General features: G+C 42.2%; 1 protein-coding gene and 1 long non-coding RNA gene across 19 annotated transcripts; one reads left to right on the top strand and one right to left on the bottom strand.

The window, feature by feature from the left end:
* Positions 1-31,972: 31,972 nt before the first annotated feature.
* On the bottom strand, positions 31,973-118,542 carry LOC308051380 (vasculin-like). Of its 18 annotated transcripts, XM_080361780.1 has the most exons (15): positions 118,324-118,541; positions 116,059-117,128; positions 115,422-115,539; positions 115,226-115,293; positions 96,504-96,620; positions 77,041-77,157; positions 68,847-69,004; positions 68,137-68,360; positions 67,391-67,457; positions 63,451-63,635; positions 62,536-62,676; positions 61,896-62,060; positions 53,386-53,570; positions 34,931-35,033; positions 31,973-33,799 (listed from the first exon to the last, which is right to left on the bottom strand). In XM_080361780.1, exons 6-15 carry the CDS (start codon positions 77,088-77,090, stop codon positions 33,644-33,646), a joined length of 1,434 nt encoding a protein of 477 aa, XP_080217906.1. In that variant the 5' UTR covers positions 77,091-77,157; positions 96,504-96,620; positions 115,226-115,293; positions 115,422-115,539; positions 116,059-117,128; positions 118,324-118,541; the 3' UTR covers positions 31,973-33,643. The 18 variants fall into 18 exon arrangements, 17 of the variants coding, with proteins under 17 accessions (XP_080217906.1, XP_080217921.1, XP_080217920.1 ...); XM_080361795.1 differs by lacking the exons at positions 96,504-96,620; positions 115,422-115,539 and adding an exon at positions 115,843-115,909 and having other exon boundaries at positions 115,226-115,307; XM_080361794.1 differs by lacking the exon at positions 96,504-96,620 and having other exon boundaries at positions 115,226-115,307.
* Positions 36,437-41,107, top strand: LOC308051383. Its single transcript, XR_013923475.1, has 3 exons — positions 36,437-36,752; positions 38,602-38,737; positions 40,867-41,107. It is a non-coding gene; the product is annotated as an uncharacterized lncRNA (long non-coding RNA).
* Positions 118,543-144,179: the final 25,637 nt, after the last annotated feature.

Here is a 144,179-nt window from a genome sequence, read left to right as displayed (position 1 = left end):
AGAGGAGCAGTACTTAATCTTGCTTTTTCCTCCGAATTTGGCCCAGAAGAGCCAAGAAGACCATTCCCCTCGGCCGCCTCTGCCTGTTGCTGTTTTAACTCTTTCAGAGTATCTAATAATAAGCGCCACATCGTTAACAGTTCAGTTGCTTCCTTGGACCCTTGGGTAGCACTATCAAACAATTTATCTCCCAAGTCCATCCACTGTTTTACACTAAATGCTGTCACAGGATTAACCTCTAAACCTTGTGCTTTGCCCCATAGTAACATTTTTCTTAAAGTCAGTTCTGGAATGCTAACACCCTGCTTCTTCAGAAGCAGCTTCCATGTGGATAATATAGTACCCTCTTTAGATAAGTTTTCCCCCATGTTCCCGGTAGCTCACCTCCTCCTTAGCAAGGTGTCTTTTCAATCGATCCGGATCTTTGGCAGCTCTCCTTGGCTGTTCTTATCAGCTGTACCGGGCTCCGTCTCCACAGCTCTTCGGCTGTTCACAGCTTTTCGCTGTCACCTTGTTAGGCGAGATCCTCTTCAGGTAGGATCACGTCGGGGTCACCACATGTCGCGGTTGAGACAGACAAGCGACATGGACCAAATTCTTTCAAGATGAAAGTAATAGATGCCATTTATTGCTACAAGTGTATTTTTATACAATTCTGCCAGTTCATGTGTCTTTTCACTATTGGTTACAAGTTACAGCACTAACATCTCATTGGTTAATTTTTCTATCATCCATGTTATTCTTCTATCCCCTTCTCTCTCACGGGTGTATCTCTCCTCTCTCCGGATACTCCTTTACTCCCATCCTTCACAAGGGTAAATCTTAATATCTCAAGGCTGATCTCTACTCTCATATTTTCTGTCAAGGATTCCACAGACCCGCTGCAGTTTCCCACACATGATCTGTTTTACGATGCTGTGCTTAAAACAAGACCATTTGAAGAAAACCCCACCAGGTCATTATTTAAATGGCAGAAGTTCTGGGACATGTTTATATCAATCAATCAGTCCTGCTACTCTTTCAATGCTGACTACAAGAGGAGCACAGGAAATCCAGCTAGCTAAGTGACTGGAGGTAATTCAGTGCCCAGCACGAGAAGTGCCGTTTTCTTCTCTCCTTCCCCAAGACTACAAACTGTAAGCCAGCTATATTGGGGCCTCAATACTCTCCATGCAGCTGACTCTTCAGACCTCTAAGATGCATATTCTCCCCTGATTTGGCTTTTGAATACTGCTACAGTAACAGGAAGCTATTTCTGATAATCACACTCAGATAATGAATGAGCCTTATGACTCTGATGAGTAAAGCTTCACAGGATCCTGAGCCCACAGAAGAGATCACAGCTATCTTGCTCACTTTGAGGAACTCATGTCTGGGGCAGCTACATTTTTGTTCCCCAGTGATGAGGCTTTAGGAAGGGTTGCTGCACAGGGACCTCAGGTGCTGCAGCATAGGGTGAGCCTGGGCTTGGAAGGTGCCATGTGGACACAGCCCTGCTGTAGCAAAAGAGGAAATACAGCAGACATTTTGGGTTTTAACTGATTTATTGTTACTGTTGTTACACTGAAAAAGACTTGGAAAGAAACTTAATGCTGCAGTATATCTAATTCTAATCAGAGAGGAAACTGTTGGGCACATAGAAGGAGCTGTTCTACGTTCTTGCTGTTGCCATTATTATGACGTGAAAAATTATAAAATAATTGTATCTCAGAATTTCCCAGACCAAAGCCCCTTATGTCAAAAGCATATATAGACCATAAGATGATAACTGAAAGGGCTACAACAAAGGGTTCCTCTGTAAATTAAATCTGTCTCCTTTATAGGAATATATTATTATAGATATTAATTACATAACATACTTTTTTTCTACAGGAACCAGGTCTCATTCAGTGTGCTGAATGCATGGCTGTTCGTCATTTCTTTGTTTCAACATTCAGTCTGTAACTGAATTATATTATTTACTACAAACTGTTCAAACCCAGCACTGAATACACTATTATTAATTTATTTCTGAGCTTCTTAGACAATGCTACTACAGTGTTTTTGTTGGAATTTACATAGACATATGAATTTATCTTCAAAAAAACCCTATGAGGTGAGGAAGTGCATTGATTCACATGTTATAGATAGGGAATATGCCACAGAGATTAAAAGCAAGATGTGAAGTAATTTTGGGTAACCAATTTGAAAAACTTGGGGCCTAATTCTTCAGAGTAAAATATTGTCATGGTTTAACCTGAGCTAGCAATATAACCACGATAGCCGCTCACTCCCCCCCCCCCCCCCAATATTGGAGAGAGAATCAAAAGGGAAGGAAGAAACTTGGATTGAGATAAACACAGTTTAATAAAATAACAAAATACTAATACACTAATATATACATATAATATATACATATAATAGAAATAGAATGCAAATAGAATAAAATATAAACAGAATATAAAATAAGATACTCAATGCAATTCCTCATGAACTCCATCCGCACTGAACAGCCAGTCCCAGGAAACAGCATCCTGGTCCCAATAGCTGATCCCAGAGAAAGAAAAGAGGAAAAATGCAGAAAGGCCCAGAGGCCTCTGCAAAAGGGCAGGATGGCAAAAGGCCAAACTAAAGAAAGTCCCAAAAAGAACTCTCCTGGCTCTGACGAGAGCATAGAAAGTGAAGAACAAAACTGGAAGATCCCAACTCTCCTTAAATATGAAGCATGATGCTAATGGGATGGAATGCTCTTATTGATCAGTCTGGATGTCAGTCAAGGTCTATCTCATCCATGCCCCCCTTCCTCGATGCCTCACACCTGTGGGCAGAGTGCTTGGAACATCCTTGGCTCTTAGACCAGATCAATTAAAAACATTAACTCTGGCCTGGGGTTTTATCTTCTTGTTCTCAAACTAAGTCAAAATAATGACTGTGCTAGCTATGAAAAAGAAAGATTTCTAACTGCATGAAGAAAATTAAGTCATTTTCAGTCAAACCAGCATAAATATATATCAAAAGCACCTTATCTGTTCATAAGAAAGTTCCTGTTGACTTTGGGTTCGATTATAAATGCTGAGTGTTCCCTCAAATCAGGTTCTCAGGGGCTTATTCTGGATACCCAGAAAGTGAGGATCATGCATATAATTTCCCCGGTCATATCAGAGGAGATACGATCTCTGTCTCAGAGTATATAACCTAATGCAACAAATAGAGCTGAGGCCAGAGTCATGGTCCTCATCCCTGTTTATTCTTCTGTGGTGCTGTGAATGTATAAATTGGAGTCAGACAACAATCTCACTCCTTCCCATTGCCCTGTATGAGGTAGGGCCCTGTGAACAAATTATTAAGTAGCAAAGCAATCATAAAAAGGGAAACACATTCATACTGGACAGGTGACTTTCTTCAGATGTTTTTAGAATATTTTGTGTGCTCAATTTTATAAGAACAGTAATATAATATTTATTTCACAATATGTTTTGTTCCACTAGACCTAACAGCAACCTTTGTTAGCAGAGTGTCCTGATTTTGTTAAAAACAAGGCAAGTTTCTCTTTTAGTGAATTTTTCTTTCAGTTAAACTCTTCTTAGTAACTGCACTTTTCTGAAGTTGGATACATGTTTTGGTAGACATAGCAATGGAATGCAAGGTCGCTTATAAGGATGCACGTCCCGTAAGTGAGAGGGGCAAGGAGGAGCGAACCAAACAGGCTACTAAAACTGACCAACTAGGTATTCCATCCCATTCACGTGATACTTCATATAAAAGTGGGAGATCACGAGAGTCACGTCCCTTTTTCTTTCTTCGACTATGGCCGACATCTGGGAAGGACCCTGACTGCTGTCCCTGCAAATCTGAGGCCTAGTGACAGACCCTGCATCTTTGAATCCAGTTCTGGTTTGCTGCAGAGTCCAATCCAGGACTTCTGGGTGCCTGCTCTGCTGCTGCCGGAGCAGCCGGTGCTGAGTTGTGGGGAATTTCAAGATTGGTTTTGTATATTTTGTATTATTTTCTCTATTTTATTAGTAGCATTAGTAAAACATTTTTAACTTTTTTCCAACTTATTAGTCTGTCTCTCTTTTCCCCCTATCGTCCCTCCTTAGTGGAAAGGGGGGGAGGCTGGGGGGAAGAGGAGGTTGACAAAGCATCTGCCACAATTTATTGTCACCCTGCAATCTAAACCTTGACACAGAGTTTTATCGTTTTATTGCTGTAACCCTCAGACAGATTCCACTCCTCTGTTATTTCCCTTCTGCCTTGTGCAATTTCTTTGGTGCAGAATATGATTTGCTTTCTTTTAACATAATTGAATACAGAGCACACTTCTGAGTTGTGAATAATTCATAACAAGGAATCCCTATTAGAGAATTTGTACCCAGTATTTGTAGAAGACACAGGAAATCACATCATCTATGACCTCTTGACAGAAAAACTGCTTTAGAAATTATTGGGTTATTCTAACCATAACTTAAATGCACTGCCTCTTTCCATAAGGAAGTAGGAAATGCCACCCATGTAATTTTTTTTAATATGGAGGCACAATCAGTATTATTCTCTTTCTATGGAAGATGCTTTATTCATGATTTCAAGCCTAGCTAAATAATAGGTAGGCCAATTATTTTTTTAATATGAAAATCTTCTTATCTATTGAATACATTAGCCCCACAGATGTCAAGTCATTCATTGAATTGATAAGGTGACTGCTCATTTTCCATATTTTCAATGGAATTATTTCCACTTCAGTGCTAAAATATAGCAAAATCAAAAATATAGCAAATCAATTCCCTCCTTGTGCTAAAAATTAGTATAGCACAAACTAATCAATGCTGTCAAACACTAGTGCAAAAGCTGTGACAATAACTGTATCAGTAAGGAAGTAAATTGCTTATTATACCAAACTAGAAAAAAAAAACCTCATCAGCCAAAAAACATCTGATTCACAAAAATACAGACTGTGGGTCTATTGTTCTTAAAAGCAGACAAGTTTGTTCTCCACATTATTCAAACTACTTCTACTGTAATAACACAGGCCCCAGCTGACACCCTGCAGTTAGGGTTGAATTGGGAGAGCAGGACCTAGTTCTCACTTTTGTTGATGACTTCCCCCATGACTAAGTACAGCTGCTCTATACCTCTGCTTCTCCATCTGCAAACAGGGGTAAATATGTCCCTGCTGACTAGTGGTGTTGTGATGACAATATGACTAATATCTGTAAAGCATTCAGGTACTTGAATCATAGAGTCATAGAATATCTCAAGGTGGAAGGGACACAATAAGGATCATTGAATCCAACTCCCTGTCCCTCTAAGGAATACTTAAAACTAAATTATATGGCTAAGAGCATCATCCAGACACTCCTTGAACTCTTGACAGGCTTGGTGCCATGACTACTTCCCTGCAGAGCCTGTTCCTGTGACAGACCATCTCTCAGTGAAGAACCTTTTCCTAATGTCCAATGTGAACTTCCCTGATGCAGCTTCATTCCATTTCCTCATGTCCTAATGCTGGCCACCAGAGAGATGAGATCAGCACCTCCTCCTGCACTGCCCCTCCTTGAGCAAGTTGTAGACTGCAATGAGGTCATCCCTCAGCCTTCTCTTCTCCAAGCTGAACAAGCCAAGTGACCTCAGCCATTCCTCATAAGTCTTGTCCTCAAGACCTTTCACTGCAAGGGCGAAAACTCATGGACTCCACACAATCCAATATGAATTCAAGCGAAGCCATTTATTACAGAAACAAGCCCCCTTATATATGCAGTTATTTCCTGATCACGCATCCACGCTCCAAGCATGCATTAGCTGATTGGATATTGTCCATGTTCATGAGCTGTCCATGCACCCGAGTCTCACTGCTAATAGGTCTGTTGATTTACATCTTGTTGAGGCCCTGTTATTGTAGAACTGCCTCAATCCCACAGCGGGTCCTGTTTTCAGCTTTTTGAGGTGGCCTTGCAATTCCTTTGGGCCTGGTTAGTTCAGTAACAAATCTCCATTTAATAGAAACCCATCCACATATTAACTTCAAGAAAATCCCTCATATCTCCCACAATTACCCCTTTTTGTTTTTGAACCAGCCAGGCCTTGTTTACAACGCGCTGAATCATCTTTGAAATACACTGCAGCATACAACATATGATTAACAGCAATGATTACAGTTACATATAATGTAGCTAAGCCTTATGTAATAAGATCAAACAACTACCCACCTATTTCCAAGTTTTTAAACCATTTGTCATACCCTAATTCTACTATGACCATCTTATTAACATGCTGTTTTAGTTTGTCTAAAGTACTATGAATAGATTCAGAAGGATCAGACAAGTTAATACAACACATTCTCTCAAATTCTTCACAATCATGACCTAATGTTAAAAGTAAAAGATCTATAAATGTGAGATTTTTGTAGAGTAGTATGCCTAATACCATAACATCGGCTATTAATTGAGTTAGTATCTCAGAAGTTAGATTAGCCTGTTTAAAAGACCAATAGCTTAACTTTGATATGTCTCCTAAAGCTTTACCAGCTACTAGACTAGGGAGAAAGAGTGCAATAGATACTATGGTAGGAATGTCTCATAATCTTACCTCATTTTTGCATTGACTATCTAAGTGTAATATCGCCCTTTTGGCTCTCCTGCTTGTTCAAATTGCCATTCTCCACAAAAGATACACCACTTGCTTGCTAATAGGCTTCTAGACCATCAGGTCTGTGAGCATCTGTAACACTGAATTAGGATCCACGGTTTACTGAAACAGTTCTCACAACTTATCTCCTACCTGTCCATCTGCATCCGTTAAATCTTTGTTGTCTTTATTCAGCCATGGCTTGACCCATTTCGCGGGAATCCACTTCAATCCTTGGCCTGTAAAGACACAAGCATAACCTTTTTCCCAGGTTTCAATTGATGTGGCCTTTTCCATTGACCATTAGCTAGTGATTTGACCATAACTAATGTAGGTTCTTTCTGATTTAGCATGTTTTTGGGTCATACTTGCAAAGTGTTTCATCACAGGGCAAATTTGGGCTGCACCACTTAGATATAAGTGATTCATCACATACAATGCTTTTGACAATCGGTTTTGTGGTGTTTCCCCTACTTCTCCCCATTTTTGAAAAAAAAAAAAAAAAAATCCAGTTTGGAAAGGACTGATTGCATCCGTAATAAGTTTGCAGATGACACCAAATTGGGTGAGAGTGCTGATCTGCTGGAGGGTAGGATGGTCATACAGAGGGATCTGGACCAGTTGGATTGCTGGGCTGAGGCCAAATGTATGAGGTTTAAAAAGGCCAAGTTCCGGGTCCTGCACTTGGGTCATAACAACCCCAGACAGAGCTACAGCATCTGGGAAGAGTGGCCGAAAAGCTGCCTGAAGGAAAAGGACCTGGGTGTGTTGATCAACAGCCAGCTGAACATGGGCCAGCCGTGTGCCCAGGTGACCAAAAAGGCCAACACCATCCTGGCTTATATCAGGAACAGTGTGGCCAGCAGGACTAGGGAAGTGATTGTGCCACTGTACTCGGTGCTGGTGAGGCCCCACCTTGAATACTGTGTTCAGTTTTGGCCTCCTCACTATAGGAAAGACATTGAGCTACTAGAGAGAGTTCAGTGAAGGGCAACAAAGCTGCTGAGGAGCCAGGAGCACAAGTCTTATGAGGAACAATTGAGGGAACTGGGGCTGTTTAGCCTTGAGAAAAGGAGGCTGAGGGGAGACCTTATCGCTGTCTACGACTATCTGAAATGAGGTTGTAGCATGGAGGGTGTTGGTCTTTTCTCCTGAGTAGCAAGTGATAGGACAAGAGGAAATGGCCTCAAGTTGTGCCAGGGAAGGTTTAGATTGGATATTAGGAAAAAATTCTCCATGGAAAGGGTTGTCAGGCATTGGAAAAGGCTGCCCAGGGAAGTGGTAGAGTCACCATCCCTGGAGGTGTTTAAAAGGCATTTAGACAAGCTTCTTGGGGACATGGTTTAGTTCTAGAGTTAGGTTAGATTATGGTTGCACTCGATGATCCTGAAGGTCTCTTCCAACCGAAATGATTCTATCATTCTTTGATTCTATCATTCTATATCCTAAATGGATCACTTAATGTGTCTGTTCAGTTTATCCATTATTGTAGTAGTGTGCCCGAGTGTTGGAAAGTAAAATGTGGGAAAGCAAGATGTGCGGTTCCAGCCACCTGGATGATAAAGGAAGATCAATACTAACATGGAAAGCCCGAATTAAGAGTGAAATCAGCAGCCCACTTGAAGTGCATGTACACTAATGCACGCAGTATGGGCAACAAACAAGAGGAGCTGGAAGCCATTGTGCAGCAGGAAAGCTATGACATAGTTGCCATCACAGAAACATGGTGGGATGACTCGCATGACTGGAGTGCTGCTATGTGTGGCTACAAGCTCTTCAGAAAAGATAGGCAGGGTAGGAGAGGTGGAGGGGTGGCTTTATATGTTAGAGAGTCACTCGACTCTGTTAAACTTGAGGCCAGCAGTGACAAGGTTGAGTGCCTGTGGACCAGAATCAGAGGGAAGTTCAACAAGGCTGACATCCTCGTGAGTGTCTGTTATAGACCGCCCAACCAGGACGATGAAGGAGATGAATTATTCTACAAGCAGCTGGCAGATGTCTCAAAATCGACGGCCCTTGTTCTTGTGGGTGACTTTAATCTGCCGGATATCTGCTGGGAGCTCAATACTGCACAGAAGAGGCAGTCTAGGAAGTTCCTAGAGTGTATAGAGGACAATTTCCTTCATCAGCTGGTAAATGAGCCTACCAGGGGCAAGACCCCGCTAGACCTACTGTTTACAAACAGAGAAGGGCTGGTGGGAGATGTAGTGGTTGGAGGCCACCCAACCACTACACCCAACCACGGATAACCGCCCCCAAGTGCATGGGATGTGTGAATGTCCTTGGGCCTGGTCTGTGAATGAGTGGAAAAACAAGTGAGACAACATCACATGAGTTTAGTGTGTTCTTAATAACAATTAGTGGAAAAGCACCCTTTTGTAAACATCTTAGTCCATGCTCGTTCCTGTAAATCCTATAAAATGTCAATGGTGAATAAAGAAGGCAGCCTAGGCCTAGGTCAGCTCTCTGCTTGGCCAGGCTCTGCGCTCCTTCCTGAACAAGTTCTCTGCCTCTGCGTGAATTTCTGTCTGCGTCCTGGTATGCGTCGTTCCTAATTGCTGCACCTGAGAACTGCAGCACAACAGGATTTCAGACAATAAGGAAGTGATGAGCCTCTGTTATGAAGAAGCAACATTGCACAGCTTGAGGAGCCCTGAAAATCACAGTGTACAGGTTTTTACTATTGTTCTTCTTCAAGAAAAGATGGACTGATTTCCCAGATAGGGCAACATGACATGTATTAAGTTATTCATAATGACAACAGATATATTCCTTGTGCAAGAATTAAGTCTTGTACACTGAATATTATAATATGTAAAGTTTTTATTTTTTAGTGTAATTAACCCATTTTCCTATGAACAGAAAATGTAAGAGAACCTGCCAATGAGTATAGCATAACTAGGGTCAAAATGGCAAACTGTCTTTTCTAGATGTTCAGATGGGCCCAGGATCCTTTGTCCTGTGTACCTGTAGTTACAAAAGCACAGGCAGTCCTGTGGAAGTCCTTTGGAGATTTAAAGTCATTCAGACAGACACTTCCTTTCACTTCAGTTAGTCTGATAGCTCCGCTTATGAACCTCCCTTTGATGGGTGTAAACTTTCTGCATATGACCACAACCATAAATATCAAAGCACAAACACGAATCACTGCTCCTCATCTGTGGTTGGTCTGCACCAGTTAAGATCTGCAGCACTTCTCCTTCCCCTTTTTTTGATTGTCTGTATGAGCAGTGAAGTATGATGGGGGCAATCAAGGAACTAAGTGCTGCAGGCTAAAGCTTGGTGACATTTCCAGGCTTATTTGCTGTGATTTGTTCGGAATTTGAGGTGTTCCGTAAATAGAGGCTGCTAAGGGTAATTAAAAAAAAAAAAAAGAAAGGAAGAGGAAATTGAAGAAGCAAGCACAGCAACATGCCGTGGTTGAAACGGACAAATGACATAGACCAAGTTCTTCCAGGATGAAAGTAGTAGATGCCATTTATTGCCACAAGTGCATTTTTATACAGTTTTACCAATTCATGTGTCTCTTCACTATTGGTTACAAGTTACAGCAGTAACATCTCATTGGCTATTTTTGCTATCATCAATGTTACTCTTTTACTCCCTTCTCTCTCACGGGTACATCCTTAACATCTCTGGATACTCCTTTACTCCCATCTTTCTCACGGGTAGGCCTTAATATCTTCAAGGCTAATTTCTGTTCCCATGCCCTCCGTCAGGGAATCCACGGACCCACCATAGTCCCCCACAGTTCCCCCTTTTTGTTTTTGCGCTAAAAAAATTGCCTTCATTGTCCGCTGCAGGGCCCTTTGCATCAGAGAAATCATGCATGGCAACATCAGTAACACAACCACAACAATCATCAAAACAGTCAGTCCCATTTTCACTACTGATAGCAACCACCCTGAAAGCCCCCAATCACTAAACAATTTATTTAACCAATCCCATCAAAATCTTCACACCCATATCCTTGAGCTAATAACAAAAAGTCTATTGCAGCTCTATTCTGCAGTGTAGCATGTCTTACAGAATCTACATCTATCAGAAGTCCACTTAAAGCCTTAGAAGTTCTGTTAGTTTGCTTAGCTAAATAGCATCCTAATTTTTCTAAAGTATTTAAAGCTTTAGCTGTGCCAACACCAGATAGAAGAGATCCTAAAACTCTTAATCCTAATCCCCAAAAATCTACATTATCATCACATTTTGATTCATATACATGCAAAAAGTGTTTTTCTCGTCTTGCTCTTCTGCGATCTATTATCATAAATACATTGGGCATTAAGAGAGTTAGTCGTCCCAATATACACAGTCCTCCAACAGCATTAGAAAGAAATCCTGTCCAGGCTCTATCTCCACAGATCAAGAATACACCATACAGGAGGTTTTGGGGTCACTGTCTCACATTATCAGTGACACCCCTTGGATTCTTCCATGAGGCAGTTCACCATCGAGTTTCATTGCTATAGTCACCAAGGGTAGCATTAACATTTTGCAGTTTTATCCATTCATGTTCTTGTATATTGTTCTGATACTTTCAACAAAACACCTGGATACAAGCATCCATGGGCATAGATGCCAGCAATTCCAGTTCCTGTGGTTCAATATCTGATTCCGGGAGGCAATTAATCCAAAGTGCCATGTTGGTATTGTTACAGTTTGTTGCAATGCTTTTGCACCAACCACTATTTTGTAACAGTCATGTGATGCTGCTGTAGTCATCAAGGGGGATGCCAATCAAGCATGTGTGGAATGGGTTTTCTGGAGATGCCATAGCTAGGCATATAGACTTCTGGTCAGTCATGTTGGCTAAAGTAATCCAGATGTTAGTATTTGTCTATGCAGGCATCCAAAACGCAGCAGCTGCAGCAATCGCTGTCAGGAAGATAACACAGGTTTCACATTTCGTGCTAGCAACCATTGCGGCCCTTGATCTGTAAAGACACAAGCATAGGCTCTCCCCCAGGTTATCAATTGATGTGACCTTTCCATTGGCCATTAACTAGTGATTTGACCATAAGTAATGTAGGTTCTTTCTGATTTAGCATGTTTTTGGGTCATACTTGCAAAGTGTTTCATCACAGGGCAAATTTGGGCTGCACCACTTATATCTAAGTGATTCATCACATACAGTGCTTTTGAGAACTGGTTTTGTGGTGTTTTCCCTACTTCTCACCCCTTTTTGTCTTTGAAAAAAAAAAAACAAACACAAACCAGTTCAGAGTCAGATACGTGTGTTGGACCTTGACTACGTACTCAGAATCACAAATTAAATTTAGAGGTTCCTCCTTAAAAAGCTCTAAGTAATGTAAAGCTGTGCCAAGTTCTGCTAATTGGGTTGAACCTTCAAAATTTTTACAGAATGATGCCAATTGTTATCTTCACGCCAGAACACTACAGCTTTATGAGACTTCCCAGAACCATCAACAAAAACTGTGCAAGCATATAGGATCAGACCAGATACAAGTATGGTCTGTGACCTGATGTTAAAGGCTTGCAGGTTCTGCAGCAGTTTACATTTAGGCATGATAAAAGCAGTGCTGTTAAGAAAATCAGCTCATGCAATTTACAAAGACATAGATTGCAAATAAAAAAAAAAATCAAAATTAAATTTCACAAATGGTACATATATGACAAAAGGATCATGGCCTATTAAGACTTAAATTCATTCCTTGCATTTCTTGATCAGAGTAAGAATCAGTATATCAGTCTGTTAGCATTCTCATCATACTGTCCCACAATAGCCATAGGTTGTTTCCATGTTGTAGCTATAAAAAGTCAAATCTGCAAGTCCAGTTGAATGGAGGCAGCCTGTTAGGTTGTCATAAATTTCATCAAGGTTTCTAAGTCCATTTTGGCTGTCATATTTATTGGATATTGTTTTCCCTTACCGAATAGAAGTCCTGTTTCAGTTCTATCAATGTAGTGTTTGCTTTATCGAAACATTGGCTGTTAATACTAGTGGAAATACAGCGTTCGAAATTTCCTTGGAGATTTCTCACTTACAGCAAGCAGATCTGCACCTTTCAAGCAGCTTCTTGTAGGCCATGCAACTAAACAGAATTCTCAGGAAACGTTTTCTGAGGTTACAATTTACTTAACAAGTCTTGACTAAAGAGAGGTATAGGGCTTTCTGGCAACTACAAGAATTAATGTATTAAAACTTCATTCCAAATTTGGCATTCCATTGTTCTCAAAACACAGCCTTCCTTTCATTCTCTCCCATGACCTCAAAGACTAGCATGGTGAATTTACGAAGAAGTCTCTTACAGCGTGTTACCACAGAATAAGTTTATAAAAAAAAAAAATTTGGTTTAATTTCCCAGCTTCATTAGAACTATAGATCCATTGGCAATGCCTTAAATTTCACCCTCAGACTCCTTCATGCAGTATTACAGTTCTCTAGCAGTAACATTGCTGGGGGGCAGGGGGGCGGAGGGGAGTAAAACCTGCCTCTCACCCCCATCTGAGATGGCAAGATCTCCAGCCTAGCATGAAAACAAATCATTTCAAACTCCACATCAAACCCACCCGGCTCCACTCCACACCCAAATCAGTACCAGATTGATCCAGAGAAGCACTGAGCACTCTGACCACCCCCAAAGCTGACTGATGTGAAAAGACTGACTTCAGCAAGGAGGTAAAAAGATGAGCTCTCTCCCTAGATGTGCCAGAACCTAAGAAACAAGACTGAAGCAAAAAGAAACAGCACCAACAACCTCAGATTCAAAGCCGAGAAGCAAGGCAGTGCCTCTTTCTATTTTTCACTGCAAATCAGAGTTTAACAATTTAAATTCTTTTCTGGCCTCAAAATTAGCAAATTAACTTACATTATCATACTTCATTCATTTTTTTCCAAAGTTCTGCAGAACAACATTAATTGCAACACATCACTAAAACCCAGAATGCCACATTTAAGCCACATTTGAATACAGTATTGTTTGAAGTTTTCTTTTATCAGAATATTTCCCCAAAAGTTACTCTAATGTGTAAGGATGCATCCTAAGAGGGAGCAAGGTGGTATTTTAGCAGCAGAACCGGTTCCCGTTTTGTAATTATCACCCCTAACAAAATTCTTTTCGTACCAAATATGTATATATGCAAACTAAAATACTGAGCTCAGATATGAAAACCAAATACCAAGTTCAAATATGCAGATGGATTACAGTTACACTTATTCGAGACAATATCTCGATTTTTGCATTGCACCTTTGAACCGCTTACTGCCCAGTCAGGTGGAGGTACCACTGGGTCTCTCTGACAAAACAGGTCAGTACGTGCTGGAGCCCAATCGGCACCCGCCCCCCCGCTGCCACAGCAAGCAAGGCTTTTATTAGTGTCTCATCTGGTGCGCTATGACTTTTATCCCAAAACCAGGATTCTTTATTTGGTGTGCATACAAAAGAGCCAAATTCAGTACATCAAGATGAGACACAGTCTATCACAGAGCTGCACAAGTCTGGATACTGGAACAAAGCTAGCATGCTAGGAAGAAAAAATAACAGCTACTACACACAAAATTTTACCAACACATTCATGCAGTAAAGAACTAAATGACTTACAATCTTCTGTATTATCACAAAACACACATTTTGAGTCCATGGATTCTCATTATTTAACAGTCTGTGAACTCACTGTACCACACAACAAAGACCTACTAAAACTGCAACAAGCTTAAACAGATACCCACAAAGAAAACAGGTTAATAAGGAAAGCATCTTGTACAATTCAGCAAGTTTACTGTGACCTGTGTGTTGTTAGTTAACTCTCTCTCAGCTTGTTGAAGTTCAAACCGTTCCACCTGTAAAACTGTCTGTAATGATCTAATGATCTCTTGTAGAGATTTATTTTCTCCTGCTCTTCTCACCTTAAAAACAACATTAATTGCAACAAAGTATTATACTTCAAGGTTCTATCCTCTGGCCACTTTTCCCATTCATCTAACTGACACAGCGGCCACCATTGATCATAATATTTCACAAGATCTTCCTTCCTCATATTTCCAAGTGCTTTCCTATGTTTGAAAACACCTCCCAATACCGATTTCTTAGGAACACGACTGAAAACAGCCATTTCTGACCCCATCTCTTAAGTAAAAACCATGAGAAGAGGGAGGGGGGGGAAGCACAGGGCTGCTTGCAGCGCGAGTGGGAAAAGTGGGGAGAAGGTATTACGGTGTACTTATACCACAAAGAAACAATTCTAACAACAACCAGTAAAACAATTAACTCACATTCCTGACAAGCTGCTTGATTTTCAGAGAGGCAATACACAGAAGCACGTAATATGTACTGTAAAACTCACAAATAACACCTTGATAGTAAACATTAGCATTCTCTACTGCTAATTTCATCATTAGTGCTTCCTTAGCTTCTAAGTTTTCAATCTGCTTATTGATGGCCTCTTGAAGATGGTCAATAAATTGCATGTAATTCTCATTGGGACCCTGATTAATAGTTGTAAATTATTTGGCTGCTTTGTCGGTTTCAGGCACCTTTATCATAGCTTGATATGCAAGGTCTGCTGACTGCCTCAGGATTTCAGAAACTAATAGCGCCTGTAACTGTGGTGTGTCAATTAGTGTCTCTTCCAAGAGTTGGGGGATACCCGCCGCTTTCAACGAATACCCATCATTCTGTCCTAAATGATCTATAGCTGTTACATTACCTAGGTCTAATTTGACTTGAGTCTTTCATAGTTTTTATCTGCTCTCAGGGCAACACGTACACATACTCCTTTTCCTTTTAACTTTTCAAGAAAATGCTGCAGACCTTCACCCTCATCCGAGTCATCAGATTATGCAGACTTGAACGGTGCTGTACTCAAATGTGGCTTAAATGTGGAATTCTGGGTTTTAGTGCTGTATTGCAATTAATTAAATTAAAAATTTGGTATGGTACTGTGAGTTAATTTGCTAATTTTGAGACCAAAAGTAATTTAAATTGTTAAACTCTGATTCACATTGAAAACAAACAAACAAACAAACAAAACACACACACACACACAAACAAAACATAACAAAATAACCAAACAAACAAAAACCAAAAACAGAAACAAAACAAACCCTAAATGCTATGACGGATGTGAACTTGGTATTGTATGAGGTTGTATTTAAAAGTTGCTAAAATATGAACTGATTTGGATCTAGGAAAACTGAATAATGGATTGATGTTTAACACGCTGGTTTGTGACATCTGTGAATTGCAAAAGGTAAATGGAACTAAGGAATGTAGCTATTGCTGAGCTACTTGGAATTGCATATAAAGTGTATTATGGTTGGAATGAAATGGGAAAAGAAAAAAGCAAAATATCCCAGGCCTGTGTTGTACAGTTTGAATATAAATTTCAGGGCTGTGTCGAGCTGCAAGATAAACTCAGCTCATTGTAACAGAGGAGTTTGCCAGAGCCTTCCACTTCATACCAGTGATTGCGCCACCTGAGTGGCCTTGGCTACATCTGAACTGCAGCAAGAGGAGAAAGAAAAGAAAAAAAAAATGGAAAAACCTGGTTGCCTGCTGCTAAGTGGATAAAGGGGGCCTTTATTACCCCCGCCCTGTTTTTTTTTTCCTGGAGTGTTGACATCCATCCTTGTTGTGGCCCTGCTTTGCTTCTCAGCTTTGAATCAGGGGTTGTTGGTGCTGTTTCTTTTTGCTTCAGTCTTGTTTCCTAGGTTTTGGCACATATGGGGAGAGAGCTCATCATTTTACCTCCTTGCTGAAGTCAGTCTTTTCACACCGGTCAGCTTTGGGGGGGTCAGAGTGCTCAGTGCTTCTCTGGATCAGACTGGTACTAATTTGGGTGTGGAGTGGAGCCAGGTTGCTTTGATGTGGAGTTTGAAATTATTTGTTTTCATGCTGGGCTGGAGGTCTTGCCAACCCAGATAGGGGCGAGAGGGAGGTTTATTCCCCTCCGCCCCGCCCCCCCAGCAATGTTTCTGCTAGAGAACTGTAATACTGCATGAAGGAGTCTGAGGGTGAAATTTAAAGGCATTGCGAGTGGATCCATAGTTCTAATGAAGCTAGGAAATGTGGGAAACTGCAGCGGGTCTGTGGAATCCTTGACAGAAAATATGAGAGTAGAGATCAGCCTTGAAGATATTAAGATTTACCCTTGAGAAGTATGGCAGTAAAGGAGTATCCGGAGGTATGGAGTTGTACCTGTGAGAGAGAAGGGGATAGAAGAATAACATGGATGATAGCTAAATTAACCAATGAGATGTTAGTGCTGTAACTTGTAACCAATAGTGAAAAGACACATGAACTGGTAAAATTGTATAAAAATGCACTTGTAGCAATAAATGGCACCCTATTACTTCAATCTTGAAGGAATTTGGTCCATGTCGTTTGTCCGTCTCAACCGCAACATATGGTGACCCCGACATGATCCTGCCTGAAGAGGATCTCGCATAACAAGGTGACAGTGGAAAGCTGTGAACAGCCAAAGAAGAGCTGTGGGGACGGAGTCCAGTACAGCTGATAAAAGCAGCCGAGGAGAGCTGCCGAAGATCCAGATCGTTGAAAGGACACCTCGCTAAGGAGTAGGTGAGCTACCGGGAACATGGGGGGAAACTTATCTAAAGAAGAGGGTACTATATTATCCACATGGAAGCTGCTTCTGAAGAAGTGGGATGTTAGCCTTCCGGAACTGACTTTAAGAAAAATGTTACTATGGGGCAAAGCACAAGGTTTAGAGGTTAATCCTGTGACAGCATCTAGTGTGTCACAATGGATGGACTTGGGAGATAAATTGTTTGATAGTGCTACCCAAGGGTCCAAGGAAGCAACTGAACTGTTAACGACATGGCGCTTGTTATTAGATACTCTGAAAGAGTTAAAACAGCAACAGGATAAGGCAGAGCTGGCGGAGGGAGATGGTCTTCCTGGCTCTCCTGGGCCAGATTCGGAGGAAAAAGCAGGATTAAGTACTACTCAGACCCCCCCCGTTACTAAAGATTCGTCAAAACCGCCCAAGTCCATATTATCTGACACGGATAAGGATCCGCGGCACTTTCTTGGAAAGTTAAAAGGAATAAAGGAGGAGCGTACATATGTGTGGCCCCAAGATCAGAAAAAAATTATGAAAGAGTCATATACATGTGTGGCCCCGAGATAAGATTAAAACTATGAAAGATTCACATGAAAAAACAGCGTTGGGTTGTGTACGGTCTCAGGAGGGGCCCCCAAAGCACCGGTCAGAGCAGTGCGTTCGGCCGACTGCTCCGTCGTCATCAATCACGGCTCAAACCTCTCCTCTACCATCATCAACCGCGGTTCCGCCATCTGCGTCACTGCCATTAATCACAGTTCAACACTCTGCCCCGCCGCTATCAGTCGTGGAAGAAAAAAATGGACATTTTTTTTCCTATTCCCCCTTGCCTGAAGATTTAGGTGCGGAGGACCCCCTCGTGGTGAGCCAGATCGAGCCAAATAACGTAATTCCTATAGATTTGGGTCCCCCCAGCCTGCTCCCGCCCCCCTCCCACGCTGCTGCAGAGCAAATTCCTGAGGATGGGGATTCGTTGAAAGTGACAGGTATCCCACAATTCTTGGAAGAGACACTAATTGACACGCCACAACTACAGACACGTTAAGTTTCTGAAATCCTGAGGCAGTCAACAGACCACGCATATCAAGCTATGATAAAGGTGCCTGAAACTGACAAAGCAGCCAAATCATTTGCAACTATTAATCAGGGTCCCAATGAGAATTACACGCAATTTATTGACCACCTTCAAGAGGCCATCAGTAAGCAGGTCGAAAACTTAGAAGCTAAGGAAGCACTGGTGTTGAATTTAGCAGTAGAGAATGCTAATGTTTGCTATCAACATGTTATCTGCGAGTTTTACAGTACATATTATGTGTTTCTGTGTATTGCCTCTCTGAAAATCAAGCAGCTTGTCAGGAATGTGAGTTAATTGTTTTACTAGTTGTTGTTAGAATTGTTTCTTTGTGGTATAAGTGCACCGTAAAACTTTCTCCACAATTTTCCCAGTCGTGCTGCAAGCAGCCCTGTGTTTTCCGCCCCCCCTCCCTCTTCTCATGGTTTTTATTTACCAGATAAGGTCAGAAACGACTGTTTTCAGTTGTGTTCCTAAAAAATCAGTATTGGGAGGTGTTTTAAAACTTAGGAAAGTACTCGGAATTATAAGGAAGGAAGATCTTGTTAAATATTGAAATCAGTGTTGGCTGATGTTTAAGTTAAATGATTGGGAAAAGTGTCTGGAGCATAAAATTTTGTTGCAATTAATGTTGTTTTTAAGGTGAGAAGAGCAGGAGAAAATAAATCTCTACAAGAGATCATTAGATCATTACAGACAATTTTACAGCTGGAATGGTTTGAACGTCAACAAGCTGAGAGAGAGTTAACTGATAACACACAGGTCACAGAAAACCTGCTGAAGTCTGTGAGATGCTTTCCGCATTAACCTGTTTTCTTTGTGGGTATCGGTTTAAGCATGTTGCAATTTTGGTAGGTCTTTGTTATATGGTACGATAAGTTCACAGTCTGTTAAATCATGAGAATCCGTTGACTCAAAATGTGCGTTTTGTGATAATTCAGAAGACCATGAGTAATTCAGTTCTTTACTGCGTGAATGTGATGGTAAAATTTTGTGTATAGTAGCTGTTATTTTTCTCTCCAGTATGCTACCTTTATTCCAGCATTCAGACTTGCGCAACTCTGTGACAGGCTGTGTCTCATCTTGGTGTGGTGGATTTGACTTTTCCATATGGACACCATGTAAAGAATCCTGGTTTTGGAATAACAGTTGTAGCACACCAGATGAGACACTATAAAAAAAAAAAAAAAAAAAAAAGGCCTTGCCCAGTCCAGCTCGCTGCAGCAGCAGGGGGGCGGGTGCCGATGGGGCTCCAGTGCGCACTGACCTATTTTGTCAGGGAGACCCAGAGGTACCTCCACCTGGCTGAGCAGTAAGCGGCCCAAAGGTGCAATGCAAAAATTGAGATATTATCTTAAATTAGTGTGACTGGGATCCATCTGCATATTTGAACTGGGTATTTGGTTTTCATATCTGAGCTCAGTATTTTAGTTTGCATATTCATATTTGGTACCAAAAGAATCTTGTTTGGGGAGATAATTCCAAAATGGGAACCGGTTCCACTGCTAAAATTCCACCTTGCTCCCCCTTAGGATGCATCCTTACACATTAGAGTAATTGCTTATATTGTTAGAAAAGCGTTTAAATTGTTAAAATGCTATGATAGATGTGAATTTGGAAGAGGTTGTATTCAAAAGGTGCTAGAATATTAACTGATTTGGATCTAGGAAAATAGAATAATGGATTTATGTTTATTATATTGTTTTTTGACATCTCTAAATTGTAACAGGTAAATGGAGCTAAGGAATGTAACTATTGCTGAGCTACTGACTGTATTATGGTTGGAATTAAATGGGTAAACAAAAGAGCAAAATATCCCAGGTCTCTGTGCAGCTCATTGTAACTGAGAAGTTTCCCAGAGCCTCCTACTTCGTACCAGCCATTATGCCAGCTGTGTGACCTTGGTTATATCTGAACTGCAGCAAGAAGAGAAAGAAAAAATAAATAAATAAATAAATGGAAAAACCTGGCTTGGCTGCCCGCTTTTAAAGCAGTGAAAGGGGCGTTCTCTCTCCCCCCCACTTCAGCGATGTAATACTGACTGGAGCAGTCCGAGGGTGAAGTTTAAAGGCATCCTTAGTAGACCCATATTTCTAATGAAACTGGAAAATTAAACCAAAAATTTGTTGATAGACTTATTCTGTGGTAATTAGTTGTAAGAGACTTCTTAGTAAATTCACCATGCTAGTCTTTGAGGTCATGGGAGAGAACGAAAGAAAGGCCATTTTTTGAGACCAATGGAATGCCAAATTTGGAACAAAGTTTTAATACATGAATTCTTATAGTTGCCAAAAAGTCCTATACCTCTCTTAGGTTAAGATTTGTTAAGTAAATTGTAAGCTCAAATAGCGTTTTCTGAGAATTCTGTTTAGTTGCATGGCCTACAAGAAGCTACTTGGATGGTGCAGATCTGCTTGCTGCAAGTGAGAAATCTCCAAGGAAATTTTGAATGCTGTCTTTCCACTAGTATTAACAGCCAATGTTTCGATAAAGCAAATACTACACTGAGAAATTTGAAACAGGACTTCGATCCGGTAAGGGAAAACAATATCCAGTAAATATGACAACCAAAATGGAGTTAGAAACTTTGAGGAATGAATTTATGACAACTTTATAGGCTGACTGCATTCCATTACACTTGCAGATTTATTTATGAAACAATCTGTGGCTATTGTGGGACAGTATGATGAGAATGCTAACAGACTGATATACCAATTGTCACTCTAATCAAGAAAATGCAGGGAATGAATTTAAGTCTTAATAAGCCGTGATCCTTTTGTCATATATGTGCCATTTGTGAAATTTAATTCTGATTTTTTTATTTGTAATCTATGTCTTTATAAATTGCACTAGCCAGTTTTCTTAACAGCACAGCTTTTGGCATGCCTAAATGTAAATTGCTGCAGAACCTGCAAGTCTTTAACATCAGATCATAGGCCATACTTGTATTTGGTCTGATCCTGCATACTTGCAAAGTTTTTGTTGACGGTTCTGGGAAGTCTCATAAAGCTGTAGTGGTTTGGTGTGAAGATAACAATTGGCATTATTCTGAAAAAATTATTGAGCTTTTTAAGGAGGAACCTCTAAATTTGATTTGTGATTCTGAGTACGTAGTCAAGGTCCAACACACGTATCTGACTCTGAACTGGTTTGTGTTTGGTTTTTTTTTTTCAAAGACAAAAAGGGGTGAGAAGTAGGGAAAACACCACAAAACTAATTGTCAAAAGCATTGTATGTGATGAAATACTTTGCAAGTGTGACCCAAAACCATGCTAAATCAGAAAGAACCTACATTAGTTATGGCCAAATCACTAGTTAATGGTCAGTGGAAAAGGTCACATCAATTGATAACCTGGGGGAGAGGTTCTGCTTGTGTCTTTACAGATCAAGGGCCGCAATGGTTGCTGGCACGAAACGTGAAACCTGTGTTATCTTCCTGACAATGATTGTTGCAGCTGCTGTGTTTTGGATGCCCGCACAGACAAAGACTAACATGTGGATTACTTTAGCCAACATGACTGATCAGGACTCTATATGCCTAACTACAATGTCTCCGGAAAACCCGTTCCACACATGCTTGGTTGGTGTCTTCCTTGATGACTACAGCAGCATCACACAACTGTTTCAAAATAGTGGTTGGTGCAGAGGCATTGCAACAAACTGTAATAATACTAACATGGCACTTTGGATTAACTGTCTCCCGGAAATAGACATTGAACCACAGGAACTGGAATTGCTGGGATCTGTGCCCATGGACGTTTGTATCCAGCTGGTTTGTGAAAAGTGCCAGGACAATATGCTAAAGCATGAATGGATAAGACTGCAAAATGTTAATGCTACCCTTGATGACTACAGAAATGAAACTCGTTGGTGCAATGCCTCACAGAAGAACCCAAGGGGTGTTGTTAACAATGTGGGACAGCGACCCCGGAAACTCCTGTATGGTGTATTCTTGATCTGCGGAGATAGAGCCTGGCCAGGAATTCTTTCTAATGCTGTTGGAGGACCATGTAGTTTGGGACGATTAACTCTCTTAATGCCCAATGTATCCATGATAGTAGATCACAGAAAAGCGACACAGGAAAAACGTTTTTTGCATGCATATAAGTCAAAATGTGATGACAGAGTAGATTCTTGGGGATCAGGATTAAGGGTTTTAGGATCTCTTGTACCTGGTGTTGGCACAGCTAAAGCTCTAAATACTTTAGAAAAATTAGCGTGTTGGCTAGCTAAGCAAACTAACAGAACTTCTAAGGCTTTAAGTGGACTTTTGTTAGATGTAGATTCTGTAAGACATGCCACACAGCAGAGTAGAGCCACGATAGACTTTTTGTTATTAGCTCAAGGACATGGGTGTGAAGATTTTGATATGATTTGTTAAATAAATTGCTTAGTGGTTGGAGGTTTTTAGGATGGTTGTTGTCAGTAGTGAAAACAGGACTGATCGTTTTGATGATTGTTGTAGTTGTGTTACTAATGTTGCCATGCATGATTTCTCTGCTGCAAAGGGCCCTGCAGCGGACAATGAGGGCAGCATTTTTAGCACAAATACAAAAAGGGGGAATTGTGGGAAACTGCAGCGGGTCTGTGGAATCCTTGACAGAAAATATGAGAGTAGAGATCAGCCTTGAAGATATTAAGATTTATCCTTGAGAAGGATGGGAGTAAAGGAGTATCAGGAGATATGGAGTTGTACCCGTGAGAGAGAAGGGGATAGAAGAATAACATGGATGATAGAAAAATTAACCAATGAGATGTTAGTGCTGTAACTTGTAACCAATAGTGAAAAGACACATGAACTGGTAGAATTGTATAAAAATGCACTTGTAGCAATAAATGGCACCCTTTTACTTCAATCTTGAAGGAACTTGGTCCATGTCGTTTGTCCGTCTCAACCGTGACAGGGAAATTAAACAAAATAATTATTTTAATAGACTTATTCTGTGGTAACACGCTGTAAGAGACTTCTTAGTAAATTCACCATGCTAGTCTTTGAGGTCATGGGAGAGAATGAAAGGAAGGCTGTTTTTTGAGAACAATGGAATGCCAAATTTGGAACAAAGTTTTACCATATGAATTCTTGTATTTGCCAGAAAGCCCTATACCTCACTTGGGTCAAGATTTCTTAAGTAAACTGTAATCTCAAATAATGTTTTCTGAGAATTCTGTTTAGTTGCATGTCCTACAAGAAGCTGCTTGGATAGTGCAGATCTCCTGGCTTCAAGTAACGAATCTCCAAGAAAATTTCAAATGCTGTATTTCCACTAGTATTAACAGCCAATGTTTTGTTTTTGTTTTTGTTTTTTTAAACAAAAAGGGGGGAGAATGAGGGAAAACACCACAAAACCAATTGTCAAAAGCATTGTATGTGATGAATCATATCTAAGTGGTGCAGCTCAAATTTGCCCTGTGATGAAAACAGTGGTTGGTGCAAAAGCATTGCAACAAACTGTAACAATACCAACGTGGGACTTTGGATTCATTGCCTCCTGGAAGCAGATATTGAACCACAGGAACTGGAATTGCTGGCATCTATGCCCATGGATGCTTGTATCCAGGTGGTTTGTGAAAAGCATCAGAACAATATACAAGAACATGAATGGATAAAACTGCAAAATGTTAATGCTGCTCTTGGTGACTGTAGCAATGAAACTCGATGGTGTAATGCCTCATGGAAGAATCCAAGGGGTGTCATTGATAATGTGGGACAGTGACCCCAAAACCTCCTGTATGGTGTATTCTTGATCTGTGGAGATAGAGCCTGGACAGGAATTTTTCCTAATGCTGTTGGAGGACTGTGTATTTTGGGACGATTAACTCTCTTAATGCCCAATGTATTTATGATAATAGATCACGGAAGAGTAAGACAGGAAAAACGCTTTTTGCATGTATATGAGTCAAAATGTGATGATAATGTAGATTTTTGGGGATCAGGGTTAAGAGTTTTAGGATCTCTTCTATCTGGTGTTGGAACAGCTAAAGCTTTAAATACTTTAGAAAAATTAGGATGCTATTTAGCTAAGCAAACTAACAGAACTAAGGCTTTAAGTGGACTTCTGATAGATGTAGATTCTGTAAGACATGCCACACAGCAGAGTAGAGCCACGATAGACTTTTTGTTATTAGCTCAAGGATATGGGTGTGAAGATTTTGATGGGATTGGTTAAATAAATTGTTTAGTGATTGGGGGCTTTCAGGGTGGTTGTTATCAGTAGTGAAAACGGGACTGATTGTTTTGATGATTGTTGTGGTTGTGTTACTGATGTTGCCATGCATGATTTCTCTGCTGCAAAGAACCCTGCAGCAGAAAAATAAGGCATTTTTTTTAGCACAAATACAAAAAGAGGGAATTGTGGGGGACTACGGTGGGTTCTTGGATTCCCTGGTGGAGGGCATGGGAACAGAAATTAGCCTTGAAGATATTAAGGCCTACCCGTGAGAAAGATGGGAGGGAGTAAAGGAGTATCCGGAGATGTTAAGGATGTACCCGTGAGAGAGAAGGGAGTAGAAGAGTAACAGTGATGATAGTAAAAATAGCCAATGAGATGTTAGTGCTGTAACTTGTAACCAATAGTGAAGAGACACATGAATTAGTAAAACTGTATAAAAATGCACTTGTGGCAATAAATGGCATCTACTACTTTCATCCTGGAAGAACTTGGTCTATGTCATTTGTCCGTCTCAACCGCGACAAGTCCCCCACAGTAACATTCTAGGAATTAGGAATGGACTTGCTACGCTTTTCTGGTTTCACTGGTTGTTTTTTTTTTTTTTTTTTAATTGAAATGATTCTATGATTCTATTCTTCTGTCCCATAAGCCAGTATCAGAGACTGAAAAGAATCATGCCTCAAACATCGTGGCCTAGTAGCAGGGAATGGGACATTCAGGATAAGATGAATTGTGATTTACATACCAACTACAAGCTAAGGAGCCACAGACAAACGCCAATTGGCTGATGATAGCAGAAGGTGGGCCATGTGCCAGAGGGAATGTAGCTCCATCTTCTGATAGGTCCAGCATGGCACAAAGGGAAAAGCTGAGACCCTTCCAGATGGCCGGAGACTTTTTTATTTTTCATAATAAAACCTGCGCAAAAGACCAAAAATTATGCAAGTAGGTAACCCAGAGGGCTATAAAAAGGCTCACTGTGGAGGGGTTTTGATAGATAAAGATTTGTTGCTGAATTAGTCAGGCTCAAAGGAATCTCAAGGCCGCTTTGAGAAGCCGAGAACAGAATCTACTGTGAGAAAGAGGGGTGTTCCTCAATCAGCGGGGTCCTGGCGTGACGTGAATCATCGGACGTATCATCAGTGAGACTCCAGTGCATGGACAGCCCATGATACTCATTTAGAGAATCCATGTTTGGAGCGTGGACACGTGATTAGAATATAGTTGGATATATAAGGAGGCTTGTTTCTGTAATAAATGGCTTTGCGTGATTCACATTGAATCAGAATGCTGAGTCCTTTATCGTTCCAACAGCTCACCTAGACCAGCACTGGAAGGGAGTCCACCATCCTGAGGACCACTCCGCCCACCAGTCTCGTTGCAGGAACCGAACTGGACACCTAAGAATGCTGCACTTCCAAACTACAAACCCCAGAATCCATGTTGCAGGACACCAGAGGCCACACATCACTGGACCCAGAGTACAAGTCCCATCATCCACACTGTGGAGCCATAAGGGTGGCATCCCTCACTTTTCCTTCCTTCCTTCCTTCCTTCCTTCCTTCCTTCCTTCCTTCCTTCCTTCTCTTTCCTTCTCTTTCCTTCTCTTTTCCTTTCCTATATCCTCATTTCTTTGCCTCTCCCTCTATGAGTAGTATAACATAAGGCTTACAGCCCCACATGTGCCACAAAACTGTTTTATGTAAACAATTTTGCTGTTAAACTGTTCACCAATTAGGCTTAAGTAATGTAAATCTTTCTGCCACTGAATCATCTGCTAATTGGGCCAAGATGTAAAATAAAAGGTGTTGTTTTTTTTTTGTTTACGGACCTTGAGTATTGTGTATACTCTTTTCTAACTGTAAGGAGACACTGAAGGAGAAATGTTGTTTTTACAACTGATCTGGCACCTGACCTCAGCAGGGGGGAAGGACTGAGAGACATCAGACTATGAATCCTTGATGTAAAACAAAGTCTCTTTGAACTAATCCCGGAATGCATACTGATTCCTATATTTTAAAAAGTTAATCTAGGGGAAAGGGTAGCCAAAGAGCCAGGAATCCATATTTAAATAAATTGATAAGGGGAAGAGGGTTGTTAGAATTAGATGAATGAAATATGCAAACTGAAGCAGGCATCTGGTAGTCTGTAAACCTTGCAGTACCCAACCAATGGGGAACAGGGGAGGGAATTTGCGGCCGGGATTTGGGGGGGATATAAGCAGGGGCTTTTTGCCCTATTCCGTGTGCCTATGATTAGGTAGAACACCTGGTCTTGCAAAATCATTAATAAAATATGCTTTGCTGAAAGATCCTGCCTGAACCTATTATATTGACAAAATGATAGTTTCCTACAAATTTGGGAACTCGTCCGGGATTCGATGTTGTCATCTCAGGGGTCCCTATTGCTGAAGGACGGGAAGGTGCACCCTGTTGATTTCAGTGGTCCTGTATATCATCAGTGGGGACTCCAGAAGGGACTGACAGAAACCCCAAGGCTGTATTGAAGAAAGTGGATCCCTGCAAACCATAGGGGAAAGGATAAAGGAAAAAGTGGTAGGCACAATACAAGCGAACAGATAAGTCTGTGCGTGGACCAAGGTAAGAAAACAGACTGTTAAGTACTATCTGGGTGGTTGGGGACATTTTGAGAGGAGAAACGAGGCGGAAGGAGAAGCCTGCCACAATGCAGCATCTCGGATAGGTTTACCTCCGCACTGCCAATTGGTCTGCTTCCACTGCTGTAGCCACTCCCATAGGGCATTAGCCACCATCTAGAAGTCAGTATAGAGTACAAGCAATTTTTCTCATTCAGAAATTTCTCGGGCTAGTTGAATGGTTTTCACTTCTGCAAATTGACTTGACTCACACCTTCAGTGGCTTCAATGACTTGATGTGGAAATCTGCACAGCAGTTCTGACGAGGTCAGGGACCAGGTGGTTTCTGCCTCGTCTGATTTCTCTCACTCCTTCCTCCAATTTCTTTGCTGAAGGACTGGCTTCCTGATCAAACCCTTCCTCCTCCTCTGCTCCCCCTTCCCCTCCCTTACTAATGGATGATATGGACCCACTGATCTCCTTGTCCACTGTTTCTTTTTCACTACTGGGGCAATTACTGTAGTTGTGGTTGTTTGGGTCCCTAACTCAACCATGCTGTTCTCAGATGCAGTTTGGATCCCTGTCTCCACGATTTTATTTTTAGATGTAGTTTGTATCCTGGTCTCAGTCATGACATTCTCAGAGGTGGTTTGGGTGCTTGCCTTAACCACAGTCTTCCTATAGTACTGAACTGTGGCTCAGTAGGCACAGGCCTCAGTACAGTGATAGAAGCTGCTGGTTTTCATTGGGATAGGCAAGGTATTCTTCTATCACGTGGTGTGTCAGTTTCCCAGTGTTACTTGCCTGTTCAGGTGTAAAGTCCCAGGCTATGGGATGTGCTAACTGCCCTAGGAACCTGCCCAAATCCTTCCACACACCCTGCCACCCAGTTTTCTCCTCTTACAACAGGACGACACTAGATTCCACAAACCCAACAATATATAATACCAACTGTGTTCATTAGTAGTATTAAACAGCTCACGGAAGGGTGAACAAGGACCTTGGAAGCCTGCATAATAAAACCACGCACATCAATCCCGGGTAGGAAGAGGGAGATGCATTCCCTCATCCTCTCCAAAAGATAGCTCCCCTAGCACAGTAAGGCCATCAATGCCAGGGCAAAGGGCACAGGCATTGCTTGTATTAACATGTTCCCAATCTCAGCAAAATAAAGAGTTAAGCAGCACAGCCAACAAACTCTGTGACCTGCACGGAAGCTTGCCACTTAATAACTACTATAGCTCTAGCATGCTTAATACAAAACTGCTGTTGTCTCGTGCACCACATTGGGTGCCAAAGAAGGACTGTGGCGGGTTGACCTTGGCTGGCCACCAGGTGCCCACTAAGCCACTCTATCACTCCCCTCCTCAGCAGGACAGGGAGAAAATAAGATGGAAAACAACTCATGGGTCAAGATAAAAGAGGTTTAATAAAGCAAAAGCAAAGTCTGCATGCGGAAGCAAAGGAAAACAAAATATTTTATTCTCTACTTTCCATCAGCAGGTGATGTCCAGCCACTTCCTGGGAAGTAGGACTTCAGTAGGTGTAGTGGTTGCTCCAGAAGACAAATGCCTTAGTAATGAATGCCACTCCCCCACTCTTTTCCTTATATTTTATTGCTGAGCACATGTCATACGGTATGGAATATCCCTTTGATCAGTTTGGGTCAGCTATCTTGGCTATGTCCCCTCCTAAGATCTTGCCCACCCCAAGCCTACTGGTGAGGGGGAAATGTTGGAGAGGCAGCCTTGATGCACAGGCAGTGAAAGCAGGGACAGGTATCCTGGGAAGAGTATAGGGACACTGGTCGGTTATGCAGAGATGGGATCAGGAAGGCCAAGGTGTGGCTGGAGCTGAACTTGGCAAGGGAAGGAAAGAATAACAAGAAGGGCTTCTACAGGTATGTCAACCAGAAAAGGAAGGTCAGAGGAAGCGTGCCCCTCACCTCCCAATGAGCAAGACTGGTAAACTGGTAACAATGGACAAGGAGAAGGCTGACGTACTCAACAACTTCTTTGCCTCAATCTTCACTGGCAAGCTCTCTTCCCACACTTCTCGAGTGGACTATGAACAAGACAGGGACTGGGGGAACAAAGTCCCTCCCACTGTAAGTGATCAGGTTTGTGACCACTTAAGGAACCTGAACATACATAAGTCTATGGGACCTGAGGAGGTGCGTCCCAGAGTCCTGAGGGAATTGGCTGATGCAGTTGCTAAGCCTCTCTCCATGATATTTGAGAAGTCATGGCAGTCAGGTGAAGTCCCCCATGACTGGAAAAAGGGAAACATGGTATCCATTTTTAAAAAGGGTAGAAAGGAGGACCCAGGAACCACCCACCTGTCAGCCTCACCTCTGTGCCTGGGAAGATCATGGAACAGATCCTCCTAGAAGCTATTCTAAGGCACATGGAGGACAGGGAGGTGATTCGAGACAGCCAGCATGGCTTCACCAAGGGCAAGTCCTGCCTGACCAACCTAGTGGCCTTCTATGATGGATTAACTACATCAGTGGACAAAGGGAGAGCTACAGATGACATCTGAAATTTTGTAAAGCCTTTGACACGGTCCCTCACAACATCCTTCTCTCTAAATTGGAAAGATATGGATTTGATGGGTGGACTGTTCAGTGGATAAGGAACTGGCTGGATGGTTGCACCCAGAGAGTAGTGGTCAACGGCACAATGTCTGGATGGACAACAGCAACAAGTGGTGTCCCTCAGGGGTCCATACTGGGACTGGTACTGTTTAATATCTTCATCCATGACATGGACAGTGGGATCGAGTGTATCCTCAGCAAGTTTGTGGGCGACACCAAGATGAGTGGTGCAGCTGATGTGCCTTAGGGATGGGATGCCATCCAGAGGGACCTAGACAAGCTTGAGAAGTGGGCCCATGTGAACCTCATGAGGTTCAACAAAGCCAAGTGCAAGGTCCTGCACCTGGGTCAGGGCAACCTTTGGTACCAATACAGGCTGGGGGATGAAGGGATTGAAAGCAGCCCTGTGGAGAAGGACTTGGGGGCACTGGTGGATGAAAGATTGGGCATGAGCCGGTAATGTGCACTTGCAGTCCAGAAGGCCAATCGTATCTTGGGCTGCACCAGAAGGAGCATGGCCAGCAGGTCAAGGGAGGTGATTCTGCCCCTCTACTCTGATCTGGTGAGACCTCACCTGGAGAACGGCATCCAGCTCTGGAGCCCTCAGTAAAGGAAAGACATGGACCTGTTGGAGAGGGTGACCAAGATGATCAGAGGGATGGAACACCTGTCCTATGAGGACAGGCTGAGAGAGTTTGGTTTGTTTCAGCCTGGAGAAGAAAAGGCTCTGGGGAGACATTTTTGTGGCATTTCAGTACTTAAAAGGGGCCTATAAGAAAGATGGGGACAGAATTTTTAGCAGGGCCTGTTGCAACAGGACAAAGGGTAATTGTTTTCAACTAAAGGAGGGAAGATTCAGGCTAGACATGAAGAAGAAATTTTTTACAATGATGGTGGTAAAATACTGGAACAGGTTGCCCAGGGTGGCAGTAGAGGCCACATCCCTGGAGACATTCAAGGCCAGGCTGGGCAAAGCTCTGAGCAACCTGATCTAGTTGAAGATGCCCCTGCTCGTTGGAGGGGGGTTGGACTAAATGAGCTTTGAAGGTCCCTTCCAACCCAAACTATTTTATGATATTTCCCAGCTTTTGATAATCAAGTGTTCATAGCTTAAACATAAACAGCAGCTTGATTCAGAAGGCTGCTTACAGTACATGCCAGTTCCTTACAGACCAGCTCATTTCACACAATCACAGAATCACAGAATGTTAGGGATTGGAAGGGACCTCAAAAGATCATCTAGTCCAATCCCCCTGCTGGAGGAAGTTCAGAGAAGGACTGGGCATGAAATTCAACAAGGGCAAGTGTAGGGTCCTGCACCTGGAGAGGAATAACCCCAGGCACCAGTACAGGTTAAGGGTGGACGTGCTAGCAAGCAGCTCTGCAGAGAAGGATCTGGAAGTTCTGGTCAACAACAGGTTGACCATGAGTCAACAGTGTGCCCTTATGGCCAAGAAGGCCAATGGTATCCTGGGGTGCATTAAGAAAAGTGTAACCAGCAGGTCAAGGGAGGTTCTCCTCCCCCTCTACTCTGTCCTGGTGAGGCCACATCTGGAGTACTGCATCCAGTTCTGGGCTCCCCAGTTTAAGAAGGAAAATTAATTCCTGGAGGGAGTCTAGCAATAGGCTACAAAGATGATTAGGGGCCTGCAGCATCTTTCTTATGAGGAGAGACTGAGAGAGCTGGGTCTGTACAGCCTGAAGAGAAGGCTGAGAAGGGATCTTATCAATGCTTATAAATATCTCAAGGGTGAATGTCAAGAGAATGGGACCAGACTTTTCAGTGGTGCCCAATGATAGGATTCGGGGGAATGGGCACAGACTGAAACATAGGAGGTTCTGTCTAAACATGAGGAGAAACTTCTTTACTTTGAGGGTGCCAGAGCACTGGAACAGGCTGCCCAGAGCGGGTGTGGAGTCTCCTTCTCTGGGCACATTCAAAACCCACCTGGACACATTCCTGTGCAATCTACTCTAGGTGAACCTGTTTTAGCAGGTGGGTTGGACTAGATGATCTCCAGAGGTCTCTTCCAACCCTAACCATTCTGTGATTCTGTGCTTCTGTTACCCGTTTCAGGATGCGAACTAGAGAAACAGAAGTACCAAGTATAACTATTATTTCTACTGTCTCTAAAGAAAATTTTCTCAGTTACTACCTGTAAATTTCTGAAGTCTATATACTTAGTATAACACAATTCTATAATTATAGTATCTTCCCAAAGGGTTAGTTACAGAGCTGATACTTATTAAATTGAAGACAGAGGAAAAAAAAATTGTCTATGTCCTGGTTTGAGAAACACCAAGGCAATAATTTTTCACTTAGTAGTAAAAATAGTGTATTCACATACCACTAAGTAACTATGATAGGCAGAAGATCCTGTTGATAGCATGTGACAACCAAAAAGAGAATAAACTACACCAAGACATCCAAGTTAGTAAAAAATCTGCAGGAGAGGGGAAAGAAAAAAATAAGGTATACAAGTAGGAAATACTTCATTATCAATACAGCAGTTTTCTCTTTTAAAAATAGACATTTTTATCCTTTTAAATTTAGACAAGAAAATGGCATATTTCGATACATTGTGCCAAAATAGAAAGCTTTTTTTTGTCTTTAAAAACAAAAAAACAAACACCATCAAAAAACCCTAGACATGTGTGTCCCCAAAACAAAAAAAATCCCAAAATTGTTAGATGCCACCTTATAAAAATGTCTTTTCCTAAAGAAGTTAAACAAGGACAAAATCTCAGTTTTATAAACATTTTTGCTTTAGAGTTTTAAATTACAAATTACTTAAGAAGTATTGCAATTCCAAAATATTTTGAAGGTGGAATGTCTATATATAAACAATGTTATAAATGTATGTGACATCACTAAGAGCTTTTGTGCTTATGAACTAATGATACTTAGTTTGTACAACCCTGTGGAAAATATTTAAAGAACTAAAATGAATCAAATAAAACTATAATATAACATTAGTTTTTAAATGTGTGATTATAAATAAAAAGTTTGACACAAAGTAAGTAAAACAAGTACTTATTGCATAGATATACTTCTGCTGCTATAAAAGATCTGGTGATAAAGATTTTTAATCCATTCTGAAATGCAGTCACTGCTGCCAGAGCACATTTAATATAAATGCAAACAAAACTTAGTAGATTTTAAAAGACCACCCTTGATGCTATGCACTAAGACAATACTCTGTAAATCAGTTTATTTTCCATGTAGTGGACAAATTCAGTCAGTGTAATTATTTCTTCTGCACATGAATAATAAAATCTAAAAGCTTATTTTCCCACAAGAAACGTGTTCACTGTGAGAATACTGGGTCTTGCAATACCCCACAAAGCTTTCACTTTAAATTTTAATTCTAGAAATTTGGAACCAAAACATCAGGTGTTTGGTTTTTTTGTTTGTTTGGTTTGGTTTGGGGTTTGGGGTTTTTTTGTTGTTTTTGTTTGGTTGGTTGGTTGGTTTTTTTACCCCATTAATAACTATGACTACACTACAAATGGTTAAAGAACAGTTATGTGTGGAAAAAGTAGAACAGTACAACAGCTCAATTAAGAAAAAGAGTTTTAGTGCACTTTGCTTATTTTAGCCAACATGCTACATTGCCCTTTTTACATACAAAGTGGACTCAGGGATTTCCATTGTAAGAAATTGACTTGGCAAGCAAAACACTGCATTAATCTGCCCTTTTTTTCCTAACAGACATATTAAGACACAAGCTTTCCAAGACATTACACAATTCCTTTTGTTTTTATTATTAAATGAGAAAGTTACATGGTCACATTGCTAGTCAGAAATGCTGCAGTGATGAACAAAGTCAACGCTGGGTCAACCCAAGTCCTCATTCTACAACATTTGTTTGCAAAGATATTATAGTAATGTTCAACACAACATTCCTACAACATTCCTTGCATTCTTCAGAGAGAAGTCTCATCATTCTTCCTCTAATGGGGTATGTTACTACATAAATTAGTTTTGTGGGTTTTTTTTTTTTTTGGACAAGACATCCTCAGATTTTCATGAGATCAAAACAAGTTTCTACACGTTACAGAAATCTTCACACATCATCATCTGATGTATCACTGCTGCTTGTCTCAGAATCCTCATTCTCCAGAGCAGGTTTGAAAGTACTGTTTTTCCAGGGGCTAAATTTAAAGTCACAGATGAAGCCATTTTTCAAAATGCCATTTTTCCGAAGGCCATTTTTTTGTAACTGAAATGAGAAAACAAGATGTATTCAGAGAAAGAAAAAGCTAAACACAACCACAACATTTCAGCATTCTCAGCATCATCTATGGGCTACATTAGATCCACTTCACAATCCATTTCATATATACCCACAAATGAAAATTCATCTGAAAGCTTTCACTTCCGGGCCAGCCATCTGCATCCAAGAACCTCCAACTGTGCTAAACTATGCTCCTGCAGTGAACAAGAGCTTACTGTCTTCTCACCCACTTCCTCAGACATTTTGCCCCAGTGATCCCTCCTGTGATGCAGTCCCTTTTCCCCACAGTCTGCTGCAAACATCTGTGCTAAGAAGGGCAGGGTCTGCAGTGAGGAAAGGGCCCAGAAAGAGAAGCAGCAGCGAGGAATGGGTACTCCAGTCTGTCTACCTGATACAGTTGGAAAGTCAAAGACAATGGAGAGAAGGAAACAACTTACTCTACAAGAAAGGAATTACTGCATTTCCAGACATAGTACAGAAGCTGGGCAATAAGCCAAGCATTTAATAGTTTAATATTCCAAATACTCTAATTAGCACCTGCATGGCTAGATTTATGGAAATATCAACTATTTAGATTTAACATTATGCAAGATTCTCCCTTCTAGTGCCTCTCCTCCCCCCACCCCAACCCCTATCAGGTATCTAAAACACTCTTAATTAAAAAAAAAATAAATAAATTCAAGTCTAGATTGCCTTTTCAGACTTTGTTACCAGTGAATTAAGCGTCCTTCAATTTTCAAGAGAGAAAATTCAGATTTTGGAAAGCCAAGGAAGCTGCATAAAAACCTTGAAAGAAAATTCCCTTTCCTCAGTCTACACTGAGGAGATGGAAAGCTTGTGCAATCCTACTACCAGCAATGCTGAAACTACTCGGAACCACTCCCCTACCTTTCCATTGATATTTTGAGAATAGGCCTTATCTACAATAAGTACTGGTCCCCTATCTTTTTAAAGCAACTATTCTTCCGAAAGCACAAGGAGGTAAGAGAGAAGAAAGAAAAAGGGGACTGAAATGGCAGCATCCCTAATCATCAAAATTACTGGAGATCCCCCTCAAAGGTAGGCATTTAGGGTAGCCACCTACAAGTTCATAACTGAACATTAACTTAGCATTACCTGTTCACTAATGACTTGGAATTCCCTCATCTCATCCTCTGTTAGTGGAGCACATGTTTCATCATTTTCACTGTCTTCCTGCCAGCCCATCTCTTTTAATAACCTTTAAAATAAAAAGGACAACATTAAGGAATTTGCTACGCACACTCAGACATCTCAAGCTCTGCCTACGTAGATGTGTAAAGATCTGTAATAAACAGATTAATCAGTCCATATTTTTTTTAAACAAACTCTTATGTAATAGTAGGTTAAAAGCCTTAGAAAAGATTGTCCTGGTTTTGTTAAAAACAAGACTGGTTCTCTTTTAGTGATTTTTCTTTCAGCTAAGTTCTTCTAGGTGGCTGTATTTTCTGAATTTTAACCTGCATATTTTTCCTCGGATGCTGTACTCGGTGCTGATAAGAAGACCAACGGAATGCTGAAGACGTTCATGTTTAGATTTATTACTATGGTAGCTAAGAAAGACTGATAAGTTTTCCCATGTTCCGTTGAGAGAGGGGCATGTTTGAGGAGGGGTGGATGGAACAGGTGACTAGAACTGACCAACGGAAGTATTCCATCCCATAATTGTCATACCCCCTATATAAGAGGGTGATCGCGAGGGTCAAGCTCTCTTCGACCATGGCCGGCATCTAGAGAGGACCCTGTCTGTCTGCCTGTGATCTATAGGCCTCAGGCCCTGCATCCCTGCAACCAAGTTCTGGTTTGCTGTGAAGTCCCGCCCATGACTTCTGGGGGCCTGCGCTGCACCTGCTGGAGCCACGCCAGCTCCGCACACCCAGCTCCGCCACTGCTGAAGTGATGCCAACTCCACATCAAGCACTTGAGAGTGGTTTTGTATATTTTGTATATATTCTCTATTTATTAGTAGCATTAGTAAAACCCCTTTTAAACTTTCCAACTTGAAGTCTAAGTCTCTCTTCCTTTCCTCTTATCTTTCTTATCATCTTTCCAGTCCAAAGGAAAGGGGTGGTGGGAAGTGAGGGGATAACAGGGAGCGTCTGCCACGGTTTATTGCCGTCTTGCCTTAAACCGTAACAGATTTAATTGGTGGCCCATACGGGGAAAATGAGACCGTACTGTAATGGTCAAGGTTGTTGAACAAATCGAGTAGGGTTCAATCATATTATGCATATCGTTGTAAGAAGTAATTGCGTTTGTGCAAGTTTCATTATATTTTGTAAAAAATAGTAGTTAAGCCAATGGCCGGATGCCGGGCCCCAACCAAGCCAACAGCCGGATGCCGGACCCCAACCAAGCCAATGGCCGGATGGTGCAACAGATAACAGAGTGGCCGGACGGTGCAACAGATAACAGAGCTCCCAGATGGTGTAACAGATAACAGAACTCCAGAGGCAGAAACACCAAGCGACACCCAGCAACATCTTTCACTGTCGACTAGCCAACCAGGAGCTAATTCATCAGGGTGTCCCAGCGCGTGAACAAGTGTATAACATATATAAGCACATACGAAAAGTTGAGTTTTGTGCCGTGGTGGAACTGAGCTTCCCCCGGTCACCCAGCGCTGTTTTGCCTAATTACTGCTTGCTTTAAATTCGCTTGCTCAATAAAATTAATTAATTGGCTCAAAGACTTGTCTTCATTTATAACAATTTTTGGTGCCGTGACTCGGATTAAGGATTTCTCGGAGGAACTTCTAAACTTCAGGGAGGCGCCCTGTCCCAGTTTCAGACGGCCCTGGAGTGGACGAAGGATCGCCCCGAAACCTTAACCTCCGAACCCTAAATTCAGGTAATTAGGCAAAAGAATCAAGCCCCGTAAAACTTTGTGCACGAAGAACCGGATGAAGACCCCAGGGAGGGTAAGTATAGAAAGCGATTCCGTTCGGTTGGGGTGGGTTTCCTGCAGTGTGCTTGAACGAGACACCCCCCCCTCCCTTTTTGGGGAGGAAGCGAAGCGAGTGTGGACCCTGCCGTAAGGCAGGGCGGGACTCTCCAGTAGTGCGGTTCTCATTGCCCGCGAGGGCGTGAGCCACGAACGAGGGGTGTGTGTGTGTGTGTGAAAGAAGGCACTCCAGAAGATGGGACAGAGGAAGAGCAAGCCCTCTGATCTCATGGGGAAGGGACCCAAGGAGAGGTCACCGGATATTCCCCGAGATTCCCCATTGGGCCTTATGTTCAAAAATTGGGAAGGTGCATTTTGCACGAGAAACAAGAGTAAAGAAAAAATGGTATATTATTGTATGTATGTCTGGGGAAACCAGCAGCGCCCTAATTGGGATAATCAAAACCCGGAACACAGGGGCCATATGGGAGATCTCCGCACTATAATCGTACAAGGGATTAAGGAATCGGTCCCTTGAGGGCAGAACATAAATAAAGCCTTTAATGAACAACAAAAGAAAGATGAGACTCCCACAGAATGGTTAGAAAGATTAAGAAAGAGCTTGCAGCTTTACTCTGGGATAGACCCTACGACACCGGTTGGGCAAGCTCTTTTAAAAACTCAGTTTGTGGCGAAGTCATGGCCGGATATTAGAAAGAAGTTAGAAAAATTGGAAGATTGGCAAGTAAAAAGAAACCCGTAGGATATTATTCCAAATTATTAGATCCAGTTAGTCGCGGCTGGCCTACCTGTTTACAGGCCATAGTTGCTACTGCTCTCTTAGTCGAAGAGGTCGGGAAAATAACTATGGGAGGAGAATTAAAGGTATACACACCTCATAATATACGAGGGGTATTACAGCAGAAAGCTGACAAATGGATTACGAATGCTAGGTTACTGAAATATGAAGGAATCCTATTGCACTCTCCTAAGTTAGAGCTTGAAACCACTAATTTACAGAATCCAGCCCAATTTTTGTATGGGGAACCGAGTGAATCTCCTTCCCATGATTGTATCAGGGTAATAGAATATCAAACCAAGATAAGGGAGTATTTAGAGGAAGAGGAGTTGTTATGTGGAGAAAAATTGTTTGTAGATGGATCATCGCGGGTAGTGTACGGGAAAAGGAAGTCAGGATACGCTATAATAGACGGGAACAGTTGGACAATTAAAGAATCGGGTCCCCTTAACATAAGTTGGTCGGCACAAGCCTGCGAACTATTCGCAGTATTGAGGGCATTACAGTTGTTAAAAGATAAGAGAGGAACAATATTTACGGATTCTAAATATGCATTTGGGGTAGTTCACACGTTCGGAAAAATTTGGGAAGAGAAGGGCCTAATGAATTCTCAAGGTAAAGGATTAATACATGAGACCTTAATAAAGCAAACTTTGGAGGATAGAGACCAAAATGAGCTGGGTGAAGTGCCTCCCCTTAGCCCTCTTGAACATAAGGACACAACCGAGGGCTGATACAGGACTTTCCTCCTTTGAAATGTTATATGGAGTGCCCTATGATTTGGAGAAACCAATAGAACACCCTAAAGTGGAAGAAAAGATGTTACAAGAATACCTTATAGAGCTCATGAAAAGGAGGCAAGAACTGTTAAAGCGAGGCCTGGTGGTTCAAAGACCACCTTTAGATATAGCAATACATAGTATTAAACCAGGAGATCAAGTACTCATAAAAACATGGAAGGAATCATCGTTAACCCCTCGCTGGGAGGGACCTTTCCTTGTTTTACTCACCACAGATACCGCAGTCCGCACCACGGAAAGAGGTTGGACACACTCTAGTCGAGTAAAGGGTCCTATTTTGCACACAGACTGGGAAGTCGCCGGGAAACCGGATGAGTTGAAGCTGACCTTCAAGAGGAAACAGACACGTGACGCATAGCCCTGGATACCAGGCTTTTTATGGACGATTGTAAGGAATTATAGAAGTCGCACATCGCATGTCCTGTATGTAAGCAATGCAATCCGTGGGTATGTCGCGTGTGTAACGGGTGCGGGATACAGCAGTGGAAAAAATTTCCTTATGTTGAACGATGGTGTAATGAGTGATGGGGAAAAACCTTAGATACCATTAGGATATTAATAATCACTGGACGAGAACATAGCACGGATCCTAGTTACGAATACTGTAGAAGAGATTGGTACAAAACTGTTGCACAATTAGAGGAAGAACTTAGGGATACAGGGTGTAATAAAACTATTCAGGTACCCTCTGTTTGGACTGTAAGTCCAGACATTTGGGAAATAACCAAGAGGAATTGCAAGAAGCGTTTTGGTAAGAAAAGATACAGGAAGTGTTCCAAACCCTGTGAGGATTCGGGACAGTGGCCAAAACCTTGTATTCGAAAATAGCCCTATTGGGTTGAGTATTAGAAAGTGGGTTGTGACAGAACAAGAAGAGAATTCAGGAGGCAGTTCCCTGAAGACTACAACTGCTGCCGAGAAGATAACTTACCCGGCTACTCTGAAGCAACAGAGTAGGCCCAGGGCAAGGCAGAGGGGTATCCTTGTGGGGATTGGCAAGTGCCTCCGAAAACTTCTAAAATAAAGCAGCTCCATTAAGCAGAACAACCCTCAACAAAATGAACCTCCACTGGCTGATTTTCAGCCAACTAAGGGCTGGGTCGCTCTCCCTAATCCTCCTTACCTTACCGGTAATAATAGCAATAAACCAAGGGAGTTCCCATCAACCTTTTAAATGGACCCTCTATCGATGGGAGGACCAAACGATAATACAACAACAAACCACATCAGGGTCACCCTCTTTTACTCCAACCTTATGCCAATTAGTTCAGGTTAAGCCATGCCTTAACGAAATGGGGTTTTATATGTGCCCTAGCACAGGGCCCTCATTTTTTTTTAATACCCCAGGACACTATTATTGCGCTTACTGGGGGTGTGAAACAATTGCCTCAAATTGGCAGATTCCTCAGGCCAATGTGGATAAGTTTTTAAAGGTTGAATGGGGACCTCCAGGATGCATTTCCTCTAAGTGACTCGGGGGCGGGATGCAATTGGCTCGCCGTGGGAAACTAGAACCCGATGGCAACTGTAAATACATAGTCATGAACATAACAAATCCTGAACATAATGGATGGCTTGTTGGAAAAACCTGGGGAATGCGGTATTATCAGCTGGGTAATGACAAAGGAGGCATGTTTATCATAAAGAAGGAAGAAGTTAAACTGACCTTTCGAGCAATAGGTCCCAATCCAGTAGCAAAATCCCCTCCCCCTCTAGGTAGGGAAACAAAGACAGTAGAAAATGAGAATATAATAGTAAGAGAGGAAACTGTCACTGAAGCCTTGAAATCTCTGAATACTGAAGCCTCAGAATCTTTGAATCCTCTGTGGGACATTATCCTGGTTACTTATCAAACCCTAAACTATACTCAACCCAACCTAACCACTGGTTGCTGGTTGTGTTATAACGTTAATCCACCTTTTTATGAAGCTATAGGGGATAATCGTCTGTATACCACAAGTAAGGAGTCTGCGCCTATTCAGTGTCTTTGGGAAAAGCAGAAAAGAGGGATAACTATGCAACATGTAACTGGGATAGGGACTTGTATAGGTAAAGTACCAAATTCCAAGAGGTCACTTTGTGGTAAGATCATACCGAGCCTTAATGAAACCACAAGATATATTATTCCCCCGAATGGAACAAAATGGATATGTTCCAGGACGGGACTTACTCCATGTATGTCTTTAAAGGTGTTTAACAGTTCCCGAGAGTACTGCATGTCAGTTACCATTATTCCAAGGATATTATATCATCAAGAAGATGTGATGTATCCTAAATCGACTTATAGGACTAGTTAAAAGCCGTGTAGAGCAGGTACACCTTATGCTGCTACAAAGATATGGTACTGATGAAGAAGCTGAAATGATCTTACTAGCCCAAGAAGCGGTAACTCGATTTGATCAACAAATAGATGCTCGAAAGGAAAGGGGGGAATTGTAATAAATAATGGTCAAGGTTGTTGAACAAATCGAGTAGGGTTCAATCATATTATGCATATCGTTGTAAGAAGTAATTGCGTTTGTGCAAGTTTCATTATATTTTGTAAAAAATAGTAGTTAAGCCAATGGCCGGATGCCGGGCCCCAACCAAGCCAACAGCCGGATGCCGGACCCCAACCAAGCCAATGGCCGGATGGTGCAACAGATAACAGAGTGGCCGGACGGTGCAACAGATAACAGAGCTCCCAGATGGTGTAACAGATAACAGAACTCCAGAGGCAGAAACACCAAGCGACACCCAGCAACATCTTTCACTGTCGACTAGCCAACCAGGAGCTAACTCGTCAGGGTGTCCCAGCGCGTGAACAAGTGTATAACATATATAAGCACATACGAAAAGTTGAGTTTTGTGCCGTGGTGGAACTGAGCTTCCCCCGGTCACCCAGCGCTGTTTTGCCTAATTACTGCTTGCTTTAAATTCGCTTGCTCAATAAAATTAATTAATTGGCTCAAAGACTTGTCTTCGTTTATAACAGTACTGGGAGCAACAAGATCGTACAGAGAGAGAAAGTGTATTGGGATGAGATAAGAGAAACCGTGACAGGTTCTATTGGTGCCGTGACTTGGATTTGCGTGAGAAATCGTGACAGATTTTATTGTGCAGGAGCAGGGATGGTGTTTGATTGAGATGGGCTATGAGCAGTATCTGACAATTAATGCAAACAGCTTACCGGGTAGTGTAAGTGTAAGCATTGGGCTTTGATGTGCGCGGTCTGTGTTTGAATCCTGTGGTGGGAGGAAACTTTGGGAAACGCTAGATCTGTGTGCTTTATGAGTCATAAAGCAGACTGTGGTTTGAGTTTGTTTTTGACTTTAAAGGAAGTTGTTGCAAATAGATTTGGATTTAATAATGCCTTTTTGGGGGTTAATTCTTCTTGTTTATGTTTTTGTGCAGAACATTACTTTTGGAAGTAGAGTTGAACTTGTTATTATAGCTGTGGCCCTGGGTTGTGTATCACTGATTTATGTGATTTTAGTTAAGTTCATGATGTATCTCAACTCACTGTTATCATACTTCAGGAGTATGCATTTTTGGAATTCTCCGGTAGAAGCAGAAGAAATTAAAGAGACCTGTGCCTTTTGTTTTCTCAGTTTCAGGAGTGAGATTTTAGGAGAGCTGTAAACAATTCTAAGAGTTAGATATGTTTGTTCATTAAAGCTTCTTAAAAGGAAACGCTCAGGGGTTATTGTGCAACACGGGAAGCCCCTGCTCTTTGTTATGCAATTGCCTTAAATGTTCGATCCTCTAAAGGTGTGTGGGGGGGAGGAGGGGTAGGTGAGAAGATAGGAGATTAACTGCCTGGCAACAGAGGACACATGCGCAGAAAGAACAAGTGACGTGACACCCTGAGAACGAACCCAGGACTGTCGGCCCTATAAAAGGGCCGGAAGACGTTTTTCCCGCGTGTGCCACTGGGGAGCGGGGACTCTTAGGCTACCCAGCGCTGTTTTTGCTTATTGCGTTGAAATCCATTTGGAATAAATTTCTGTTATTCAAGTTAATTTCGAGTCAAATTTTATTACAAGAGCTATTTAACTATTCTATGCCTGCCTGTGTCATTAGAGGAAATTACAGATGCTTTTGGGAGTTTTGAATATCCCTGGACCTTTAAGCAAAGGTTGTTGACGTTATTGGGTCTCTGCAATGCATGTCAGTCTTTGCTGCTGATAAAACTGTTTAGGAGGACTGTAGCGATTCTTACTCCTGCGGCAAGAGTTGCCGCTTTTAAAGCTACAACATCCATGACAGCTACTGCACCCCCCTCGACAGACTCTGCAGTAGCTCCAGTTCCTGACTTGGATACAGCAGCCACTACAACTGCAATGTCAGTTTCTGCATCTAATCAGACCCCCGCAACATGTAATATGGCCATTCAGACTTCAGCAGTATTGGTTGCCCCAACAATGAGGAAGCAAAAGAAAGCACAATTGGAATCCATTGTGAAGGAAGATGAGGAAGACGAAGCAGAGGGTCCTTCTACAGCAGAGCAGGGAGAGGTTGTTTCTGGAACACAGCAAGGTGATGTTGAAGAAGAATCAGAGGAGGAAGAAGAGGGCCCATCTACAGCTCCTCCCATAGCCCTTCTAAACTCATTCCACTGCTATCCCAGGCTACTACAGCAAAGCCACCAGTGAGTCCTTCTAAAACAAAGTGACCAGCAAAGGACGAGCTAATAGAATGCTCCTTATCTCTGACTGTGAAACAAGACTTTAGCCGTCGTGAAGGCGATCCAATTGTCACTTGGCTCATTCGATGCTGGGACAATGGGGCTAATAGTTTGGACTTAGATGGCAGTGAAGCCAGTCAGTTGGGATCGCTGACCAGAGATGGTGGCATTGATAAGGCAAAGAAGAAACGAAATCAAAGCCTCTGGAGAAGAATTTTGTCAGCAGTAAAAATCAGGTACCCTTTAAAAGATGATATCATATGCCGTCCAACCAAATGGACTACTATGGAGAGAGGTATTAGGTATCTGAGAGAACTGGCTGTGCGAGAGATAATTTATGGTGACCCACAGACAATTATAGATGCTGATGAAGTGCCATGTACCCAAGGTATACTGTGGAAGTTTGTTTAGAGCACACCACCATCTTATGCCCGCACTTAAGGATTACTCACCTTTTCAAAGGACGATCTATTAACTGTGGGTGAAGTAGCAGACATGTTGCGGCAGTATGAAGACACTCTTTCTTCTCCCCTACAAGCCTGTGTCGCAGCTGTGGAGAAACTGTGTGACAAACTGTCCAAGAGGGAGGACAGATCCTACTCGTCACATACACAGGCCCGAGCCACAGCTATTGGGAAGAGATGCCCTTCTGCAGCATCAGCCCGAGAGAAATGCAACATGTCACGAGGTGAATGATGGTTTTTTCTGCGTGACCAGGGAGAAGATATGAGTAATTGTCATGGCAAGCCCACTGCTGATCTGCAGGAACGAAGTACGTGAGTTGAAAAAGAAAGCTCCCAAGAGAAAAGCTGCTCCAGTTTCCAGTGGGAGGCTTTCCAGCCAGGATAGGAGGGATTCTTGTGTCTCCCTACCAGAAACTGTGCAAATCACCAATTAGTGGGGCACTGCCTCCAGCCAGGTGGAGGAGAGGGACAATGACGACAGAGTTTATTGGGCTGTGTGGATTTGGTGGCCAAGTATGTCAGAACTTGACATGGTTGTGAAACTTAAGGAGGAGGTTGAGACGCTGAGGACCATCAGGGAGTGGGAAAGGGAGATCGACTGGTGGAGTAACACCCTGACGTGCCAGTCGGAAAGGTCCCAGGGAGGTACCCCCCAAAAGGAGATGGACCTCCTGCCCTCTCGGACAGAGGCGGAAGTCCTGAGACGGCCCCACCCTTGTTGCTGTCGGGCAGAGGTAGGGGTCCTAAAAGATAACGAGGGTTGGAAGCGTATTCCGGTTCGGCGTCACGGGCAGCCCCCCTCCCTGCCTCCTTTGTCTCCCCAGGTGCCCCTCCGTAATAGGTTTGAGGCCCTGGATCTTGAAGAAGAGGTAGGTGAGGAGGTAGTGCCAAGCCTGCCTACAAGATCACATAGGAAGAGGCGGTTGACTTCACAACTTAAGACTGCCTCTGATAAGAAAGAAAGAAGGGTGATAGTAATAGGAAATTCCCTTCTGAAAGGAACAGAGGGCCCAATATGCAGAGTTGACCCTCATCTTAGGGAAGTTTGTAGTCTACCTGGAGCCCGGATCAAGGATATCGCTAGAGAGCTCCCCAAACTGGTGCACCCGACAGACTACTACCCGCTGCTGGTCTTCCAGACAGATGGGGAGGAAGCTGCTTCCCGTAGTCTGAGGGGAATGAAGAACGATTTCAAGGTCTTGGGAAGGATGGTGAAAGACTCAGGGGCTCAAGTGATCTTCTCTTCACTCCTTCCATCTTCAAGTGACGATGTGAGATGGAATAGAAAAATTCAGCCTCTAAATGTTTGGCTCCAAGAGTGGTGCTACAGGCAGGGCTTTGGATTTTTTTATAATGGTTGGTTTTATAAGACACCAGTCTGGACAGTGTCACGCAGGAAAGGTTTATCTCATAGGGGCAAAAGGATGCTGGGGCAGGAATTAGCTGGGCTCATTTGGAGAACTTTAAACTAGGCTCGAAGGGGGATGGGGTTGTAGCTGGGCTTGTCCCAGTGAGGCAGCATTCTAAAACTGATGAGGGCTGGGTGGCCTCCTATGCCACTAGGGAGAAATGGGTGTGCTCTGCTCGCTTCCTGAAATGCCTCTACACCAATGCGCGCAGCATGGGGAATAAGCAGGAGGAGTTAGAATCCTATGTTCGGTCGGGAGATTATGATCTGGTGGCAATTACAGAAACATGGTGGGACAGTTCACATGACTGGAATGTGGTCATGGATGGCTACGCCCTTTTCAGAAAAGACAGGCCGGCCAGGCGAGGTGGTGGAGTTGCTCTCTATGTGAGAGAGCAACTACAATGTACTAAATTCTGCCCAGGAGTGGATGATGAGCGAGTTGAGAGTATATGGGTCAGGATCAAGGGGCAGGCTGGCAGGGGTGACACTGTTGTGGGCTTCTGTTACAGGCCACCAGATCAGGCTGAGGAAGTTGATGAGGCCTTCTATGGGCAGCTGAGAGTGGCCTCACAGTCACAGGCCCTGGTTGTTGTGGGTGATTTTAACTTCCCTGATGTTTGCTGGAAGGACCATTCAGCCAGCCAGCCACAGTCCAGGAGGTTCCTCCAGTGCATTGATGATAACTTCCTCATGCAGATGGTGGAGGAGTCGACTAGGAGAGGTGCACTGCTGGATCTCATCCTCACGAACAAGAAGGGTCTGGTCGAAGCAGTAAAGGTTGAGGGCTGCCTGGGTTGCAGTGACCACGAGATGGTGGAGTTCAGCATCTTGTGTGGCAGGAACAGAATAGCGAGTAGAATTGCAACCCTGGACTTTAGCAGGGCTAACTTTGGCCTTTTCAAGCAATTGCTGGGGGAAATCCCATGGGCAAGACTTCTTGAAGGAAAAGGGGCCCAAGATAGCTGGATTGCATTCAGAGATTGCTTCTTCCACGCTCAGGATCAGAGCATCCCCACACGTAGGAAAACAAGTAAGGGAGCCAGGAGGCCTGTGTGGTTGAATAGGGATCTATTGGGTATGCTCAAGCAGAAGAGGAGAGTTTACAGGTCATGGAAGCAGGGGCTGGCCACTTGGGAAGAATATAAGGCTGCTGTTAGAGGATGTAGGAAGGCAGCTAGGATAGCCAAGGCCTCCTTAGAGTTACAGCTGGCGAGAGGGGTCAAGGACAGCAAAAAGAACTTCTTCAAATACATAGCGGATAAAACTAATACCAGAGGCAATGTAGGCCCACTGATGAATGGGGTGGGTGCCCTGGTGGCAGAAGATACAGAGAAGGCAGAATTACTGAATGCCTTCTTTGTCTCTGTCTACTCTGCCAGAGGCTGTCCTGGGGAGCCCTGTATCCCTGAGACCCTGGATGAAGCCAGGTCAATGAAGGAGTTTGCTTTAGTCGATGAGGACTGGGTTAGGGAGCAATTAAATAGTCTGGACATCCATAAATCCATGGGTCCAGATGGGATGCATCCGCAGGTGCTGAGGGAGCTGGCTGAAGTCATTGCTGGACCGCTCTCCATCATCTTTGCCAAGTCTTGGGAAATGGGAGAGGTGCCTGAGGATTGGAGGAAAGCAAATGTCACTCCAGTCTTCAAAAAGGGCAAGAAGGAGGACCCGGGTAATTATAGACCGGTCAGCCTCACCTCTGTTCCTGGGAAAGTAAAGGAACAGCTTATCCTTGGTGCCATCTCAAGGCATATCAAGGATAAGAGGGTTATTAGGGGCAGTCAGCATGGCTTTACCAAGGGTAAGTCATGCTTGACCAACCTCATAGCCTTTTATGAGAATGTAACAAGGTGGATGGATGATGGCAGAGCGGTGGATGTGGTCTACCTTGACTTCAGTAAAGCCTTTGACACAGTCTCCCACAGCATCCTCACAGCTAAGTTGAGGAGGTGTGGTCTAGACAATAGAGTAGTGAGGTGGGTTACAAACTGGCTTAAGGAGAGAAGCCAGAGAATGGTAGTCAATGGTGCAGTCTAGTTGGAGGCCAGTATCTAGTGGAGTGCCTCAGGGGTCAGTACTGGGGCCAATATTATTCAATATATTCATTAACGATTTAGATGAGGGAATAGAGTGTACTATCAGCAAGTTTGCTGATGACACTAAGCTGGGAGGAGTGGCTGACACGCCAGAAGGCTGTGCTGCCATCCAGCGAGACCTGGACAAACTGGAGAGTTGGGTGGGGAATAACCTAATGAAATTTAACAAGGGAAAGTGTACAGTCCTGCATCTGGGCAGGAACAACCCCAGGTTCCAGTATAGGTTGGGAAATTACATATTAGAGAGCAGTGTAGGGGAAAGGGACCTGGGGGTCCTGGTGGACAACAGGATGACCATGAGCCAGCACTGTGCCCTTGTGGCCAGGAAGGCCAATGGCATCCTGGGGTGTATTAGAAGGGGGGTGGTTAGTAGATCGAGAGAGGTCCTCCTTCCCCTCTACTCCGCCCTGGTGAGACCACATCTGGAATATTGTGTCCAGTTCTGGGCCCCTCAGTTCAAGAAGGACAGGGAACTGCTGGAGAGGGTCCAGTGTAGGCCAACAAAGATGATTAAGGCAGTGGAGCACCTCCCTTATTAGGAAAGGCTGAGAGAGCTGGGTCTCTTTAGTTTGGAGAAGAGGAGACTGAGGGGTGACCTTATTAATGTTTATAAATATATAAAGGATGAGTGCCATGAGGATGGAGCCAGGCTCTTCTCGGTGGCAAACAATGATAGGACAAGGGGTAATGGGATCAAGCTGGAACACAAGAGGTTCCACTTAAATTTGAGAAAAAACTTCTTCTCAGTAAGGGTGACAGAGCACTGGAACAGGCTGCCCAGGGGGGTTGTGGAGTCTCCTTCTCTGGAGACATTCAAAACCCGCCTGGACATGTTCCTGTGCAACCTCACCTAGGCGTTCCTGCTCCAGCAGGGGGATTGGACTAGATGATCTTTTGAGGTCCCTTCCAATCCCAAACATACTGTGATACTGTGAACCGCATGAGTATAAAGCCCTGGCAGACACTGGTACTCAGTGTACAATGATGCCATCGAATCATAAAGGGTCAGTATCTGTCAGTATTGAAGGAGTGACTGGGGGATCTAAGGAATTGACTGTATTAGAGGCTGAAGTGAGCCTAACTGGAAAGGAGTGGGAAAGGCACACTGTTTTGACTGGTCCAGATGCTCCGTGCATCCTTGGTATAGATTACCTAAGGAGTGGTTATTTTAAGGACCCAAAAGGGTATCAATGGGCCTTTGGTATAACAGCTGTAGAAACTGAGAACATTAAACAGCTGTCTAATTTGCCTGGTCTTTCTGATGACCCTTCTGTTGTAGGACTGCTTAAGGTCAAAGAGTAACAGGTGCTGATTGCTACCATGACGGTGCACAGACGACAATATCGCACCAACTGAGATTCCCTGATCCCCATTCATAAACTGATCCAACAACTAGAGAGTCAAGGAGTGATCAGTGGGGATTGGACTAGATGATCTTTTGAGGTCCCTTCCAGTCCCAAACATACTGTGATACTGTGATACTGTGATCAGTAAAACTCACTCACCTTTCAATAGTCCTATATGGCCTGTTCCAAAGCCGAATGGAGAATGGAGACTGACTGTAGATTATCGTGGCCTAAATGAAGTTACACCACCATTAAGTGCTGCTGTGCCAGACATGTTAGAACTGCAATATGAACTGCAGTCAAAGGCAGCCAAGTGGTATGCCACAACTGACATTGCTAATGTGTTTTTCTCTATTCCTTTAGCAGCAGAGTGCAGGCCACAGTTTGCTTTTACCTGGAGGGGTATCCAGTATACCTGGAATGGACTGCCCCAGGGGTGGAAACACAGGCCTACTATCTGCCATGGACTGAGCCAGACTGCACTGGAACAAGGTAAAGCTGCACAACACCTGCAATACATTGATGACATCATTGTATGGGGTGATAAAGCAGCAGAAGTCTTCAAGAAAGGTGAGAGAATAATTCAAATTCTTTTGAAAGCTGGTTTTGCCATAAAGAGAGGTAAGGTCAAGGGACCTGCCTGAGAGATTCAGTTTCTGGGTATTAAATGGCAAGATGGGCGTCGCCAGATCCCAATAGAGGTGATTAACAAAATAACAGCTATGTCCCCACCAACTAGCAAAAAGGAAACACAAGCCTTCTTAGGTGTTGTGGGCTTCTGGAAAATGCATATTCCAGATTACAGCCAGATTGTGCGCCCCCCTTACCAAGTGACTTGAAAGAAATGTGACTTTCAATGGGGCTCTGAGCAGCGACAAGCCTTTGAACAAATTAAACAAGAGATTGTACATGCAGTAGCTCTTGGACCAGTCTGGACAGGACAAGGTATTAAGAATGTGCTCTATACTGCAGCTGGGGAAAATGATCCTACCCGGAGCCTCTGGCAAAAGGCACCAGGTGAGACTCGAGGTTGATCTCTAGGATTTTGGAGTAGAGGATACAAAGGCTCGGAGGCCAATTATACTCCAACTGAGAAAGAGATACTGGCAGCATAGGAAGGAGTTCAAGCTGCTTCAGAAGTGATTGGTACTGAAGCGCAGCTCCTCCTGGCACCCTGATTACCAGTACTAGGCTGGATGTTCAAGGATAAGGTTTCTTCCACGCATCATGCAACTGAAGCTACATGGAGTAAGTGGATTGCATTAATCACACAAAGGGCTCAAATATGGAAACCTAATCGCCTGGGGATCTTAGAAATGATCACAGACTGGCCGGAAGGCAAAGATTTTGGAGCATCACCTGAAGAAGAGGAGGTGATGTGTGCTAAGGAAGCCCCACCATATAATGAATTACCAGAGACTGAAAAGCAGTATGCCCTGTTCACTGATGGATCCTGTCATCTTGTAGGAAAACATCAAAAGTGGAAATCTGGAGTCCTACACGACAAGTCACAGAAACTGATGAGGGACGAGGTGAATCAAGCCAGTTTGCAGAGGTAAAAGCCATACAGTTGGCATTGGACACTGCTGAAAGAGAAAAGTGGCCAGTACTTGATACTGACTCATGGATGGTGGCAAATGCATTGTGGGGGTGGTTAAAGCAGTGGAAACAAAATAACTGGCAGCACAGAGGCAAGCCTATTTGGGCTGCCCCATTGTGACAGGACATTGCTGCTCAACTAGAGAACCTGACTGTAAAAGTACAGCATGTGGATGCCCATGTACCTAAAAGTCGAGCCACTGAGGAACATCAAAACAACCATCAAGCAGATCAAGCTGCTAAGATTAAAGTAGCTGAGCTGGATTTGGACTGGCAGCATAAAGGTGAACTTTTTCTAGCTCGGTGGGCCCATGATGCTTCAGGGCATCAAGGAAGGGATGCAACATATAAATGGGCTTGGACCGAGGGGTGGATTTAACCATGGACATTATTTCACAGGTTATCCATGATTGTGAAACATGTGCTGCAATCAAGCAGGCCAAAAGGTTAAAGCCTGTGTGGTATGGGGGGAGGTGGTTGAAATATAAATATGGGGAGGCCTGGCAGATTGACTATTTTATATTCCCTAGAACATGCCAAGGCAAGCGCTATGTGCTTACAATGGTGGAAGCAACCACGGGATGGCTGGAAACATATCCTGTGTCTCATGCCACTGCCCAGAACACTATTCTGGGCCTTGAAAAGCAAGTCCTGTGGCGACATGGTACTCCAGAAAGAACTGAGTCAGACAATGGGACTCATTTTAAAAATAGTCTCATAACCAACTGGGCCAAAGAACATGGTATTGAATGGATATATCATATCCCCTATCATGCACCAGCCTCTGGGAAGACTGAGTGATATAATGGTTTGTTAAAAACTACTCTGAAGGCAATGAGAGGTGGTACTTTTAAAAATTGGGAGAAGAATTTGGCACAAGCCACCTGGTTAGTTAACACCAGGGGATCAATCAATCGAGCTGGCCCTGCTCAGTCAAGAGCTTTTACATAAAACAGAAGGGGATAAAGTCCCTGTGGTGAATGGAAGGAACATGCTAGGAAAAGCTGTCTGGATTGTTCCTGCTTTGGGCAAAGGCAAACCTATTCGTGGGATTGTTTTTGCTCAAGGGCCTGGATGTACTTGGTGGGTGATGCGGAAGGATGGTGAAGTCTGATGTGTACCTCAAGGAGATCTGATTCTGGGTGAGAATACTCAATTTCAAACTGTATGAGGGAAATTGCTGCATGACACTAAGAGTGTTCCATAAGTGTCTTTCAGGTTGATGCAGTGGTGGTGATGAATCCTGAGCTAACCTCATCAAGTGGTGTCCAGTAACTTGCCTGAGACTGACATTTCTGACAATTCCTGGACACGAACTGCATCAGATTGCACATCATCTCTCCTGCCTAGAGAGAGACTGCTGTGACAGAGAGACTTGCACTCATGAACTAGTGATATACATATATTTGTGTGTGTGTGTATATACATTTGAAGACAGGCAGAAAGCAGTAGTGATTTGGGTACGACTCAAATGGTATGGAATAAGGGGTGGAATGTCCTGGTTTTGTTAAAAACAAGACCAGTTCTCTTTTAGTGATTTTTCTTTTAGCTAAGTTCTCCTAGGTGGCTGTACTTTTCTGAGTTTTAGCCTGCATATTTTTCCTCGGATGCTGTACTTGGTGCTGATAAGAGACCAACGGAATGCTGAAGAAGCTCATGTTTAGATTTATTACTATGGTAGCCAAGAAAGACTGAGAAGTTTTCCCACGTTCCGTTGAGAGAGGGGCATGTTTGAGGAGGGGTGGATGGAACAAGTGACTAGAACTGACCAAAGGAAGTATTCCATCCCATAATTGTCATACCCCCTATATAAGAGGGTGATCACGAAGGTCACTCTCTCTTTGACCATGGCTGGCATCTAGAGAGGACCCTGTCTGTCTGTCTGTGATCTATAGGCCTCAGGCCCTGTAATCCATGCAACCAGGTTCTGGTTTGCTGTGAAGTCCCACCCATGACTTCCGGGGGCCTGAACTGCACCTGCTGGAGCCACCAGCTCCGCCACTGCTGGAGTGATGCCAACTCCACATCGAGCACTTGAGAGTGATTTTGTATATATTCTCTATTTATTAGTAACATTAGTAAAACCCCTTTTAAACTTTCCAACTTGAAGTCTAAGTCTCTCTTCCTTTATCTTTCTTATCATCTTTCCGATCTAAGGGAAAGGGGTGGCGGGAAGTGAGGGGATAACAGGGAGCGTCTCCCACAGTTTATTGCCGCCTTGCCTTAAACCGTAACACCTTTAAAGCAAAATTAGGTTTCCAGAATGGTTTAAAGTGTGAACTACATAAAAAAATTAAGCTTCAGATTAGCAAACTTGACACCAACAGGATGAGTACATGATCACTGCATATTGGAAACTCTCCTAACAGAAAGGAAGCCCAAGACATTATTTTGTATAAGATGTGCCTATACCGTTATTAGGTATGCACAAGTATCCTGTCAGTTCAGCTGGTCACTTCAAGTCCAATTTGCCACAAAAAGGCTTATCATAACATCTGACTACATACATGCAGAGATCTCAGCCAAAGGGTTGGTATAGTACAGAGACACAGCATCTCTGGGATACCACAAGGAAAGATGCTTGCTCAGAAACCCTATGATGGCCATTCAAAGTAACTTGAATTGACAAATGAGAGTTATTTTTGACTATAAGACAGAGGCAAACCTATTTATCAGCAGTCTCTAGCAGCCAAAGATTTCTGTCTCCATAGCCAATGGTGAAAAAAAGTAACAGAGCAGGGTGCATTTCACTTTTCATACTCATGAGGGATAAAAGATCATGAAAGTTTCCTTTGTAGGTACTAGGAACAGGAAAAGTTCTCTAGTCCAATGTATATGTAGAATCTATCACTAAAAATAAAAATAAAAATCTATCACTACATTTCTGTAGTTGCCAGGAACAGTAAGAATTTAACAGAGCTCATGACAAGCTCACCTCCAGACTGAGTTGTGATTTCCCAGCAGTATCTCTCTCTAACAGTTGCTACTGCAGTTACTTTTATGAGATACTAAAATTGTTTCCATTCTTTTTTGAAGTTACTTTCTCCCTTTCCAGTGCACTGTCTTGTGATATCACTGATATCAGCTACAGAAATATTTCATTTCTTTAACGAGGAAAAACTCACTGGAGTTTTACATAAGATGCAGCATTTAAAGTATTATTAATACAAATAACAGTTACATGCATTGTTTTTCTTAGACATGCAGACCAAAATAAGAGGGATGAAGTCACTATGTAGTTTGCTTTATTTCTTTATAATGAAATACACATTTTTAGTAAAGCAAGTTTAAAATGTCAGTACACAAGTCTAGTAGAGACAAAGTATATTCCATGTTAAATTAGTATGTCTAAAAGTTAGACTTCGACAGTACTCATTAAACATTTTATGTGTTCTCAGTTTTCAGATTCCGACTTATGAACTAGTAAGAATTTAAAACATGTTCACTTACCATGAAGGAACACTCTTTATATTATAATAAAGTACATACCTATGCTCTGCCTCAAGTGAGCTTGAAAGAACATCTGCCCGAGGGAAAGCTGAAGATTGAATGATCTGCTCAGATGTAACTGGAGCATTGCCGTTCTCTTGCAGAATTTCATTTTCAAAGTTTTTGTTTATATCTCTCTCATGATAAGGACTGTTGCTGTTGTGCAAGTTGAAGGACTCATCACCCTGTTAAAAATAATTACATATTACAAATAAAGTTTAAAAATAAATTCCATTCACAAGTAAATGTCTGCAAATGCTGCAACTCAGTGATTCTATTAAATTAAGCTTAAATGGAGATACTCTATACTACTTCAGGGGTAATTCTGTTCATACTTCTAGAGTTTGCAATACCTGGATACTACAGAAATCTTAAGTTATGCCACTGATCAAGTAATGTAGAAAGCAACTCCCATGCTCAGCCTCAATTTTTTTTCTACAAAGTTTCAAACATATAGTTTGAATTTCAAGATAAGTATCAAAGGCAGCTTAAGTAAGTTATCTGTTGAACTTACAAACAAGGTTCCTAATGAAATATCAGAGCCATGCTGTCCTGGTTTTGTTAAAAAACAAGTCTCTCTTTTAGTGAATGTTGCCTGTCAGGAAAGCCTTCATATTAGCTGCATTTTCCTGGAGAACCAGACACATGTTTTGGTAAACATAGCAATGGAATGCAAACTTATTGATAAGCATGGATGGACATCTCGCGAGAGGGGCAACGAGAAACAGGTGACCAAGAAACTGACCAATGGAGTATAACATTCCATTCACGTGAATACTTCATATAAAAGTGGGAAATCACGAGGATCATGTCCCTTTCCCTTCTTTTCCCTTTTGCTTATGGCCGACATTAGGAGAGGGCCTTGCTAGTCATCCCTGCGAACTGAGGCCTAGTGAGAGACTGAATCCAGCTCTGGTTGGCTGCAGAGTCCAGTCTAGGACTTCAGGTGCAGGCTGTGCAGTTGCTGAAACTTTCAAGATTGGTTTTGTATATTTTGTGTTATTTTCTCTATTCTTATTAGCAGCATTAGTAAAACATTTTTAATTTTTCCAGCTCTCTTCTCTCTGTCCTTCTTTTCCTCCCGATCACCTGTCCTTAATGGGAAGTGGGGAGAGGGAGGGGCAAAAGGGGGAAGTGGGGGGGAAGAGGACGTTAACAATATATCTGCTAGGGTTTTATTGTCACCCCGCAATCAAAACCCTCGACAGATAATTGGCGCCCAATGTGGGGCTCGAGAAAGGGGTAAATTTGGAGATTTTTGGCTTTCCTACTGCTCTGACGTACCTTTCAATTTTCTTGGCATGGTACCAACTGTGAAAAATGCAGTTGTGATTCGTGCTAAGATGTTTAATGTTTACAGGTATAACCAAATGAGGCACGGACTCTGAACTTGGAAAAGGAAAAGGTGGTTAAGTTCTATGTAAAAAGTTATGAAACTTGTTTAGGAAGTTATATTGATAGAGGGAACTAACACTTTAAGGGTTAAGCAACTATATAATAAGGGCCTACTAACAAGCTAACATTTTAAAACACATTATTAATATCTAGTTTAGAGCTGTATGTAACTAATTGTGCTAAAAAAAGCAGGACTTCATTAAATGCCGAGATAAGAAGTTCTACAGCACCAGCTGCAACCTTGAGGAGACAAGATAGCCAAGATTTACAGCAAAAAGGGGGAGCCAGTCTGGTTTCAGTCGGTTTGGTAGCTTGGGTTCCAGCCAGTTCCTCCTAATGAGCCAAAGGTAAAAAGTCCACTGTGACGAAGCTGAAGGAGCCTTCATCCAAAGACCCCTAAAGACCCTTCCTCAAATTCACCAAGTGACACTGCGCAGGCGCAACAGGGGAGGGTCAAGGAGGGGAATATGTAAATGGTTATCTGAGACTCATTTTAATAAAAAGCGGGAAAGGTCATGAATATGCATAGGCGTTTCTGGGGTCATTATGAATATGTAATACCATACTGTATTTAAGCACACTTCTTATTGTTAAAAGTGTGCGTGTTGGGTGGAGTGAATCCCCCGCGCACCCAGCGCTGTTTTGCTTATGCTCTAATGAACACGTTTTTACGGAACACAAGGAAATGGATTAAATGTTGTTTATCCATAGAAAAAGCGTAAGTTATTTATTTCACAACTCATAGAGTTGTGATACTTGTGCATCTGCTTCAAATATTATTTAGTGGTATTAAGGGAAAGTGAATTACATTGATTTAAAGATGTTGTGGCATAAGTTGTATCAACTATTTTCTAGATCGTGCTCGGTGATCCCATATCCGTGTTGGGCTTTCTTTTTGAATTGAAGTATTCATTATATAACAACAATAAACTGGACGATGGTTATGATGATACTATGTGGTTTGGCACACTGGTTTATTTCATTATACTGCAGCCGCTAATGAAATTCTACTCGTTTCTGCTTTACCTTGAAAAACCTCTGGGAGAGATTAAAGAGCAGTATGGCTGTGTTTGCTAATTGGTTGAGTGAATCTTTAGAAAGGCTGACTAACAATACTTTCATTTTTTCGCTAGGACAGTTTGCAAATGTTTTAGAGAGCTTTGAATATCCTTGGAGCTTTGATAGAACTGTGATGATGTTATCTGTTTTGCTGAATGTGTGTCAGTTTGTGTTACAGTTAAGAGAAATGAGGTTCAATAGGAGGTTTGCGTCTCTTTTTAGCCCTGAGATTTGCGGTGAGTCTGCGGAAGCTTGAGCAAAAAGCACTCCGAGGCACTCGAGAAAAAGCAAAACAGCGAAAGCTGCCACTGCAGCCACTGCCCCCCTAATCGCGGCTTCACAGGCTAAAGCTACAGCTCCTCCGCAGAGTTCCTCTGCCAAGGTTGCTGCAGATAATGTTACTTCTCCAGCCTCAAAGGCTAACAAGGCAGCCCCTCCTTCTTCACACACTGGTCACTGCTGCTGCTGTAACCACAGCAATCACTGTGACAGTCATTCAGACTCTGGAAATGAATCAAATGATGGTGAACCCATATCAGCATCAGTTGGCAGTTGTAAGAAAGTCACTAGAAAGACTACCCATGCAGCAGGTGATGTCACAGGGCTGACATAATCCCAAGGGGCATGATCAGCGCAGGGAGGAGATGAAGTGACCACCACTCAGTCCTTTTCTCCAGGTGAGCTGAGAGACCTGTGAAAAGGCTTCAGTTGTCGTGAAGGCGAGAATACTTTAACCTGGTTGCTCCGATGCTGGGACAATAGGGCAGAAATAATTGAATTGGAAGGTGGTGAAGTCAGGCAGCTGGGATCTCTGTCAAAAGATTCCACCATTGATAGGGCAATTTCAAGAGACGCTAATGCCACTACCCTCTGGACCCGACTCCTGGCAGCTATGGAAGTAAGATTTCCCTACAAGGAAGACTGTATATCCAGGTTAGGGAAATGGAATACTATGGAGAGAGGTATCCAGTTCCTGAGAGAATTAGCTGTGCGAGAGATCATCTATTTTGGATCAAACAGCCAAGAGGGGACAGACCCAGACAGAATCAACTGTACACAACCTCTGTGGTGCAGATTTGTACAAAGTGCATCACCTGCATATGCTAAGTCATTGGCAGGAATGGTCTGGTCAGCTGGAGGTGTACAAAATATTACTGAAGTGATTGAGCAGCTCCGTGAATTTGAGGACAGCCTTGCTGGTTCTCTATGGGCTTGTGTCTCTGCTGTAGAGAAACTGTGTGAAAAATCTGATGACGGGTTTGAAAAGCTGTTGCAAGAAATCAAAGAACTCAGAGAAGACACGTACCATTCACGACCTGCACAAACCTATGTTTCAGATATTAGGAGAAGGCGTTTCCAGTCTCGAGAGAGAGGAAAGAGGCAGCCTACAAAAAGAGGTTCCCTGTGGTTCTTCCTACATGAGCAGGGAGAAAACATGAATAAGTGGCATGGAAGACCTATCTCAGAACTTCAGGAATGAGTACGTGAGATAAAAGGAAAAACTCCTAGGAAGGTGGCTGCTCCAGTTTACAAAAGGAGCAGAAGAGATTCTGATGCTCTTGAAGGAACCTCTAATTCACACCCAGAGACTATGCAAACCAGAAATTAGAGGTGCCCTGCCTCCAACCAGGTGGAGGAAAGGGATAATAGAGTTTATTGGACTGTACAAATACGATGGCCTAGTACAACACACCCCCAGGAGTACAAAGCTTTAGTGGACACTGGTGCTCAGTGCACAATAATTCCTTCTAATTATAAAGGAACGCAATCCATCAATATTGTTGGAGTGACTGGGGGATCCCAGGAACTGACTGTTGTAGAGGCTGAAATGAGCCTAACTGGAAAAAACTGGGAAAAGCATCCTATTGTGACTGGCCCAGATGCTCCATGCATCCTTGGCATAGACTACCTCAGGAGAGGGTATTTTAAGGACCCAAAAGGGTATAGGTGGGCATTTGGTATAGCAGCTGTGGACACTGAGAAAATTGAGCAGCTGTCTGATTTGCCTGGTCTTTCAGATGACCCTTCTGTTGTAGGACTGCTGATGGTTGATGATCAGTAGGTGCCAATTGCTACCACAACGGTGCATCGCCGGCAATATCACACCAACCGAGACTCTTTGATTCCTATCCAGAAGTTGATCCATCAATTGGAAAGCCAGGGTGTGATCAGTAAGACTCGCTCACCTTTTAACAGCCCAATCTGGCCAGTGCGTAAGTCTAGTGGTGAGTGGAGATTAACTGTAGACTATCGTGGCCTGAATGAAATTAGGCCACCATTGAGTGCTGCTGTGCCTGACATGCTAGAACTGCAATTTGAACTGCAGTCAAAGGCAGCCAAGTGGCATGCTACAATTGACATTGCTAATGCATTTTTCTCTGTTCCTTTAGCAGCAGAATGCAGGCCACAGTTTGCTTTCACCTGGAGAGGCATCCAGTACACATGGAATGGCTTGCCCCAGGGGTGGAAACACAGTCCTACCATCTGCCATGGACTGATCCAGACCACAATGGAGCAAGGTAAAGCTCCAGAACACTTGCAATATATTGATGACATCATCGTATGGGGTGACACAGTGAAAGAAGTCTTTGAGAAAGGTGAGAGAATAATTCAGATTCTTTTGGATGCTGGTTTTGCCATAAAACGAAGCAAGGTCAAGGGACCTGCACGAGAGATCCAGTTTTTAGGAATAAAATGGCAAGATGGCCGTCGTCAGATCCCAATGGATGTGATCAACAAAATTGCAGCTATGTCTCCACCTATTAATAAAAAGGAGACACAGACATTCCTGGGTGTTGTAGGTTTTTGGAGAATGCATATTCCTGACTACAGCCAGATTGTGAGCCCTCTCTATCAAGTGACTTGCAAGAAGAACCAATTTGAGTGGGGCCCTGAACAACGACAAGCCTTTGAACAAATTATGCGTGAGATAACTCATGTGTTGGCCCTTGGACCAGTTCAGAATGGACTAGATGTTAAAAATGTGCTCTACACCGAAGCCGGAGATAATGGACTTTCCTGGAGCCTCTGGCAGAAAGCACCAGGAGAAACCTGAGGTCGACCCTTAGGTTTTTGGAGTTGAGGATACAAAGGATCTGAGGCCAACTATACTCCAACTGAAAAAGAGATACTAGCAGCGTATGAAGGAGTTTGAGCTACTTCAGAAGTCATCGGTACTGAAGCACAGCTCCTCCTAGCACCTTGACTGCCAGAGCTGAGATGGATATTCAAAGGGATGGTTCCCTCTCCACATCATGCAACCGAAGTTACGTGGAGTAAATGTATTGCATTGATCATGCAATGAGCTTGAACTGGAAATACCAATCGCCCAGGGATCTTAGAAGTGATTACAGACTGGCCAGAAAGTAAAGACTTTGGGATGTCTCCAGATGAGGAGGAAGTAACATGTGCTGAAGAAGCACCACCGTATAATACGCTTTCAGAGACTGATAAGCAGTATGCACTGTTCACAGATGGATCCTGTCATCTTGTAGGAAAACATCAAAGGTGGAAAGCTGCTGTGTGGAGTCCCACACGACAAGTTACAGAAGCCACTGAAGGACAAGGTGAATCTAGTCAATTTGCAGAAGTGAAAGCCATCCAGGTGACTTTGGACATTACTGAATGAGAAAAGCGGCCAGTACTTTATCTCTATACTGACTCATGGATGGTAGCAAATGCCTTGTGGGGGTGGCTACAGCAATGGAAGAAAAGCAACTGGCAACACAGAGGTAAACCCATTTGGGCTGCCACACTGTGGCAAGACATTGCTGCTCGGCTAGAGAGCCTGCCTGTAAAAGTTCGTCATGTAGATGCTCATGTACCTAAAAGTTGAGCCACCGAGGAACATCTAAACAAAGCAACAAGCGGATCAAGCTGCTAAGATTCAAGTAGCTGAGGTGGACTTGGACTGGCAACATAAAGGTGAACTTTTCCTAGCTCGGTGGGCCCATGATGCTTCAGGGCCTCAAGGCAGGGATGCAACATATAAATGGGCTTGCGATCAAGTGGTGGATTTAACTATGGACACCATTTCACAGATTATTCATGAATGTGAAACTTGCGCCAAAATCAAACAAGCGAAACGGTTAAAGCCTGTATGGTATGGGGGGCAATGGTTAAAGTATAAGTATGGAGAAGCTTGGCAGACTGATTATATTACACTTCCACAAACATGTCAAGGTAAGCGTTATGTACTTACAATGGTGGAAGCAACCACCGGATGGTTGGAGACATATGCCGTACCTCATGCTACAGCCCGAAATGCTATCTTGGGCCTTGAAAAGCAAGTCCTTTGGCAACACGGTATGCAAGAAATAATTGAATCAGACAATGGTACTAATTTCAAAAACAGTATTATAGACAATTGGGCCAAAGAACATGGTATTGAGTGGGTATATCATATTCCATATCATGCACCAGCCTCTGGGAAAATTGAAAGGTCAGTGGTTTGTTAAAAACTACACTAAAGGCATTGGGTGGTGGAACCTTTAAAAACTGGGATTCACATTTAGCAAAAGTCACTTGGTTGGTCAACACCAGGGCATCAGCCAATCGAGCTGGGCCTGCCCAATCAGAAATTCTTCGTACTGTGGAAGGAGATAGAGTCCCTGTAGTACACATGAAAAATATGTTAGGAAAGGCAGTCTGGGTTACTCCTGCCTCAAGCAAAGGCAAGCCCAAATAGCCTAAGAAGTCTTATCAATTGTAAAAACAAGGAGGAGAGTATGAACATTATCTAGCTAACTAAACTTGGTATATAACAGCATTATCCATAGCAGGAGGAAATGGTTCAATTAGCCAGTTCTGCACTTGTACGAAATCATACTTCAGAGTCCATGATCAAGACCATCCATCATCATTCTCCTCCCACTCACAGTGTTGTCTGCCTCCAGAAATTTTAGAATGCTCAGCAAAAATTTCTTAAGAACAAGTACCTCAGTAAACATATATTCACCTGTTAAATCATACACCTGAAGAATGCATCTCATACTGTCAAAGCAAATTCATAAAAATATTAAACAATTTTAATAGATTAGGGCAAAATAGCTTCTTCCAAGCATGATTCAGCTGCTGATCACAATTTGCCTCATTATTTCAGAGGTGAAATCTGTTACTGCAGGCCTTAAAATTCCATCAACAGAATCACATTATAATAGTCTGTTGCACAGTTATCTCCCTATCCACTCAGTTGCACACCATGTCTTCTATTGACGATCATTAAAATGACAATGACAACTACTAGTGACATGATTTGTTTAACATCTTTTCACACCTGTTAGTGAAACAGCAAGGGCAGGGAAGAGGACACGTGCACTTACCAACAAATACTCCAGGCTATGTGTTACATACACCTGCCCAAGGACATTACAATTTTTACTACTAAAAACCTCCCCTTTACCTTGCCCCCCACCCAAACACACTGCTTCTGAAAATCAGGGACAATAAAATACATTTGACATAAGTATGATGAAGATATTAAGAACTCAAGACAATTTCAGGAACAGAAATTCCCAACAAATTCATGTTCAGAATTCTGAAGCTGAAGACAGTGTTCCTCCAAGTTCTCAATTAAGAAGTAAAACCAGGTTCTTTATATATGCATAAATCAAACTACTGCCCCTATGACTAGTTTAACTTCTGGCTATCTAAACACTATAATTAGAAAGGAAATGGTTTGAGAAGCAGAACCAAGTTTTTCCATTGTTTTGCATAGGATAACTAATGTCCAAGGTGTGAAACACTCTTCTCTCAAAGATTAGGTTAGCATACTAAGCTTATTTATTCTTTTTATTGTTGCTAATAACTCAGGCACATTTGTCTATAACATGTATGAACAGATACTGCAGAAAGAAAAAAAAACAAACCACTAAGAAGCACTGGAGAAAGAACAGTACTTGGAACAACTTTTTAAAATTCATCAAAAGGTAATTCCTTTCCTTCATTTAGAGATCAAGACCATGATTTAACAGCTGTTTACAGCCAAATAAAAAGTAGTTTATGTTCAGTCTGAGAACTGTCACTGCTGGATCTACGATAGGTATGAACAAAACTACCTTCTCTTGCCCAGCATCATTATCGTCTTCATGTTCCTCTTCCACTCTATCTTGTTTCAATGCTTTCAAAAATTCACTCTTCTTATCAGTCCGTATTCTTGTCAATTTTGTTAAACGAGGCTGACCAACTTTGTCAATAAGGGATGATGAATTTGACTGATTACTCTAATGTGGGGGGGGGGGGGTCAAAAAAAGAAAAAATATTAGAAGTTTATTCATTGAGGAAACTTTGAATTAAAGACAAAGACTGTAGTTTCAGGTTTCATGTATATCAACAGTAAAAAGCAGATGGAAGATATTTCTATTTCAGTATATATAGTTCTTATATGTAATCCTAGAGATGAAGGCTTATGGAGCCCTACTAACAAACAGTGGACCTTCTGAAGTGCATCACACAGTTTTGAAGTTTACCAGGTTATACTTCCTAATGCACCATTTTTACTCCAAACATACGAAGTAATTATTGCAGTACTTAAAAGCCAGTGATGTGATGTAGCTTCCATATTTTTCTCTCTCACATTAACTTTCACAAAAATAAACTTATTTAATACAGTTCTGCATAAAGCCTACTGATCCAGTTATCCAACCAAATAAATTTAAAATTTGATAGAGTTGATAAAAACTACAGACATTGCTTTACCTCTTTCACTGAATTCTGTGATGCAGTAAATGCCTTGGCAGTTGATTTGAAAGGACTGAAATTGCTAATACCATATGCAGATTCATGAGAAAATGGATTCCCAAGTTTATTTTCTTTTGCTTGGTTTTTCCACTGTGTAGGCTAAACAAAAATTTAGAGTCATTAACTGCAATAGGGTTATTTTCAGGAATATTTAGAGAAGTGATTAAGCAAAAGCAAATCATAACTACAATCATAATTTAGAGCAAATACCTGTTTTATTGTGGAAAAGAGACTGTTTATGAGCAATTCATCCTTGCTCACAAATACTGTCTACACTTTTTATATAGAGTTATATTTACAAACAATTAAAACCCTCATATTTGAAGTATTAAGAATCAAAAACATGAGTCTGAATGGCTGAAAGTAGTGTTTTTAATGTAGTATGTTAAGAGAGTTAAGAACAGCTCCATCAGATGCTCTCAGGAGCACAGAAAAAATCCTGAAACAAAATCAAAAGATGAACACAGAAAGTTGCATATGAGATGGACCAGAATGACACTAAGCACATCTATATCAATAACTCAGATAAATTCTGGAGGTACTAGCTCTCCACTAGGTATATATTTTTCTGTTAAAAACATTTATACAAAAGGCATTTCTATTCTCTAAGTTAGAAGCATCCTTTTCACTCTCCCTTGGACAGCTCTTGCACTTCTCAAAAAAAGGTAAATGAGAAACAAAGAGAGATCCAATTACAGTATAGTTTAAAAAGAAAAATGAAAAAAAATGTTTCTGTTCACTTTCAGGATATTTTGCACTTAGCAAGATTTGAAAGCATAATACTCTAGGAACAGTACTCTCAGGGGTGAAATGAGCACATTCAGAATTAGAGCATGATTTTTTTCAGCATATTCACCAGTATCCAAGACTCACCTTTGCAGGTGGAGTAGCAGGTTTAGGGACTAATCCTTGATAAACACTCGTGCCAGTTCCATTCTTTACTGGCTGTGAATGAAGACTTCCTACTACAGGGAATCTAGATATCTGCAGTTCTTTTGTACTGCCCTTTTTAATGACCAGCATTCTTGGAGATCTAGATTTAGGATTCAAAGGGTACTCTGGAGGGGAAGGGGGGGGGGAAAAACAGTGTGTGTGTATATATACATATATATATATGCACGTGTATACATTCTTAAGTTCCTAGTTCATAGGGTACTGGATAGCCATATAGTCCAGAGCAAATAGGCATAAATCAGGAACTTGGTCCAGTATTAGTTCCACAAATAACACACTGTACAAACTTAGGTAAATACAAGTTCTGTTCCATTTTCCACAACCACCTTTTATAAAAATATTTCACTTGGCAATGCAGGAATTTTACTTTCACAAAATAAATACATCCTTCAGTCAAAGAAGCTAGCTACACAGTTCTTGTTTGCAAATCTAAAATCCAAATATTATTAGTTGTTAAGAGTTACCTAATCTTCAAAAGAGATTATGGTTTTCATATTTCCCTTTAAGTTTATTAAAGAATAATTACTCGTATATTAACAACTTATTTTAGAACCAAATGTTCCACACTGAGGCTCTATGAACATGAGAAGAGAGATGTATACTACTGTAGACCATGGTAATGCCCAGTTTATCTCTATGCCTCAGGTGGGGATAATAGAACATCTGAAGCTTACACCATTTCCAGGTTCAAGAGAGCACTAATTGGAGACATACAGTCAGCTGTCATACTTAGTGAGTAACTGACATTTAACAGTTTGAAAGAACACCTATTAAAAACAGTTCTAAAGTTTTTTTTTAAAAAAAAATAATAATAAAAACAACACCACACCACACTTTTGTTTTTTTTCACATGCATTCCAATGTTGCTTTAACAACCTTTTCCAAGATTATATCCTCTCTCTGCAAGCATTTCTACTTCACAGCCAGAGTCACCATATCCTACATTTAAAAAAACCCACTATCTTAAAAGCATAAGTGATTTTAGCTTTGTTTAGCAGGTACATGTTACAAAACATTTGTGATAACTGTATACTTAGCTCTCATTAAACTTTATTAAAAGATTTTTCATAATACTCACATGCTCCCATCCCACATATACGAGGTAAAATGGAATCTAACAGAAGCATATGTTTTTAACAGTCATTAGGAGGGGATGGTAACATTCCTGTTGTCCTAAATATTAAGTTTTCTTTAACAGGAAATAAAAATAGCCTTAATTTCAGTTTTTCAATTACAAAACAAGGCTTGCAATAGCAGAGCTGTAATAAAGAAAGATACCAAGCTGTAAGCTGTAACAAGCCACTGTACGTTATAGATCTATGTAGCTAACAGAATTGTTCCTTCCTTTGCTTGTGAAGAGCGATACCTAGAAAGCCTAAAAAACTTGCCCTCCTTCGGATCAAATTGAGCCACATCATGCAGCAGACACAGCCAGAGTGCTGCAAACGTTTTAAAACACTCAAGGTGCTATATAATTTTCCACAATTTGGTTAAGAAAAAAATTAGCTATTGTTACTCTTTTATTGAAAGATAACTATATTTCCTGACTTTCACATGAAAGCTGCTAAATACACAAAAATGGAAAGCAGTCCAATTGTTTCAGCTCCTCTAAAGTTCTTAGCAATTAGATATTTATACTGAGGGGTTGGCCTACACCTAGTATTACCTAAGAATGCAAAACATACTGGGGAAGTATAAGAAACAACAAATTAAAGTACCATTTAAAATAAGTAATAAGTTTCAGAACTCGGTATTAACAACAGTTTAAGTTGTAGCTTTTATGTTTAATTAAACTCATTTCCTCAATACGAAAAGTTCTTATTTTGAATACATTTATTACTTTAAAACCTGTGAAGTCTAAAGTTGCCACCTTCCTAGAATGAGCAATTCACTACTTAAAGCCCATAGAACCGTAAAGCATTAGCCAAATTTATCAGGTGGAGATGAGAAAACATACTCTCAGGATCAGCTTTCTTACAAGTAATTCATAAACATAGCCAACAGCTTAAGACATATGCTTCCAGGATGACACCTTAAATCTTGAATTGCACCTCAAATACTGTGTTCAGTTTTGGGTCCCTCACTACAAGACAGACTTTGGATATGCTCCAGCACCTCAATGAAGGGCAACAAAGCTGGTGAAGGGTCTGGAGCACAAGTCTTATGAGGAGCAGTTGAGAGAACTGGGGCTGTTGAGCCTGGAGAAAAGGAGGCTGAGGGGAGACCTTATCACTCTCTACAACTACCTGAAAGGAGGTTGTAGCAAGGTGGATGTCAGTCTCTTCTCCCAAGTAACAATTGACAGGACAAGAAGAAATGGCCTCAAGTTGTGCCAGGGGAGGTTTAGATTGGATATTAGGAAAAACTTCTTCATGGAAAGGGTTGTCAGGCATAAGAACAGGCTGCCCAGGGAAGTGGTTGAGTCACTATCCCTGGAGGTATTTAAAAGACATGTAGACATGGTGCTTAGGGACATGGTTTAGTGGTGGTCTTGGTAGTGTTAGGTTAACAGTTGGACTCAATGATCTTAAGGGTCTTTTCCAACCTAAATTATTCTATGATTTTCTGCAAACTAACCTGCTCTTTCCAGCCATCCTAGGTTTTTCTCCAAGATCTTTCAACAGCTTTAATCAGTCAGGAGCACTCTTACAAAGTCTTCAGCTAGAAATCACATCACTAGTTTAGGTGACGCACCTTCATCACATTTCTTCTTGGGAGACAGAGTCTTAACATCTTTACAAGAAGACGTACACTTGTTCTTGGAAAGATTCCAAGTTGTGCCTGCATCTACAGACCAACAGACATATCCAAATAGAAGTGTCACCTCTCTAACAAAAAGATACCTACATTGTAATACTATTCAAGTTTCACAGAATCACACAGAATCACAGAATGTTAGGGACTGGAAGTGACCTCTAAAGATCATCTAGTCCAATCCCCCTGCCGGAGCAGGAACACCTAGATGAGGTTACACAGGAAGGCATCCAGGCAGGTCTTGAATGCCTCCAGAGTAGGAGACTCCACAACCTCCCTGGGCAGCCTGTTCCAGTGTTCTGTCACCCTCACTGAGAAGAAGTTTCTTCTCAAATTTAAGTGGAACCTCTTGTGTTCCAGTTTGTACCCATTACCCCTTGTCCTATCATTGGTTGTCACCGAGAAAAGCCTGGTTCCATCCTCATGACACTCACCCTTTATATATCTGTAAACATGAATGAGGTCACCCCTCAGTCTCCTCTTCTCCAAGCTAAAGAGACCCAGCTCCCTCAGCCTTTCCTCATAAGGGAGATGCTCCACTCCCTTAATCATCTTTGTTGCCCTGCACTGGACTCTCTCCAGCAGTTCCCTGTCCTTCTTGAACTGAGGGGCCCAGAACTGGACACAATATTCCAGGTGTGGTCTCACCAGGGCAGAGTAGAGGAGAAGGAGGACCTCTCTCGACCTACTAACCACCCCCCTTCTAATACACCCCAGGATGCCATTGGCCTTCCTGGCCACAAGGGCACAGTGCTGGCTCATGGTCATCCTGCTGTCCACCAGGACCCCAGGTCCCTTTCCCCTACACTGCTCTCTAATCAGTCATTCCCCAACTTATACTGGAACCTGGGGTTGTTCCTACCCAGATGTAAGACTCTACACTTTCCCCTGTTATATTTCATTAAATTTTTCCCTGCCCAACTCTCCAGCCTGTCCAGGTCTCACTGGATGGCAGCACAGCCTTCTGGCGTATCAGCCACTCCTCCCAGTTTCCTCAATTGCAATCTATACCTTTTTAATATTCTAAAAAAATTCTTATGTTTCAAATAAAACAACTTCAGATCTCAGCTACATTTTTATATTTAGAAACATCAAAAATACTCACCCCACACACCGGCAGCTAAAGACTTATTCTGGTTTGGTGTTCTCTCATACTCAGGATTCAAAGATGGCTGAAAGGAAAATTTATTATTATTAAAACAAAAATTTAATAATAAGTTTTAATTGTGGGACCAATGAAATAAAGAATCACAATAATATCAGAAGTATGACCTCTGCTGTCAAAGATTTTTAAATGGACAAAGACTAGACACTTCCCCTTGCAATCCAAATAGATCAACACTCACTTGTTTCCTCTTCTCCAACAAAACGCCTCAAGCAGCAGTTAATACCATTATATGAACTGTCCAGAGAAAGCAAAACACAGTGATGTATGGTTCTTCAAAGAGAAAGCTCACCCTTCCCCTTACATCCTACAATTTTAGGTTGAAGCATGGGACCTCAAACAGCTGGTAGCAGAAAGATCACTTTGTTAGTACTTCAGATTTCCAGTAAGGTACTTGTGTAGAATTTAATACATACACATGCCACAGTAAACTGTGGTAAGATATTATGAAATAAACTTAGAATCCAATTATAAGTGACAATAATAAAAACATAATGATAAAAACTGGATATAAAAAGAGAAACAAGTTTGTGGACAAATGACTAACACCCTCTTACCTATGGGAAATGTGATCCCTTTATATGATAATCTGAAACCGGTGAAATCTCATGAAGTAGCTTGTAATCAACAAAATGGCACTTGCAGAAACAATGAAACCTTGTTTATTATAATTACAATTAACTTACAAAATCCTCAGCCTCAAACTGTTTGGGTACTTCCTTGTCTTCCTTTTTCCCAATTTCATTATCAGATACATTGTTTTCGTGCAGTCCTTGGCCTTTTCCATAGTGGAAAGTGCTGGTACCAGTGCAGGAACCTCCACCATGGTATCCCCCACGATGGTTTATATTTTCTGTATCATTTCTGCTTTGTGAACGCCAATCCTTCTTCTCTTTTCTCCCAAAATGCCCTTAGATTTGTAAATTTTAAAGAAATATAATTAACAGTTTTGAAAGAACATTCTACTCTTGAAAAAATTTGGTAGAGGAATTAAGCAAGCAGCTCTATACTCTGGGATGTGATAGCATAGTAAATTTAGTTTTCATTCATATAAGCAGCAGGGAAAAATCTCATAAAACAGCGCCAAAGAAAGATGACAGTAGTCCAACATTAAGAAGTCAAACCCTTTTTCTGGCTGCTCACTTATATGTTGCTGGCTAGAGAATTAACTTGAACACCTTCTTCTTAAGGGAAAAGTACACTCGGAATCACACTACTTAGAACTTAGTCATCACATTGTCTCCCAGAAGATCTGTCTTCCCATTACCTCTGTTCTGTTACAGAATACAGCATTTGGCATAGGACAGCTATTATCATCAGACTTTTTTCCTAGCCAAAGAGCTAAAAAGCAACGGTGTAAACTTATTTTAAATGTTCCATGAAAGCTAAATTATACCTCCATTAGGCCATCCAATGTTAGAATCACACCCATCTGAAGAGTTGTGTCTTCTGTGATTTGCTTCATAATGATTCTCTGTCCACAAAATGTTTTCAGAATGTTTCTCTAAGTTCAGTGATGACTGTAAAGGAGTACAAGTGGTAGACCTGAGATATCTGATTAATAACAAAGCTGAATTATCCGAACTGTAATATGTACATTACTTGTGGTATATACAATCCATTTTTAAAAGGACTATGAATGGCAGATAATACAGTAGTTCTCAAGTATGCATATGTTCAGAGTTATGTCATTATCTCCCATGGTAGCAGAAGCTATATCTTCCACTCCAGGACACTCAAACAGTGCTAAGGACCATGCTTGTGACACAAATTAAAAACCCAAGTGTTTATTTTGGTTTGTCAACAGAACTTAGCACAAGTGATGTGTGGCAGCAGAGGAAAAATAAAAAAGGTAACAAAGGATATGAGATCACAGTTTGGAAGGCAGGAAAGAAATCTGGGATCTTAATTTGAGTGGTTAGACTACACATGTGCATTACATAGAAAGCAAGGAGTTGCTTCGACCAGAGGCAGCTCTACCCAAAAAAGGCCCAGTTTATTAGCCTTGTCATTATAACTTAATAACGCAAATGTAACTAGTTATGAAATATGAGTAAAACATAGAGTCAAAAGTGTACAGATTCACAAATATACTTCACATTATCAGCTTATAAAGTAGGTATTATAGAAATTTTAAAGTAGTAAATCTTTAATATACCAGTAGGAAGTACTTTATAAAATAAAATCTTATGTTGAGAACAGCACTCAGAAGTCAAAACATATCCTGACTAGAACTCATACCTAACCAAAAAAGATCATGTCTTAGAGCAGCTGTCTTCTCTATGGCTTCTATCTGGCTTTACTATTTTAACACTATAATATTTCTTTCACTGTTAGACCTTAAAAAATCAAGAATAAAATTTCATTCTGTACAAGTAGCGCTTAGCCTTAGTGTTACACATGCCACATATCCCAGTGAGTGACAGCAGAGAGCTGTGTTACCTGGCACTTCCCTGCCACACAGCCAATCTTTGATACAGATGAAGCAAAGCCCCCTTCCCTCTAGCACATACTCTGCATGTATATTTCCATTGTATTGCACATGTACAAGAGATCCAACACTTCCCAGGACCATATTATCTACAAATGCATAAATGCACCTAAATGTGGAAGTGTACTATGTGAGCAAAGTAAGCTTAGTGATTCCAGGGAGTATCAACTTTACTGTACCAAAAGTATCAGCTTTCCTGACTGAAGCTCTCTCCCTCTCCAGACTGAGTAACATTCAGGGAAAAACAAAACAAACAAAACAAACAAAACAAACAAAACCAGTAATGGTGCATTGTTTGAAAATGAAAGCCCCAAGTTTATTTCAATAGTTATGATCCATTAACATCTAAACAAGCCATATTAATATTTAAAGTACTCCACTGGTCAAAGTGAGTAGAAAAACAAAAACCAACCAAACAAAAAAGTCACAGTAATAGGTTAAACTACTTCATAAAATCTGTTGAAGAGAATTATTTCCTTCTCCTCCACAACCACAAGACAATCACACAAAAAAATGACACCTAAGTTCTACTAACAATGCCTCAGCAGAGCTCAAGGTGCTGTTCAAAATCTACTGCTTAAAATTCAAACTCAAGTAAGCAATAGATATGTATTTCCAAATTGTATAGAAGTCAAATGAAAAGGGATTCCTTCTCAATTTGAGACCTGGGAAGTGAACTATTTCCTTGACAAACTTGGAAAGAGAGAAAAAAAAACCACCAGAAAATGACAAGAAATTATCAAAATATCTAAGTAGTTAACAAAGGTGTCCCATTGGACCTGTTGTTTACAAACAGAGAAGGACTTGTGTGTGGATGATGTCATGGTTGGAAGCCATCTTGGGCACAGCAATTATGAAACAATAGGGGTTTTGATTGCTGAAGAAGGAATGGGGTCAGCAGAACTGCTACCTTGGACTTCTGGAGAGCAGACTTTTACCTTTTTAGGAGCCTGGTTGACAGAGTCCCTTGGGAGGCTGTCCTGAAGGGCAAAAGAGATCAGGAAAGCTGGTCAATCTTTAAGATATAAATCTTAAAGGTGCAGGAGCAGGCCGTCCTCATGTGCCAAAAGACAAGCTGGCAGGAAGAAGACTGGCCTGGCTGAACAGAGAGCTTTGGCTGGAACTCAGGAAAAAAAAAGGAGAGTTTATGACCTTTGGATGAAGGGGCAGGCAACACAGGAGGACTACAAGGATATCACTAAGTTATACAGGGAGAAAATTAGAAGGACCAAAGCCCAACTAGAACTTAATCTGGCTACTGTTGTAAAAGACAAAAAAAAAAAAAAAAGTTGCTATAAATACATGAGCAACAAAAGGAGAGCTAAGGAGAATCTCCATCCTTTAGTGGATGCAGGGGAAAACACAGTTAAAGATGAGGGAAAGGCTGAGGTACTTAATGCCTTCTTTGCCTCAGTCTTTAATAATAAGACCAGTTGTGCTACAGGTACCCAGCCTCCTGAGCTGGAACACAAAGAGGGGGAGCAGAATGAAGCTCCCATAATGCAAGGGGAAATGTTTAGCAGCCTGCTACACCACTTGGACACACACAAGTGTATGGGGCCAGATGGGATCCACCCAAGAGTTGTGAAAGAGCTGGTGGAAGTGCTCACCAAGTCACTTTCCATCATTTATCAGCACTCCTAGGTAACGGGAGGGAAAGGCTGTGGATGTTTTCCACCTAGACTTTACTAAAGCCTTTGACACCGTTTCCCAGAGCATCCTAGGGAAACTGGTTGCTCATGGCTTGGAGTAAAAACTGGCTGGATGGCTGGGCCCAAAGAGTTGTGGTGAATGGAGTTAAATCCAGTTGGCAACTGATCACAAGTGGTGTTCCCCAGGGCTCAGTATTGGGGCCAGTTCTGTTTAATCTCTTTATCAATGATCTGGATGAGGGGATTGAGTGCACCCTCAGTAAGTTTGTGAATGACACCAAGTTGGGTGGGAGCATTGATCTGCCTGAGAGATCTGGACAGGCTGGATCGATGGGCTGAAACCAACTGCATGAAGTTCAACAAGGCCAAGTGCTGGGTCCTGCACTTTGGTCACAACGACCCCATGCAATGCTACAGGCTTGGAGAAGACTGGCTGGAAAGCTGCTGGGTAGCAAAGAACCTGGGGGTGTTGGTCGACACCCAGCTGAAAATGAGCCAGCAGCGTGCCCAGGTGGCCAAAAAGGCCAACAGCATTCTGGCTTGTATCAGAATTAGTGTGGCCAGCAGGACTAGGGAACTGATTGTCCCTTGGTACTTGGCACTGTTGAGGCCGCACCTTGAATCCTGTGTTCAGTTTTGGGCCCCTCACTACAAGAAAGACATTGAGGTGCTGGAGAAATTTCAGAGAAGGGTAACGAAGCTGATGGTCTGGAGCACAAGTCTTACGAGGAACAGCTGAGGGAACTGGGGCTGTTTAGCCTGGAGAAAAGGAGGCTGAGGGGAGACCTTATCACTCTCTACAACTACCTGAAAGGAGGTTGTGGCAAGGAGGGTGTTGGTCTCTCTTTCCAAGTAACAAGCGATAGGACAAGAGGAAATGGCCTCAAGTTGCACCAGACTGGATATTAGGAAAAACTTATTCACTTAAACGGTTGTCAGGCATGAGAACAGGCTGCCAAGGGAAGTGGTTGAGTCACCATCCCTACAGGTGTTCAAAAGATGCATAGATGAGGTTCTTAGGGACACGGTTTAGGGACAGTACTAGGTTAACAGTTGGACTCAACGATCTTAAAGGTCTTTTCCAACCAAAACAATTCTGTGATTCTATGATTATCATAATGGATCTCAATATTTAAGTAAAAAATAATTCTTTATAAACAAACTTTGAATAAGCTGGCAAAATTTCCAAAATTTCCAAAGGCTCCAAATTTTAGAAAATAGCTTCATGTGGTCATTTACATACAACAACCTTCTAATATTGCCTTTGGAGTTTAACTAACTCTTGTTTTTTGTATGAACTTTGAAGAACAATCACATTTTTACAAACTATAACTGACAATGCTTTGTATATTTTGTTTGAGTTGTACTTGACATAATACATCTTCAGTCTCTAAATTGCATGCAAAGATCATGCAGTATGCATTTTCCCCACATGATGGAGTTATCAATCTATCAAGTCTCTTGTGGCAAAAACAACAGTAATCTTTGTAATCAGCAGGAAATCAAGTGGCAATTTCTGGAAGTTGAGAAATTATATGACTTGATTCAACCAGCCAAGAAATAAAACAACACAGATTTGTGTTGATGTGTAAGAAGTCTTGTTGCTTAACATGAAGTAATAGTAAGCTTTCAAAAACTACTGAGTTTACCAGTCTAATTTGATAGATGGACCACTCAGTGGATAAGGAATTGGCTGGATGGTCGTACTCAAAGAGTTGCAGTCAACGGCTCAATGTCCAAGTGGAGAGCAGTGACTAGTGGTGTTCCTCAGGGGTCGGTATTGGGACCAGCGCTGTGTAACATCTTTGTTGGCAACATGGACAGTAGGGTTGAGTGCACCTCCAGCAAGTTTGCCAACACCACCAAGCTGTGTGGTGCAGTCAACATGCTGGAGGGAAGGGATGCCATCCAGAGGGACCTTGACAGGCTTGAGAGGTGGGCCTGTGTGAACCTCATGAAGTTCAACAAGGCCAAGTGCAAGGTCCTGCACATGGATCAGGGCAATCCCAAGCACGAATACAGGCTGGGTGGAGGATAATGGACTGAGAGCAGCCCTGAGGAGAAGGACTTGGGGATGTTGGATGACAAAAAGCTAAACATGAGCCAGCAATGTGCACTTGCAGCCCAGAAAGCCAACCATATCCTGGGATGCATCAAAAGAAGCATGGCCAGCAGGTCAAGGGTGGCGATTCCCCTCTACTCCACTCTCATGAGACCCCACCTGGAGTACTGTGTTCAGCTCTGGGGCCCCCAAGAGAAGGACATGGACCTGTTGGAGCAAGTCCAGAGAAGGGCCATGAAGATGATCAGAGGGTTGGAGCAAATCTCCTATGAAGACAGGCTGAGTTGGGGTTGTTCTGCCTGGGGGAGAGAAAACTCTCGGGAGACCTTTTAGCATCCTTCCAGTACCATAAGGGGACCTACAAGAAAGCTGGAGAGAGACTTTTTACAAGGGCATGTAGTGATGGGACAAGGGGCAACGGCTTTAAACTGAAAGAGGGTAAATTTAGATTAGATATAAGGAAGAAATTCTTCACCATGAGGGTGGTGAGGCACTGGAACAGGCTGCCCAGAGAAGTTCTGGATGCCACATGCCTGGAAGTGTTCAAGGCCAGGTCAGATGGGGCTTTGAGCAACCTGGTCTAGTGGAAGGTGTCCCTGCCCACAGCAGGGGGGTTAGAACTAGATGATCTTTAAGGTCCTTTCCAACCCAAACCATTCTATGATTCCATGATCTGCAATCTCCCCATATATATTTTACAGCAATCCTTTCTGACAAATTTCATCCATATCACACAATGACTTCACTATTCACAATACTTCCCCATTTCTACTTTCTCAACTGCAATACTGCACTGATGCAAATATATTAGTTTCAGACCTGAACTAAAGCTACAGAGCAATGGATACCCAGCTATCTCAGTAGACTTTGCTATATTAGTGACAGGGAGATGATATAAAAGCTTATCCTTAAGAGGAAATCATCAGCAATAGGTGAGGGGTTTTTTTGTTTGTGTTTGTTTGTTTTGGTTTGGGGTTTTTTTTGTGTTTGTTTTACAAAGAAATTTTTTACAATGAGGGTGGTAAAATACTGGAACAGGTTGCCCAGAGAGGCTGTAGATGCCCCATCCCTGGAAACATTCAAAGCCAGGCTGGACAGGGATATAAGCAACCTGATCTGGTTGAAGGTGTCCCTGCTCATTGCAGGGGGGTTGGACTAGATGACCTTTGAAGGTCCCTTCCAACCCAAACTATTCTATGATTCTATGAGATGGATTTTGGTCAAGCTGTAATCTGTATAAATCACATTAAGAAAACTCATTCACAATCCCAGTTTCCTGGCATCAGGTTTTTCTAATACTATGTAAGGGAAAGCCTCGGCCACCCAGGATCAAGGAGGAAACCAAACTCATAAAGATGTGATTCCTAAAAGCACCTCTTTCAGGGAAATAAAAACTGACTGGGCAGAGTTCAGTTTCTCCTTCTCAAGTCTAAATGTTGTTGATACCATAGCCTTATCCCAGCTCCATTCTGCATGAAACATGAGACACCTTGCCTTCCTTACCCCATTCTTCCTTTTCATCTCCATCCCTCTTACCTGCTCTTCTCTTCAGCTGCTTTGCTGAGATATGTGAAGCAGAAATAAACATCTGTTCTAGGAAACAGATGGGAAAGGAAGCAGGGGGGCACAACATTTGAGACATGTCTTGTAGAGGAATGACAGGTCAAGCCTTATTCTGTAAACTAGGAATTACTACACACCAGGTAGAACTGAAAAGACTTTTCAAGTGTTTAATATCCAAATGTGCTCTTATATATGCTGATCATTGAGGGAGGAGGTAACGCAATGAAATAAGCTGCATTTCAAACAATGAAGCACAAAGACTATAATGGAGAAAGCATATAACTACAGAGTTTTTGGAAGAGATGAAAGAAAGTCTATCTAAACTCCTTGAGGGAAAGACTCATGGTAGAGAACAGGATCCACAACATATGCTTGCAAAGAAATTTCCCACAATTCAGGTATGAGGTGACAAATACGACCCACACCCCAGATATATTAGAGTAGTACTGGAACTTATTTTTATCCTGCCATATTGACATTTTAAGTATGCAGGTAAAACTCTTCCAGCAGATACTTGATATACATGGAGAAAGATTGTTTTGCAGTTGTGACAACATATTAAACTATGCTCTGATTACTTTTCTGATTGAAAAAGTATTAAAATTGAAAAAAAGCAGATCAAGAGAGTTGAATATCTCAGATATCAAGTAGAGTGAAAACAAACAGATTGCAGGAACCAATCTGGAACAGATAGGCCTGATGTTCCCAGAACAGCAACTGACAGTTGCTGATAGACTATACTAAAAACACAGAAGCTAGCTAGATCAGTGTAAAAGAAAGATGAATAGAGCAATATAATAAATAAGGACATTCAATGACCTGACTTAAAAAATGCATGTGTGTATGCATGTGTGTATAGACATATATAAGTAAAGCAATAGGAATACAACTAATACTGACAGCTGACTGTGCATTTAACAATAGCATGAGCTTATTTCCATAAGTTTATAAAGGTTAAACATTTTCCATGGACATAAAACACAGCAAGAAATTCACATAAATACATTAAAGCAAGACAATGCCACTCTCACAGTTGCAGATATGGATATTGCATTCAAAAGATAATGAAGACAACAGGTCTACAAACAGGAAAATAAAACATGACAGGAGTTTGAAATATCCAGTGCTGCCTGTTTCTGCATTCATACAAGTCACGAAAGAGCAGAAGGATAGGACAGAAAAAAAGAAACATTTATATGAGACAGACATATTCAAGACTTCCTACAATACTAACAAATCCTAATGATTCAGAAATTGCTATTTCTTGTTTCCATGCTGTCTCATTGTATAAAGTAACAGTAGTCTACATGAAAAGAATGCACAACTATTTGCCACACACTACCAGTAGTAACAAGCATCCCATCAGCAACTGAAGAGCCATTTCAGGAATATTTCAAAAGCATTTTTTTAAATCACTTGGATGACAGAATAACACTTCTGTAAAGTGTATAGGACACAGAACAAAATCATAAGCAAGAACATTAAGCACATGCCTCTGTCTCGGTTCTTCTAGCACAAAATACTATAATTCATTTCAAACTCCTGATGAAGGCAATCAATCCAACAACAGCTCTGACAATGTGTCCAGGCACATACTTCTTCGCATGAACTCAGATGCTCAAGCAAAAACCCCTACCAGAGGTAGGAGCTTGACAACCAAAGTCCAACTATTTAAATCATGACAGCAAGACTTGCTAGATATCATGTTATCACCCTTCACATATTCATAAAGTGATTTGTATTTTTACTGTGATTGAAGTTATGACATCTAGACTTCTCAAATAATTAGACTACCTGTTCAAAAGAACAGCAAAGAACATACCTTTGTTGATGGAGGAGTAGGAAAATTAAGCCAGGCTGGAGCAAAGTCATGCTGCGCCATTTAGGTCCAGTCTCTCCAAATCACTGAAACAAGGCTTCAGCACCTCATGGCAAGTCCCTGTAATTGTAAAAAACAATACATTAGTGCTTTTCAGATGCTTATCTTACAAGAGGATCACACTTGTGGTGTATTGATCACTATTTCCCTTCTGTTTTCTGGTATTATTTTCTCACACAGATCTGGTTTTAGAATCTAAGCTTCATCTCATTTATATCATCACATCTGCACTTTTATTACCAAAGTGTCACACTAATCAAATATATCACAGGTATCATGAAAATACAACTGTGACATTCACTCCTTTGTATCCTCTTATAAATGGGATGCGTAAGGTCTGATCGGAATCTGTGGCAAAATTAGCTTGTTGAAATATTTTCCTGTACTATCTAGAATGGATTGCAGGAGCTATTTCATAAACTTCCTAGAAGCAGCTGATTTTTCAAATTAGTACCTAAAAGTCAATCTTAGAGGCCATATTAAAGCTGCTTAATAAAAGACTAGATGCTCAGGACCTGAGCAAGAAAAGACAAAGGCTTAAGATAAAACCCAAGAGTACTTTTTCTATCCCATGCTCTCTCCACAGGTGGGAAATTATCTCTCGGTAAGCAAGAGAAAGCAAGAAAATGCAAATTATATTACCTGAAGCTGAAAAATAGCACAGAAAGCAAAGAAATTGATGAAACTGTCTGAATTACAAGGCTATGTGAATCATCACAGAATCACAGAATGTTAGGGATTGGAAGGGACCTCAAAAGATCATCTAGTCCAATCACTCCGCCAGAGCAGGAACACCCAGATGAGGTTACACAGGAATGTGTCCAGGTAGGTTTGAATGTCTCCAGAGAAGGAGACTCCACAACCCCCCTGGACAGCCTGTTCCAGTGTTCTGTTACCCTCACTGAGAAGAAGTTTCTTCTCAAATTTAAGTGGAATGCCCTGTGTTCCAGTTTTTATCCATTGCCCCTTGTCCTATCATTGGTTGTCACCTAGAAGAGCCTGGCTCCATCCTCCTGACACTCATCCTTTATATACTTATAAACATTAATGAGGTCTCCCCTCAGTCTGCTGTTTTCCAAGCTAAAGAGACCCAGCTCCCTCAGCCTTTCCTCATAAGGGAGATGCTCCACTCCCTTAATCATCTTTGTTGCCCCGTGCTGGACTCTCTCCAGCAGTTCCCCGTACTTCTTGAACTGAGGGGCCCAGAACTGGACACAATATTCCAGGTGTGGTCTCACCAGAGCAGAGTAGAGGAGAAGGAGGACCTCTCTCGACCTACTAACCACCCCCCTTCTAATACACCCCAGGATGCCATTGGCCTTCTTGGCCACAAGGGCACAGTGCTGGCTCATAGTCATCCTGCTGTCCACCAGGACCCCAGGTCCCTTTCCCCTACACTGCTCACTAACACGTCATTCTCCAACTTATACTGTAACCTGGGGTTGTTCCTACCCAGATGTAATACTCTACACTTGCCCTTGTTATATTTCATTAAATTTTTCCCTGCCCAACTCTCCAGCCTGTCCAGGTCTCACTGGATGGCAGCACAGCCTTCTGGCATGTCAGCCACTCCTCCCAGCTTGGTGTCATCAGCAAACTTGCTGACAGTACACTCTGTTCCCTCATCCAAGTCATTGATGAATATGTTGAATACTACTGGTCCCAGTACTGACCCTTGAGGCACTCTACTAGATACTGGCCTCCAACTAGACTCCGCCCCATTGACCACGACTCTCTGGCTTCTTTCCTTCAGCCAGTACGCAGTCCACCTCACTACCCAATCATGCAGACCACACTTCCTCAGTTTAGCTGTAAGGATGCTGTGGAAGATTGTGTCAAATGCTTTACTGAAGTCAAGGTAGACCACATCCACTGCTTTGCCATCATCTCTCCACCTGGTTATGTCCTCATAAAAGGCTATGAGGTTGGTTACGCATGACTTCCCCTTGGTGAAGCCATGTTGACTGCCCCTAATGACCCTCTTATCCCTGATATGCCTTGAGATGGCACCAAGGATATGTTGTTCCATCAATTTCCCAGGGATGGAGGTGAGGCTGACCAGTCTATAGTTACTCGGGTCCTCCTTCTTGCCCATTTTGAAGACTAGAGTGACATTTGCTTTCCTCCAGTCCTCAGGCACCTCTCTCGTTTCCCACGACTTGGCAAAGATGATGGAGAGTGGTCCAGCAATGACCTCAGCCAGCTCCCTCAGCACCCATGGGTGCATCCCATCTGGACCCATGGATTTATGGATGTCCAGATTGCTTAATTGCTCCTTAACTCAGTCCTCACCAATCAAGGCAGACTCCTCCATTGTCCTGCCTTCCTCTAGGGCCTCAGCAGTACGGGGCTCCTCAGGACAGCCTCCGGCAGAGTAGACAAAGAAGGCATTCAGTAACTCTGCCTTCTCTGTGTCTTCTGTCACCAGGGCACCCACTCCATTCATCAGTGGGCTTACATTGCCTCTGGTGTCAGTTTTATCTGCCACATATTTGAAGAAGCTCTTTCTGTTGTCCTTGACCCCTCTTGCCAGGTTTAATTCTAAGGAGGCCTTAGCTTTTCTAGTTGCCTCCCTACACTCTCTGACAACAGCCTTATATTCTTCCCCAAGTGGCCAGCCCCTGCTTCCATGACCTGTAAACTCTCCTCTTCTGCTCGAGCATACCCAACAGATCCCTATTCAACCACGCAGGCCTCCTGGCTCTCTTCCTTGACTTCCTACGTGTCGGGATGCTCTACGTGTCTGTCATGCTCTGCAAAATTGTCAATGACTCAAAAGTATCCTAAGTATGATATACACACTATTAGAAATTCAACTAGTGAAAACATAATTAACATCCACGTGCATCTTACAGGGAGACTCAAATAAATGTATATTCACACCTCTGCACAACAGAGAGCAGATCTTTTAGCCAGTTAACACAGATATAGTTCACTTTAAAGCTGCTGTAATTTCAGTAAGTTTTAGTAAGAGCTGTGGAATGTGAACTTGATAACTGATAATTGTCCTTGCATTTTGGCCTGAACCAGACTAATGAAGAATTCCACTGACAGAGGAGAATGTTCCATTTTCTAAAAAGAAGTATAGCACATCTGTAAGCATTAAACCGTGCTACTTAGTTGGGCTGCTGGTTCTTTTTTATGCAGTGAGCTCATACTAAAGTTTTTAGGTACCTCTGATACCAGAGTTAAACTATAAGGCAAGATGCACAAAATTCTTTATCCTTAAATAGAGACCATTTTAAAAGTATGTGTCACCCAAATAACTTGTTCTAAATAACTCTACTGTAGTCATCTAACACTCTCCTCTAAATTAACTTAAAAAAAAAAAACTCCAGAGAAATTTTCTAAAGAATCTGATTATGTCAGACTAGTTAAAAAAAAAAAAAGATAAAAGAAAAAAGAAGGATGTTCTTAAGTCACAGAACTGTCACAAAAATGGCTTCTCTTTCTAACAGAAACCAAGTTCACTTTTACTGATGGCAAATTAAATGTGAACAGACTACAGCAAGAAAAATATTTTTTTCTCCTTCCCTCAGATACAATTCTCATCTCCAAGCAAGAGAATCATGAAACTTTTACAAAGGACCAAGAACGGCATCAATACTGGAAGATGAGCACAACAACAAAATCTTTAGACCGATACACTTACAGTCTACAAATTGAGATATTAGATTTTTACCAAATAAGAACATAACAAAAGATCCAAAAAGTATTACCAAGTTATTGGTGAATCGGCCATTAGGTAGGGGACAACAAAAGCACTAACAATGTGATTTCTTAATAAACTAGCCTTACTGTTTTTAGAAAACTAGTCAAGCTTCCTAACACTACTATTTATCCAACTGCCATGAAAACAGTTTATTCTTAACTTACTAACATCCCAACCTTTTACCTTTGCACATAAATCAATGGTTGGGGTGAGACTTGGTGATCACCAAGTATCTAAGGATTGGAAAGGGGTTTTTAACCAAACTTTGTCCACAGCTCACTGATACTGGGTGTATATTTCTTCCCACAAAAAATTATTCTAGAAACAGATTCAAGTCTTCCCCATGTTCTCAGTTCTCCAACTAAAAGCTCTAAAAAGGTTTTTGATGGTGATGCTGAGGCAGATGAGGCAATCTCTTTACTCCTAAACAGTATAGTGAAGTGACAAAGAAAGAAGTCTGGGCCAAAACTAAACAATACTCAGAGTTCAAATTCAGCAGTAAAATACCTGCAAACTTCAATAAGCCCACAAAGACTTTTGATGAAGAAAAGACTACCAAGAAAAGCAACTTCTGAAGAAAACGCTTTCTTTCATTTGATTGTACATACTATTGGTCTGGCAATTAGACACAGGAAAATCAAGTATTTTCATTATTAAACGTTATTTACTCACTAACTTCTAAAAGGCACAAATACCCTATCCATAATTAAATTGGGAAACACACAGCAGATCAGGAAAGGACAAAAATTAATATATTTTTTTTAAATTACATTTGGTCAAAATAGTCTAATCTCAGCAACAGTCTGTAGTGTCTGATACAAGTACTGTGTAGCGACTTCAGAAAATAAAGTCTTTCATAGCCCATAACTTTAGATAAAATTTATATGTTGCTGTTTTATGGATAGCAGAATAGTTTACAGAAAAGAAAAATACCTGTTCTTAAATTTTACTTCTTGTGAGGCATATCTGAGAGAAGTCTGTAAAGCATTTTGTTTCAGGTAACATGCAACAATTATTCCAATATTCAATCCCATAAAATTTAAGTCTACGGTTTTGTGAAGTATGATCTTCAATTATAAAGCAATGAATGCCAAGGAATAATGAACGGCTAGTTGCAAATGATGTACAGTGAAGAAATTTGTCATAAATATAACTCAGTCACCCACTTTGAGCCACATGAGCAGCTGAAATAACAACACTGCACACTGAAACAAGTATGCTTAACCAACATCCAAAAAGGTTGGACTAGGTAGGGGGTTTTTTATTTGTTTTGGGTTTTTTTGTTTGATTGGGGGGGGGGGGGGGTAGTTTTGGTTTGGTTTGTTGGGTGTTTTTTTATGGTTGAATCAATAAGGTCCTTTTGTGACAGAAATTATTTTTCACCAGTTTAAAAGGATCTGGAAATACTGACTTTTTCAAGAAACTTATCTGACTCATCTGAAGAGCATTCAGGAAAATTTAATATATTGCCTCTGTTTTAGAAGTAGTAGTAACATGCTGAGAAAAGGGAAGCAAAAAGCCACTGCATGAATCAGAAGTCAAGACTACTGCCAAAAGGCTAAGATAAAACAGCTAGAGTCAACTCCCAAAACTCTGCAAAAACATCAAAAATGATGGCACTAAACCAACTATTATTACTTCAGCTTCTGCTTATCAAATTAAATGAAGAAATCAAACCTTAAACAGTACAGTCAATTTTCCCTGCACTGCATTTTTCATTTATAAATCATCACAGGAAAAGATACAAGTAAAATCACACTTAGAATAACAGCACAGAAATTTAAAATTTTACTTAGTGCAATAATGAACTTTTTCAGTGATCAGGGACAAGAAATATCTAAGAAAAGTACTTGGGTTTGCTTTACCTCACAAAATTAGGACTTAAGATGCTTTTTTAACACTGGTTATAAACATCTGAAGGAGTAAATTCCACCAAGAAAAGAGGTGTTTTAATCTAAAACACTGTAAGAATCACAAGAAGATGCCGGTCGTAATACATTTAGGCCAGACACACAGTTTTAAAGATCAAAAGAACAAAATTCTGGAAGAACTTTAAGACTTAACACAAATATTTGAACCTGTCAATTCCTATTATGATTATAAGTCAGAAGCTAATAATTGTAACTAAAGAGTTTAACATGTAAGACAACACATGTACACAAAGACAACAGTGTAATAATTGATCCAGTTTTTCCCATCTGAAGTGGTAACCATGTGAGAATACTATTCCCTCAGCAAGTTTTTTTCCTCTCCCCTGCTACTTTAAATTGATAAAGTGTTTAAGACCCAAAGTTTTAAAATGTGAAGACCATGCACTACAACCAACATATAAATCAATTTTTTTCCTGTAATAACACAGATAGAATTCAACATGGTACAAAAGCAGAAAACACCCTGTATTCATGAACTTTCAGATTAATTTACTTTCAGATTACTTTAGCAAAGTGCTTCTTGAAGCTTCATCTTGTGTTACAATTTTCACATTATCTGCAACCTTTAATTCACTAATACTGGGAAAAAACATGCAACAGCCAAAATGACTAACATTTAAGTTTTATATGCAATCTAAAAATCTCCATGCAGTTAGCACATAAAACAGGGGCATGAAATACATAGATCAAGGAAATCCAGTCAAACAAACTATCCAAAACAGTGTTATGGAATACATCTCAGGTTTAACGAACACAATTTCTCATGTTATAATAAAATTTGTGTAGTTTCTTGCAGTAAATATATATGTTTTAAAAAACTCTTTTTTCCCCCCCACATTTACCAGGAGAGAAAGGGGAAGAAAAACCACCAGACCACATACAATGCTTACTCATTCTCATACCATTTGTCCTAAATTAGGGACTCCTGCCATCACAACTATGCCAGTTACAGATTTCACCCTCCTTCACTCCTGACCAATTTCACCAAATAGGCAGACTGGCAATACATGGTAGTAGTTTCTAACCATTAGAGAAGCGTGAGAGAGGGCATTATAGGCTAAGCATACTGCAGAATCCTAGCAAGCAGCTGTTAGTCCAGCTCATATCTCTGTGTAGCACATTAAAAAAATAGAAATACAGTGCAGGCACATACCAGACTAATTACAAACAAGGTAACAGTAGAATCACTACAGACAGAATCAGGTGCATTTACTAACCCACCTGCAGCTCTCAACCAGGAAGTAGTTGTGTTGGCAAAAGCCATGGAGCAAAAAGATAAGGCAAGCAGACAGACAGACTTTTTTGTTTCCATGCCTGGCATTTATAAAATGCTGGAAACAATTAGAACTGACAAAGCCTTAAAACAAACAAAAAAAGCACCCAAGTCTCCAACTCAAAACACTGGAACCCTTTTGATCTAACATGACTTCCTTCATATACTAGAAATTCATATGTCTCCTGCACTGCTCCTGCTAACACAGTGGAACAATAGTAATTTCCTTTACAAATGTCTCCATCCTGGCCTTTAAACATATTATCAAGAAAACAAAGGATACTGAGGTCTGGAATAAACTGTTTACACAAAAAATAATTTAAGTGATCACTCCTGCTCCATTATAAATATGATCTTTTATCCAGAATTTCTTCTAGCTTCACTTCCATTCATCAGATCTTTCTAGCGTTAGATATCCTCTCTCTCTCTATTTGTCTATTCACACAACACTAAAAATATCCAAACAGCATGTCTGGAAGAAAAATTATTTTGATGGCTTACTAATTCTAAATCTGGAAAGTATCTTCTGAAAAATTAAAATATAACATCCATAGAGTGTTCTGAAAGACTGAGAATCAAATCTTCCTTATAAGATCAAAAAGAATATCAGCTTCTCTCCATAGGAAAGATGCTCCAGTCCCTTAATCAACTTTGTGACCCTTTACTGGACTCACTCCACTAAGTCCATATCTTTCTTGTACCAGGGAGCCTGTAACTGGACACAGTACTCAACATGTAGCATCATCGGTGCTAAGTAGAGAAGGATGAACTCCCCTCGACCTGCTTACAACACTCATCCTAATGTAGCCCAGGGTGCTGTTGGCCACCTTTGTTGTGAAGATGCATTGCTGGCTCATGGTTAGCTTGCTGTCCAACAAGACCCCCAGGTCCTTCTCTGCAGAGCTGCTTCCCAGCTGATCAGCCCTCAGCATGTACTGGCATATGTAGCTACTACTCCCCAGACACAGGACTTAGCATTTTCCCCCTTGCCAAACTTCATGAGGATACTCTGTATGGTTCTCTAGCCTGTCCAGGTTCCTCTGAATGGCAGCACATCCCGTGTATTAGCCACTCCTCTCCATTTTGTATTATCTGCAAACTTGCTGAGGGTAAACTCTGACTCATCCTCCAGGACATTAATGAAGATATTAAATAGTACTGGCTCCAGTATCGAACCCTGGTGGTCCAACACTAGTGACTTCCTTCAAATGGCCTTTGCGCCACTGATCACAACCCTGACAGGCTGGGTCTGGCTATTCAGCTAGTTTTTGATATATCTCATTGTTCACTTCTCTGACACATACTTTGTCAGCTTCTCTATGAGAGTGTCACAGAAGACTGTATCAAAAGCCTTACTGAAGTCAAGATAAACAACATCCATTGCTCCCTTCATCTACCAAGCTAGACACCTCACTGTAGAAGGCTACTAGCTTGGTTAAACATGATTTCCCCTTCATAAAGCCTTGCTGACTGCTGCCACTCACTTTCTTGTCCTTCATGTGTTTGGAAATGGTTTCTACCTTCCCATGGACTGAAGTGAGGCTGACCAACCTGTAGTTCCCTGGATGCTCCTTCTTACCTTTCTTGATGACAGGACTGACATTTGTTCTCTTCTAGTACTCAAGACCCTCTCCCAATCACCATGACCTCTCAAAGATAATCAAGAATGGCCTTACAATGACATCAGCCAACTCCCTCTATACTCATGGGTGCATCCTGTCAGGTCCCAGGAAGCAGTTTCTGTGATACCAGGTATTTCAGAGAATGTTAGAAGAAAACTAAAATAAGAGGCAATATAAACTCAACTAGGTAGGAATACTTAAAGCTTGTGAGTGGAGAAGTTATTAACAGAAAAAAAAAATAAAATAAGGAAGCTTCAAGACATGAATTCCCAAAGTTAGAAAAGAAATACGAATTCAAATTTCTTGATGCTCCCTGAAGATCAGTTTAAGACTTCGGTCTATTGATTTGCATAGAGAAATCCATGAATAGAATACATGTTAAAAGCACATGGATATATGCACATAGTTTACAGAAAATCTAAAATTAAGACATATGCATATCTAAGTGACACATACCCTATAATCTTTTACCTAATGCCTCACAGATTATTATTAGCATAAGTACAGCACACCACAAACTGCATGTGGAACCTTAACTCCACCCCACAGCTACACACTTGTTTGATAACCCACCCTCATCCTGTCAAAATTTTTAGCATAAAAATTATAAATGGGTGTTCAGGAATAGACTACCTTAGCGTACTGAATTATTGATTATACTGCTTCTCATAGAACTTGGTTAGAAACTGCTTATATAGAATTGGCTTACCATAAGTAAGTTTGCTTAGCATAACTTCTACAACTTGTAAACCTTTGAATTTTCTGCTTCATTAAGTAAAAGAGGTCTCAGTCTTCAAGCTACAAGATAAGGGGAGCTGCATCCCTGGAGAAGAGTAAAGAAACAGAACAGCATCTAACAGAAGAATTATTTGGCCATTACCAAGAACTTATTTTCTCCAGCTGCAGGTGAAAAATAGCAACTGAAGGTCAGAACTTTAATTGGCAGCCCACCTGATGAAAATGAAGAGATCCAATGAAGAATGGAGAGACTCCAGACTCTAATTTTGCAATTGGCCCAGAGTTACAGAAGTGGGGGCTTGTATTGTGGGGCTAAAATTGCTCAAGTTTGGTTTTTTTCTTTCTGCTGAGGGTCCCTCTTCAGGAGGCGCCCAGCTCAAGCTGCTCTATGCTGTATCTAGCAAATAAATTATTTAAGAAGAATTTCTGGAATCCATGCCTGAGTCTCTGCTATGGGAAACCAAGGGTGTAGTGGCAGAGCCCCCCCCACCGGGGGGATGGGGTTGTCACCAGCCTGGCTGAGAGGTGAAGCCAGAGACAAAAGAAATGAAAGGAGCCCCATAAGAACGTAACAATGAATGAGCAATCACCAGACACACGTGTGTAGAGCGCGTGTACAGTACATGCAGCCTATCACGTTATTGTATAGCACGAGTTACAACCAAGCACATTGTTGCAAGGCGCGTGGACAGGGCAGCTTTGGTATAAAGCTAGCCCGGTCCGACAATAAAGTGAACTCTGAACATCACATTGGTGTGTCAGGTTCCGTCTCTCGCATGGAAAAAGCAACATTTTGGTGACCTCGACATGATACTTCGTATCGAAGCAAGATTGCCGGAAGTGAAGAAGCGAGGAAGCCACCTGGACAGCGAGGTCAGCCAGGCGCTTGAAGAATAGTGGAAAGTAGGTCTATGGGGAATCAGGCGGCATGGGAAACATGGCATCGGCGGAAGAAAAAGTAATAGTGAAAAGTATTCTGCAGCTGGCCGCACGAACAGGAAGATTTTTGGAAAAAGACGCGGTGGAGCGTCTTTTACTATTCGCAAAGCAGAAGGGGTGTGTCCGATCGACGGACGAATTTTTTTCTCACGGTACATGGGAGGACATAGGGACTGAACTATGGGAAGCGGTCGCAAGGGAGAGCCGCGAGGCTTGCGACCTCGCCGGACCGTGGCGGGAGGTCAGGCAGCTGATGAAGGAAGTCTCAGGGGAGCCGGAGGTGTGTGCCGTCCCCCCCGGAGCCGCCCGCTGCGAGCTGCCCCCTCTCTGAGAACTCTGAAAAATCAATACCACTGGTATGTCCCATATCAGATTTGGAGTTCTGGAGCGGAGAGCAAATTATACCCTCTGCACCCTTTGAGCCATTGCCTGCCTCTGACGACGAATGGCAGCAACCAGCAAGTTTCAACAAGCCAGGACAAGTTAATCCAGCTGACGTGCCTTTGCCGGAGGATCCGATGGAGCACCAGGAGGGAGCACCACAGAATCGCCCTGACTTCCAGGAGGAGAGCCACGTTCAGAGCCTGAAGGACTTACTGAGACGGCAGGAGAGCCAGATGCAAGAAGTTCTAAACGCTATGAAGCAACTAGATGGCGGTAACAGTAAAACTTCGCAGGTAATAGCATATAAAAAGGCTTCAGATGCAGTTAAGGACGGGTTGGAAGCAATTGGCAGGGAATGTGAAAAACGGGGAAAACAGGAATGGGAGGGGGCGAATTAGACCTCACTCCTGAGGAGCTCCGTATTAAAAGGGAGCCAATACAAAAATGGGCTAGACAATGTGTTGAAGATGGGATGTGATCTGTAAGAGAAGTAGATGAATATTTGAGAGCGCGATATGGAAAAGGGCTGGAGACTGGGTTAGCAGATCGGTTTACAAATATGCGTCGACTCACTGATCCACAGGGAAACACAAGGGAATTGTATAGCAGTGATTGTAATGATAATTTGGGTACTGCCCCTGTGCATCACGGTAGACATAATCCTCAAGATCGTTCTTATAATGCAAGGCAACGCTGGCAAGGGGTAATCGGGGATGCAACTGTTATAAATTGCATAACTAAAGTAAATTTGCTAATCAAACCAGGAATATGTTAGTGGTTAACGATTTACTGAGTTATGTAGATGTTAAAGCGCCATAGTTTGTCACATTCTGTTGTTGCGAGTTTTGGCGGGAAAATGTTGTGTGCTCATGGGGAGGGGGATGTGCTTTGCTGTGCGAGGACAGCATAGCAACCCAGCTAACCAATCAGGAAGAAGATCGGGGGTGTGTACTTACAGACGGTATAAAAAAACTTTTTTTTTCTGTAACCAATTTGCGTGCCTTGGGTGGAGCAGTGACTCCCCGGCCGCCCAGTGCTGTTTTGCTCATTTATCTTTAATAAAAGTTATTCTAGAATTCCTGAGACATATTTGACTGTAACACAACCATTGAAGGGATTATGTTACCTGGTAGTATTACAGCAATGCCAGTGCACATAGATAACAGAGGACAAAGGCAGTGGTCGCCCTTTGATTGAAAATGGTTAAGCAATTGCAAAGTGCAGTTATGCAATATGGTATGGATAATAAGCATGTGATGCAGCTAACAAATTCATTTTTCAAGGGGCAAGTACTAACTCCGATAGATATTAAGGCATTGATAGAGTTATTGCTTCCCCCAACGGGGTATCTGCTCTTCTTGGACAAGTGGCAGGGAAAGGTAGAATTGGCAGTATTAGAAAATGTTCATTTACCAGCTGATGATCCATTACGATTAGCTAGCATGGACCAATTACTGGGTCGTGGGCAATATGCGGATGGTGCCACTCAGGCAGCACTTGATCCAAGGATTTTGCAGCAAACGCAAGGGCTTGCTCTGGCGGCAGTGAAAGAATTGCCAAATATAGGTAACCCTGTGCCACCCTATTCTACAATAAAGCAGGATCCTGGGGAACCATATATGAAGTTTGTGGACCGTTTAAAAGAAGCTATAGATGCTTCTCCTAACCTGACTCCAGAGGCAAAAGCTGCTGTGGGGAAAGATTTGGCCATGATGAATACAAACACTCAATGCCGACAGATATTAGCCGTTTTGGGAAAAACTGCTTCTTTGGCAGAGATGGTAGAAGCTTATACACGGGTACCGATTTTGCAACAGGAGGTAGAAAAGGCAAAAATACATACTCGAGCCCACGCTGCGGCCTTGACTACAGCACTTAAGCCTGCAATGAAAGGCCGAAGCCCTTCTTCTCGTGGCCTAGCATGTTTTACTTGCGGACAGACAGGACATCTTAAAAGAAATTGCCCTCAGTACACTCAGAGAGGGGGACCTAGTAATGGCACTAGTCAATCGCCAGCTCCCCTCGATTATTCGCACTTAAATGGCACGTGCAGTCGGTGTGATAAATATGGACACCGAGCAGTGGAGTGTCAATCAAAATTTAAAACAGATGGGACACCGCTGCCGGGAAACGGGAGGGTCAGCGCCAGGGGCTGGGGGTGAGATGACACCACAGTACCAGTCGAGAGGGGGAACAGCCATGGTTGCTTGTCCGAGCTCAGGGCCCTCATTACGCTTAGCAGCATCGCAAAAATGGCATAACTGCCCAGTTAATCTGGTAGCAGAATCTCTTTATGTTGTGGGAGTTGTACAAAGAATACATAGAGCGCTTTTGCAGCGAGTTTCCAACTCCTTGTTGTTTGAAGCATTATTAGATTTGTGGAACGTGTTAGATTATAGGCCAGCGCCAGTATTTATAATGCATATAAAAAGCCATTCTAACCTGCCAGGTGGTCTAGTTGAGGGAAACAGCATTATAAACAAACTTGTGGCAGTAACAGATATATCTCCTTTTGAACAAGCCAGACAAGCTCACGAATTCTTTCATCAATCCTCAGCATCACTCTGAAAACAGTTTGCACTTAGCAAGGAACAAGCTTGATCCATTATTGCAGCTTGTCCTGATTGTGCCCGCATAGTGCCTCTGCAACAAAAGGGAGTAAATCCTCGGGGTTTGCAGCCAGGTCAGTTATGGCAAACTGATATTACTGAATTAGCACCGTTTGGCCAACGGAAGTACATTCATGTGTCCATAGATAGCTGTTCAGGACTGCTGCGGGCTACAGCTTTGACCTCAGCAAATGCAAAAGCGGTAAAACGTCATTTATTACAAGCTTTTGCTGTCCTGGGTGTCCCTACACAAATCAAAACAGATAATGGTCCCGCATACCGTTCTGACACACTTGCAACCTTCCTCGTCCAGTGGAAGGTACACCACCTGTTCGGAGTCCCTTATAATTCTACTGGCCAGGCAATTATTGAGTGTGCACACAGCTGTGGAGAGGTTTCTGTTAGATGGAGATTTGTTACTGAACCAGCCAGGAATTTCAAGGCCAATTCAAAAGCTGAAAACAGGACCTGCTGTGGGAGAGAGGCATTTCTACAATAACAAGGCCTCAACATGACGTAAATCAATGGACCTATCATCAGTGAGACTCCAGTGTGTGGACAGCTTGTGAACATAGATGATATCCAATTAGTGAATGCATGCTTGGAGTGTGGACACGTGATCAGAGAATAGTTGCATATATAAGGCTTGTTACTGTAATAAATGGCTTTGCGTGATTCACATTGAATCGGAATTGTAATAAATAATGGTCAAGGTTGTTGAACAAATCGAGTAGGGTTCAATCATATTATGCATATCGTTGTAAGAAGTAATTGCGTTTGTGCAAGTTTCATTATATTTTGTAAAAAAATAGTAGTTAAGCCAATGGCCGGATGCCGGGCCCCAACCAAGCCAATGGCCGGATGGTGCAACAGATAACAGAGTGGCCGGGTGGTGCAACAGATAACAGAGCTCCCAGATGGTGTAACAGATAACAGAACTCCAGAGGCAGAAACACCAAGCGACACCCAGCAACATCTTTCACTGTCGACTAGCCAACCAGGAGCTAACTCGTCAGGGTGTCCCAGCGCGTGAACAAGTGTATAACATATATAAGCACATACGAAAAGTTGAGTTTTGTGCCGTGGTGGAACTGAGCTTCCCCTGGTCACCCAGCGCTGTTTTGCCTAATTACTGCTTGCTTTAAATTCGCTTCCTCAATAAAATTAATTAATTGGCTCAAAGACTTGTCTTCATTTATAACAGGAATGCTGAGTCCTTTATCGTTCCAACACACCGCACCTTGAAAAATCTTTTGTCTGTTTTGAAAAAACAAGGGGGAATTAGTGTAGGTCCAGAAGAGGTTTTGATGAAGGCATTGTATGTGCTGAACTGGCTTAATCCTAAAAGTGAGACTGAAATGGAACCTGTTGTTATGCACCATATCAAAAATGGCAAAGATTTTTCTGAAAATGTACATAAGGTTAGTGTGTTTAATCTGACAACACAACAATGGGAAGGTCCTATGTCATTAATAACCTGGGGAAGGGGATATGCTTGTGTTTCCACAGGTAACCATAAAAATTCATGGATCCCAGCAAAGCGGGTGAGACCTTGGCTAGCTAACAAAGAAGAAACCGATTGCAATGATGACAACCCTTAACCTCAGAGGTGTTATCGCTTTTAGCAAAGGATGTAGCCAATGTTGAGAATACCACTTTGTAAAACAGAGCAGCAATTAATTTTTTGTTATTGGCCATGGTCACAGTTATGAAGAGTTTGACTGTATGTGATGTTTGAACTTAAAAGATAAAAAGATAAAAGATTTGCAGAACATTAATATAACAGAAGATGTTGGGTTTTTTAGGTTGGATACCTTGTTTGGTATCCCCCCGGAGGGATGGGGTTGTCACAATAAAGTGAACTCTGTGAACATCACACTGGTGTGTCAGGTTCCGTCTCTCGCATGGAAAAAGCAGCACAAGGGAAAATAAACTTCCCTAACAATGGGGTCGTAAGCCATCAGAATCAAAATATGTGTTGTTATGACAGTGAAAAAATAAAAGGTTGTAAAGTACTCAGTGTCTCAAGGCTGTTGCTACTCCTGCATTGCTTCCTTGGTAATGAGCTACAGCAAGTGTATGACATCCTCATTAAGTCAGGAAGACAAACCAAACGTATATAAATTTCAGAGAGGCTCAATAAGCAAGTCTGTATGACATCTTAGAAAAAGAGCAGCCGCCTACAAGAAGGGAAGGGAGGCACACAATTTTCTGTGGGGAGATTAAAACTGAATGTTCACTATCAGAGATATGCTAAATACCAATTACTGCATTTCACAACAACAAAAAGAGAAAGCTATTTGCCAAGGTCATTTTTTTTTTCCTGAAGAAGCATCATCAGCAGGCAAAGTTCGCACTAAAACAGAGCAACTCTGGAATAATGGAGCTACAGAATAAATTGACCCTTCAGTTCTCCCATCTTGGGCCAGCTTCAAAAGCTGACTTCACCTATTTTGCATCAGCCATAGAACTACAAAGCTTTGCTCTGAATTAGGCAAAGAAACTATATGCTAAAATCCTAACCATCAGACTACACAGTCTCTCTTCTTTGTAATTCGGGATTTTTCTCAACCAAGCAGACCGCTATGAGAGACTCTCTACTCAATCACAAGTTTTTCCTTCTGCCACAGAAAAACCCACCTTTTCTTTTAAACTGAAAATTGCTTGTGATAAAATATCCTTCTCTGTTATATCTAGTCAGAATAGTGCTAATTTGAAGTTGGTAAGTGTAAGCTTTAAATAATACTTTTGTTTAAACCCTATACATGTCAACTTTTATTCCTCTTCAAAAACACAGCATAATAGAGATCTTCCTTACTCTGTCATTCATTTAGTTTGAACAAAGCAAAACAAGCTATTTTCAAGTTGTTATTTTGCTATCCATAATTTGTATGTTAATAAAGGAGAAAAAAATATTCAATCCATAACCTAACCTTTAAGGAGGTTTTGAAAATGGAAACATTTCTACTGATCACAAATTTCTGCAAAAGTGTGACAACTACCTGAGCTAAAGATTATTTATTTCCCTTATTTTCTCTCCATGTAAATGCACAGCCATAACAAAAGAATAAGCTTCAATCTTTATAACGAACATTTTAACACTTTGAAAGTGAAAATGTGCATGTCATCCCCCCACTACATTTCAATGTAGAAGAGGGTTTACAGACATATGATAATTTACAAACAAGGTTAAGTTTGGATTGGGTAATTGTCTTGAGTACTTTGGTTCTCTAAAATTTATTGTCAAAGACTCACACCTCCAGTAAAAGGAAAGGGAGTTGAACCTTTGAAGGTCTTCTCTCCCACTGGTTCAAGTTCCAAACAATTAAGCTGAAGCCTCTTCTTTCTCAACTTGTGCTACTGCAGAACAAGTAAAATCTCCAGTTTTAGTCTCACTGTCTCCACCATCCAATACAGAACTGTTCTGATGAGTATTTTAACAGTGGAAAATCAGGAATAATAAAATATCCATTCTTTTTTTTTTTTTAAATTTATCTTCTTGTCTCATCCTTAAAGAAAAAAAAAAAAAAAAAAAAAGTATGAGAACTAAGGCTTCCTGCAGAACACTCAGGATGGGACAAAGTCCTCCACTAAATTTGAAAATTTGAATACCTCCAAAAATCTTATGACATGAGTATGTGTGGCAGTTGCACATCCCCCGAGATCTGGAGCCTTCAATGGGACAATTGATGGCTCTTTTAACACCTTTTGTGCCCCACTGTGCCTGTCCCCAGGTACACACCTAGGGTGGTACCAAGGTGTTGATAGTCGCATCCTCCCCTACCCCGGGGCAGGGTGACTTCACCTCCACTAGCTGGTGAGACAGGAGGGGTGGGACCCTCAGTCAATTGACAGGGTCGTTAGCAGAGGAGGTGCCCAGAGTAGCTGCAAAGCTTCTGGACTATGCTGTAGTGCCCACAGCCAGATCTGACTAGACTATAAAACGAGGTTCCCGCCAAAGCCCCCATCCTCCCCCCCCTTTTGGAGTGATCTTGGAGCAGCAGGTCTGTGAACTGGAGCCCTCTCATTAGACGGGGATGCCATCTAAGGAGACTTCCCGGGACTGAGAGTGCCTTACCTCCTTGTTTGGGTGAGTGGTTATTGACTGGATATATCTTTGAGTGAGTCCTTGCCTAACCCAGGCGAATGATTATTTCTTGTGGGTACCCTGGAGTCAGAGGGCTCTGGTTTTGTTTCTTGTGAGTGTATGCATGCACGCTGTGGATCTTCATTATTCTTATGTTGTTGTACCCCAATAATATCCTCAACTGATATCTGAACCTGTATTTTATGTTGTTGGAGTGCTAATTGTATAAATCCTGTTTCTAGTTGGTTTATTGGCTGTGTAATAAATAATGGTCAAGGTTGTTGAACAAATCGAGTAGGGTTCAATCATATTATGCATATCGTTGTAAGAAGTAATTGCGTTTGTGCAAGTTTCATTATATTTTGTAAAAAATAGTACGAGATTGAAAAAAATTGAACGAGACGCCCCCCTTCCCTTTTTGGGGAGGAAGCGAAGCGAGTGTGGACCCTGCCGTAAGGCAGGGCGGGACTCTCTAGTAGTGCGGTTCTCATTGCCCGCGAGGGCGTGAGCCACGAACGAGGGGTGTGTGTGTGTGTGTGAAAGAAGGCACTCCAGAAGATGGGACAGAGGAAGAGCAAGCCCTCTGATCTCATGGGGAAGGGACCCAAGGAGAGGTCACCGGATATTCCCCGAGATTCCCCATTGGGCTTTATGCTCAAAAATTGGGAAGGTGCATTTTGCACGAGAAACAAGAGTAAAGAGAAAATGGTATATTATTGTATGTATGTCTGGGGAAACCAGCAGCGCCCTAATTGGGATAATCAAAACCCGGAACACAGGGGCCATATGGGAGATCTCCGCACTATAATCGTACAAGGGATTAAGGAATCGGTCCCTTGAGGGCAGAACATAAATAAAGCCTTTAATGAACAACAAAAGAAAGATGAGACTCCCACAGAATGGTTAGAAAGATTAAGAAAGAGCTTGCAGCTTTACTCTGGGATAGACCCTACGACACCGGTTGGGCAAGCTCTTTTAAAAACTCAGTTTGTGGCGAAGTCATGGCCGGATATTAGAAAGAAGTTAGAAAAATTGGAAGATTGGCAAGTAAAAAGAAACTCGTAGGATATTATTCCAAATTATTAGATCCAGTTAGTCGCGGCTGGCCTACCTGTTTACAGGCCATAGTTGCTACTGCTCTCTTAGTCGAAGAGGTCGGGAAAATAACTATGGGAGGAGAATTAAAGGTATACACACCTCATAATATACGAGGGGTATTACAGCAGAAAGCTGACAAATGGATTACGAATGCTAGGTTACTGAAATATGAAGGAATCCTATTGCACTCTCCTAAGTTAGAGCTTGAAACCACTAATTTACAGAATCCAGCCCAATTTTTGTATGGGGAACCGAGTGAATCTCCTTCCCATGATTGTATCAGGGTAATAGAATATCAAACCAAGATAAGGGAGTATTTAGAGGAAGAGGAGTTGTTATGTGGAGAAAAATTGTTTGTAGATGGATCATCGCGGGTAGTGTACGGGAAAAGGAAGTCAGGATACGCTATAATAGACGGGAACAGTTGGACAATTAAAGAATCGGGTCCCCTTAACATAAGTTGGTCGGCACAAGCCTGCGAACTATTCGCAGTATTGAGGGCATTACAGTTGTTAAAAGATAAGAGAGGAACAATATTTACGGATTCTAAATATGCATTTGGGGTAGTTCACACGTTCGGAAAAATTTGGGAAGAGAAGGGCCTAATGAATTCTCAAGGTAAAGGATTAATACATGAGACCTTAATAAAGCAAACTTTGGAGGATAGAGACCAAAATGAGCTGGGTGAAGTGCCTCCCCTTAGCCCTCTTGAACATAAGGACACAACCGAGGGCTGATACAGGACTTTCCTCCTTTGAAATGTTATATGGAGTGCCCTATGATTTGGAGAAACCAATAGAACACCCTAAAGTGGAAGAAAAGATGTTACAAGAATACCTTATAGAGCTCATGAAAAGGAGGCAAGAACTGTTAAAGCGAGGCCTGGTGGTTCAAAGACCACCTTTAGATATAGCAATACATAGTATTAAACCAGGAGATCAAGTACTCATAAAAACATGGAAGGAATCATCGTTAACCCCTCGCTGGGAGGGACCTTTCCTTGTTTTACTCACCACAGATACCGCAGTCCGCACCGCGGAAAGAGGTTGGACAGACTCTAGTCGAGTAAAGGGTCCTATTCTGCACACAGACTGGGAAGTCGCCGGGAAACCGGATGAGTTGAAGCTGACCTTCAAGAGGAAACAGACACGTGACGCATAGCCCTGGATACCAGGCTTTTTATGGACGATTGTAAGGAATTATAGAAGTCGCACATCGCATGTCCTGTATGTAAGCAATGCAATCCGTGGGTATGTCGCGTGTGTAACGGGTGCGGGATACAGCAGTGGAAAAAATTTCCTTATGTTGAATGATGGTGTAATGAGTGATGGGGAAAAACCTTAGATACCATTAGGATATTAATAATCACTGGACGAGAACATAGCACGGATCCTAGTTACGAATACTGTAGAAGAGATTGGTACAAAACTGTTGCACAATTAGAGGAAGAACTTAGGGATACAGGGTGTAATAAAACTATTCAGGTACCCTCTGTTTGGACTGTAAGTCCAGACATTTGGGAAATAACCAAGAGGAATTGTAAGAAGCGTTTTGGTAAGAAAAGATACAGGAAGTGTTCCAAACCCTGTGAGGATTCGGGACAGTGGCCAAAACCTTGTATTCGAAAATAGCCCTATTGGGTTGAGTATTAGAAAGTGGGTTGTGACAGAACAAGAAGAGAATTCAGGAGGCAGTTCCCTGAAGACTACAACTGCTGCCGAGAAGATAACTTACCCGGCTACTCTGAAGCAACAGAGTAGGCCCAGGGCAAGGCAGAGGGGTATCCTTGTGGGGATTGGCAAGTGCCTCCGAAAACTTCTAAAATAAAGCAGCTCCATTAAGCAGAACAACCCTCAACAAAATGAACCTCCACTGGCTGATTTTCAGCCAACTAAGGGCTGGGTCGCTCTCCCTAATCCTCCTTACCTTACCGGTAATAATAGCAATAAACCAAGGGAGTTCCCATCAACCTTTTAAATGGACCCTCTATCGATGGGAGGACCAAACGATAATACAACAACAAACCACATCAGGGTCACCCTCTTTTACTCCAACCTTATGCCAATTAGTTCAGGTTAAGCCATGCCTTAACGAAATGGGGTTTTATATGTGCCCTAGCACAGGGCCCTCATTTTTTTTTAATACCCCAGGACACTATTATTGCGCTTACTGGGGGTGTGAAACAATTGCCTCAAATTGGCAGATTCCTCAAGCCAATGTGGATAAGTTTTTAAAGGTTGAATGGGGACCTCCAGGATGCATTTCCTCTAAGTGACTCGGGGGCGGGATGCAATTGGCTCGCCGTGGGAAACTAGAACCCGGTGGCAACTGTAAATACATAGTCATGAACATAACAAATCCTGAACATAATGGATGGCTTGTTGGAAAAACCTGGGGAATGCGGTATTATCAGCCGGGTAATGACAGAGGAGGCATGTTTATCATAAAGAAGGAAGAAGTTAAACCGACCTTTCGAGCAATAGGTCCCAATCCAGTAGCAAAATCCCCTCCCCCTCTAGGTAGGGAAACAAAGACAGTAGAAAAAGAGATTATAATAGTAAGAGAGGAAACTGTCACTGAAGCCTTGAAATCTCTGAATACTGAAGCCTCAGAATCTTTGAATCCTCTGTGGGAAATTATCCGGGCTACTTATCAAACCCTAAACTATACTCAACCCAACCTAACCACTGGTTGCTGGTTGTGTTATAACGTTAATCCACCTTTTTATGAAGCTATAGGGGATAATCGTCTGTATACCACAAGTAAGGAGTCTGCGCCTATTCAGTGTCTTTGGGAAAAGCAGTAAAGAGGGATAACTATGCAACATGTAACTGGGATAGGGACTTGTATAGGTAAAGTACCAAATTCCAAGAGGTCACTTTGTGGTAAGATCATACCGAGCCTTAATGAAACCACAAGATATATTATTCCCCCGAATGGAACAAAATGGATATGTTCCAGGACGGGACTTACTCCATGTATGTCTTTAAAGGTGTTTAACAGTTCCCGAGAGTATTGCATGTCAGTTACCATTATTCCAAGGATATTATATCATCAAGAAGATGTAATGTATCCTAAATCGACTTATAGGACTAGTTAAAAGCCGTGTAGAGCAGGTACACCTTATGCTGCTACAAAGATATGGTACTGATGAAGAAGCTGAAATGATCTTACTAGCCCAAGAAGCGGTAACTCGATTTGATCAACAAATAGATGCTCGAAAGGAAAGGGGGGAATTGTAATAAATAATGGTCAAGGTTGTTGAACAAATCGAGTAGGGTTCAATCATATTATGCATATCGTTGTAAGAAGTAATTGCGTTTGTGCAAGTTTCATTATATTTTGTAAAAAATAGTAGTTAAGCCAATGGCCGGATGCCGGGCCCCAACCAAGCCAACAGCCGGATGCCGGACCCCAACCAAGCCAATGGCCGGATGGTGCAACAGATAACAGAGTGGCCGGATGGTGTAACAGATAACAGAGCTCCCAGATGGTGTAACAGATAACAGAACTCCAGAGGCAGAAACACCAAGCGACACCCAGCAACATCTTTCACTGTCGACTAGCCAACCAGGAGCTAACTCGTCAGGGTGTCCCAGCGCGTGAACAAGTGTATAACATATATAAGCACATACGAAAAGTTGAGTTTTGTGCCGTGGTGGAACTGAGCTTCCCCTGGTCACCCAGCGCTGTTTTGCCTAATTACTGCTTGCTTTAAATTCGCTTGCTCAATAAAATTAATTAATTGGCTCAAAGACTTGTCTTCATTTATAACAGGCTGCACTTTTCCGGCTAGAATAAAGTCTGTTTTGGAACTTGTTGTCTGCCTAAAGCTGACTTTGGGGTGCCTCTGTGACAATATGACAGGGTATGAGAAGTGTATGGAATCTAACTGTAACAGTCAATTTTTAACCATAAAAAGCCAACACATTCTCTAGTACAGACATAGCCCTAAAACCTAGCTTTACAGTGACTGACCAAAACCAAAACAAAATACGTAAGAAAAAAACACCTTCATTTCTACTTAGGGCTCAAGTTCTTTATGTAAAGATGAATCAACTAAAGTGCACTCACTACTTTTGTTTTGCATAAGGATCTAGAATGTCAGCAGACTTGGTGGGACACTGGTGTTCTAAACATCTCAACCCCTGATCCTTATCATATGCTCCCCTTTCTGTATATAGATATGGTTCACAAGCAACAGGGTTTATATCACTTCTGTAAATCAAATATTATTGTAACAAAAATCAAAAGATCTTTTAGAAAATGTTTTACAAAGAGCCAAAGTTAATGAGAGGGCTTAGAATACCTTGATCATCAGTTTTATCCAAAAAAGCTTTTCCTTCTTACGCTGTACCAAAATGTAAAATTAAATTAATTAAATTAAATTAATTTTGTAAAATACAGAATTACTTGATATTTCAAGGTAAACTACAACCAGGTTCCTTCTGCTTGAAATACTACACCATTCGGTACCATTCAGTGGAAAGCTAGATAAACACTAATCTCTCATGTTCTGCAAGGTTCAAAGTCTAAAAGCTGAAGCATTAGTGTACTAACATCATCACTCAGTTTGGCATACATTATGTAACAAAATCACCAGGAATGCTTTTGCACTTGGGAGTCTTCACATGAATCTGAAGAAAAGGCAGTTGAAAAAGATGGCAGTTTTAAAATATTCTGAGCATATAGAATCACAGAATCGTTTTGGTTGGAAAAAGACCTTTAAGATAATTGAGTCCAACTGTTAACCTAGCACTGCCAAGTCCACTACTAAGCCACATTCCTAAGAACCATGGTAAGATGTCTTTTGAAAACTTCCAGGAGTGGTGACTTAACCACTTCCCTAGGCAGCTGTGACAACCTTGAAGCACTCCCCCCATCCCAATTAAAACAAAGGATGATGTTATGCCTTAAACATCTAGTTTTTGATACTTTTGATACTTTTCTTTCCCATGGTTCTGTGAAATGAAACATAGATTTTTAAGATGGAGGCAATTAACAGTGTCACTGTGAAGGCCTCATGGCCTAATTGGGATGACAGAGATGAACCACCTTTCAGACAACCAATTACTAGAAGAAACCATGAACCAACAGCTACCCCTGATGGGCCAAGCAACTCACTTCTGGTCAGTACTGTGAACTTTAACTAGGTTATAAAACAACCTCACATGTGACATGAGGTGGTGGCGTGTACCAAAATCTTTAACGTGTCCACCTCCCTCCAGAGGATGTCACGGGACCAATGGACCTGTGGAGCGGTGATATCTTACTCTCCCCCTCTCTCTCTGATATCTTAGTTTTCCTTCACTCTCTCTCTTTTCCTTCTTTTTGACCATATAAAGGTAATATCATTTTAAGTTCTGCTGCTAAAGCCTTGCTGAGTTTTGTGATATAATAATTTTGACAAGCCACTAATAGCTGTAATTTGTATTCCACCAAGTGCTTTTAGTAAATTCATAATTGAATTGGACCTCTTAAGTGACTGTCTGTCATTCACTTTGCATTATCGTGCAGAAATACCCAGAATTAACTCACATCTGATCTCACCTGGTGAGACAGGATGTGTAGCGTGTTCAGAGTTAACTCATCCCTAATCCCACCTGGTGGGACAGGACAGCAGCCTGTTCCAATGACTGACAACCCTTCGAGTGAAGATGTTTTTCCTAATATCTAATCTAAACCTCCCCTGGCACAACTTGAGACCATTTCCTCTTGTCCTATCACTTGTTACTTGGGAAAAGAGACTGACATCTACTTCGCTACAACTTCCTTTCAGGTAGTTGTAGAGAGTGATGTCTCCCCTCAGCCTCCTTTTCTCCAGGCTAAACACCTCCAGTTCCCTCAGCTGCTCCTCATAAGACTTGTGCTCCAGACCCTTCACCAGCTTAGTTGCCCTTCTCTGAACTCACTCCAGCACTTCAATATGTCTTTCTTATAGTGAGGGGTCCAAAACTAAAGACAGGATTTGAGGTGCAGCCTCACCAGTGCTGATTAGAGAGGGATGATCACTTCCCTAGTCCTGCTGGCCATGCTAGTTCTGGTACAAGCCAGGATGCTATTGGTCTTTTTAGCCATCTGGGAACACTGCTGGCTGTCACCAATGCCCCTAGGTCCTTTTCCATCCAGCAGCTTTCCAGTTACTCTTCCCCAAACATATAGCATTGCATATGGGTTGTTGTGACAAGTGCAGGACCCTTGTTGAACCTCATACAGTTGCCCTCAGCCCACTCTCCGTAGAGACTTCTTACCCTCCAGATCAACACTCCTACTCAACTTTGTGTCATCTGCAAACTTCCTCGATCCCCTCATCCAGATAACTGATGAAGATATTAAACAGAACCAGCCCAAATACTAAGCCCTGGGGAACACCACTTGTGACCAGCCACCAAATGGATTTAACTCTATTTACCACAACTCTTTGGGCCTGGTCTACCAGCCAGTTTTTTACCCAGCAAAGAGTATGCCCATCCAAGCCATGAACAAACAGTTTCTCCAGGAGAATGCTGAGGGAAACAGTATCAAAGGCTTTACTGAAGTCTAGGTAGGCAACATCCACAGCCTTCCCCTCATCCTCTAAGTGGGTCATCTTGTCATAGAAGGATATCAGGTTAGTCAAGCAGGACCTGCCTTTCATAAACCCATGCTGACTGAGCCCGATCACCTAATTGTCCTGTACATGCCATGTGATGACACTAAAGATGATCTGCTCCATAATCTTCCCAAGCACCAAGGTCAGACTGACAGGCCTGTAGTTCCCCAGATCCTCCTTCTGGCCCTTCTTGTAAATAGGCATCACATTTGCCAACTTCCAGGCAACTGGAACCTCCCTGGTTAACTAGGACTGCTTATAAATAATTGAAAGTGGCTTGGTGAGCACCTCTGCGAGAACCCTTGGGTGGATCCCATCTGACCCCAAAGACTTGTGTGTGTCTAAGTGATGTCACAGGTCGTTAACCATTTCCCCTTGGATTATTGGGGCTTCATTCTGCTTCCCATCTTTCTTCCAGCTCAGGGGGCTGGGTACCTGGAGCGCAACTGGTCTTACTATTAAAGACTGACGCAAAGCAGAAAAACAATTCTATATAATTTCAGCTGTTTCCCAGAATACATTTACCCAAAATATGAAAGGAGATGATTGTGGAAGAGCTGATAGCACGACATACTGAGATTGGACATGGCACTTAGTGCCGTGATCTAGTAAACAGACTAGAGTTGGACCAAGGGTTGGACTCGTTGATCTCTGAGGTCTTCTCCAACCCAGTCGATTCTGTGATTCTGTGATTCTGTGACATCGGGCATTATCATCAGTCACTGTGTAATACTAATGCTCAAGACCACAAAGTAACAAAAAACAAACCAAAAAGCATGCAAATTCTCTTTCAAGTTTGTTTATAATAAGGTCTGCCAATAGTTCTCCTTGCAGGACAGAATATACACCTAGTTCTAAAAAAAATTAAGAACTAAGAGTAACTTCCCCAGACGTTATCGATGAACTATCCCTGACAAACTGTTTTATCCATACATGTTAAACAGAAAAATCTCACTAGAATGGAGAGGGGAAAAAAAAAAAAAGGGCTTAAAGTACAGTCAGTGGCAAGTGATGAACAGAGCAGCAGCTACAAAGCAACCGCAAGAGATTCAAATGTGGTGAACCGACTGTAAGAGTCGGTCTGAAGATTTGCCTGACCATCGCCATCAGGAACTGAGAGAACTGAGGCCCTGACAGAAAGAACGCATGGACAATGACTTGGAGAGAGGCCTGAGGAGAAGCATTGTGTTGCACTGGTTTCTCCGATACGGGGGGGCTGCTGCTTACAATGGCTGCTGTATGGACTTCACCTGCTGCTTCGTCCAAACCAGTCCCTGCCTCCTGAAAGGGATTGTTATGAGGATCTATTTGACCTAGGGACAATAGCTACTGTCCAGAAGATGTGTTCTCACCTGCAGCCTCAGTCACACCTGTCCCACACCTGCTCCCTCAAACAATGGCCAAGGAAAAGGAGCATGCCCAGAAGCTCACCAAAGGTCCTGAGGTCACCCAATGGACCAGAGAAAGACCCCTGAATGCTGGCCATGTAAGTGCTGGCAAAAGAAAGTATGGATCTTTCGAGCCTGCGCAGTTTAAGCCTGGGTTGCGAAATCAAGGTGGAGACTGGCCTCAAACAGTGGGAGCGAGGGGGGTGAAGAAGCATAAGAGATGACTCCCGAATGGATACTGTTGAGATCTCCCCACCAGAGGATCCCGACCCCCAACGGAGGACCGGCAGGACTCCATGGGACCAGAGACCAGAGGGACGCCTCTGGAACTCATCTGGTGGTAAAGCAATCCTCATTCCCACTTTATTTTCCTTTTTTCTTTCCCCGTTTCTTTTCCCTTTTCCTTTTTCTTACTCTCTCTCGCTATCGCGTGCCGCTTTACGGGCAAAATAATAAAGTAACACTGTTTGATTGAATAATAACCCCTTGGCATTTTGGTTGTCTTAATTTTGCGCTTCGAGATCAAGGTAAATGAACCATCACGAGTCCATCACTGAATGGACCATGACATCAACGTGCACAGCAGGGGCTACAGTAAGAGCTGAGGCTGGGCATGGATTGAAAAGACAAGGAGGAGATTGCAGAGCCACAGTCATGCTGAGAGAATCACCATGAAAGCAGCTGATCTCATGAGAGAGGCTGACCTGGAAGGGGCATTGCCAGGAACAACTGGGGGACATTTAAACGCCTTCCTAGGGAGCACAAGTGACCAGGAGCGCAGCAAACAGGGATGAAGCAGTTCACACAGCAGTTCATGCAGGCAGGGCAAGGAAGCTCGTCAAGCTCAAATGATTTATCTCACTTGGTTGTCATCGCCCTCACAGAAGGAGCCAATTATGGTATCCACTCCGGGCAAAGATAAGTACTCTGTACTCAACAGGAAGGAAGCAGCAACTCAGAAAGACCTGCCATGAGAACATGCAGCCACCCAGACCTCAGGCTGCAGAGCATGCCAGAACCTCTCACTGGTATGGAGTGGCAATAAAGAAAACAGTTGTGTGAGATGGATGAACTGCTCAGCCTGATAGTAGAACTGAGAGAGAAGGTGGAAAGGTTGAAAAGTATCAGGGAGCTGCAAAAGGAAATCAACTGATGGGATCAAGCTCTGGCCTCCCAGGGACAGGTAAGACCACCAACAAGAAACGAAGATCAAGGAATTCCTGTATCCTTCCCCTGCCTGACTGAAGAAGGCAGGTCAATGTGGAGGGGTCTTGATAGATAAAGATTTGTTGCTGAATTAGTCAGGCTCAAAGGAATCTCAAGACCTCTTTGAGAAGCTGAGAACAGAATCTGCTGTGAGAAAGAGGGGCATTCCTCAATCACCGGGGTCCTGGAGTGGCATGAATCATCGGACGTATCATCAGTGAGACTCCAGCACATGGACAGCCCATGATACTCATTTAGCAAATCCATGCTTGGAGCGTGGATGCATGATTAGAATATAGTTGCATATATAAGGAGGCTTGTTTCTGTAATAAATGGCTTTAGCATGATTCACATTGAATCGAATTGTTTGCTGAGTCCTTTATCGCTCCAACAAATGGTGACCCCGACGTGATACTCTGAACGGCATACCACTGAGGTTGGGGAAAAGCCTGGAGAGGCCCAGCCGGAGGCGGATCAGCTGGACTGAGAACCGGGCGGAGGCGTACGGACGTTCTACATTAATTTTGTTGAAGAAATCACCGGAAAAGGTGAGCGGCTGGGAGCAGGAGGAGGGAAAAGTGAAGTTATGGGACAAAATATATCCTCTGAGGAAGAAGCTATAGTTAAACTCCTCCTGCATATTCTCTCTATGAGAGGACTTAAATATGAAGAAAGTAACATCTGTAGACTGTTGGTTTGGTGTAGAACTAACGGCTACTCGACAGAAGCTGAAAAAGCTTTAAAAATCGAACTTTAGGGCGATATAGGGCAGATATTATGGGATAAGATTAGCGACGGAGATAAAAAAGCTAAATCACTAGCAACTACATGGAAGCTTATAATTACCACCTTAAAAGAACTTAAGGCTGAACAGGCTGCAGTTACTGGAATTTTTACAGCGTTGCAGCCTGATAAGAACTCTAAAAATAACTGTGAAGCTTACCCAGTTCGTGTCTTTGATTCCCTTCCTGCCCCAACCCCTATTGTGCTGTCGGCACCGCCGATAATACAGCAGTCTGGGGCGGGGGGAGGAAAATCACTCAGTAGATGGCCTCCTATACCATCACACGACCCTAAAGAGACCAAGCAGTCCAAAGAACTGGAGTCAGATAACTTGTCAAAAGAACCGTTGAAAGCTGAGAATGCTAAAGTCGTAAATAAGTGTAATATCAGTCCTTTTACTGATTCGTGTCCGCCTTTACCGCCTTCTACCACTCTAACTCCTACAAAAGAGCAGAAGGAGTCGCTGAATAAGAACTGGGCAAAAGAACTGTGTGAAAGATCAGATCAGCTATTAGCGAGTGAATCCAACAGTCAGCAATGCGGTCATGCTGATCGTGACGGGAAAGGGGATGCGCTTGGGGACTCAGGTTATACGAATAATTATGATGCTAGAAAGTATTGGCGAGAATGTGCACTGTTCCGAACCCCCCTGTTACTAATGATTCTCCAGCACCCTTCAAGTCTGTGTTATCTGATGACTCGGAAGGGGATGAGAGTTTGAGGCTTTTTTCTTGAAAAGTTAAGTATGTGTACGAGTTGCCCCGAGATCAGATAAGAACCATGAAAAACTCAAGCAAATTTAGATCTATCCAATGTAACAGCTATAGATCATTTAGGACAGAACAATGGGGATTCGTTGAAAGGGGCAGGTATCCCACAACTCCTGGAAGAGACACTAATTGACACACCACAACTACAAGGCACGATAAGTTTCTGAAATCCTGAGGCAGTCAACAGATCTTGCATATCAAGCTATGAGAGAGGTGCCTGAAACCAACAAAGCAGCCACATCATTTGCAACTATTAATCAGGGTCCCAATGAGAATTACATGCAATTTATTGACCACCTTCAGGAGGCCATCAGTAAGCAGGTCGAAAACTTAGAAGCTAAGGAAGCACTAGCGTTGAGATAAGCAGTAGAGAATGCTAATGTTTGCTATCAACATGTTATTTGCAAGTTTTACAGTACATATTATGTGCTCCTGTTTATTGCCTCTCTGAAAATCAAGCAGATTGTCAGGAATGTGAGTTAATTGTTTTACTAGTTGTTTTTAAGTGCGCCGTAAAACCTTCATGCTGCAAGCAGTCCTGTGCCTTCCTCCCCTCCTCCCCCTCCCTCCCTCCCTCCCTCTCCTCAAGCTTTTTACTTGCAAGATGGGGTCAGGAATAATTGTTTTCAGTTGTGTTCCTAAAAAATCACTATTGGGAGGTGTTTTAAAACTTAGGAAAGCACTCAGAATTATAAGGAAGGAATATCTTGTTAAATATTGAAATCAGTGTTGGCTCCTGTTTAAGTTAAATGATTGGGAAAAATGTCCGGAGAATAGAATTTTGTTGCGATTAATGTTGTTTTTAAGGTGAGAAGAGCAGGACAAAATAAATCTCTACAAGAAATCATTAAATCATTTCAGACAGTTTTACAGGCGGGGCGATTTGAACTTCAACAGACTGAGAGAGTTAACTGATAACACACAGGTCAGAAAACTTGTTAAAGTCTGCAAGATGCTTTCTTTATCAACCTGTTTTCTTTGTGGGTATCTGTTTAAGCATGTTGCAATTTTGGTAGGTCTGTGCTATATGGTATGATAAGTTCACAGTCTGTTAAATCATGAGAATCCGTTGACTCAAAATGTGCATTTTGTGATAATACAGAAGATCATGAGTAATTTAGTTCTTTACTGCGTGAATGTGATGGTAAAATTTTGTGTGTAGTAGCTGTTATTTTTCTCTCCAGCATGCTACCTTTATTCCAGCATTCAGACTTGCGCAACTCTGTGACAGGCTGTGTCTCATCTCGGTGTGCTGGATTTGGCTTTTCCATATGCACACCATGTAAAGAATCCTGTTTATGGAATAACAGCTGTAGTGCACCAGATGAGACACTAAAAAAAAAAAAAAAAAACCAAAACAAAACAAAACGGCCTTGCCTAGTCCGGCTCGCTGCGGCGGCGGGGGGGCGGGTGCCGATGTGGCTCCAGCGCGCACTGACCTACTTTGTCAGGGAGACCCAGAGGTACCTCCACTGGGCTGAGCAGTGAGCGGCCCAGAGGTGCAATGCAAAAATTGAGATATTGTCTTAAATTAGTGTAACTGTGATCCATCTGCATATTTGAACTGGATATTTGGTTTTCACATCTGAGCTCAGTATTTTAGTTTGCATATTCATATTTGGTACCAAAAGAATCTTGTTTGGGGAGATAAATGGGAACTGGTTCCACTGCTAAAATTCCATCTTGCCCCCCCTTAGGATGCATCCTTACACATTAGAGTAATTGCTTATATTGTTAGAAAAGCATTTAAATTGTTAAAATGCTATGATAGATGTGAATTTGGAAGAGGTTGTATTTAAAAGTTGCTAGAATATTAACTGATTTGGATCGAGGAAAATAGAATAATGGATTTATGTTTATTATACTGGTTTATACTGTTTTTTGACATCTCTAAATTGTAAAAGGTAAATGGAGCTAAGGAATGTAACTATTGCTGAGCTACTTGAAATTGCATATAAATTGTATTCTGGTTGGAATGAAATGGGAAAACAACAGAGCAAAATATCCCAGGTCTGTGTGCAGCTCACTGTAACTGAGAAGTTTCCCAGAGCCTCCTACTTCGTACCAGCCATTATGCCAGCTGCGTGACCGTGGTTATATCTAAACTGCAGCAAGAAGAAAAAAAAAACAACAACAAACAAAAAAAAAAAAAAAAAAAAAAAAGGAAAAACCTGGCTGCCCGCTTTTAAAGCAGTGAAAGGGGGGTTCTCTCTCCCCCCCACTGCAGTCCGACGGTGAAGTTTAAAGGCATCCTTAGCAGACCCATAGTTCTAATGAAACTGGAAAATTAAACCAAAAATTTGTTGATAGACTTATTCTGTGGTAATTAGTTGTAAGAGACTTCTTAGTAAATTCACCATGCTAGTTTTTGAGGTCATGGGAGAGAATGAAAGAAAGGCCATTTTTTGAGACCAATGGAATGCCAAATTTGGAACAAAGTTTTAATACATGAATTCTTGTATTTGCCCAAAAGTCCTATACCTCTCTTGAGTCAGGATTTGTTAAGTAAATTGTAAGCTCAAATAACGTTTTCTGAGAATTCTGTTTAGTTGCATAGCCTACAAGAAGCTGCTTGGATGGCGCAGATCTGCTTGCTGCAAGTGAGAAATCTCCAAGGAAATTTCAAATGCTGTATTTCCACTAGTATTAACAGCCAATGTTTCGATAAAGCAAACACTACACTGATAGATCTGAAACAGGACTTCGATCTGGTAAGGGAAAACAATATCCAATAAATATGACAGCCAAAATGGAGTCAGAAACTTTGAGGAATAAATTTATGACAACCTTACAGGCTGACTGCATTCGATTGGACTTGCAGATTTTTCTTTTTATAGCTACAACATAGAAACAACCTGTGGCTATTGTGGGACAGTATGATGAGATTGCTAGCAAACTGATATACCGACTGTTATATACCAATTGTCACTCTGATCAAGAAAATGCAGGGAATGAATTTAAGTCTTAATAGGCCATGATCCTTTTGTCATATATGTACCATTTGTGAAATTTAATTCTGATTTTTTTTTTTATTTGTAATCTATGTCTTTATAAATTGCACTAGCTGGTTTTCTTAACAGCACAGCTTTTGGCATGCCTAAATATACATTGCTGCAGAACCTGCACGTCTTTAACATCAGGTCATAGGCCATACTTGTATTTGGTCTGATCCTACATACTTGCAAAGTTTTTGTTGATGGTTCTGGGAAGTCTCATAAAGCTGTAGTGGTTTGGTGTGAAGATAACAATTGGCGTCATTCTGTAAAAATTACTGAAGGTTCAACCCAAATAGCAGAACTTGGCACAGCTTTAAATTACTTAGAGCTTTATAAGAAGGAACCTCTAAATTTGATTTGTGATTTTGAGTACGTAGTCAAGATCCAACGCACATATCTGGTTCTGAACTTTTTTTTGTTTGTTTGTTTGTTTCTTTTAAAAGAAAAGGGGGGAAGTAGGGGAAATACCACAAAACCAATTGTCAAAAGCATTGTATGTGATGAAATACTTTGCAAGTATGACCCAAAACCATGCTAAATCAGAAAGAACCTACATTAGTTATGGTCAAATCACTAGTCACATCAATTGATAACCTGGAGAAAAGGTTATGTTTGTGTCATTACAGGCCAAGGATTGAAGTGGATTCAACAAAGATTCAACGGACGCAGATGGACAGGAGGGAGATAAGTTGTGAGGACTGTTTCAGATGTAAACCATGGATCCTAATTCAGTGTTATAGATGCTCACAGACCTGGTGGTCTAGAAGTCTATTAGCAAACAGGTGTGGTGTACCTTCTGTGGAGAATGGCAATTTGAACAATCAGCAGGAGATCCAAAAGGGTGATATTATGATTAGATAGTCAATGCATAGATAAGGTAAAATTATGAGATATCTCTACCATAGTAATCTAAGTTTAGCAACTTATAAAGTTTTAGAAGGGATATTAAGGTTAAGCTATTGATCTTTTAAATAGGTTGAGATAACTTTTAAGATATTAATTCAATTATTAGTATATACTGATGATATTAAGTATGTTACCCTATAAACTGCGCAGTTATAAATCTTTTAGGAATTTAAGAGAATATATTGTATTAACTTGTCTGGTTATTTTGAATCTATTAAAATAGTGTGATAATAAGGTTGTCATAATAGAATTAAGGTTTTAAGAATAGGCAGGTAGTTGTTTGATCTTATTAAGTTAGGCTTAACTGCATTATATGTAATTGTAGTTATGTTGTTAATCACGTGTTTTATGTTGCAGTATATTTCAAAAATGATTCACCGTGCAGTTAAAGGGGCCTGACTAATTCAAGAACAGAAAGGGGGAAGTGTGGAGGGGTCTTGATAGATAAAGATTTGTTGCTGAATTAGTCAGGCTCAAAGGAATCTCAAGGCCTCTTCGAGAAGCTGAGAACAGAATCTGCTGTGAGAAAGAGGGGCGTTCCTCAATCAGCGGGGTCCTGGCGTGGCATGAATCATCGGACATATCATCAGTGAGACTCCAGCACATGGACAGCCCATGATACTCATTTAGCGAATCGATGCTTGGAGCGTGGAGGCATGATTAGAATATAGTTGCATATATAAGGAGGCTTGTTTCTGTAATAAATGGCTTTAGCGTGATTCACAATGAATCGAATTGTTTGCTGAGTCCTTTATCGCTCCAACAGGTCAAGGGAAAAGGATGAACAGAAGAAAGTCCACACTTGGGGTGGCAGGAGAAACACCCCCTTACCCACTTCACCTTCCCAGGTGCCTCTGGTCAACAGGCATGAGGCTCAGGATGTGGAATGCATTGACTTGAGGAATAAGAGGAAACGGCAGCAAGTTCCTGCCTGGCACAGAAGGAGAGTCCCTACTGTGACCACGACCACCCCACCCTCTCAAGTTCCCTTGCAAAACAGGCATAAGGCCTTGCAAGTGGAACCAAACAACAACATTGAAGGAGGTGGTTCCGCTAAGTTGGAGGTGCCGCAGAGAATAAGTCACCCTGCACCCTCCATCAAAACAGCTCCCACAAAGAAAAAAAGGTGGGTTCTCATCATAGGAGACTCCCTTCTAAAGAGAACAGAAGGCCCCATATGCAGGCCTGATCCACTTCTTAGGGAAATCTGCTGCCCCCCTGGGGCCAGGGTTAAAGACATAAAAAGGAAATTCCCTGCCCTGGTTAGGCCCTCACACTATTACCCCTTAATAATTTTTCAGGTAGGCAGTGACAAAACTGAAAAGGGAAAACTAAAGACAATCAGGAGACTTCAGGACCTTGGGACACATGGTCAAGGGATCAGGAACACAAGTAGTGTTCTCCTCTGTCCCCACAGTTGCTAGGTAGAATGAGGAAAGATGCAGGAAGACACACCAGATCAATACCTGGCTGTGGGACTGGTGTCACTGTCAGAATTTGGGGTTTTTTGATCATGGGCCAGCTTACATGGCACCTGGCCTGCTAGCAACAAATGGGATGCAACTGTCTCAAAGGGTGAAAAGGATCCTGGGGCAGGAGTTAGCAGGACTTATTGAGAAAGCTTTTAACTAGATTTTAAGGAGGAAGGAAACCAGGTGTGGCAGAGGCATACCCAAGGGCAACATGCCAGCATTTGAGGGTAGTGCTAGAGAGGCCCTTCCATCTGCCGTCCCAGTGGAGGTAGGGGATGGAGAACCACGCAGTAAGAGAAACACAAGGGTCGTCAATGTGTCAGAAACCATGGAAGCACTTAATGTTGGCCAAAAGGGATCTAGGGCTTCTCACCAGAAAAAGGTGGTGGAATCAATGGTCCGGCTGAAGTGCATCTACAGGAATGCAGGAGGCTCCTGGAATGCATGGAAGACAACTTCCTGACGCAGCTGGTTAGTGAGCCTACCAAGGAAGGAGCCCTGCTGGATCTGTGGGCGACTTGTCAGACCTGCCAGTCTAACCTCGGTGCCGGGGAAGGTCATGGAGCAGATCATCCTGAGTAACATCACACGGCACATACAAGAGAACCATATGATCAGGCCCAGTCACATGGGTTTATGAAAGGCAGGTCCTGTTTAACCAACCTGATCTCCTACAAGGGGACCCAACTAGTAGATGAGGAAAAGGCTGTGGATGTTGTGTAGACTTCAGTAAAGCCTTTGAAACCATATTCCACAGCATTCTCCTGGAAAAGCTGGCAGCTCATGGCCTGGACAGGTATACTCTTCAATGGATAAAGAACTAGCTGGAGGGCCAGGCCCAAAGAGTTGTAAATGGAGCCAAACCCAGTTGATGGTTGGTCACAAGTGTTCACCAGGGGTCAGTATTGGGACCAGTTCTGTTTCATCTCTTTATCAATGACCTGAATGAGGGGATTGAGTTCACCCTTAGTAAGTCTGCACATGACACCAAATTGGGTGGGAGTGTTGATCTGCTGAAGGGTAGGAAGGCCATACAGAGAGATCTAGGCCAGCTAGATCATTGGACTGAGGCCAATTGGATGAGGTTTAACAAGGCCAAGTGCTCAATCCTGTACTTGGGTCATAACAATCCCAGGCAATGCTACAGGCTCAGGGTAGAGGGCTAGAAAGCTGCCTGGCAGAAAGGGATCTGGGGGTGTTGACTGACAGCTGTCTGAATATGAGCCAGCAGTATGCCCAGGTGGCCAAAAAGGCCAACAGCATCCTGGCTTGTATCAGAAATAGCGTGGCCAGCAGGACTAGAGAAATGATTGTGCCACTGTACTCGGTACTGGTGAGGCCCCACCTTGAATACTGTGTTCAGTTTTGGGCCCCTCATCATAAGAAGGACATTGAGGTACTAGAGAGAATTCAGAGGAGGGCAACAAAGCTGGTGAGGGGCCTGGAGCACAAGTCTTATGAGGAGTGGTTGAGGGAGCTGGAGCTGTTTAGCCCTGAGAAAAGGAGGCTGATGGGAGACTTTATTGCTGTCTACGACTACTTGAAAGGAGGTTGTAGCAAGGTGGATATCAGTCTCTTTTCCTAAGTAACAATTGACAGGACAAGAAGAAATGGCCTCAAGTTGTGCCAGGGGAGGTTTAGATTGAAAATTAGGAAAAAATTCTTCACAGAAAGGGTTATCAGGCATTGGAACAGGCTGCCCAGGGAAGTGGTGGAGTCATCATCCTTGGAGGTGTTTAAAAGGCATTTAGACAAGGTTCTTAGGGACATGGTTTAGTGCTAGAGTTAGGTTATGGTTGGACTTGATGATCCTGAGGGTCTCTTCCAACTGAAATGATTCTGTGATTCTACATCAGCTTGTGAAGTGCTAACAAAGCTAAATTCTTTATATCATTTTACAGATTTAATTCCATTTAAGCTTTGCTGCAAGTTTGAACTCTGCTTGCACTTAGAAGATACCACCAGCAGTTTTTTCACACAGCAGAGCAGGCTACACCATTCAAGGCAATTTTTCAGTACAAATGTACTCATTTTAGGATTCTAACAGAATAAGTGCATCAGTAAAAGAGCCAAGCTGCTGCCAGTTATTCCAGTACAAAAACTATGTTTACATCAAGGCTTAAAGTATAAGATCTCAGGAGCTTATCTTCATAGTCGTCTGCAAACTTAGCAGACTGTCAGCATTATACAAATAAAAAACTGATGACAGAATTGAAGTGGACCAGCATGCTAGGCATTTTCTCCTCAGTGGTCTTCACCCAAGTGCGTATTTTCCTCAGGGCACAGCTGTAAAACATGCCTGAATCTGTGTCAAATACATACACATACAAATCAGAACAACTGCACTTCCCTAGCGCAAACATGGCAAAAAGAAAAAAAATTATCCTACCAGCAACCAGAAAGATGTAGAGAGTTAATTTAATAAAGCTAAAAAGCAAAGTCTTCAAAACATCCAGAAGATAAACAGTTCAGATAAAGATGTCACCCAAAATAGTAAGTGGAAGGAATACAGTTCCTTGATTTCAGTGAGAACCTCTTGTCAAGAGGTAAAAGTGTCTCATAGCACTGAAAGTTAATAGCTTGAAAAAAGATAGACATCACTTTCTCTGTGATTTAAGTAGTACTTGTATTACTATGTTTATGGCCATATAATAGACAAAATCTGATAAAATAGACACACTGGAATTCTTCCCATTCACCAAGTGTTTTCAAGCAAAACAGACTAAGGCAACTAAAAGAACAAGGAAGATTTTTCTGTTAGTTCGGTTCCTTCACATGTGGCTCAGTTCATTCAGTCAATCCCAGTCACACTCAGATTCCATGTAGAAGAGCCACAGCCACAAGAGTTTAGAACAGGGGTGTCAAACTCTTTCTCACTGGGAGACACATCAGCCTCACGGTGCCCTTCAAAGAGCCAAATGTAATTTTAGGACTGTAGGAGTAGTTACATTTATAGTCCTAAAATTACATTTGGCCCTTTGAAGGGCACCGTGAGGCTGATGTGCCCCCCTGTTGAAAATTAGTTTGACACCCTTGGTTTAGAGAAACAGACTCCTATTCACACTGCACAGTTTCCATGTTTTCAAAACAACAAAACTGAAATAAAAGTTAAAATAACAAAACAGCAAAGCCATTCAAAGAAAGCAAAATACTGAAGCCAGGTCAACTTTTATGTACTGACAAGACAACACAAAGAATAGAACTTCTTCAGTGAACCCAAGAATTTAAAAATACTTATTTAGGTGTAAGTCTTTCATTTATGGTCAAAATAAAAAGTTACAGGGGAGGGGAAGAAAAAAAAAACACAACAAACACAACAAACTGTAGTAATCTTTAGACACAGTTTCACATGCTTAAAATTACTTTTCTACAAGGCTTTAACACAAGCCATCTTCCCAAACATCTTTGCAGTGCCCTTAGAGAAAACCATTTTTTTCATTAGTTCACTATTATTAATACTTCAGTATTGCAGAAGCTCTGAAAAATTTTGGAAAAGGTCACGACTAAGGTAAAAGTGTCACCTTTACCAGACAATCAGTTTACAGTTTACCAAATAATTATTTAAAACTTTAAGAATAATGGTAAAATAGTGGAGAGAGAACTTAGTAAAATTACCACTGACTTCTGAATTAAGTTGTTCTGTCCATCTTAATTTTCTTTGAGGCAGGAGTAATTCAGCTAAAAGCAAACCTAGAAAAAATATACTGTAAATATATTAATTTCAACCTTTAAACTGTATCTTCAGAAACATTTAACCACTACAGGGGGAAAGGAGAAGCAATACATCTAACAATAACATGTAAAGTTGGTTGGCTCACCACTATATTTTGTTTTGAATCCTTCCAAAAAGGGGAGGGAGGAGTATTATGGTATATTTTCAGACCAATCAGACTCATTCATTCCCATTACAGAATAGGAAGTTACTCTGATCCCAACCTTAAAATATCAATACATTAAAAAGTCAGTTTGCACAGGCAGTAAATTAATTTTGGTAATAAATATCTGGCTCCCATAAGTGACAGAGAACAGTGGAAAAAAACAAAAAAAACAATGCTACATTATCATGTCTAATGCAAATGGAAAGACAGATGCATAAGCCAACCAGCAGACTTGTTCAATAACGACTCATTGTTGAAATCACAATACTAACATGAAGGATAAGTTACCTACAGATTTTAGTCTAGATGTACATATTTTTTAATCACCCCCCCCCAAAAAAAAAATCACACTCATACTTACAAATCTATCTTTGTAGTTATACATATATTCTTCAAATTCTTCAAAATATTCCATTAATTATTAAAAACTGCAAGTAAAAATTAGATTCTGCAAGCTCAACATTCTCCCCCCAAAAAAAACCCAACATCCTCTAGGCAGTAAGTTACTGGTTTAACCATTCTACTGATAAAATGTTTAGTGAAGTGTAAATTGATTTATGAACACTACAACACTTACCTAATCCAAGAGGACTGCACAAGGTGTTAGTACTGCATGACTCATACTTTTCCAGTTTGTTTTCGTTGAGATAATATCCAGAGTTCTTATCAATACTACATTTGTAGCTGTTTGACACAGATTTGACCTCACAAAAATCAGCTACCCATCCTTGTTGCTTACAGACTGCACAAGGCTATTTCCAAAATCTGCCAAGCCTCTGCCTTAAGAAGTTTGGTTTGTTGTTTTTCTTTTTTTTTTTTTTTCCTCTGACAGCTTCTTCTCATCTATTCCATGTACATTCACTATAAGAAGCATCAGTTACAGGTGAAATAAATACACTTTTTACACCACAAACTGTGAAGCAAAAAATCCAAATTTCACATCTAAACTGAGGAACATTTCCTAGCTTTGGGTAACAGAAGCATTTGTAAATAACAGCTCTCTCGATACCACCATATTGCTTATTGGCAACAACATTTCTCAACAAAAAAATATTAAAATATAAAAGAAAAATTATAAATAAATTAATATTAAACACTTAATTTAGAAAATAGGTCTCACTACAAAATGACAGAAGGCTATATCAGAAAATCTAAAAAATAAGGGTAAAAATATCCACCATGAAACTTTTCAGCAATGTCTACGCAGTGACTCAGTCTGCATTTAATTTGGAGCCAGTTCACAAAACTGGTTATACCTCTGGCTCAGAAAGAACATTGCTTGGAAGGAAAAAGTAATTAAAAACAAAACAGCACTTTATTTTGGCAGCCAAAGTATTCAGAACTTTATAAATTTAGCCGTGTATACATGCCCCATGGACAAAAGCATCCAAGGGTGAGGTGCTCTACACTTCTAGAAAGAAAAAGCTCATGACTTCCAACTTCCAATTCACTTCTCATATGCCTAACGATCGTTTCAGAAGCCTTTTCAGGAAGAAGCACTTGGACAAATAATCCCAGATCAGTGTCCGATATTTCTCCCCTTTCACAAGAAGCAACTGGTGCAGAACGGTTTCCCCCTTTTTTCCTTCCTACCAGCTGAAGCAAAAGGTTCCAAATGTCCAGGACCCTCTTTGTAACCTAAATTACCTACGGGAAAAAGAACCAGAACAATCAGTTTTGCCTTTTGAAATCTGAATTGGCAATAGACAAGTACATAAAGCTGAATCTTAAAAAACAAACACATATGCAATCAGGCAGCCAAGCCTGAGTACAGACATCTGAGTTAAACATTCACTCACATCCTGGAAAAAGTAGCATGCATATTTATCGGAGAAAACAGCCTATCAGTGAAAACGTATTCCTTTCTCCAACTTCCGAGAATAAAAAACAACCAGAAAGGAACATTTATCATTTTATTGGAAAAGATAAATAGATCTGCAGGAGGCACCTGAGGAAGAAGGCTCTAACCTGGGCCAGGGACACCGAGTTTAAGTAGAGAATAAGCCCGGGAGGCGGTGGGAGCCACCTAGGGAACCCTCCAGTGCAGCCCTGGAGAAAGCCTCATCGCTTCGGGGCTGCCTGCTTGTGAAGCGTGCGGACAGACCCCCCAACTCCTCGGCCCCAACAAAGGCCTTTTGTTGCAGCGCCGCGGTGGGCCTCAGAAAAGGCTCCACCGGCCCGCACTGGGCGCTTGCCCTGACTTCCAGGGTGGCCGCGGCCCGCGTTCAAGCACTCACCAGCCACGCCACCCCCACACAGCAGCAACAACAACAACAACAACAACAACAGCAGCAGCAGCAGCCGCCGCCGCCGCCGCCGCGCCATGGGCAGCTACCCTTGCCCTCCCCAAGGGCGGGCCTCACCGCGCGGCGAGGAAAGGAACTGGGCGGCCTCTTCATGCTGCCGCTGCCGCCGCCTCCCCGGGCCCGCCACAGCCAGACCACCCTTAGCAGAGACTATCCCTCTCCTGCCCCCAAAAACCGTGAGAGCCCCGGACGCGAGAGCGACGCGCGCGCACACTCCAACTCCACCTCACCCTCCCCCTCCCCTTGTCTCACTCCCAAAATGGCGCCGCTCCGAGCCGCAATCCTCTGCGCGCACAAGCCTCACAACATCGGCGGCGCGACCCTGTGAACGTCCGGGGCTGAGCTTCCCAGCCGCTACCGAGGGTGCGACCCCTCCCTGCTGGCGGGAACCCCCTTGCCGTGACGTCACGGGAACAATCCCGAATATTCCGCGCGGGGGCTACAGGGGAATCCCCAGTGCACGCACCACCTGCTGAAGTCCCTGGCGCCGCCGTAATTAACCGTGTGGCGGGGCAGCTCTACAACGTTACTCTTACCGGCACTAGCAGATACTCAGGAGAACAGTCTTAGGAGAAGGTGGGCAGTCTGGAGGTAGCGGCAGCCTCGGCTGGCAATATGAGCCGCTGCGGCCCGGGCTGAGCACTGTATTGCTGAAACGGGTCACCGAGACGCAGGCCCAGGGCGTGGTCGTACAAACCAGCCTGGGCGGGCGCTGCGAGGCCCTAGCTGGCCGCTGGAAGGGCCGTGTGCAGCGTATGGCCAGGTGTCGGCACCTCTGCGGGCCTCTGACTGTGGGCATGGGCAGGAACAGCCGATGAGTGTGACCCTGATTCCACAGGCTTTGAGAGCAACGCTGCCCCCGTGAGCGAGGTGCATAGGCAGTGGGGGTATAGCAGGCTTGCAGCTGCAGGCAGAACAGAGACCAAAGGTCATCTGCACCTCAGTGATGCTGAGCAGAGCTTACAACAGAAATAAATCACGGCACTAGCAGGACCTAAAGAGAGTAAGAGAGTCTATAACCACCATTCAACAACAACAAAAAAAAGGCATCTTCAGTGAAATGATAAAACCAGCTTCGACTTATATTAAACATATTTCCACTCTTACATTTGTATGTGCAGTCATTCAACATATGTCTTTTTGAAAGAAATATGATGGATTTTTGCAGCCTGGGAATTAAATTTCTGAACTAACATTTCACAATTTTGAAATCTTATTTCCATTGCAAGTCGAACTATTTTGCAGTTAATTACATGAAAAAATAAATATACAAAATTATGTCTAAATATCATTAAAAAGGGTACTGGCAAATGTTTTTAGAGCCTACATTTAATTCTGGATTTTCTTTCATTAGCAGTTTCCTCTATGAAATTTAAATTATTGTAGGAATTACAGAACCACAGAATGGTTGAGGTTGGAAGAGACCTCTGGAGATCATCTAGTCTAACCCACCTGCTAAAGCAGGTACACCTAGAGCAGATCACACAGGAATGTGTCCAGGCAGGTTTTGAATGTCTCCAGAGAAAGAGACTGCACAAGCTCTCTAGGCAGCCTGTTCCAGTGCTCTGTCACCCTCAGGGTAAAGAAGTTTCTCCTCATGTTTAAATGGAACCTCCTGTGCTTCAGTCTGTGCTCATTGCCCCTCATCCTATAGTTGGGCACCACTGAAAGGAGTCTGGTCCCATCCTCTTGACACCTACCCTTGAGATATTTATAAGCATAAATAAGATCCCCTCTCAGCTTTCTCTTCCCCAGGCTGAACAGACCCAGCTCTCTCAGTCTCTCCTCTTAAGAAAGATACTCCAGACCCCTAATCATCTTTGTAGCTCTCTGCTGGGCTCCCTCCAGTAATTCCTTGTCCTTCTTAAACTGGGGAGCCCAGAACTGGACACAGTACTCCAGATGTGGCTTCACTAGGGCAGAGTAGAGGGAGAGGATAACGTCCCTTGACCTGCTGGTCACACTTTTCTTAATGCACACCAGGATACCATTGGCCTTCTTGGACACAATGGCACATTGCTGACTCATGATCAACCTGTTGTCAACCAGAACTCCCTGGTCCTTCTCTGCAATGCTGCTTTCCAGCAGGTCCACCCCCAACCTGTACTGGTACCTGGGGTACTTGCCTTTGTTGAATTTCACGAGGTTCTTCTCTGTCCAGGTCTCGCTGAATGGCAGCACAGCCTTCTGGTGTGTTGGCCCTTCCTCCCAGTTTGGTATCATCAGCAAACTTGCTGAGGGTGCACTCAGTCTCTTCATCCAGGTCATTGATGACTAGATTGACCAAGACTGGACCCCTGGGGAACACCACTAGCTACAGGCCTCCAACTAGACTGCACCATTGATCACAACCATCTGAGCTCTGCCATCCAGCCAGTTCTCAGTCTGTCTCACTGTCCACTCATCCAACCCACACTTCCTGAGCTTACCTATGAGGATGTTGTGGGAGACAGTGTCAAAGGACTTGCTGAAGTCAAGGTAAACAACACCTACTGCTCTCCTTTCATCTACCTAGCTAGTCATACCATCATAAAAGGCTTTCAGGTTAGTCAAGCATGCTTTCCCTTTGGTGAATCCATGTTGACTCATCCTGATAACCTTATTTTCCTCCACATACTTGGAGATGATATCCAGAATGAACTGAAATTATGCGCGGAGATTTTTTTTAAAAGTCTTAGAGTCCTGACAAATAGTAGTATTTTTAATGTATTTTGCAGACATATATATGCTCTTAAAATAACCAATTTTCATCATTTGATAAAATTACTATAAAGCAAAAAGCAACATGAAAACCAAGCACATAGAGTCAATAAAGCATCTCCGGGCCACTCTAACAACACTGAGTTAAGGCTATATTAATGATCTTTCAATTAATTTGAATTACTAATGGTTAAAGTCTGCACTCTGCACAATTATTCTGAGCACCTCCTGGCTTTGTAATACATTACATAGAATAGTTCAGTTGGAAGGGACCTAAAGTGATCATCTAGTCCAACTGCCTGACCACTTCAGGGCTGACCAAAAGTTAAAGCATGTTAGTAAAGGCATTTTTCCAAATGCCTCTTAAACACTGACAGGCACAGGGCATCGACCACCTGTGACAGTGCCTGTTCCAGTGTTTGACTACCCTCTCCATAAAGAAATGCTTCCTACTTTCAAATCTGAACCTCCCCTGATGCAGCTTTGAACCATTCCTATGCATCCTGTGTCTGGATACCAGGGAGAAGAGATCAGCACCTCCCTATCCACCTCCCCTCCTCAGGAAGCTGTAGAGACCAAATGGGTTGCCTCTCAGCCTCCTTTTCTCCAAACTAGAAAAACCCAGAGTCCTTAGTCTCTCCTCATAGGACATTCCTTCCAGCCCTTTCACCAGCTTCATTGCCCTCCTCTGAACGCATACTTCTTCAATTATTGGGCCCAGAACCGCACACAGTACTCAAAGTGAGACCACACCAACACTGAATACAGAGGGATAATCACCTCTCTTGACCAGCTGGTTATACTGTGTATGATGCACTCTAGGATGCAGTTTGCCCTCTTGGCTGCCAGGGCACACAGCTGACTCATATTGAGCCTACTGTCAACCAGCACTCCCAGATCCCTTTCTGCAGGGCTACTCTCCAGCCACTCCTCTCCCACTTCATACTTGTGACCAGCATTACTCCATCCCAGGTGCAGAATCTGGCATTTGAACTTAACTTTCATGCCATTGATGGTTGCTCAGTGTTCCAGTCTGTCTAGATCCCTCTGCAAGGCCTTTCATCCCTTGAGGGAGTCAACAGCAGCTCCCAGTGTAGTATAATCAGCAAACTTGCTAATAGTGCATTCAACTCCTGCATCCAGATCACTGATAAAAATATTGAACAGAACTGGCCCTAGAACTGAGCCCTGAGGAACACCTCTGGTGACCAATCGCCAGCCAGGTGCAGTCTTGTTCACTACAACCCTTTGATCTCTACCCTTCAGCCAGTTCTTCTCCCAGCACACCATGTACCTGCTCATCTCAGTTGGACAACTTGTCCAGAAGGATGCTGTGAGGGACAGTATCAAAGGCCTTACTAAAATCCAGAAAAACCATATCCACCACCTTCCCTTCATCCACTAGGTGGGTGACCTTATCGTAGAAGGATATCAGATTAGTTAAACAGGACTTTCCCTTTGTGAACCCATGTTGAATGTGCCTGATTATTGCCTTGTTCTTTAAATGTCTTTCAGTAACATCCAGTATGATATTATATTGCGAGTATCAAGAAAGAGACACAATAAATAGCAGGAGATTATAAATTCATCTGTATCAATCCTCCTAATAGGTTTCTGTTTGTGTTGCCTCATATATGATCCTTCTATTTCCTTCCTGTGACAATAACCACATCAATATTAGTAACCGTAGGAAAAGCTGTGGTAGTCATTGGGGAAAATTAATAATGGGAAATGAGTTTGATTTATATTTTTTTAATTGTTTCCACTTAATGAAAAGCAAGGCTTTGACCCCACAAACAGCTGAGGTGATGTCCTTACCTTACTGAGATCAGTGCTGAATTCAAGAGCTCTCTTTTAGCACACTTTAGTTTACATGTCATGAGCATTCAAGCAGTTCCAGCAAAGTCAACGGGACCATTCTTAGTGTGTGAAGACTAGTTTAAAGGAATAAATTTTTAAGCCTGCTGGCATGTGAATTTGATTTGTGAAGAGGTTCCTGACTGTGGGACTACGGTGGGTCCTTGGATTCCCTGACAGAGGGCATGGGAACAGAAATTAGCCTTGAAGGCCTACCCATGAGAAAAATGGGAGTAAAGGAGTATCTGGAGATGTTAAGGATGTACCCGTGAGAGAGAAGGGAGTAAAAGAGTAACATTGATGATAGCAAAAATAGCCAATGAGATGTTACTGCTGTACCTTGTAACCAATAGTGAAGAGACACATGAATTGGTAAAACTGTATAAAAATGCACTTGTGGCAATAAATGGCATCTACTACTTTCATCCTGGAAGAACTTGGTCTATGTCGTTTGTCCGTCTTGTCAGGAATTGGCTCAAGGAGCATGGACATGAGTCCACCGAGCAACTGTATGAGCAGAGCCCGTTCTAGTTGACATAAGTAGGCCTTAGATTGCTTTACTAGTAGGCCGTGGGAAAAGGAGAAATGGAAAAGTACTGATTAAAGCAGGGTCAGCATGTCCTTTGAAGAGGTGATAAACAACTTGAGAAAGTAGGAGTCAGAAGAGTGCGGAATGTGCATAGTTAGCTAACTGCAAGTAAGTGGAGTAAGTGAATGTAACCTTTTAGTGCTTAGCCTATTAGATAGAGACAAGTATGCATAATTATGGTATTTGGTATAAATACGCACTATCTCGGGCAATAAAGTTGAATCATGCTTTATCACTCACATTGAGTCGGCCTGCATGTTTTCCTCAGCCGCGAACTAGCAAGTGGTACCCAAACAGGGACCCTCGAAGGAGCGGCTGAAGCAGAGGGGCACCGGGAAGCAGCGACCGGGGGGTCAAGAGCAACCGAACACTGCGTGCGTCGGTGTGTCGTCTCCGAGGACCTGAACTGAATTCAGGAGTTTGCCATCTGCGTGGGCTACAGGGCAAGGGCTGCAGGTGGTGCCAGGTTTACAAGGTACCAAGGATTATAGGGTAAGGCGCCTTTCTTTTGCCTAAGGGCAGGTATCAGGATATGGATAATGGAACTATGGATTTAGAAGTAGCCCTAGATTTATTGTAGCGCTTTTTAGAAAAGCGGGGAGTAGATTGTATCAAGCATTTAATGGGGTTAGTAGCGTTAGGTAAAGTTAAGGGTTGTTTTCAGAATCCGGATTCTCTTTTTGATGTTAGTGAATGGCGAAAATTAGGGGATGTGTTATGGGATATGGTTAGAGATGATGATAAATCAGCGAAGAACCTCAAAAGACTATTAATTTGGTGCAGAGGCAATGGGTATCCTGCTGACCTGTCAGGAGTTTTTCAAATAGAGACTTGGGAAAAAATGGGAACTGTGTTGTGGAAGGCAATTAGTCACCGTGAAAAATATATTCTCGGCCTTGTAACCACCTGGAAACTGATAATTACTGCAGTGAAGCAGTTAAAACCTGAAAAGACTGTTACGAGCATTAGTGACTCAAAACTTGAACTTTGGGACAATATAGGGCAGAAATTATGGGATAAAGTCAGCAATGGAGATAAAGAAGCTAAATCATTAGTAACTACATGGAAGCTTATAATCACTACCTTAAAAGATCTTAAGGCTGAACGGTCTGCTGCTGCCGGAATTTTTGCAGCGTTGCAGCCTGATAAGTATCCTGAAAGTTGCTATGAAGTTTACCCGGTTTGTGTCTGCGATACCCTCCCTATTCCATCCCCTGCTGTGCTTTCAGGACCCCCGATAGTTCAGCAGTCCGGGGCGGGGGGAGGAAAAATGCCAAGCGGGTGGCCTCCTGTACCATCATCTAACCCTGGTGAGAACAGCAAGTCCAGAGGACTGGAGTCAGACAACTTGCTCAAAGAACCTGTGAAAGCTGAGAATGCCGAAGTCATAAACAAGTGTACTATCAGTCCTTTTACCAATTTTACCAATCTGCTTTTACTGCCTTTTAACCCTCCAACTTCCACGAGAGAACAGAAGAAGTCACTGGATAAGAACTGGACAACAGAACTGTGTGACAGATTAGATCAGTTAACAGCAAGTGAATCCGACAGTCAGCAATACAGTCATGATAATCGTGACGGGAAAGGGGGTGCTCCTGGGGACTCAGGGTATAAAACTTAGAAGTTAAGGAAGCATTGATGTTGAAATTAGCAGCAGAGAATGCTAATGTTTGCTATCAACATGTTATTTGCGAGTTTTACAGTACATATTATGTGCTCCTGTTTATTGCCTCTCTGAAAATCAAGCAGCTTGTCAGGAATGTGAGTTAATTGTTTTACTGGTTGTTGTTAGAATTGTTTCTTTGTGGTATAAGCGCGCCGTAAAACTTTCTCCCCATTTTTCCCAGTCATCTTCTCAAGGTTTTTACTTGCAAGATGGGGTCAGGAATAATGGTTTTCAGTCGTGTTCATAAAAAATCGGTATTGGGAGGTGTTTTAAAACATAGGAAAGCACTTAGAAATACAAAGAAGGAAGATCTTGTAAAATATTGTAATTAATGGTGGCTGTGGTATAAGTTAAATGATTGGGAAAAGTGTCTGGGGAATAGAATCTTGAAGTATAACACCTTGTTGCAATTAATGTTGTTTTTAGGGCGAGAAGAGCAGGACAAAATAAATCTCTACAAGAAATCATTAAATCATTTCAGACAGTTTTACAGGCGGGGCGATTTGAACTTTAACAAGCTGAGAGAGAATTAGCTGATAACACACAGGTCAGAAAACTTGTTAAAGTCTGCAAGATGCTTTCCTTATTAACCTGTTTTCTTTGTGGGTATTTGTTTAAGTATGTTGCAATTTTGGTAGGTCTGTGCTATATGGTACAGTAAGTTCACAGACTGCTAAATCATGAGAATCGGTTGACTCAAAAGGTGCGTTTTGTGATAGTACAAAAGATCACGAGTAATTTAGTTCCTTACTGCGTGAACGTGGTGTTAAGATTTTGTGTGTAGTAGCTGTTATTTTTTTTTCTAGCGTACTAGCTTTATTCCAATATCCAGACTTGTGCAACTCTGTGACAGGCTGTCTCTCATCTAGGTGCGCTAAATTTGGCTTTTTTGTATGCACATCAAGTAGAAAATCCTGGTTTTAGAATAACAGTTTTAGCGCACCAGATGAGACACTAATAAAAGCTTTGCCCAGTTCAGCTTGCTGCGGCGGTGGGGGGGCAGGTGCCAGTTGGGCTCCAGCGCGCACTGACCTATTTTGTCAGGAGACCCAGCGGCACCGCTACCTGGCCGAGCAATAAGTGGTTCAAAGGTGCAATGCAAAAATTGAGATATTGTCTTGAATAAGTGTAACTGTGATCTATCTACATATTTGGCCTTGGTATTTGGTTTTCACATCTGAGCTCAGTATTTTAATTTGCATATTTATAATGGGAACCGGTTCCATTGCTAAAATTCGGCCTTGCTTCCCCTTAGGATGCATCCTTACACGTTAGAGTAACTTTGAGGGGAAATATTCTGAAAAAAGAAAAACTTGAAATGATACTTTACTTGAATGTGGCTTAAATGTGGAATTCTGGAGTTTAGTGCTGTATTGCAATTAATGTTGTTATGCAGAACTTTGGAAAAAATTTGGTGAAGTGTGGTACTGTAAGTTAATTTGCCAATTTTGAGACCAGAAAAGAATTTAAATTGTTAAACTCTGCTTTGGGAAAAAAAACCAAAAAAACAAAAAAACAAAAAAACAAAACAAAAAAAAAACACAAAACAAAACAAAAAAAAAAAAAAACAAAAACCTAAATGCTATAATGGATGTGAACTTGGTATTGTATGAAGTTGTATTTAAAGGTTGCTGGAATGTGAACTGATTTGGATCGGGGAAAATGGAATAATGGATTGAATGGATTGACGTTTAATATACTGTATTTTGACATCTATAAATTGTAAAAGGTAAATGGAGCTAAGGAATGTAACTATTTCTGAGCTACTTGAAATTGCATATAAAGTGTAATTGGAATGAAATGGAACACAAAAGAGCAAAATATTCCAGGCCTGTGTGCAGCTCATTGTAACTGAGGAGTTTGCCAGAGCCTCCCACTTCGTCGTATCAGTGATTATACCAGCTGCATGGCCTTGACTATATCTGAACTGCGGCAAGAAGAGAAAGAAGAAGAGAAAAAAAAAAAAAAAAAAGGAAAAAACCTGTTTTCCTGCTGCTAAACAGAGAAAGGGGGGCTTTACTCCCCCCGCTCTGTCTCTTTTTTTTTTTTTCCTGAAGTGTTGTCATCCATCCTTGTTGTGGCACTGTGTTGCTTTTTAGCTTTGAATCAGGGGTTGTTGGTGTTGTTTGTTTTTGCTTCTGTCTTGTTTCCTAGGTTTTGGCACATCTGGGGAAAGAGCTCATAGTTTTACCTCCTTGCTGAAGTCAGTCTTTTCACACTGGTCAGCTTTGGGGGGTCACAGTGTTCAGTGCTTCTCTGGGTCAGACTGGTACTGATTTGACTGTGGAGTGGAGCCACGTTGGTTTGATGTGGAGTTCAAACTGATGTGTTTTCATGCTGGGCTGTACGTCTTGCCATCTCAGATGGGGGCGAGAGGGAAGTTTTATTCCCCCCCGCGCCCCTCCCCCAAGAAATGTTACTGCTAGAGAGCTGTAATACTGCATGAAGGAGTCTGAGGGTGAAATTTAAAGGCATCACCAGTGGATCCATAGTTCTAATGAAACTGGAAAATTAAACCAAATATTTGTTAATAGACTATGGTAACTAGTTGTAAGTGACTGTGTAAGTGACTGTGTAAGTGACTTCTTAGTAAATTCACCATGCTAGTTTTTGAGGTCATGGGAGAAAACAAAAGAAAGGCCGTTTTTTGAGACAAAAGGAATGCCAAATTTGGAACAAAGTTTTAATACATGAATTCTTGTATTTGCCCAAAAGTCCTATACCTCTCTTGAGTCAGGATTTGTTAAGTAAATTGTAAGCTCAAATAACGTTTTCTGAGAATTCTGTTTAGTTGCATGTCCTGCAAGAAGCCGCTTGGATGGTGCAGATCTGCTTGCACAGTTTTTGCTGATGGTTCTGAGAAGTCTCATAAAGCTGTAGTGGTTTAGCGTGAAGATATAACGTTTAGCATCATTCTGTGAAAATTATTGAAAGTTCAACCCAATTAGGAGAACTTGGCGCAGCTTTACATTACTTAGAGCTTTTTAAGGAGGAACCTCTAAATTTGATTTGTGATTTTGAGTACGTAGTCAAGATCCAACGCAAGTATCTGGTTCTGAACTTTGTTTGTTTGTTTGTTTGTTTCTTAAAAAACAAAAAGGGGGGAGAAGTAGGGAAAACATCACAAAACCAATTGTCAAAAGGATTGTATGTGATGAATCACTTATATCTATGTGGTTCAGCCCAAATTTGCCCTGTGATGAAACACTTTGCAAGTATTACCCAAAACCATGCTAAATCAGAAAGAACCTACATTAGTTATGGCCAAATCACTAGTTAACGGTCAATGGAAAAGGCCACATCAATTGATAACCTGGGGGAGAGGCTATTCTTGTGTCTTTACAGATCAAGGGCCACAATGGTTGCTGGCACGAAATGTGAAACCTGTGTTATCTTCCTGACAGCGATTGCTGCAGCTGCTGCGTTTTGGATGCCTGCACAGACAAAGACTAACATGTGGATTACTTTAGCCAACATGACTGACTAAGACTCTATATGCCTGGCTATGGCATCTCTGGAAAACCCGTTCCACACATGCTTGGTTGGCATCCCCCTTGATGACTACAGCAGCATCACACAACTGTTTCAAAATAGAGGTTGGTGCAAAGGCATTGCAACAAACTGTAATAATACCAACATGGCACTTTGGATTAATTGCCTCCTGGAAGCAGATATTGAACCACAGGAACTGGAATTGCTGGCATCTATGCCCATGGATGCTTGTATCCAGCCGGTTTGTGAAAAGTGTCAGAACAATATACAAGAACATGAATGGATAAAACTGCAAAATGTTAATACTACCCTTGGTGACTACAGAAATGAAACTTGATGGTGTAATGCCTCACAGAAGAATCCAAGGGATGTCATTGATAATGTGGGACAGCAACCCCAAAACCTCCTGTATGGTGTATTCTTGATCTGTGAAGATAGAGCCTGACCAGGAATTCCTTCTAATGCTGTTGGAGGACTGTGTATTTTGGGACTATTAACTCTCTTAACGCCCAAGGTATCTATGATAATAGATCACAGAAGAGCAAGACGAGAAAAACACTTTTTGCGTGTATATGAGTCAAAATGTGATGATAATGTAGATTTTTGAGGATCAGGGTTAAGGGTTTTAGGATCTCTTGTATCTGGTTTTGGCACAACTAAAGCTTTAAATACTTTAGAAAAATTAGGATGCTGGCTAGTTAAGCAAACTAACAGAACTTCTAAGGCTTTAAGTGGACTTTTTGTTAGATGTAGATTCTGTAAGACATGCCACACTGCAGAATATAGTCGCAGGAGACTTTTGTTATTAGCTCAAGGACATGGGTGTGAAGGATGTGATGGTCTCTGCTGTATGGACCTAAAAGATAAATAGATTTCAATCCATAAGGAAATTCAACAACTTATGGACCACTCCCAAAAGATTCAAAAGAGTATGGGGTTTTTCGGCCTAGAAAGTTTGACGAAGTGGCTGGGACTGGGAGGATGGGTCAAAGACCTTTTGCAAAGTCTGTTAGCTATTGTGATTATTGCAGTTATTGGGCTTTTGTGTTTAAGCTGTGCTTTATCTTGTATTAAGAGAATATTTGAGCGCACGTTGAGACAAACTCTGCTCGTACAAAAAGAAAAAGGGGGGAATTGTCAGGAATTGGCTCAAGGAGCATGGACATGAGTCCACCGAGCAACTGTACGAGCAGAGCCCGTTCTAGTTGACATAAGTAGGCCTTAGATTGTTTTACTAGTAGGCCGTGGGAAAAGGAGAAATGGAAAAGTACTGATTAAAGCAGGGTCAGCATGTCCTTTGAAGAGGTGATAAACAACTTGAGAAAGTAGGAGTCAGAAGAGTGCGGAATGTGCATAGTTAGCTAACTGCAAGTAAGTGGAGTAAGTGAATGTAACCTTTTAGTGCTTAGCCTATTAGATAGAGACAAGTATGCATAATTATGGTATTTGGTATAAATACGCACTATCTCGGGCAATAAAGTTGAATCATGCTTTATCACTCACATTGAGTCGGCCTGCATGTTTTCCTCAGCCGCGAACTAGCACCGTCTCAACCACGACATATGTGACCCTGACGTGATCCTGCATGAAGAGGATCTCTCATGAAGAAGAGAAAGCGGTGAAGCTGTGACAGCTGAAGACAAGCTGTGAAGACAGAGCCCGGCACAGCTGATAGAGCAGCAGGGTGGAGCTGCCGAAGATCTGGATCCTTGAAAAGACACCACGCCAAGAGTTCGTTATCTACCGGGAATGGGGAAGTGGGGGGGTGGAACTTATCTAAAGAAGAGGGTATTATATTATCTACATGAAAGTTGCTTCTGAAGAAGCAGGGTGTTAGCCTTCTGGAACTGACTTTACAAAGGACTATGATACTATGGGGCAAAGCACTACTGAAAGATCCAAAGAAACAACTGAACTGTTAATGACATAGCACTTGTTGCTAGAGACTTTGAAAGGATTAAAAGAGCAACGGGAACAGGCAGAGACAGCAGAGAGGGGTGGCTTCCCTGGGCTAGATTTGGAAAAAAAAAACCAAAACAAAAAAACACCACCCAAGCACTCTTCCAAACCCCAAACCTCCCTGTTACTGCTGTTTCTCCAGCACCGTTCAAGTCTGCATTATCCAATGACTTGGATGAGGATGAGGGTCTGCAGCATTTTCTTGAAGAGTTAAAGGGAGAAGGAGTATGTGTACGTGTTGCCCCGAGATCAGATAAAAACCATGAAAGACTGTTGAGGGTTTCGATTGCAGGGTGACAATAAAACCCTGGCAGATGTATTGTTAACCTCCTCTCCTCCCCCCCTTCCCCCTTTTTGCCCCTCCCTCTCTCCCCTTCCCACTAAGGACAGGCGATAAGGAGGAAATAAGGACAGAGAGAAGAAAGCTGAAAAAATTAAAAATGTTTTACTAATGCTACTAATAAGAATAGAGAAAATAATACAAAGTATACAAAACCATTCTTGAAAGTCTCAGCAACTGCAGAGCCGGCACCCAAAGTCCTGGATTAGATTCTGCAGCCAACCGGAGCTGGATTCAGTCTGTCACTAGGTCTCAGTTCGCAGGGACGACTAGCAAGGTCCTCTCCTAATGTCGGCCATAAGCAAAAAGGAAAAGAAGGAAAAGGGACAAGATCCTCGTGATCTCCCACTTTTATATGAAGTATTCACGTGAATGGAATGTTAGACACAGTTGGTCAGTTTATTGGCCATCTGTTTCTCGTTGCCTCTCTCGTGAGATGTCCATCCATGCTTATCAATAAGTTTGCATTCCATTGCTAGGTTTACCAAAACATGTGTCTGGTTCTCCAGGAAAATGCAGCTAATATGAAGGCGTTAGCTGACAGGCAAAATTCACTAAAAGAGAAACTTGTTTTTTAACAAAACCAGGACAAAGACTCAAGCAAAAATAGACCTATGCAATGTAACAGCTATAGATCATTTAGGACAGAACGATGGGGATTGGTTGAAAGGGGCGGGTATCCCCCAACTCCTGGAAGAGACACTAATTGACACACCACAATTATAGGCACGATTAGTTTCTGAAATCCTGAGGCAGTCAGCAGACCTTGCATATCAAGCTATGATAAAGATGCCTGAAACAGACAAAGCAGCCAAGTGATTTACAACTATTAATCAGGGTCCCAATGAGAATTACATGCAATTTATTGACCATGATCAAGAGGCCATCAATAAGCAGATTGAAAACTTAGAAGCTAAGGAAGCACTAGTGTTGAAATTAGCAGTAGAGAATGCTAATGTTTACTATCAAGGTGTTATCTGTGAGTTCTACAGTACATATTACGTGCTTCTGTGTATTGCCTCTCTGAAAATCAAGCAGCTTGTCAGGAATGTGAGTTAATAATTTTACTGGCTGTTGTTAGAGTTGTTTCTCTGTGGTATAAGTACGCCATAAAACCTTCTCCCCGCTTTTCCCACTCATGTTGCAAGCAGCCCGGTGCTTCCCTTCCCTCCCTCACTCTTCTCATGATTTTTACTTAAGAGATGGGGTCAGAAACTACTATTTTCAGTCGTGTTCCTAAGAAATCGGTATTGGGAGGTGTTTTAAAACATAGGAAAGCACTTGGAAATATGAGGAAGGAAGATCTTGTGAAATATTATGATCAATGGTAGCTGCTGTGTAAGTTAGATGAATGGGAAAAGTGGCCGGAGGATAGAACCTTGAAGTATCATATTTTGTTGCAATTAATGTTGTTTTTAAGGTGAGAAGAGCAGGACAAAATAAATCTCTACAAGAGATCATTAGATCATTTCAGACAGTTTTACAGGTGGAACGGTTTGAACTTCAACAAGCTGAGAGGGAATTAGCTGATAACACACAGGTAAACTTGCTGAAGGCTGCAAGATGCTTTCCTCATTAACCTTTGTGGGTATCTGTTTAAGCATGTTGCAGTTTTAGTAGGTCTTTGTTGTGTGGTACGGTGAGTTCACAGACTGTTAAATAATGAGAATCCATGGACTCAAAATGTGCGTTTCGTGATAATACAGAAAATCGCAAGTAATTTAGTTCTTTACTTCGTGAATGTGATGGTAAAATTTTGTGTGTAATAGCTGTTATTTTTCTTTCTAGCATGCTAACTTTATTCCAGCATTCTGACTTATGCAACTCTGTGATAGGATGTGTCTCATCTCGATGTACTATATTTGTCTCTTTTGTATGCACACCAAATAAAGAATCCTGGTTTTGGGATAAGAGTTGTAGCGCACCAGATGAGACACTAATAAAAGCCTTGCCCAGTCCAGCTTGCTGCAGCAGTCGGGGGGCAGGTGCCGATCAAGGTTAAGGGTTTTAGGATCTCTTGTATCTGGTTTTGGCACAGCTAAAAGCTTTAAATATTTTAGAAAAATTAGGATGCTGGCTAGTTAAGCAAACTAACAGAACTTCTAAGGCTTTAAGTGAACTTTTGTTAGATGTAGATTCTGTAAGACATGCCACACAGCAGAGTAGAGCCACGATAGACTTTTTGTTATTAGCTCAAGGACATGAGTGTGAAGATTTTAATGGGATTTGTTAAATAAATTGCTTAGTGGTTGGGGGTTTTTAGGATGGTTGTTAGCAGTAGCGAAAACAGGACTGATTGTTTTGATGATTGTTTTGATGATTGTTGTGGTTGTGTTACTAACGTTGCCATGCACGATTTCTCCGCTGCAAAGGGCCCTGCAGCGGACAATGAAGGCAATTTTTTTTAGCACAAAAACAAAAAGGGGGAATTGTGGGGGACTACGGTGGGTCCGTGGATTCCCTGACGGAGGGCATGGGAACAGAAATTAGCCCTGAAGATATGAAGGCCTACTCGTGAGAAAGATGGGAGTAAAGGAGTATCCAGAGATGTTAAGGATGTACCCGTGAGAGAGAAGGGAGTAGAAGAGTAACATTGACGATAGCAAAAATAGCCAATGAGATGTTACTGCTGTAACTTGTAACCAATGGTGAAGAGACACATGAATTGGTAAAACTGTATAAAAATGCACTTGTGGCAATAAATGGCATCTACTACTTTCATCCTGGAAGAACTTGGTCTATGTCGTTTGTTCATCTCAACCACGACACCTGACATGCATAGCATAACTATACCAGCTGGTTCTCCTGGTATACACAGAGTTTGTACCAGCAAAACAATGCTTCTACTAATACAAGTTGTTTTACTTGTGTGGGGAATAATTAAACTACACTGATAAAACCATACATCTTCCTTTACTGATGAAGAAATCCTAGTATAAACATAGTCATTATCTGTCATGAAGAACAAGAGCTAAAACAGAAGATATCCAGACTGGTAAATTTGTAAAGCAATATTTATAGCAATTTTTGTTGTAAACTGTGTTATTTAGTCCTCTGACCCCAAACTGTACACGGATCTTCAGAAGTATGTAGAGCACAGAAGAGGGTGAGAGCATTAAAGCAATCTAAATTGAACTAAACCAGCTACTGAAATCAGGTAGGCTGAGCAGAACATGTCTGTTGTAGAAAACTGCTATAGGAGGTTATGTTGACATTTAAGTTGGAATTTAATATAGAAAAAAAAAGAAGTCTCCATATGAACAGCTCTCTTCTGTTAAGCCAACATGGAAAAGTAGGCCAAGATTTTTCCCACAGATGCTCACTTGTTTTTAAAAGTCCTTTCAGTGAACTGTAGTATAAGCAAAGGGTAACTCACATAGAATTTAGAGAACAGTCGAGATTTAACCATAAAGCTAAGAATTACTCTGGGTAGTATGAAGAGAAGAAAAACTAATTTAGCACTTTCATCCAAATTTAGTATTCTGAATAATATATGCAATTTAAAGGTTCAGTTTGGTGTAGATCAGACTACAGACTATGAGATAAGTGAAGCAATATAGCTCATTCCACATTCAGGGACTGTCTATATCACTATATGAAAGCGTTGAATAAATACACTGAAACAAAAATGTATGGGAAATGTTGAGGTAGAAGAAATAAAACCAGAAACATTTTATCTCCCACCAAATACTAACCATTAATATTTAAATACAAGTCTTAGAACTCATTTTAATATGAAAAATGTATAATGAATTTAAAAGTAAGTTATTTACTGCACCAACTTGGATGACAGGATGAAGTATGAGACCAAAAGTTAAAAATGCATTTTGGCAGGCACTTGAAATGTCTTTGACTTTCATTTGTTCTAGGAGTAAAATACAAGGTACTTATGCGAGTATATTATACACTCTGATCATTAATTAAGCAAATATTTAAGAAAAATATCAAAAAATTTAATTCCTTACTATTACACATTTTTGTGCCACTTCATGAAGATGTATAAAATACTTAACCTTATACTAAAAATCCAGTGTGCCAAATATACAATCAAACTGAACCAAAGAATCAGGCAGAAGGACAAAAATCAAAATTTTCATATAATAGGTTTAAAATCTGAATAATACAGATTTGATCCAGAAAGCTTCAGATGCAATGAGCCCAATATTTAAAAGCTAGAAAGAAAAAGGCCACCTAATATTAAGAATAAAATCCCAATTCTAATGCATGTTCTTCTCAACAAAGAAGTATTTGTACAATCAGATCCCAAACACAGTGAGAATTCCTCACTACAAACATGGTTCAAATAAAAAGTCCTTGTTGCAAAGTTTTAAATATCTTTCAGCTGCATGTTCACAATATGAAATATTTTAAGTAACAAAGTGTTGTGGTTTAACTTGAGCTAGCAATAAAACCACAATAGCCACTCACTCCCCTCCCCCACCCCCCAAATAGGGGAGCGAATCAAAAGGGAAGGGAAAAACTTGGACTGAGATAAATACAATTTAATAAAATAACAAAATACTAAGACACTACTAGCAAATATAAATATAGAATATAGAATATAAAATAAAAGATACTCAATGCAGTTACTCATGAACTCCATTCACACCAAGCAGACAGTCCCAGGAAACAACACCATGGTCCCAACAGCTAGTCCCAGAGAGAGAAAAGAGAAAGAGGCAGAAAAGACCCAGAGGCCTCTGCAAAATGGCAGGATGGCAAAGGCTGATTTAAAGAAAGTCCCGAACACACCTCCCCTAAACAGGTCTCCAAGAGCAAAGAGCCAGAGAGGGAGAGAGACCAGAAGATCCCAACTCTCCTTAAAGATGAAGCGTGATTCCAATGGCATGGAATACTCTTATTGATCAGTCTGGATATCAGTCAAGGTCTGCCTCATCTATGCCCCCCTTCCTTGATGCTTCACACCTGTGAGCAGAGCACTCAGAATGTCCTTGGTTCTCAGACCAGAGCAATTAAAAACCTTAACTCTGTGCTGGGGTGTTATCTTGTTCTCAAACTAAGTCCAAATAATGACTGTGCTAGCTATGAAAAAGAAAGGTTTCTAACTGCATGAAGAAAATTAACTTATTTCCAGTCAAACCAGCACACAAAATTAAAATAATGTAAACATTATACAAAAGTACATCGCAACATCTAGTCATTATTATTTGCAGTAACACAATGAACTCTGGTATAAATTATCTGTGCTGATCTATTTATATGTATTATCATTTCCAGAAAAGGAAGGTAAGATGACTTTTTCAATTGCTTCAGGATTTCAGTGTGTCTACCTACACAAATAAGACAAAGGGATTTTACTATATTAAAGAAATGACCATTATAATTTGCATCACAGGATGTATAACCTCTAATTATTTGATTTTTCAAGAGTTAGTGTCCAGTGTACTTTAATGCAACTGAAAAGTGCTAAACAGCTCGGAAAATTAAAACACAAGCGCTCATTGACTCATTCTTTTCTGAAGAACTGTAATATTAAAATTACCACTGACTTTGATGGGAACAGCATTCTGGGCAAGAACTTCAATAAAGCTGTAGGTAATAGTTTGTAGTGGCAGAGCCTCCTCCCCACCGGGGGGATGGGGTTGTCGCCAGCCTGGCTGAGAGGTGAAGCCAGAGACAAAAGAAATGAAAGGAGCCCCATAAGAATGTAACAATGAATGAGCAATCGCCGGACACACGCGTGCAGAGCGCGTGGACAGTACATGCAGCCTATCATGTTATTGTATAGCACGTGTTACAACCAATCACATTGTTGCAAGGCGCGTGGACAGGGCAGCTTTGGTATAAAGCTAGCCCGGTCCGACAATAAAGTGAACTCTGTGAACATCACATTGGTGTGTCAGGTTCCGTCTCTCGCATGGAAAAAGCAACATTTTGGTGACCTCGACATGATACTTCGTATCGAAGCAAGATTGCCGGAAGTGAAGAAGCGAGGAAGCCACCTGGACGGCGAGGTCAGCCGGGCGCTCGAAGAATAGTGGAAAGTAGGTCTATGGGGAATCAGGCGACATGGGAAACATGGCATCAGCGGAAGAAAAAGTAATAGTGAAAAGTATTCTGCAGCTGGCCGCACGAACAGGAAGATTTTTGGAAAAAGACGCGGTGGAGCGTCTTTTACTATTCGCAAAGCAGAAGGGGTGTGTCCGATCGACGGACGAATTTTTTTCTCCCGGTACATGGGAGGACATAGGGACTGAACTATGGGAAGCGGTCACAAGGAGGAGCCGCGAGGCTTGCGACCTCGCCGGACCGTGGCGGGAGGTCAGGCAGCTGATGGAGGAAGCCTCAGGGGAGCCAGAGGTGTGTGCCGTCCCCCCGGAGCCGCCCACTGCGAGCTGCCCCCTCTCTGAGAACTCTGAAAAATCAATACCGCTGGTATGTTCCATATCAGATTTGGAGTTCTGGAGCGGAGAGCAAATTATACCCTCTGCACCCTTTGAGCCATTGCCTGCCTCTGACGATGAATGGCAGCAACCAGTAAGTTTCAACAAGCCAGGACAAGTTAATCCAGCTGACGTGCCTTTGCCACAGGACCCGATGGAGCACCAGGAGGGAGCACCGCAGAATCGCCCTGACTTTCAGGAGGAGAGGTGTTGGAAAGTAAAATGTGGGAAAACAAGATGTGCGATTCCGACCACCTGGACGATAAAGGAAGATCAATACTAACATGATCATCCAGATGGTCGAAGACATAATACTAACATAATAATATATAAAAGGCCTTGGACAGATTACTTTGAAGTATCTTTCTCACAATTGTAAAAAGTTACAGCCCAGACTCGTGAGAATGGTATCTTGGGCCGGATAACCGCCCCCAAGTGTCTGGGATGTGTGAATGTCTGTGAATGAGTGGAAAAACAAGTGAGACAAATATCACATGAGTTTAGTGTGTTCTTAATAACAATTAGTGGAAAAACACCTTTTTGTAAACATCTTAGTTCAGGCCTGTACCTGTAAATCCTATAAATTGTTAATGGTGAATAAAGAAGTCGGCCTGAGCCGAGGCCTAAGTCAGTTTGCTAGGCCAGTCTCTGCGCTCCTTCATGAACAAGACCTCTGCCTCTGCATGAATTTCTGTCTGTGTCCCGGTGTGCGTCGTCTCTAATCGCTGCAGAGAGCCACGTGCAGAGCCTGAAGGACTTACTGAGACGGCAGGAGAGCCAGATGCAAGAAGTTCTAAAAGCTGTGAAGCGACTAGATGGCAGTAACAGTAAAACTTCGTAGTTAATAGCATATAAAAAGGTGTCAGATGCAATTAAGGACAGGTTGGAAGCAATTGGCAGGGAATGTGAAAAACGGGGAAAACAGGAATGGGAGTGGGTGGAATTGGACCTCACTCATGAGGAGCACCGTATTAAAAGGGAGCAAATACAAAAATGGGCTAGACAATGTGTTGAAGATGGGATGTGGTCTATAAGAGAAGCAGATTAATATTTGAGAGCATGATATGGAAAAGGGCTGGAGACTGGGTTAGCAGATCGGTTTGCAAATATGCGTCGACTCACTGATCCACAGGGAAACCCAAGGGAATTGTATAGCAGTGATTGTAATGATAATTTGGGTGCTGCCCCCGTGCATCAGGGTAGAGATATTCCTCGAGATCATTCTTATAATGCAAGGCAATGCTGGCAAGGGGTAATCGGGGATGCAACCATTGAAGGGATTATGTTACGTGGTAGTATTACAGCAATGCCAGTGCACATAGATAACAGAGGACAAAGGCAGTAGTCGCCCTTTGAATGGAAAACGGTTAAGCAATTGCAAAATGCAGTTATGCAATACGGTATGGATAATAAGCATGTGATGCAGCTAATCAATTCATTTTTCAAGGGGCAAGTACTAATTCCGACAGATATTAAGGCATTGATAGAGTTATTGCTTCCCCCAACGGGGTATCTGCTCTTCTTGGACAAGTGGCAGAGGAAGGTGGAATTGGCAGTGTTAGAAAATGTTCATTTACCAGCTGATGATCCATTACGATTAGCTAGCATGGACCAATTACTGGGTCGTGGGCAATATGCGGATGGTGCCACTCAGGCAGCGCTTCATCTAAGGATTTTGCAGCAAACACAAGGGCTTGCTCTGGCGGCAGTGAAAGAATTACCAAATATAGGTAACCCTGTGCCACCCTATTCTACAATAAAGCAGGATCCTGGGGAACCATATATGAAGTTTGTGGACCGTTTAAAAGAAGCTATAGATGCTTCTCCTAACCTGACTCCAGAGGCAAAAGCTGCTGTGGGGAAAGATTTGGCCATGATGAATGCAAACACCCAATGTCAACAGATATTAGCCGTTTTGGGAAAAACTGCTTCTTTGGCAGAGATGGTGGAAGCTTGTACACGGGTCCCGATTATGCAACAGGAGGCAGAAAAGCCAAAAATACATGCTCAAGCCCTTGCTGCGGCCTTGGCTGCAGCACTTAAGCCTGCAATGAAAGGCCGAAGCCCTTCTTCTTGTGGCCTAGCATGTTTTACTTGTGGACAGATAGGACATCTTAAAAGAAATTGCCCTCAGTACACTCAGAGAGGGGGACCTAGTAATGGCACTAGTCAATCGCCAGCTCCCCTCGATTATTCGCACTTAAATGGCACGTGCAGTCGGTGTGATAAATATGGACACCGAGCAGTGGAGTGTCAATCAAAATTTAAAACAGATGGGACACCGCTGCCGGGAAACGGGAGGGTCAGCGCCAGGGGCTGGGGGTGAGATGACACCACAGTACCAGTCGAGAGGGGGAACAGCCATGGTTGCTTGTCCGAGCTCAGGGCAGCGACCTCAGGAAGAGCAGGCGTCGATCTGGCTGTGGGAACAGACGTTACAATAACGGATCAGTCTGTACATGTAGTTCCATCTACAGTAACGAGGCCCCTAGGGTATGGATTAAATGCACTTTTAATAGGTCGTTCTTCTGCTTCAAGACAGGGATTGTTTGTTTTGCCTGGATTAATAGACTCTGATTATGTTGGACCCATAGGCATTATGTTGCAAGTCTTAACACCCCCTGTGACTATTAAACAGGGAACCCATATAGCGCAATTGGTACCCTTTAGAGCATGTGTCCCAAAGGCTTTAGATGCGGAAAGAGGTCAGAAAGGTTTTGGCTCTACCGGAGCCCCTGTGGTTGTTTTCACGGAAAAACTGACTTTGGACAAACCATCTAGGTTAGTTTCTATATATGGGCCTGGAAGTGAAATTAGGAGAAAAAGAATGCTTTTAGATTCAGGTGCAGATGTGACAATTATCCCTCGCACTGATTGGCCTCTGTGTTGGCCTTTAGAAGCAGTAAACACCATGGTAGTGGAGATTGGGGGGGCCACTCCTACCCACATCAGCACACATATGGTTAAGACAAGAGAAGAGGTCGAGGGCTTAGAGGCATAAGTATGACCTTATGTTCTGAACACGACAACTGCATTATTAGGAAGAGATGTGATGTCTCAGTGGGGAAGAGTCACGCAGTCACCTTTTTGATAATGGCCGTTGCGGCGAGCGACACCCGACCGTGTATGAAGCTGAGTTGGGAAACAAATGATCCTGTCTGGGTGGATCAATGGCCATTACCAAAAGAAAAGCTCACACATTTAGAGGAGCTGGTTGAAGAGCAACTCTGTCTCAGACATTTGGTCCCTTCCACCAGCCCATGGAATACAGCTGGTTTTACAATCCAGAAGAAATCAGGGAAGTGGCGTTTGTTACAGGACCTCAGGGCAATTAATGCAGTAATGAAAGATATGGGGGCACTGCAACCAGGTCTTCCTACCCCAACCATGCTTCCAAAAGACTGGGATATAATTGTCATTGATTTGAAGGATTGCTTTTTCACGATCCCATTACACCCAGAGGATTGTGAAAAGTTAGCCTTTACTGAGCAGAGGTAGGGGACAGAAAAGATGACGAGGGTTGGAAGCGAGTTCCAGTTCGGAGCCGTGGGCAACCCCCCTCCCTACCTGCTTTACTTTTCCAGGTGCCTCTCCGTAACAGGTTTGAGGCCCTGGATCTTGAAGAGGAGGTAGATGAGGATGTGGTGCAAGGCCCACCTACGAGGTCACATAGAAAGAGGCAGTTGACCCCACACCTCAAGACCACCTCAGATAGGAATGAAAGAAGGGTAATTGTAGTAGGCAATTCCCTTCTGAGAGGGACAGAGGGCCCAATCTGCAGAGTTGACCCTCATCGTAGGGAAGTGTGCAGTCTACCTGGAGCCCGAATCAGGGACATCACCAGGACGATTCCCAATCTGGTGCACCCAACGGACTACTACCCACTGCTGATCTTCCAGACAGATGGGGAGGAAGCTGCATCCTGCAGTCCGACGAGAATGAAGAAAGATTTCAAGGCCTTGGGATGGATGGTGAAAGAGTCTGGGGCTCAAGTGATTTTCTCTTCCCTGCTTCCAGTTTTGGGTGATGATGTGGGAGGGAATAGAAAAATCCAGTCCCTAAACAATTGGCTACAGGACTGATGCTACAGGCAGGGCTTTGGGTACTTTGATAATGGCTGGTTTTACAAGACAGCAGTCCAAACAGTGATACATGGGAAAGGTTTATCTCACAGGGGCAAAAGGATGCTGGGACAGGAATTATCAGGGCTCATTTGGAGAGCTTTAAACTAGACTCCAAGGGGGATGGGGTGGTAGCTGGGCTTGCAGCAGTAGGGCATCACTCTAGAGTTCATGAGGGCTGGGAGGCCTCTCATACTCCTGAGGTAAAATCAGTGTGCTCAGCTCACTCTCTGAAATGCCTGTACACCAATCCATGCAGCATGGGGAATAAGCAGGAGGAGTTAGAAACTTGTGTTCGGGCAGGAGACTATGATCTGGTGGCAATTATGGAGACATGATGGGACAGCACACGTGACTGGAATGTTGTCATGGATGGCTATGTCCTTTTCAGGAAAGACAGGCCAGCCAGGCGTGGTGGTGGAGTTGCTCTTTACGTGAGAGAGCAACGACAATGTATTGAGTATTGTCCAGGCACGGATGCGGAGCGAGTTGGGAGTCTGTGGGTGAAAGTTAAGGGGCAGGCTGGCAAGGGTGATACTGGTGTGGGTGTCTATTACAGGCCACCAGATCAGGGTGAGGAAGTTGATGAGGCCTTCTACAGTCAGCTGAGAGCAGCCTCGCAATCACAAGCCCTGGTTGTGGTGGGGGATTTTAACTTCTCTGGTGTTTGTTGGAAGGACTACTCGGCCAGCCAGCCGCAGTCTAGGAGGTTCCTCCAGTGCCTTGATGATAACTTTCTGATGCAGATGGTAGAGGAGCCGACTAGGTGCTCTGCCGGACCTCATCCTCAGTAACAAGGAGGGTCTGGTTGAAGCAGTAAAGGTCGAGGGCTGACTTGGTTACAGCAACCATGAGATGGTGGAGTTCAGGATCTCATGTGGTAGGAACAGGATAGCAAGCAGAATTGCAACCCTGGATTTCAGCAAGGCAAACTTTGGCCTTTTCAGGCAATTGCTAAGGGAAATCCCATGGGCAAGGCTGCTTGAAGGTAAAGGGGCCCAAGATAGTTGGTTAGTGTTCAGGGACTGTTTCTACCGGGCACAAGATCAGAGCATCCCGACACGTAGGAAGTCAAGGAAGGGAGCCAGGAGACCTGCGTGATTAAACAGGGAACTACTGGGTAAGCTCAAGTGGAAAAGAAGAGTTTATAGATCATGGAAGGAGGGGTTGGCCACTTGGGGAGAATATAAGGCTGTTGTCAGAGGGTGTAGGGAGGCAACTAGGAAAGCTAAGGCCTCCTTAGAATTAAACCTGGCGAGATGGGTCAAGGACAACAGGAACAGCTTTTTCAAATACGTGGCAGATAAAACTAACACCAGAGGCAATGTAGGCCCACTGATGAACGAGGTGGGTGCCCTGGTGACAGAAGATACAGAGAAGGCAGTTACTGAATGCCTTCTTTGTCTCTGTCTACTCTGCCAGAAAATGTTCTGAGGAGCCCCATACTGCTGAGGCCCCAGAGAAAGTCAGGACAAGGGAGGAGTTTGCCTTGGTTGATGAGGACTGGGTTAGGGACCAATTAGGCAATCCGGACATCCATAAATCCATGGGTCTGGATGAGATGCACCAGCAAACTGGCTGAAGGGAAGAAGCCAGAGAGTTGTGGTCAATGGGGCGGAGTCTAGTTGGAGGACTGTATCCAGTGGAGTGCCTCAAGGGTCAGTACTGGGGCCTATATTATGCAATATATTAATCAATGATTTGGATGAGGGAATGGAGTGTACTATCAGCAAGTTTGCTGATGACATGAAGCTGGGAGGAGTGGCTGATACACCAGAAGGCTGTGCTGCCATCCAGCGAGACCTGGACAGGCTGGAGAGTTGGGCGGGGAAAAAATTTAATGAAATATAACAAGGGAAAGTGCAGAGTCTTGCATCTGGGTAGGAACAACCCCAGGTTATACTATAAGTTGGGGAATGACCTATTAGAGAGCAGTGTAGGGGAAAGGGACCTGGGGGTCCTGGTGGACAGCAGGATGATCATGAGCCAGCACTGTGCCCTTGTGGCCAGGAAGGACAATGGCATCCTGGGGTGTATTACAAGGGGGGTGGTTAGTAGATCGAGAGAGGTTCTCCTTCCCCTCTACTCTGCCCTGGTAAGACCACATATGGAATATTGTGTCCAGTTCTGGGCCTCTCAGTTCAAGAAGGACAGGGAACTGCTGGAGAGAGTCCAGCAGAGGGCAACAAAGATGATTAAGGGAGTGGAGCATCTCCCTTATGAGGAAAGGCTGAGGGAGCTGGGTCTCTTTACTTTGGAGGAGACTGAGGGGTGACCTCATTAATATTTACAGATATATAAAGGGTGAGTGTCACGAGGATGGAGCCAGGCTCTTCTCGGTGAAAACCAATGATAGGACAAGGGGTAGTGGGTACAAACTGGAACACAAAAGGTTCCACTTAAATTTGAGAAGAAACTTCTCAGTGAGGGTGACAGAACACTGGAACAGGCTGCCCAGGGAGGTTGTAGAGTCTCCTACCCTGGAGGCATTCACGACCTGCCTGGACGCCTTCCTGTGCAACCTCATCTAGGTGTTCCTCCTCCGGTAGGGGTATTGGACTAGATGATCTTTCGAGGTCCCTTCCAATCCCTAACATACTGTGATTCTGTGACTTGTCCAGTGCTTAATCATCAAGCTCCCATGAAAAGATATCATTGGTAGTGTTACCTCAGGGAATGAAAACTTCTCCTACTATTTGCTGATGGTATGTAGATTTGGCTTTGAAGTCATTTAGGCAACAACACCCTCAGATGATCATCTGTCATTATATGGATGATATCCTTAAGTGCAATGAAAAGGAAATTAGTAAGTATACAATAATTCAGTTGACAAAGCAATTAGGTCAGTGAGGTCTAGTTGAGGGAAACAACATTATAGACAAACTTGTGGCAGTGACAGATGTATCTCCTTTTGAACAAGCCAGACAAACTCACGAGTTCTTCCATCAGTCCTCAGCATCACTCTGAAAACAGTTTGTACTTACCAAGGAACAAGCTTGATCCATTATTGCAGCTTGTCCTGATTGTGCCTGCATAGTGCCTCTGCAACAAAAGGGAGTAAATCCTCGGGGCTTGCAGCCAGGTCAGTTATGGCAAACTGATATTACTGAATTTGCACCGTTTGGCCAACAAAAGTACATTCATGTGTCCATAGACACCTGTTCAGGACTGTTGTGGGCTACAGCTTTGACCTCAGCAAATGCAAAAGTGGTCAAGTGTCATTTATTACAAGCTTTTGCTGTCATGGGTGTTCCTACACAGATC

The sequence above is a fragment of the Nesoenas mayeri genome (genome assembly GCF_963082525.1).
Source record: "Nesoenas mayeri genome assembly, chromosome: W".
NCBI lineage: Eukaryota > Metazoa > Chordata > Aves > Columbiformes > Columbidae > Nesoenas > Nesoenas mayeri.
The sequence above is the reverse complement of the archived record's forward strand: the minus strand, read 5'-3'. Positions and strand labels throughout refer to the sequence as shown.

Coding starts and splice junctions, on each gene's coding strand:
- LOC308051380 (XM_080361795.1), bottom strand. CDS start 77,090: ATGACTTTGCTCCAGCCTGGCTTAATTTTCCTACTCCTCCATCAACAA. Junction 69,005..77,040: donor CTACTCCTCCATCAACAAAG/GTATGTTCTTTG, acceptor GTTATTAATCAG/ATATCTCAGGTCTACCACTT. Junction 62,061..62,535: donor CACAGAATTCAGTGAAAGAG/GTAAAGCAATGT, acceptor CCCCCACATTAG/AGTAATCAGTCAAATTCATC.